This window comes from Myodes glareolus, chromosome 5 (assembly GCF_982192425.1).
Source record: "Myodes glareolus chromosome 5, mMyoGla1.1, whole genome shotgun sequence".
Classification (NCBI taxonomy): Eukaryota; Metazoa; Chordata; class Mammalia; order Rodentia; family Cricetidae; genus Myodes; species Myodes glareolus.
This window is the reverse complement of record NC_142030.1, coordinates 45,276,920-45,420,564: the sequence shown is the minus strand read 5'-3', so window position 1 is coordinate 45,420,564 and position 143,645 is coordinate 45,276,920. Positions and strand designations below refer to the sequence as shown.

Here is a 143,645-nt window from a genome sequence, read left to right as displayed (position 1 = left end):
CTCTATTAAAAAGCTACAGTGATGAAAACAGCATAAAAACAGACAGGTTGACAAATGGATATTTGTTCAACTATGTTCATAGCAGCATTATTTGTAATAGTCAGAACCTGGAAACAACCTAGATGCCCCTCTACCGAAGAATGGATAAAGAAAATGTGGTACATTTACACAATGGAATACAACTCAGTGGTTAAAAAAATGACATCTTGAAATTTGCATGCAAATGGGTGGAACTAGAAAAAAAAATCATCCTGAGTGAGGCAACCCAGACCCAGGGCATGGTATGTACTCACAATAAGTGGATACTAGCTGTAAAGCAAAGGATGATAAGTCTATAGTCCATGACCTTAGAAAAGCTAAGTAACAATGTAAACCCTAAGAAAAACATACAAAGATCCACCTGGAAATGGGAAATAGACAAGATCACCTGACAAAATTGGAAGCATGAAGGTGGGGAAAGAAGACAGGGTGAAAGTGGAACAGGCGGGGAGAAAGGGAGTGGAGAGAACTTGAGGGAATGGAATAGTCAAGATGGAGGAAGTTCGACATGAGCGCAAGGAAAGGAGGTATTTTGATTGAGGGAGCCATTATGGGACTAACAAGAAGCCTGGCACTAGAGAAATTCTCAGGAAACCACAAGGATGACCCCAGCCCCAGCTAAGATCCTAAGCAAAAGAGGAAAGGGTGCCTGAACTGACTTTGCCCTGTAGTCAGATTGATGACTATCTTGAATATTACCATAAAATCTTAACCAGCAACTGATGGAAACAGAGGCAGAGACCCACAGTGGAGCACTAGACTGAGCTCCCAAAGTCCAGTTGAAGAGTGGAAGAAGTGAGAATATGAGCAAAGAGGTCAAGACCATGATGGGGACACCCACTGAAACAGTTTACCTGAACTAATGGGAGCTCACCAACTCCAGATGGACAGGGGAGGAACCAGCAAAGGACCAAACTAGACCCTATGAAAATGGATGACAGTTGTATGACTGGGGCAGACTGCGGGGCCACTGGCAGTGGGACCAGGATTTATCCCTACTGCTTGTACTGGCTTTTTGGGAACCCATTCTCTTTGGATGAATACCTTGCTCAGCCTAGTAGGGAGGACCTTGGGAATGTACTTTATCTTCTCTGAGTAAATGGGGGAAGAGGGAGGTAGAGGCAATGGGAGGAGAGGAGGGAGTGGGAACCGGGATTAGTGTGTAAAATGAAAAAAGAGAGTTTTCTTTTTTAATAAATAAATAAATATGAAAAATAGAAGACTCAATGCTAAGTAGAGATCAGGACATACAAACATCTCTAGTCAGGTAGGTATAGTTTGTCATGCTGTCTTCTTAGTCAAGGTGTGCTTCTCCCGTCTGCCATCAGTGTCCTTGTAGCAGAGTCTACCTCACTCAGCAGCTTTAGGAAGCACTTTAGCCAGTTCCTCTCTCACCTCCTCCTCAGAGACAACCTCAGCAGACCCAGCAAATATGATACTGACTAAGCAAGACTGCAGCAGCAACAGCACCCGCAGAAATAGCCAAAAGAGTAAAATCTTCCTTTCACAGGAAGATGCCTACTCAGAGGTTAATACAGGGGATCCTGCCATGCTCAGGGAAAGGAGGACCTATGGTATGTAGGTTCACAGCCAGACTTGGGAGCACACACCTTGTAATCCCAGCCCAAGAGGATCAGGAGTTGAAGGGTAGCTTCAGTTATATAGCAGAGTTTAAGGCCAGCTCCCAAGTTCAGTGAGATACTGTCTAAAACAAGTAAAAATAAATACAAATGGCTTTACAAAAACATCATATAAGGAGATATCAAATCCCATTGTTGGTCAGAAATAATATTAACCCTCCCGTCCCATGTACATATGAGTTTTAAGGAACATGAAGATTTTACCCATGTCTTCAATAAATTACAATTCCTAGAAAATAAACTTAACTCAATATACTTCCAGTATTCTAAAAACAATACCTGCTGGGCAGTTGTAACACATGCCTTTAATACCAGCACTGGAAAGGCAAAGGCAGACAAATCTCTATGAGTTCAAGGCCAGCCCAGTCTACAGAGTGAGTTCAGGACAGCCAGAGTTACACAGAGAAATCCTGTCTCAAAAAAAAGAAGGGGGGGACCAAAAACCCATTTTAATTTTCCATGTAAGCTCATGGTTTCAAGTTTGAATTTTTGGATCAAATCAAAACCATCTTTGTTTATAGGTAACCATTTCCTTCCATCATCCCTTCAAAAAAAATTATACACTAAGTGATGAACTCTTATGTGTGTGTGTGTGTGTATGTGAAATTGAAAATAGCCAGGAAGTGGTAATCCCAGCACTCGGGAGACAGAGACAGGTGAATCTCTGAGAGTTTGAGGCCAGCCTGGTCTACAAGAGCTAGCTCCAGGACAGGCTCCAAAGCTACAGAGAAACCTTGTCTTGAAAAAAGCGAACAAACAAAAATATGCCACAATTCATAAGTGCCCTGCTTAGTGGATTCAGTAAGCCTTATTCTCCTGGTGTCCTCCCCATCCCCTCTAACTCCTACAATCTTTCCACCTTCTCTTCCTTGGGGTTCCCTGAACCTCCAATTTAGATTTTCTCACCTAATAATGTCTGGCTGTGGGTTTTTTCCTGCTCCCATCTGCTGCCTGAGGAAGCCTCTCTGATGATGACTGGACAAAGCGCCCATCTATGGGTATAGCAGAATAACATTAAAAGTCATTTCATTGATTTTTTTTAGACCAGTTTTTTGATTCTACCCTAGGTCTCTGGGTTATCCATTCTCCAGTTCTCGTCATCCAAGCAGTGTTGGGCATGGGCTCCCTCTCATGGGAGAGGGCCTCAAGTTTAATCAGACATTGATTGGCCCCTCCCACAAGTTCTATGCCACCATTGCCCCAGCACATCTTGCCAGCAGGACAGATTATAGATGGAAGGTTTGTGGCTGGGTTGGTGTCCAGGCCTCTCTTCCTGTAGTCTTCCCACACCACAGAGACTAGAACGTAGGGATGAAGGCTCCATGCAGGCACCAGATCAATCTCTCTGTTCGATGAGCTGTGTGGATGTTTCCTTGGCAATGGGCCCCTGCTGTCAGTTTTCAGAGAGTGACCCTCTGTCCTAGCATCAGCCTAGGCTGCTTAGGGATCTCCACAGGATTCCCTTGGCCAACAGCTCAACCAAATGTAATCCAGTTCCACTGCTGGGAGCCTTGCCAGAAGCAACCAATTCAGTCAGACTCTCTATGTCCCATTACTAAGAGTCCTCATTAGGGTCACCCTCATAGATTTGAGGAAGTTTCCATTGCAGTAGGTTTCCACACCGCCCTCCAAATGTCCCCCAATTCCTGCTGTCTCTCCTTGAACTCTCCCCCTCCATCCCATCTCCCACCCTATCTGATCCCTCCCACTCCCATCCCAAGTCCACCCACAGAATCTATTTCTCCCTCCCAAGGAAACCCATGCTTCCCTCCTACCCCAGAACCCTCCTCAACCTAATTATGCTGAGTCCGTGGATTATAGTTGGTTGTCATTTACTTACTGGCAAATGTCCACTTACACGTGAATAATACCCCCTTTGTCTTTCTGTATTTGGGTTACCTCACTCAGGATGATTTTTTTCAAGTTTTTAACACTTGAGTAATACTTCATTATGCAAATGCACCACATTTTCTTTATCCATTTAGGGACATCTAGGCTGTTTTCAGGTTCTGGCTATTATGAATAAAGTTGCAATAAACCTGGTTGAGCACGTGTCCTTCTGGTAGGATGGAGCATCCTTTGGGTGTGTAACTAAAAGTGGTATAGCTGGTTCTTGAGGCAGATCAAATCTGTTTTCTGAGGAAGTGCCATATAAATTTCCATAGGGGCAGTACAATTCACACTCCCAGCAGCAGTGGAGGGTTCCCCTTACTCCACAGTCTTGTGTGAGCTGGCATTTGTGATTTTGATCTTAGCCATTCTGACAGGTGTAATATAAAATCTCACAGTCGTTTTGATTTACATTTCCCTGCTGAAGGTGTTGGAACATTTCTTTCAGTGTTTCTGTCATTTAAAATTCCTCTTTTGAGAATTCTGTTTAGATCTGTACCCTACTTTTTAATTGGATTATTTGGTTTTCTGGTATATAGCTTCTAGAGTTCTTTATGGGCTCCTAGAGACTGAATCAACAAACACAGAGCCTGCACAGATCTGCACCAGACCCTCTGTGTATATGTTATGGCTGTTAGCTTGGTGTCTTTGTGGGACTCCTAACAGTGGGAGTGGGTATGTTAGGGTGATTGTGGCCTCAAAATAAATTGGGCAATATTCCGTTTCTGTTTTCTAGAATAATTTGAGTAGTACTGGTTATTAGCTCTTCTGGTAGACTTCTGCACTAAAACCATCCTGCCCTGGGTTGTTTTTGTTTGTTTGCTTGCTTGCTTGCTTTTTGTTTTGTTCTGTTTCACTAGGGGTTATAGGTCTATTTAAAATTATTTATCTGATCTTGAGTCAACTTGGATAAAGTAATACCTATGGAGTTAATTAACCATTTCTTTTAGACTTCCCAAATTTGGTGTATAGGTTTTTAAAATATGTCCTCATGAGTCTCTGAATTTCCTTGGTCTCCACTGTTATGCCCTTTCATTTCTGATTTTATCAATTTGTATATTATCTCTTTTAATTAGTTTGAATAGGGTTTATCTTGTTGATTTTCTCAAAGAACCACCTGTTTGATTCCCTGTATTGTTCTGTTTCTATTTTACTGATTTCAGTCCTGCATTTGACCATTTCTTGCCATCTACTCCTCCTGAATGTTTGCTTCTTTTTTTTCTAGAGCTTTCAGTTGTGTTGTTACTAGCATGATATCTCATTTTTTTTTTATGTAGGCACTTTAGTGCTATGAACTTTGCTCGCAGCAGCAATTTCATGTGTCCCCTAAGTTTTGGTAAGCTTTGACTCATTTTCATTTCATTCTAGACAGTTTTTAATTTGTCTTGACCCATTTTTCAGTAGAACTGTTCAGTTTCCATGAGTTGGTAAGCTTTCTGTTGTTGATATCCATCCTTTGTCTGCAGTGGTCTGACAAGATGCAGGGAATTACTTCACACTTCTTTTGTCTGTTGAGACTTGCTTTTTAACTGAGTATGTAGTCAGTTTTGGACAAAGTTCTATTATGTACTGAGAAGTTATATGCTTTTGTGTTTGGGTGATTTAAATCATCTATGGTGATTTAAAGTTTGGTTGGGTATAGTAGTCTGGCCTGGCATCTGTGGACTATTAAAGAATCTAAAGACATTTGGACAGACCCTTCTGACTTATTATAGAGTCTCCAAGTATAATTGAAAAGTCAAGTATAATTCTAATTGGCCTTTTCCTTGCAGCCTTTTATATTTTTGCTTTGTTCTGTACATTTAGTTTTTATTATTGTGTGGCCAGGAGACTTTCTTTTCTGGCCCAATCCGCTCAGTGTTCTGTATGCTTCTTGTACATTTATGAGCATCTCCTTTTTAAGGTTAGAAAAATTTTCTTCTATGATTGTGCTGAAAATATTTTCCGGGCTTTTGAACAGGAATTCTCTTTATGCTAATTCTAATATTCTTAGGTTTGGCCTTTTCATCGTGTACCAGATATCCTGGATGTTTTGCATCAGTTAAGTTTTAAATTTAACATTTTTCTTTAGTCAAAGTATAAATTTTCCTCTATCATATGTTTCAATGCCTTGGATTCTCTCTTCTAACTCTTATATTCTCAGTTGGTAAAGTTTGCTTCTATAGTTCCTGTTCAAATTCTTAAATTTTTCATTTCCACAAGTCCCATAGTTTGTGTTTTGTTTTTTTTTTTCTTTTTTTTATTGCTTCTATTTCCACTTCCGGGTCTTCAAAGAATTCCTTTTAACTGTTTTTCTTGGATTTCTTTAAGGTATTTACTCACTTTGTCTAAATGTTGTCCAGCATTAAGGGATTTATTCATTTCCTCCTTAAAGACCTCTATCACCTTCATATAGGTGGTTTTTAAGCACGTGCCTGCACACGCTTCAGCTGTTAGGGCCTGCTGTGGCAGAACAGCTGGATTCTGGTGGAAACTTATCCTTGATGTTATTGTGTTTTTACGCTGGTATCTAAGCATCTGGGTTTAGGATGATGATAGGTGTAGACTTTGATTTCTGGGAGTTCAGGATGGGATGCTATCTGGGATCCACAGGAAGCATAGACAGAGAGGAAAGGAGGCTGCAGTTAGGAGCTTGAGGGATTGGGTCTGCTGGGGAAATAGAATGAGCAGAGAAAGTCTAAAAGTAGCCTACAGCCTGAGCTGTGGGCTAGGACACAATTGAGGGAAGGGAGTGTAGGAAAGGATGTTCTGTGAAATCTACAGCAAGTGTGGATGGGGAAAGGGAGGCTGCAGCTGGAGTTCTGTTGCAGCACTAGAGGTGAGCCTGAGGGATTGGGTCTGCTAGGGGAACAGAGAGCAAAACAATAAACTCTTTTCTTATACATTCAGCAAACTTTATATTGCAAAAAGAGAATGAACAACTGAGACAGGTGTTTGCTCCGTGCACAGGAATACATCTATCTGAGCTCCTCTCACAGTTCTGCCTTGCGATGCTTACATAACACACATCAGTTCTGACCCAATCACAACGGTTCTTAGAATTTAGATATAAAATCTATACACTAATCTACTGAAATACTCTTTCAAACTTTTTAATCTGCAATTAAACCATCACCATGAGAACAAACTATCCCAAAATGTCTCTCCTTTCCCTCAGCTATCACTCTCTGAAAGCTGGAATTCTCTCAAATCACGTAAAGATACACTAAAATCACAGGAAAAAAAAGGTTCATCTATGCCAGTCAGGTGAGATAATGCCCATATTTTAACCTTGAACCATAAAGTGAGAGTTTACACATCACTTAATTCATACAGTACATTATTAATTATCAACAGTGCTCCACTGACTCAAAAGTTCCCTATCTGCCTGATGTCAATTGTTTAACTATGACTCAATCAAAGGGTGTGCTTGTATTAGGCTGCTGGTTTAATTTAGAACGAGAACGCTCGTATTTGGGCGGTTTTCAAACACAGAAATACTACATGTGGCATATGAACTATAGATTTTTGTTTCCCACTACTACAGGAAGAATTTATTGAAATAAAATTTTACGAGACAAAATGCAAATCTACATGCTTATATTTAGGTGTGCACATGTATATACGAACCCTAACTAAAGCATTACAAGCACTACTAACAGTTCTAGTTACATATTCCCAAAGACTTAACTACTTTAAAGATACATGTTATAAAGACACTTACATCAAAGGCAAATCAACATAATCTTTGAGGTTTTCAGTATTACTTCAAAAAGCTCTCATCCCCCATAGAAGAAAACTATGCATTTGTTTATTCTAGAAAAAAAAATATAAAAGGCTAATGCTATCATGTAAAGGACTCACAAAACCTAGTTGTATATCCCATGAAAGCCATACCCACTGCAGGTAAACAGCAGTTATGGTCCCTACTGTATGACAGACACACCATCAGCTTTCTTCTCGATGACAAGGGTTTATCTTTTTCAAGCTCTCGTAACTGTGCCACAGAAATTCAGATCCTGTAGCAACAAGTTAAGACTACAAAATAAGGCATTCTGATTACATGTCACAAAAGTAACAGGCTTAAAATAGTAAAGCATACTCTTAACATCTTTACAATTACACAATCCAAACATTATACAGAAAGTCATTTTATCCAAAAAAAAATACGATTAATTGCTATTTTCCAGGAGGGAAAAAATGTTCAGGAATCTTCAACTTTGGCTATCTCTCCTACCATGATCTTTAATCTTGTATGTAGGTCACCCATTTTTCAAATCGTATTATACCTAATTTGACAAAATCCCTGTAGTGTTATTTAGGGAAAGAAAGAAAAGTGGACTTGGCACATGCCAACAGAGTAATGAAGTTTCCTTAAACAAAACTCCATCCTCCACATAGAATTCCAATCTTCCATCCACCCGCAGCAGGTAAAAGGCGGCGATACCACCCCTATCAGCACAGGGAGAACGCTGAAATGCTCAGAAATACTTAGTACCTTCACCTGCAGGTTCTGCACCAAAGATGCACTATTCTACAAGTCCTTTTCTGAAATCTGGATCTGACTGCCCATGACATTTTTACATTAAATGTTGCTTAAACAAAAATAGAGCATAAGTTCAGTATTCTACCATAAAGCAAAGGTTATACAGCAGCAGCAGCAGGTAAAACGCACCTAATTTGGGTCCTTGACACCTCTTGTTTAAGTTTATTGTACGATAAAGTTCTTCACAGTTTAAAATATTGTGAAGTAAGATTTTATATATAATTATATTCACATACACACTATGTACACATACTATCTGAGGTGTTCATAAACCTGGAATATGTGGAATATGTAGGGTACCCCACTTGAGCAGGAACCCCAAACAGATTGGTGTGGACTGTCAAACAAGTTTCCAAGAAATGCTTAGAAATAAGACAAGAATATTATGAGCAATTATAATAAAAACTTTACCTTATTTACATAGTGCCTATCTCCCAAGAGGTAAATATGCTTCATGAATATTTTTCAGTATCTCTGTGAGATGGGATACTATCATCATTTTCCACAACCCAGGGACTACCAGGACCATGCACTTTGACAGTGGTAAAGCAAAATCCAAACACGTAAGACCTCTTGGCTTTCAATCTCCCTTATCACATTTCAGTCTTGTGGGACAGCAGGAGTCTCAACACACAGGGCTAATGTCTAAGTCCTCCTGTATCTGCAATGTGTGTTAGATTTATACGACAGGGAGATCAAATGGTATTCTGGCTTTGGCAGATGAAAAAGTCTAACATTCAGTGTGATTATAACTCAGTGTTACTTCTCCAATCTAAGTACAACACAGCTGATTGGTCTACAGGGGAGGGAGGGCCGATGTCTAACACGGCAATGAGTTCTCATCCAAACAGCTACTGGTAACTGACTACAGAGACAGCCCAGGACCTGGCACTGTCTAAGGTCTTTTCTAATTCCACATATGGTATACACATATAAATAAGCATCTTAGCATAAAATGTACAATTAGCATCAGTTCACGTTCCAAGGCCTTATGGGTGAACTTTAAAGGCCAAGAGCTCCTCAGAGTGCATGTTGTTTAAAGATCGAAGATCTGGCAACTTTAGAAGTAATTTTGTAAAAATGGAGGCTTCATTGGGATGGTTTTTCATTATTAAGGTCCTTAGTGCACGGATGAGCGTTTCTTGCAAAGCTTCCACTGAGTTGACATTTTCAATTCCAGACCGATCTAATGGGAAGTAAGGAAAAAAGAAGTGTGAAGGGAAGGATGTATTAGCAATAAATATTCTTACTTACTGATCAGCACCAAATTCAAACTAGGGTTTTATACACCATCACAAACACAAACTTAAAACTGTAAAAATGCTCAGCCAGGCATGGTAGCACATAACTCCAGCACCTGAGAGGCAGAGGCAGGTGAATCAGTTCAAGGACAGCCAAAGCAACAAAGATACCCTATCTCAAATTTTTTTTTAAAAAAAAAAGGGGGGGGAGAATTCTCAATGGAATATTTTTGCTTATTCTGCATGTATCTCACATTTGGTAAATCAGAATTCTTTGGTAGTTGTAATTTGATTCAAATAAGTTTAGAGTTTTGACTTTCCTTTTCTTTTTTTTCTAATGTATATGGGTTGTTTGCAAGTATGTCTGTGCACCATCTGCATGCCTGATGCTGTGGAGTCCAGAAGACCCACTGGATCTCCTTGAACTGGAGTTACAGATGGTTGTGAGCCACTACGCGAATACTAGGAATCAATCTAGTCCTCTGGAAGAGCAGCCATTGCTCTTTACTGCTGAGCCACCTCTCCAATCCGGAGTTTCTCAGCACTTAAATTGGATGCTAACTTCCCTACTTCTGACTGGCAAGATAAAATAATATAGTGCAGAGATATCCCTTACCACGTATGGATCACATCCCCACCTCCAAGCCCAGTAGAGTCCCTACTCTATCATTCACACCTCGTATTGTCCCTTCTTGAGAGGGTGCTGGGGGATACTCAATCACACTGTGAACCCCGAGTTAGCATTTGTATTAATTAAAAATTAACCAGGGCTAGAGAGATGGCTCAATGGTTAAGAGCACTGGCTGCTCTTCCAGAGGTCCTGAGTTCAATTCCCAGCAACCACATGGTGGCTCACAACCATCTGTAATGAGATCTGGTGCCCTCTTCTGGCGTGTGGCCATACATGGAGGCAGAATGTTGTATACATAATTAGATAGATAGATAGATAGATAGATAGATAGATAGATAGATAGATAGATAGATAGATAGATAGATGCCAGCAAGAAGAGGTTAGCTAGGTGCTACTCGACCTCTCTGAGCTGGCAGGTTTTCACCCCAGCGTTTGAATCTTGAAACTATTTATAAAAGGAACGATAGAGATTTAGGTAAAGCTATCTTCAGCAGTAGCAGCAGAACTAATGCCTGCAGGGACAGAATTCCCATCAGGCTACAGCCTGACTGGTCAGGACTCTACCAGAGAAGCAGCCCGGTAACTACAGAGTCACAACTGCTGGCTGAAATAGCAGATTAAGGTACAGCCACTGTGCTGAAGAGAAAATAGGAGGGCTAGACTTACTGATTCAGGACTCTACCAGAGAAGCAGCCCGGTAACTACAGAGTCACAACTGCTGGCTGAAATAGCAGATTAAGGTACAGCCACTGTGCTGAAGAGAAAATAGGAGGGCTAGACTTACTGATTTCCATATAATGAATAAAATGTGGCCGTGGAGAGGGGCAACCTGCACCTGAATGGCTACTATCCAAATGAGATTCCTTGCGAGGAAGTTGTTACAAACTAAATACAAGGTGCCAAGGAAACTGGGAGTCATGAAGAAACACCATGTAAGGACTCAGACACCCTGGTCACTCAACTCAAACAGCAAGTAACCCCATACTCAGTTCACATGAGACAACCCTTTTTTCTAACAGGATGTAGAATCTGAGGCACAGAAGGATGAAATTACCAGTCACTAGTTAAAGGGCTACCCAGACTTTGAGCCGCCTGCTTACCTGCAGATACCAGAACAACCGCTGTGAACAAGCTCATCTCCTCATCACTGAGCTGGAGGGCATTCAGCTTCTCACTAAACTCAAACATAGAGCTGAGCAGATCCCCTGCTCCCATTGAGTGCAGGTCATCCACACTGTACTTCTTCCCACTCAGAAAGGTGACAGTCCGCTCCTTTGCATCAAATAATGAAGCAAATCGTACCATCAGAACCTGGAGGGCAGAAAATTCAAATGTATTTGGAGAAGCTCACTCAGAAAAGAAAGATGTAACTATTCATGTCAGTTAAGAAACATCTACCTATAAAAGAAATTTTATAAAGAAGAAACTGAATTTATATCTAGAACCACTTTAAAGGCAAACTCTCCACAAAAGCAATAAACATCCCAACATGAGAAGAAAGTCTAGATAGCAATGACAAGTTGCTAGACTCAAACCCTATAAAGCAAAGATTCAGAAATGCAAATATAAAATTAAAGTGAACAATGAATTAATAAATGGAGTCTAACCAAAGGCATTCAAAAAACTCTTCAGGGTCCCAAGCATATTTCAGGTGTCTATGCCCTGAGAGAAATCCTATTTCAACAGAGTATCTCTGGGAACCCTCAAAATACCAAAGGCAGCCAAGGAAAACAGCACACAAGCTCTACTTAGACCCAGAGTCTACACCTAAGACAGCCATCACAGCAAGAGACTCAAGCCAGTGAATGCCTCTATCTCAGAACTAAGGCATTCCCTCCACCCACTCTCTGACACTAATATTGTCTATGTCTCTTTTACAACTGAAGGTGCACTACGCTTTCTTCTACAAGGCCCCAAGCAAGGGTGGATTGCTCAGACAATCTAAAAGAAGTGAATCTCCTGTGATAATCGTACCAATTACTTTGGAGCATAGTCAGAAGGTGGAGGAAACATAAATCTTGAAGTCAAGGACCCATGTTGAGGTCCTGGACAACCCAAAAGTCTCTTCACCTCTCTGGGTCACAAGTTCCTCTCCCAATACAAATGGACTGAGTCAATCTCTGACTTCCTTCTGACTTGACAACTTAGGTCTCATTGTATTCCTTTACACTGAAAGGCCCAACCTGTGTTGCTACTTGATTACTCTATGGATGGTTTATTACCAAAATGGTGCTTCTATGTTCTAGTTCAGGCAGCCTAGGGAGCAGAGTCTGACACAAAAGCTCCTATGGCCAGCACTTAGCACCAAGAGTACCTTATAGTTTAATTCTGTAGGACTCACCAGGGGGATAGTCAATATATGTTTGGTCCATTCACACACTGCTCAGAGTTCAGAAGTGTGGCCCACTAGATGCTCCCTTCTTACTGTCCCTCAAATTTCAGAGCTCCCACCTAGAGGCCACCAGTTGCCAGCCCACCTACACAGCAGGCAGCCACAGCAGTCCAAGTGCAGAAACAAAGCATCTCTGCCAGAGAAGCTGGAATGGAGAGTGAGGAAAGCAAGGACAGAGACATCATGGCACACCTCTAACTCTACCAAGTGGGAGGCAGAGATGGCACCTATGGAATTTGAGGCATTCTAGGCTACAAAGACTCTTCCTCAAAAACAATGATGAAAACAAGCAGTCAAGAACTTCAAAAAAGGGCAGCAAAAGGGGCTCAAACTGAGCCCCTAAAAAGTCTACAATCTCCTCAAAATAAAACCCTATTCTAGTCTCCTTTCTTGAATTTTGGGGTGTGTGTGTGTGTTTTGGAGACACGGGGTCTCATTATGTAACCTGGCTTGCCTGGAACTCAAGAGATCCACCTGGTTCTGCCTCTGCCTCCTGAAAGCAGGGACTAAAGGCATGCACCACCAAACCCAGCCCATTCTTCTGTATTGAATGTATGAAACACCAGACTCGGCTTTTAAGCGTCTAACACTAAATAAAAAACCAGTAAAACTACACCAAAAAAACCACCATGAGAACTTGGAACTGACATACTGGGTAGAGTTCAACACTTCCTATCCCAAGGAGCTCAATGTACCTGTCCTTTCTTCAAAGCCCTTAGAGAGTCCCTGCTTTGTTAGAGACTCTGAACTATAAACATTTATTTAGAGAAAAAAAAAAAAAACAAAAAAAACAGGTAGGCAGGTGGGCTCTGCGTCGACACTCAGAATAAACAAACCTACCTCAAAAGTGCCAGCTTTTAAAAGGTTGACCTGATCGTGTTGAGACAGATCTCGGAACCCGGGAATGCGTTTTGCAAATTCCACCACTTCCTTCACTGCCGGTGTGAAACTCATTGAAAATTCTTCCCAGATTTCATGCCCAGACTTCTGAGGATCCACGTATGGAGACTTGCTCATAGGACAAACCTAATTTACAGGAAACAGAAAAACTCTTGAATTCTGAGGGGTGCCAAAGAACTCCAAAGTGTCATCTCAATCACGAGACACTCCCTAACTCAAGCAAGGTCTCCAATTACCGGTTCTCTGTGTGCACCTGCTCAACACAGGAAACCTCACAGCAGTAAATAGTTACACAAGTCAGGATACGTAAGGAAATGAGTGAATCCTAAGCAACGGAAGGTGGGCAAACACTTTAAACAGAGGCTTTACAGATCACATATTCAGGCTGGAGAGATGACTTAGCAGTAAATACTGCTCTTCCAAAGACCCAAGTTCAGTTCCCAGCAAGCATGTCCAAGGCTCACGACTGCCTGTTAGCTGTAGCTTCAGGGATCTAACATCTCTGGCCTCCTCCAGCACTTTCACACGTGTGCACATACCCACACTCATACACACACATAATTAAAAATAAAAATAATCAGATGTGGTGGCACATGAGTTTAATCCCAGCAAAAGGGAGGCAAGGGCATGAAGATTTCTGAGTTCGAGGCCAATTCGTACACATAGTGAGCTTAAGGTCAACCTTAAGAATACAGTGAGACCCTATCTCAAAACAAAAACAATAAATTTTTTAAATAAAATAGAAATCACATATCCTTTACATTTAAAAAGCCTTGTGCAGGGCAGTGGTGGCACATGCTTTTAATCCTAGCACTTGGTAGGCAGAGACATAAGGAGCTCTGTAAGTTTGAAGCCAGCCTGGTCTACAAAGCGAGTTCCAGGACATCCAGGGCTATTACACAGAGAAACCCTTTCTTGAATAATGATGATGATGATAATGATGATAAATTAAATAAACAAATAGCCTTGTAAAGCTACGAGTAGTGGCTCACATCTTTAATCCCACTACTAGGGAAGCAGAGGCAGGTGCATCTCTACAAGTTCCAGCCTGATTTACACATCCCAGGCCAGTCAAGGCTCTATACATGACCTTGCCTGAATGAATGAATGAATGAATGAATGGGCAAGCCAGTCAGCCCTGTAAACCAAGTGTGATGGCACACACCTTTAATTTTAGCACTAGGGAGGCAGAGGCAGGCAAATCTTTGAGATCCAGTCCAGCCAGGACCATAGGAGACCGTGTCTCAATTATGAAAGTCTTAAGGCAACCTAATTTAACCAGCCATGGATGCTTAAGGGGTAACCTAGGGAAAAAACACTGTCTACCACAAGCTATTTCAAAACCCTCTTGCACGGGCCTAAGTGTACTTTGCACCACTGCTGCCACCTCACATAGGCATGAAGTTTTAAGAACAAATCTTCCCGTGTGTTTCTCACCCTGGTTATTATGGCCAACTGCAATGACCCGGGAGTCTGGTATTTATTTAGAGCTGCATCTCAGTCCCTAATTCTTTCCTCAGATGAGTACATGAGCCTCTGAAAGGCTCGGTGCCTTACCCAAACACAAGTGAGGTCACAAATCTCTACTTACTTCCTGCTTTAGAACTCCTCCATACCTCAGAAAACAAACACACTGCACTCTCTAAAAGAAAGGCAGCATAAGGTGCCTCATGTAAGAGGGTCACTGGTCCTTTATCTCACTAACAATGATGACCAGGGACCTGCATTGCTCAGCTAGGAAACAAAGGGACTGGATACCAGGTACACCTTCCCAACAGGAACTAAGGGAAGCAAAGTAGTTGTAGGAACACTAAAGAGACATGAAGCATGTATCATATAGTCTATTATTAAAACTAACCTTTATTCCAATTTCCACTAAACATAGGAATCCAGAAATTAAGATGATTCTTAAGCCTGGAGACTGCTATGAAACCAGAACCTAAAAAGTCTCCAAGTGTCTGAAGGAAGAAGCTAAGGAAGAGTGTAACCAAGTGTACCTTCCATAGCCACACTCAGACACTGGCAAGAGACAAAAGAAAACCAAACACGAACACTGGCACAGAATTAACTATTTTTAAGATGGGAAAAAAAAAATAATGTAATTACCTGGCAATTGAACAATACAAGCACTATCAAAGGATCTCATGGTTTAAACTACAAGTGGCATAGTACTGCTGCTTTGATGAAATTCTGGCTGTATTTTTGTAGAGAATGTTGAATTTGATGTAAAAAATTTGAATAATATGAATAATATTACCTTATCTCAGGATTAAATCTTAGAAACTAGGTGATTAAATTATTCCTTAATTCTCAAATCATAAAATAGCTATCTCCAAAGCTCTTTCTACATCGTAACTAAAAAGATTAATAAAATCTCTCTGCTAAGCAGTGATGCACCCTGAAGTCCCAATGATCCGTAAGATCACTGGAACCCAGGGGCTCAAAGCCAGTCTGGTCAATACAGCAAGACTGTCCTCACAAAGAGCAACAAAACCCTCTCCAAAGAAATCAAAGAAGCTAGAAAAGATCAGCCCTTTTGAGAAAGATCCCAAACTAAAGAAATACTAATTGATCAGAACACCTAAATTTCCAGAGATTTCCAAGAATTATAGAATCAATTCTGAATGAATTATATTTTATACAAATCTTAATTAACCCTACAGTAGTAATGAAAGCACAAACTTGTATTGCTGTGTGAAATTAAGTTACTCCATAAACACTGCTTATTAACATTATTCCACTAAAAAATACTACACAAAGAGGTTTCTAGAAATCCCTCTTGGGCTTTCTGACCCACCTCCCAAGTAGGCATACCACCCCACTCCCAAAAGAAAACCTTCCAAGCTTTCCTTGATACAAGGCGAGCAAAGAATCGATTTCACTATACCAGATGCATCCTCCCTCCAGTGTTGCACAGGTAACTATTCTTGTTCTCATTATGAGAAAATCCATCTATTGGAACTCTATCACAGACTCTGTGAGTATAAGCACTGGAGAAGTTCACACAGTGTCCATTTGCAATACAAATGGCATGCCCATTTGGGTAATGCATTATGTTCCTCCCTTTGTACTGTCCACTGAGATGCTGCTGACTCTCACTACAGGGAAAGTGGCTGTGAAGCCCGCTGCCACAGTGATCATGATTTAAATTATATTGCTCCATGTTCCTGTGGATCCGTTCTCCTCTCTGGGGTGGCATGCTTTCAACTGAGTTTTCTCGATGCTCTTGATTATACAGAAAGGTATCCTTGTGGGCTCTGGTCACCATGCCAATCACTTCCTCTTTTGCAAAATCAGAAGCGGGAGGAGGAGAGCTTTTGAGGTTTTCTTGCTCCAGCTGGGGCTTGGGCCGTAGCTGTTCCTGAGCTGGTAGGGATGACTGTTCATGACACTCTGCTAAGGTGTCATTTTGCAGGTGGCCACTGAATTGACTGTTCATCATGGTCTTCATTGCACTTTGCATTTCAATTAGCATTCTCTGCTTTTCACGCTTAGGAATCCGGCCAAATCGAACAGCTATCGAAGAAAAAGATAGTTAGCATCTACATTCTAATAAGCTCTGCTTATCTAAAATAATGACACAAAACTACCTCTGAAAGTCATGGCCTCTTGTCATTTAAGTCACACATATCCTTGGCTTAAGTTTTTCTAGATTTGGTCTTAGGAAGTAGGAAAGAAGAGAAAACTTCCCATTGTTTTCTCTCCCAAAACAACACGAAAGGAAAACAAGTATTTCTTGGGTGTTTCCAAAGCAAAATCTCTAGAAGCATGGAAATAACTAATGAGAACCACAGTGGAGAGTACACCAGGACCTTACTAAAGACAGACACACCACACACACACCACACAGCACTCTGGACAATCTCTGTGGGTTCCAGAACAACCAGGGCTACACTGCGAGATCCCATCTCAAAAAAATTTTTAAAGGGGGCTGAAGAGATGGCTCAGAGGTTAAGAGTACTGGTTGCTCTTCCAGAGGTCCTGAGTTCAATTCCCAGCAACCACATGGTGGCTCACAACCATCTGTAATGAGATCTGGTTCCCTCTTCTGGCCTGCAAGTATACATGCAAGCAGAACACTGCATATGTAAGAAATCTTTATTAAAAAAATTTAAAAAATTAAAAAATTAAATTAAATTAAAAAAATTAAAAAGACCAAGATAGCTGAGAAGATGGCTCAGTAGATAAAAGTACCTGTCCCCAAGCTGATGACCTACACAGAAAGAACCAATTCCCAAAAGTTGTCTTCTGGCCTTCACATGCATGCGAAGTTACACAAATGCCCACATACATACACAAAATAAATATGACGCAAAAATAAGTAAATAAGGAGCTGGAAGGATGGCTCAGCAACTAAGAGCCCTCACTGTTCTTGTAAATGACCTGGATTCAATTCTCATCACCCACATGGTGGCTCATAACCATCTGTAACTCCAGTTCCAGGGAGTCTGACACCATCTTCTGTCCTCAGCAAGCACCAGGTGCCCACATGGTATACATATACACATACACACATACAGTTCAAAAAAAACATACATAAAGTAAATAAATCTAAATAAATAAGAAACGGGCTTCTTAATAATACCAAGGGACCAAGAAGACAAAGTCAAAAATTAAATCTTTAAAAAGAAATGACGGGGACTGGAGAGATGGCTCAGTGGTTAAGAGCATTGCCTGCTCTTCCAAAGGTACTGAGTTCAATTCTCAGCAACTACATGGTGGCTCACAACCATCTGTAATGAGGTCTGGTGCCCTCTTCTGGCCTGCAGGCATACACATAGACAGAATATTGTATACATAATAAATAAATAAATATTTAAGAAAGAAAGAAAGAAAGAAAGAGAGAGAGAGAGAGAGAGAGAGAGAGAGAAAGGAAGAAAGAAAGAAATGACAGTGCCTGTCTTAACTCTCAGTACTCAGGAAAGCAAACACAGGTGCATCTCTGAGTTTGAAGTCAGCCTGGTCTACATAGAGAGTTCCAGGTCAACTAAGGCTATATAGTATAATATAGTATATATATATATATATATATATATATATATATATATATATATATACACACACACAATTATGTTATATATATAAAACATAATTTTCATGTGTATGAATGTTTTGCCTGCATGCATATAAGTATACCATGTGTGTTCAGTGCCACAGATGACAGAAGAACACATCAGGCCCCAACACTGGAGTTACAAGCAGTTGTGAACCATCCTGTGAATACTGGGAACTGAACTAGGTTCTCTACAAGAGCACTGAGTGCTTTTTAATTCCTGAGCAATACACCAAATGACACCCCCTCCCCCGAAAAACGTAAACTCACTTGGGAAAAAATGGAAGTCAATTTACAAGAAGCAACGTAAAAAGGAGCAATGCCAACAGCTGCCTCTGAGATGGCAGCCCTCACCCACCATGAGTTTCAATCCATAGCATGTCACCACGTGCTTCCCAAAACCTGCACTTACCGACTTAAGAGGCTCTGGGAACTGCTGACAGCTCAATGACCAACTTTACACTTTACAAAAACTCTCTGAACTAGGAACATACCGTCTCTGGACATTCCCACTGACAGACACTTCTTGAAGCGACACTGCTGGCATCGGTTCCTGTTCATCCTCATGATAGAACAGTTCTCATTCTTCAGGCACTTCTTGTATTGGATGTTTTGCTGAATGCTCCTCCGAAAGAACCCCTAAAATAAAGGAAGATTTATCCATCCATGTAAAAATAGCTGCACAAAGTCCCCACAAAAACTATTCCCACATCGATCTACTGTGTGTTAGGCTGGGCCCAGATCAAAGAAAGAAAATACTGACACAGAATTTAACTGGATCATTACTGGTATCATCAGCAGCTACAAAACATACCCAACAAACCAAACCCTTCTTCCTGCTCAAGAGTCTTTGTGCCGGCCGGAGTACCTACTTACAAGCACTCCTGCTGCTAGACCTCAGCTGCAGCTACATGCTCTACCTTGAAAGCAACTTCCCCAATTTTTTTTTTTAAGAGGTGAACCTCACATAGCCCAGAGTGGCCTTGAACTCACTATATAGATTGGGATGGCCTTGAACTCCTGATCCTCAACCTTCACCTCCCAAGTGCTGGGATGACAAGCATGTGCCACCAAACCTAGCTTTCAAAACTTTTGAGACATAAATACTGAGTTTCAAAAAGCTGACAGAGTTTGATAGTCAAACAGAATTTTATGTTACAATAGCAGAGCTTTGTCATTTCCGGATCATTACCGGCTGACACCAACAAAGTCTACATATATACACACATGCTACATGTCCCTGGCCATATGTCAGCAGCCATGTTAGAGCACATGCCCAGAGAAAGATTCCCAGCTAGAAGACTATAAAAAGCTATCTTGACTGCACAAAGCACATACTCTATGCCAGGTCTTCATCCACCCCCTAGTTCAATGCTCCCAGAAAGAAAAAAGAAAACTTGAGAAAAACTACAAAATTATTTCAGTGTCTCCCCCAATAAGATATATATCTTTGTTAAATACTGACCAGATATAACACTTCTGCTTCTTACTGCTGTGATACAATATACTTGGTTTAAACGATGCAAGAACTAAGAATAATGCATCCTTAAAAGGGTACTGAGGACTAGGAGGTAGTTCAGTAGCAAAGCACCTAGCCTGTGGGAGACACTGGGTCTCATTCCTAGTACTACCCCAAAGGTATTCACTTGGCAAGATATGGTGGAACACTCCTGTAATCCCCACAATTTGGGAGGCTGAGGTGGATTTTGAGTTCTAAACCAGCCTGGGTTACATCACAAGACCCAGTCTCAAACAGATACCAACAAGATATTAATCAATTATTTATATTTTCAATGCAGTGCTGAAGAGATGCCCCAGTAATTAAGAGCACCAGCTGCTCTTCCAGAGGATCAGCACCTATATGGACAGCCACAACCATTGTAATGCTTGTTCCAGGGATCTAACACCTTCTTCTAGCCTCCATGGGCACCAGGCACACAAGTGGTGCATAGACATACATGCAGGCAAAATAGTGATGTACATAAAACAGTAACATATTTTTTAAAGAGAATATATAATACATTTCATTCGGATCATGATTTTACTTTCTAGCTGTAAAGTGAAAATGAACTTAGTTTAAAAATACTTCATTTCTTTTAAAATATATAGATACTATATATATATAGTATTTATACAATTCTTAAAAACAGTAGAAGAGTTACATCTACAGAACACACTTATTAGACTTACTGGTCATTAAAAAGCTCCCAAATTCATCCCATTCAGAACTGTCTCAGAAGAAACTAATTTCATCATGAATGTTCCTTATCTTATTAGCCCTGCCAAACTGTATCCCTACTCTAACTGTGACAGATTTAAGAGGCTTCCTAGATGGAGATAAGGAGGTAGAGTCACTTCAGTGAGGCTACCTAAGGCTCTCCTTACAATCACTAGAAATAATCAACTTACAAATTAACTCTTTCCTGAGTGTTCATTTGAATTCTAGATGATCTGACTCCACTTGTATTACACTGTTTGTTGCTATTGTTTACTTTTGCTTATCTTGTGTTTAAGATAAGATCTTGCTAAATAGCTCAGACTGGCTTAACATCAACAATCCTCTTGCCTCAAGCATTACTTCTCAGCACACTACATTTTGGCAAATACTTAGCAGTTATTCCCAGCCCATAGTACCTAACAGGATAAGATCTGGTATAGTTTGAATATGTTCCCCAGAGATCATGTTCTAGAAACTTAACACTCAGTGCCATGGTACTGAGCGATGGGACTTCATGAGTGGATCACATGTGCTCTGCTTTCTTCAACTGGGTCATATTAAAATGAAAATGGATTTGTTATAAAAAGTAAGATGGGAGTCAGGCATGGTGGTACACACCTTTACTCCCGGAAGAAAAAAACAAGTGAATCTCTGTGAGTATGAAGCCAGCCTGGTCTACATAATGAGCTCCAAGGCTACATATAGAAACCTGCCTCAAACAAAACAACAAAAAAAGTTAGCTAGGCTCATTCCTACACACACTCACGCTCACATTCTTGTGCATGAGCATTCTGTCTGCCTTTATTCAATATCTTCTATCCTCCAACAGTAAGGCCCTCCCAAGATGCAGCCCCTAAGTCTCCAAAATTCTGAGGCAAATTAACTTTACAAACTACCCCACCTGTGGTATTCTGTTTCAGCAAACAAAATAAACTAAGACTTAACTCAAATCTTGATTTATAGGCATGGTACTCATGCCTGTAATCCCACCCCTTGGCAGGAAGCAGGATCGCAAGCACTAGGTCATTTTCCATTGCCCAAAACACAGGAAGTACTAGGTCATCCTCCCATTGCCTTACATAGCAAATACTAGCTCATCCTCCACCCCCATACACAGCGAGTACCATATTACCCTCCACTGCTCTACACAGCAAGTTCCATTTCATCCTCCAGGGCTCTACATAGCAAGTACCTCCACTACCATACATTGCAAGTTTCAGGCCAGCCCTAGATCCTGTCTGAAAAACACAAAAAGAGTAAAAAGGAAACTGCTCCAACAAAGCAATGCAGCTCCTAACATTCTGGTTCATACCTACTACCTGAGCATGAAGGCCTGTGCCTGACTGAACAGTGAATGAGGCTGAACTGCCACTGCTCCACACCCTGAGTCACTGGACTCTGAAAGCTGAAGAACAGCTGATTCCTCCTTCCCTTCTAAATAAACTGTGGACACTCACAAACTTAACCCACTTTCTTTAGTCCCAGAATTAGATTGGTAGTAAAAAACAAAAGCTTGCGTTACCTTACAGCCTTCACAAGCATGAACTCCATAGTGGAATCCTGACGCCACATCCCCACAGACTTTACACAGTAGAACCATGCCACTAAATTCTAGGGCACAAACAGACAGGAAATAAAAAGCTGGAAAAATCATGCAAGTGCTTTTCCCAATTGAATATTTTATCTCATTCAATTTGCAAGTGTTTTAAAATAATACATTTATACCTTTGTAGCATAGAAAATCTCTATACCAAATTAACAAAGGAAAACCAATCTTCCTTTCTCCCCTCCCCCTAGTACTGGGCACTGAGCCAGAGGCCCACAGTAGGCAAGTGCACCAAGCTGAACCCCAAGCAACAGTTGGCTTTTTCCTTTTTGATTTTAAGCATCCACGGAAATTTTGTAAATTTGTTGTTACCTTACACCATACATGCAACAAGAACTAAGAAAACAATTCTCTAGATTAAAAAAAAATTCAAACAGAGGAATTAATCAACAGAAAATGGAGAGGGGGTCCTGAGAAATGGCTCAATAATGAAGAACACTTACAGGGGACTGAGGCTCAATTCCCAGCATCCACTTGGCAGCTACCAATAGTATGTAACTCAGTCCCATCTGATCAGGAGGAGTGACCTCTTCTGATCTCCAAGGACATCCACACGCATCTATACACACACACACACACACACACACACGGTGCACATATATCCTTCCAGGCTCGCACACATACACATAAATATAAAAAAGAAAATAAATAAGTAAACCTTTTCAAACAAGAAAATAAAAAGAAGGCTGATAGTATGGTTAGGTGAAGAGTGCTTGCCTAGTGAACATGAGACCTGAGCTCATTCCCAAGCTTCATAGAAAAAGAAAAATAAATTAAAGGTGTGAAGATTTTGAATTATGCTGCTTCAATTCAATAGCAAGAGCTGGGCAAGCCCCATGGCTTCTCTACTAGCCCTGCTAGTCTCGTTCCACCCACACTCACTCAGGTAAGCCGCCACATTGGTCAATACAATCCTGCTCGGTTTCCTAATCCCAAATGTTCCCAACTCCGTCTTCATGAAAGTAAACCCTTCCCACAAGCAGAGACAAGGTTCAGTACTAGGAGTCCAGCAGAAAGGTCCCTGCAAGGGTGTAGTAAAGGAAGACGAGATGTAACTGGGCCACACAGAAGCACATGACAGCCAGCCCCTGGCTGAAACTTCTAAAACCATCACTGGTGTTTTGTCTAATCACTAACCATGGTTACCAGAGGAAGAATAAACTAGAGTGGCACCCAAATGAAAAGCCTGGGATATAAAACCCATCTGCATTAGTGAGTAGCCACAATATAGAACACAAACAGACTTACTTGTCATACCGCTGTGACTCTTGGTCATGCCAGGAGCACCAGGTTTGCCTGCTTTCACGGGACAATCTGTGTGATCACTCTTCAAGGCACTGTCAATGCCAGAGAGATCACTGTTCTTCAGATTGCCATTGGCATCAGAGTTAGAGCTATTTGGAGAAGATGGAACGGACGAGGACGAGGACTGGAAACTGTTCTCAGAACCCTCACTGTGACAAGAGGCAGGACTGGAGGCAGAGCTGGAGGAACTGATGTAGGCAATCACACCTCCTAGAAATCAATACAAGTAGACAATTAGATACAAGATGATACATGTATTTGACTTTTGTTGGAGGAGGCCACTTGTTTCCTTCCTGGCAGCTTAGCTCCGAAATAATCACACAGAAACTGTATTAATTAAATCACTGCTAGCCTCTTATTGGCTAACTCTCACATATTAATTTAACCCATTTCTATTAATTTGTGTATTGCCACGAGGCTGTGACTTACTGGAAAAAGTTCCAGCATCTATCACGGGCGGGGCTACATGGCTTTTCTCTGACTCCGCCCTTCTTTCTCCCAGCATTCAGTACAGTACTCATGTAAATATACTACATTACTAAATTGTTAGAAATGTCACTAACTTCAGAAACACTGATTGACACTATTTCTGTTTACACCAAAAAACGTTTTCTTGTTTCGTATTACTCCTTCCACAGAGTTCAAAGTTATGTTAAGTCCCTTTGATTTATTTAGCCATAAGAAAGTCTTCAAAAGCTTGTCTGTCAGAAGCACACAACATACCCAAACCCAACCTCTGAATGCCTTGACGGCTCAAACCAGCAAACTGCTGCAGACAAACCTGCACTGGTCCTCTGCCCCCCTGGTGCTCCAGTGCTTGCTTCCCCAGCACTTAGCTGAGACACAAGCTAACAGGAACAGGGGTTCCCAGCTGCTACTCTGACTCTCCCTGAAGACAGGACTCCCACCCCCTTCCTGGGCCCACCCACCACTGCACTTGTGCACTCATCTCTGTGCAGTTCTTAGGGATTCAGATGCACTGTGTGTTCTTCTAACACACCATTACAGGCCACATTAAAGAGACGGGCAAAAGATATACTATGCAAGAACAACGGTAAGGCAGAAGCTAACCTTACCCACCAGACATCCTCTCAGTTTGCCGAAAACAGGACAGTTAAGTTCATGGAAGTAACCTCCACAACCCCTCAGCAAACTGGCCTGGGCCTCTGCAAAGCTATAATCTGCTCGGGATGAGATAGTGTTTAAAAGTGTTCTTAGGGTATAATTTTAAACTTCTTCCCTCAAAGAGATAAAATACTGCAGAAGTAACCTCAAGGCCAAATATGTTATTTTCCCAAATCCCAGACCAAGCAAGTAATTTTCCTGTTCTCTGCCAAGGTCCACCGTGGTTTCTCCTGCCTCCATGAGCAAATATTCACCGGCTCCTCGATGTACAGCAGGAACAACAGTCACCTTTCCTAGCACCGCATTCCAGTCACACTGCACCTACTGTCTGCCTGTTTCCACGCTTTCACCACATTTTGGCTAGCTGTAAGCATCCAGGCGGTGCTACAATCCTCAGTACACTTTACAGAGATGAACCCTGCCGCACACAATTCTTGACATCGATTTCTGCCTTTGTAAAAGCCATGCTGACGAGCAGATTCCAAGCAGTGTAAAATGTAAGTGGGTAACAGACATGGGGCTCCTGACAACAGTCTAGATGATATATACACATATATATATGCAGATTTCAAGTGCAATGGAAACATTAACTTAAAAATAAAAAAATGCATGCTATGGGCTCAGTGGTAGCATACTTCCCTAGCATGGGTGAGGCCTTGGGTTCAATCCTCAGTACTGAGAAAAGAAAAAAAAAAAGTTCCCTAAAGATAACAGCTCTTTGGTCCATCTTTGACCTAATTTTGGTAAAGATGGAATCTGTTTATCAGTTGTTTTCTCCACAGGCAACGTGCTTGTGACACACATGGTGAGACAGTTCAGATCCCCAGCTCCCAGGTAAAGACAGGAAAGGCTACAGAGATGCTTAGCCATTAAGAGCACCTTTCTGATCTTGCTGAGGACATCTGAGTTTAGTTCGCAGCACCTACATCAGGCTGGTCACAATCACCTGTAACTCCAGTCCCGGAAAATCCAACACCTTCTTCTGGGCTCCAGTTACCCCCTGTGTACACACACCTACATATACACAAATCTCAAAAACAAATGTCAGGTGAGCACGGTGGCCCACCTGTAACCAAGGTGCACAGGAGGAGAGTATGAAACCTTGAGTCAGAAAAGGCCAACTGCTCAGCAAGAGGGCAGAGAGCAATCAAGGGACACATCCAACACCAATCTCCACATGCATGTGTACCTGTGCACATGCCAACATACACTTGGCACACACACATATGCATACACAGTAACAGTACAAATAAATAAACAAGCCTCACAGCAAAAGTTGAAGCTCAAACAATCCTCCCAAATTCAGAAACTTTCATTTACAGACAGGAGGAAAAAACAGCATGAGAATTTAAATCACTTTCAGTCTACTGTTTTGAAATCAGCTGTCAGCTGTGTACTCAAGTGCCAATCATCCACATCCAGATTGGAATCCTGAGGAATAAAGCGCAACCACAGCTCTCAGGAAGCTGCTACAACCCAAAAGATGGGAGGCGACAAGTGTGTCCTTACCTGGGGAACTTCTCAGTGTGTAGAAATTCAATTGCACACACTTCACAAGATTTTATCTGCCTATGATTGTGTTCATGAATATATGCCTAGTGTATGTGGGTACCCACAGAGTCCGGAAGAGGGCATCAGATCCCCTGAAGCTGGAGTTACTGGCAGTTGTGAACAGTCCATGTGGGTGCTGGGAACCAAATCTGGTCCTCTAAATAAAGCAGGAAACTCTTTTAAACACTAAGCCATCTCTCCAGCCTCTACACTTGAAAGACAAAAATAATAATTCACTAAGCCAGGCATGAAGGCATATGCCTGTAACCCCAGCACTAAAGAGACAGGCAAGAAGGGTCCTGAGTTATACATAACAAGTTCTTGCGTCAAAAAAAAAAAACAAGCAGAAAAAACAAAACAGAATTATAAACTGTCAGTTATAAAGGTTAGTGCCAGGGCTGGAGAGATGGCTCAGCGGTTAAGAGCAAGCACTGCCTGCTCTTCCAAAGGTCCTGAATTCAAATCCCAGCAACCACATGGTAGCTCACAACCATTTGTAATGAGATCTGGTACCCTCTTCTGGCCTATGCATACATGCAGACAGAATAAGAATACTGAGAATAATATACACTAAATAAATAAATAAATAAAGGTTAGTATCTACTTACCACAACTGCCCAACTCAGTGAGAACCTGCAAATCTATTCTGTCTGGAGAAAATCATGTGTGGAGAAAACCTCTACTGTCTTTAAAAACTTAAGAGATCTGCACAGTATAAATCCCAGGGTTAGCAAACTGCTCCCGGGTTTACAGGTGTCTCTGCTCAGAACAGGACACCAAGAAAAACATGTTATTAATAGGAAATACAGTCGTAGCCACTCAGTGTACACCTACTATCTGAAGAGGACAAAAACTAGGCTCTTCCTTGAGATGATCTTCCTAGGACCAACAATGGAAATCATTTATGTTCACAAGGCCTTCTGAGTATCTCTGCTTAAAAATAAATATTTAGCCTATAATGCCAAGTCAGGAAGCCAAGGTAAGAAGACTGACAAATTCAAGGCCAGCCTGGGCTATATAGTGAGAAATTGTCTCAGAACAACCTAAAGGTGCTTAATGGGGGTGGGAGTCAGGCAGGCTAAGGAGGTACCTCAGTGGTCAAGAACTCTTGCTGTACCAGCATGAGGATCTGCCATCAGATCTCAAGCACCCACATAGAAAGTCAGCCATGGTTCTGTACAACTGTGACCCCCTACCTGTGAAGATAGAAAGATCACTGAGGGTTGCTGTCCAGTCAGCCAGGCTAATGAGGAATACGGGGGTGACAGCACCTATGTGAGGGGACAAGGGCTCTCTGGGGTCTGTGAAAGGCTGTGTCTCAAGGGAGCTGGGTGGACAGCAGTGGAGAAAAGCCAGCCCGTCCTCTGACCTAGCACATGTGCACAAATCACACTAAATAAACAATTGCATACAACACACACATTGAATAAATTTTTAGAAATCTGAGCTAACCCAGATTGTTTACAACTAGCCAAATGCACTGCTTGGGCCATGATGGTATTAAAACTTGCTGTGTAAAAGCTCCAAAATAAAACACAAGGAAAGGTCCTGCACTGGGATCAATCCAGCTCATACCTAACTGCAGTCTTTAGGGGATTCAGATGTTTGCAGTCAACACCTTGAAATCACTGGGGCCCATCTAGAAGAAGCATCCTTCTTCCAGTCAGACCTTCAAGATCGATTTTTTTTGTCCTCATATCCTCTACACACCAATCTACCAAGCTCAAGGTTAGCAACAGAGGTTAAATGTAAACTTTCTAGAAGGTAAGGCTAACAGAAGCAGCTCCTCGTGAAGAAAGGAAAACGAAGCTCTGAAGTCAACCATGAAATGAACACAATCTCCTGGGCACATCTCAGCCTTCTAACTTCCCATTTTGTAAATGAGGAAGCTGGAGCCGAGAAAGACTGAATAAAACAGCTAGGAAGCTGGAGAACCAGATACAGAAGCCACTGAGCTAATGAGGGAGTACACAAGATCACTAAGACCTAACCAAGCAAGTTTCTTTCTCACCAACCCAGAGTCATCACATAAAACAGAAACATCTGGCAGTAATTGCAAGACTAAAATGAAAATGTTCATAAAAGGGATTATATATCATATTTTTGTGCACACAGTCTCTGATGATAAAGCAAGAAACGTAAAAGCCCTGATCCAGCAAATCCCAACACTTCCAGAAACAAGCAGAATGCACTTCTTGGAGCCTTGAGCTAAAATTAACCCAGGCAGCAAGCAGTCCTCTCTATTTTTAGCTGAAGAGGAGTGGCGCTGGGCCAGGTTCCCAGTCAGGGCTTACCCAGGAGTCTATGCCCTCCTGCAGGCTAAGGTCGCTTTTCTCCCTTCCTGGGCTTACCCCTCCTGGAAAGGAGGCTTGCCGCCAAGGCAGAGCAATAGTTTCCTGTTTTGTGCCTTAGAACTCAGCATCTTCCCACCAAGGATGCTTACTTTCTTATCACAGAGCAATTTATTAGTGAGCCTGCCTCACAGGAAGGCTGGGTAGATATAACTGAAGCACTGTTCCCACCTGTGCCTGGGCTCTAGGGCACAGCATGGTCTTGTCCCCAGAAAGCTTTAAAGATGAAGCGGAGAACTGTAAGCAATGGTGCACAAAAAGAACTGAATGCTGGGGACACAAGAGCAGCGAACAGGGTAGAGATCAAGGGCAAATATCTTAAAGAATGCATCCCTGCTACAAGATGTGGCTGTGAGAGATATTTTTAAGTAAGATTACAAAGTGAGGTCTTAAATTGTGAAACAAACAAACCAGTATTTTTGTATGTATGGGGGGATGTTGACATCAGGGACTGGGACATGGGTACCTGAACCTTTTCTCAGCCACAACCCTACTCCTCTACAAACTGAGTGGATCCATACTTTACTTTTTTTCATACTTTACCTCCTTCAAGCTCCTCTACTTCAAGATTCCCTACTTCGACCTTCCCAATGCTGAAACCTTTTAATACAGTTCCTCATGTGGTGGCTATAAACTATAAATCCCTACACTTCAGATCAGAAAATTTCTGAACAATTGATAATTTAACTTAAATACTTCCCATGAAAAGGTCCCAGCTGACCCCAAGGTTACTATGAGTCAGCAAAGCAATATGCCAAAGAGAAATAGGGGTGGGTGTGTGTAGAAGGGCTGCAAATAATTCATTTGCAGCAGTGCCCAAAGCAAGGCACCAACCAGGAACTCGGGAAATGCCCAAGCACTTCCACAGTAGTCTATTCACTTCTGGGAGCTGCGTCCCAGGGGGCAACGGGGATTAAACAGGAATAGAAAAAAACGCTGAACCAAGAGAGAACTGTAAAGGGGGGGAAGGGGGACCGGATCATGCTCACAATTTGTGGCACCAAAAGTCAAGACTAACAATTAATGTCTTCCAAAGGCCCAAGTCAGAGAACCGTCTACCCACCTGACCCAAATACATCACAAAGTTAAAACCTGAAGAATTCACGTGGAGGGCGGGATTAGAGGAGGCTGAATCTACCAACCTCTAAATTGCTAGTGAAAAAAATCTTCACCCCATGAAAGGTGACTGAGTTTTTCACGCGACAATGGCTAAGAAGAACCATATGGAGTCAAAACTATTTTACCGTTGGTCTAAAAATTTATAAAACATTCGTTACAATAGACATGATTTTAAAAGGTGCAGAGAACTCAAAAAAAATTCAAAACGAAAACATCATTTGCTTCAGGTGTAAGGGCCATCACTGGGGTACACGAAAATGAAGGGGGTGGGGGTAAAGTGGTATTATTGTGACCATGTTGCAAGAAACGTAGCATCTCTTTTGGGTTCAGGAAAGGTCGGTCCTGAAATAAATAGGGTTTTGTTTGTTTTCTTTTGGCATTTGAGTTAGCATCTTACACTAGCCCATGCCTGTAACTTTCCGCGGTCTCCCCCCTCGGCCTCCTGTCCGAGGATAAAACGTTTTTAATACAAATGAAAGGTTTGTAAGGTTCTAAAATCTAGGACCACAGCCCTCTATCACAATGAAGCCGCAAGCAGAAAGTCCCTCCCCTCCAAGCTCGAGGAGGCTTCTGGACGATGTCCTCCCGGAGGCGGGATGCTGAGGGCACGCGGTCCTGCCCATCCCGTGGGTACCGCAGGCCTCCGCTCGAGAATGACCCACGCACTCCCGGCCCAGCAAGGTCAGCCCTGCCGAGGTCACCTCGGGACGCGCGGGCTGCAGCGCACACTGCGGCGGGACGAACGCCTGGCCTGGCTGCAGGGGCGCATGCGCGGCGGACTCCGCAGCGGGCAGCAGCGGGAGCCCCGGGACCGCGGCCACGTCACGGCGGAGGCCCCGGAGGCGGAGCCTCGTGCAGGCTGCGGGCTCCCCGGCGGCGCCGCCCCCACGTGTCCCTGCAGCCCCGGGGAATGTGGGTCACCGCGCGGCCTCACGTGTCCCCGCCCGCCGCCGCCCAGCGCGCATTATGTAATGCCGCGTCACGCGCCCGCGCAGCCAACCGGCGCCCGCGCCGCCGAACGTAAACACACCGTGCACGTGGCCCGCGCGGCAGGGCCATGTGAGGGGGGCGGCCGGCGTGCGGGGAGCCCCGGGCTCGGGATCCCGGCGGCCCCACGTGAGAGGCGGCCGCACAGACGCGCGACCCCCGCACCCCGCGCTTCCCGCCCGCTCTTACCCGCGTTCAGTTCCATGGCGCTCGGCGGGGTGCGGCCCTCACCGCGCCGCCCGGGGCTGCCGGCGGTGGGGCTCGCGGGCCCGCCTCATGGGCACCGGGCGCGGGCGGCTCCTGCGGGCCACCCGGCAGCAGCGCAGGGCAGAGGCTTCCTGTGGCAGCGCTCGGCGGCGGGCACGGCAGCTGACGGGGGAGGGCGCCTCGACCATGTGACCCGCGCACACCCCCCTCCTCCGCCGCCGCCGGCGGTGCGGCGACTCCGCCCGCTCCACCTCCTCCAGCCGCCCGCTCCTTTTTTCCGACTCCGCCCGCTCCTGCCCCCGGCTCCTCCCGCTCCTCCTCCCCTCGACTCTCCCGCTCCTACTCTTGGCTCCGCCCCCTCCTCGCTGCAGGCTCCGCCCCCCGGGCTCTTCCTCCATTCCCCACTCCGACTCCGGACTCTCCCTTCGCCAGGCTCCGCCTCCCCCTCTTGGCCCCGCCCCCTGGCTCTTGGCCCAGTCGGCCCCGCCCTCTCCCGCAGCAACTCTCTAGGCTTCGCCGCCCCCTTCGCCAGGCCCTAGCCGCGCCTTCCTCAGGCACTGGCCCGCCCACCCTACCTCTTCCTTCCCTCCGCTGCTCCTCTCGCGGCGCCCCCCATCCCCAATCCCACCCCTGCCTACTGATCTCCCGCCGCTAAAAGTGCTCTCTCCCCTCCACCCCCCTGCGGTCTCCTCCGCTGTCCACAAGGTTCACAGCCGCCAAGCTTTCCAGGACTCTGAGCTTGGCTAGCTTGACCTGCCTGTCTCCCTCAATGCCGAGCTTCCAGGGACACCGACCCTTTCTTTTCCCGCTATCCCCTTAGGTGTTTTCATCCAAGCTCATCGCTTAAATAAATGTGTCTTGTAAAGATGCTCGCATTCACATTTCCAGGGAAGACCTCAGCTTTGGATTCCCATGGTCAGCAACGGGCTTGGTTACAGGACCGTTGACCTCTCAGTTTAGGACCATGCATAGGTACACACATTCTCACAACTCAGCAAATGTATACTAAAGATTGGTACATTTCACACTGCATGTAAATTTCTATCAGACTAAAAACAGAAACAAATTGGGTGCGTGCTGAACTGAATCCAGGAAGGTGTGCTTTGAGGTATCCATGCAAATGCGATACAGAAAAAAAGATGGGCTGACGTCGGCCCGGACACATGGACAGTAAGACGGAAAGTTTAGGTGGTGAATTTGACCCTTGTAACATGCATTTCTGTTTGCACTGAAATGATTCGAGGTAGAATGTTGGAGCGTGTCCTAGAATAGACACATTTACATGTGAACACTCTCCCACCTCCCCACACAGAAGTTCCCTTGCTATTGCAATTTTTGGTATGCTGGCTAACCAGCCTGAAGTCATCAATTTAAGTCTCTAACTTGCTCTTTCGCCGTTTTTTATACTCTATTTAATCCTTAACAAATCTGAGCTGGTCTACTCTCAAAATGTCTCTACTGCCCCCCCCACAGGGGTGGGGCATGGCCTGGGCTGCTGCAACAGCTTCCTAACTACAGTCTGCTCCTTGGACCACCCACAGTCTCTTCTCCCCAGCAGAGTGTTATTTTTAAAGTAGTAAATAGTCCCTATTACTCTGCCTCAACAATGAAAAAACCCCACCGTCTTCCCTAAATCTGTACAGCCCTGTAAGGGCTCTGCCTTGCTCTCAGCAAGGGCTCTGACCTGGACATCCTCTACTTCCTTGCCTCTGGGCTGTATCATCCCCACGTGACATCAACGTAACTTTCCCAGCTTCTAATATAGCTTGCCATTGCCTTGAGATATCAACTCCTGTCTACCTCAGCAGTAAAATGGGGTTGATGCAAGCCGTCTAGAGAGACAGAAAAATCATGAGTGGCTTCTGCTCTTAAAAGGCTATATACTGTATGATAGCTACATGGCGTTCTGGAAGCTTCCATAAGATACTGTTATGCTGAATACATGGGAGTATGTGTCTGCCAAAAACCTATAGCTGTCTAGTTAACTAGTTAACCTAGAAGTTAACTAGGGCCTTGGTGGTAATGACGCATTCACGTGCCTCTGTGGGGCAGGATGTTGACTGTGGGCAAGCTGTGTCTTGGTGGGGACCGAAGATACAGAGGAACTCTTGGTACTTTCCAAGTTTTGCTGTGAACTGAAAACAGCTCTGTGTGTGTGTGTGTGTGTGTGTGTGTGTGTGTGTGTGTGTGTGTTAGGTCTCAAGCCTGGGACAAATGGCAAACCACTGAGCTGTCTAATTAACATATCAAAGTAGACCTGGCTGCCAGGTTCTCCAAGCATCCCTCAGTCCCTACCTCATCCAGGGTACGGCTGGCACACTCTGACCCTATCTTAAACTTCTCCAGCCCAGGAACTGGGCTGCCCTTCCCCCAGCAGCTCTTCCCTACATAATCCAGAATATTTTGGTTACCTTTTGTCAACCCTTAGCAACCCTGACAGTAAATAAAGAACTTTGGAGGAAACAGGCAGGCTTTTTGATTGATTGATGAGTGTGTGCACCACAACCATGGAATGCATGCAGAGGCCAGAAAAGGGAGTTAGATCCTTTGGAACTGAAGTCACAGAAGGTTGGAAGCCACCACGTAGGTGCTGAGAATCAAACCCTGGTCCTCTGGAAGCCAGTGCCCTTAAATGCTGGGTCATCTGTCCAGCCCTGGAGGGTGGCAGTCTTGAAGATTTGGAGGCTTAGACACAGAAATGGGCTCAAATTCTTTGAAATATTTCCCGTTTTGATTATTTTAAAATGTAAATGTTTATGATTTCCTATATTTTTAAGCCCACGCACACATGTGTATGCTTACTGGCCAATGGAATCTCACTGGGCTACTCAATACCACAGAAAAAAATAAGCAGCATCCACACTAGGTTGTTCCCAGAGTGCCATGCTGCAGTGGAAATCACCTTTACCATTGTGCTGCCTTTGCACTGAGCCTGGTCAGTTAACTCTTTGGTGTCTGTGGCTCAGCCTCGAGATTCTCAGACTACGCATCTCTCTCTCTCTCTCTCTCTCTCTCTCTCTCTCTCTCTCTCTCACTCTCTTGTTTTTGGTTTGTTTTTTTTTTTTCCAGTCAGGGTTTCTCTGTGTAGCCCTGGCTGTCCTGGAACTTGCTCTGTAGAGCAGGCTGGCCTTGAACTCAGAGATCTCTTCCTTCCAAGTGCTAGAACACCATTACCCCCACGGCGTCCATTTTTCTTATTCGTAAGTAACCAAGGAAACTTTATCAATCTAACTGCTTTAAATCGTTCTCATCTATTTTAAGGAAACATTTCAGTACATTAAGTCACCTCATAATTTAGCAGTTTAAAATAACAGCATTTGACCAGGCAGTGGTGGCGCACACCTTTAATCCCAGCACTCGGGAGGCAGAGGCAGGTGAGATCTCTGTGAGTTCGAGATCAGCCTGGTCTAGGAAGCAAGTTCTAAGATAGTCAGAGCTGTTACACAGAGAGACCCTGTCTTGACAAGCCTAAATAAATAAATAAATAAATAAATAAATAAATAAATAAATAAATACATGAAACAAAACAGCCTTTGACTGGGTGCAGTCTGGTGGTGGAGCACTGCCCTAACAAGCAGGAGGTCAAGGTCTTATCCCTAGAACAGTCAAAAAGAAAACAAAAAGCTAACTGAAGGAGGGCCAGTGCCTCCAGCTGGAGCTCCTTGAGCAAGCGGGCACCTGCTCTGCCCCACCCCCATGACCTTGCTCTCCTCCCCCTTTTGTAGTTGCAGGGCTTTGACAGAGCACACCAGCAGCACCACTGAGGTTTTCCAGGTCATATTTTGGCCTTGCAGTATAAAACAGCTGTCAGAGCATTCTGGATCCAGGACAAGTATTCTAGGCTCAGGGCAGAGGCTGCATCACCTCTTCTGACTAAACCTCTTGGCTAGGACAAGGAGATCACAGCACACACACACACAAGAGGGGACACAGACCTTCTACCATAAAAGGATTATCAAGCTCATATTCTGAACAGAATCTGGGAAAGAATGTACCACAACCACCGCTATTCAAACAGTACAGCATTTTTAAATATTCTTTAAAAGATATGGGAGGGGGTTGTTATTTTGTTTTGTTTTGAGCAGAGTCTCACTGGGTAGCCCTGACTGGCCTAGAATTCACTATGTAGAGCAGATTCTACTTGCACGCACAGAGATCCTCTTGCCTCTGCCTCCCAAGTGCTAGGATTAAAATCATGTGCCACTATGTCCAGTTAACCTTTTTTTCTTTTTCTTGGTTTTTCGAGACAGGGTTTCTCAGTAATAGACTGGCCTCAGATGCACAGAGATCAACAACCTGCCTCGTCTCCCAAGTACTGGGAGTAAAGGCCCGGCCAAGGCTGCGATTCTGCAGGTGAGCATTCTCATCCTCTCTGAGAGGTAGCATTCCCCAAGGGAGGAAGTAAGGAGAACGGATGTTACAGAAAAAGGGACGCAATCAAGAAGAAGTAAGGACCCACCCTGATTGTTCTGCCCTCCCTTACACAGTGATTGCGTGGACTACAGCCCTGTGTGCTGAGTGACTGTTCTCCCTCGTGGTGGTGCTGTTTTTGGAGATTCTGGGGAGTTTCAGGCTGTGGGGTCTCCTCCAGAGAAGACTGCTCAGACATGAGCGCCTTAGTTGTGTTCTGTTGCTGTAAGAAGATGCCATGACTGCATAACTCTTTTTTTTTTTGAGTTACGTGAGAATTTTTATTTTTTTATTTTATTGATATTTATTGAGCTCTACATTTTTCTCTGCTCCTCCCCTTGCTCCTCCCCTCCCGCTTCAGCCCTCCCCCAAGGTCCCCATGCTCCCAATTTACTCAGGAGATCTTGTCTTTTTCTACTTTCTACTTCCCATGTAGATGAGATCTATGTAAGTTTCTCTTAGTGTCCACATTGTTGTCTAAGTTCTCTGGGATTGTGGTTTGTAGGCTGGCTTTCTTGGCTTTATGTTTAAAAACCACCAATGAGTGAGTACATGTGGTAATTGTCTTTCTGTTCTGGGTTACCTCACTCAAAATAATGTTTTCTAGCTTCATCCATTTTCCTGCAAAATTCAAGCTGTCATTATTTTTTTCTGCTGTATAGTACTCCATTGTGTAAATGGACCACATTTTTCTTATCCAGTCTTCGATCGAGGGGCATTTAGGTTGTTTCCAGGTTCTGGCTATGACAAATAAAGCTGCTATGAACATAGTTGAGTACATGTCCTTGTGGCACGATTGAGCATCCTTTGGATATATACCCAAAAGTAGTATTACTGGGTCTTGAGGAAGGTTGTTTCCTAATTTTCTGAGAAATCGCCACACTGACATCCAAAGGGGTTGTACCAGCTTGCATTCCGAGAAGCAATGCAGAAGTGTTCCCCTTTACCCACAACCTCTCTAGCATAAATTGTCATCAGTGTTTTTTGATCTTGGCCATTCTTACAGGTGTAAGATGGAATCTCAGAGTTGTTTTGATTTGCATTTCTCTGATGACTAAGGAAGTTGAACATTTTCTTAAGTGTCTTTCAGCCATTTTAGATTCCTCTGTTAAGAGTTCTCTGTTTAGGTCTGTTCTCCATTTTTCTATTGGATTATGTGATCTTTTGGTGTCCAGTTTCTTGAGTTCTTTGTATATTCTGGAGATCAGACCTCTGTCTGATGTGGGGTTGGTGAAGATCTTTTTCCATTCTGTAGGCTGTCGTTTTGTCTTGTTGACCGTATCCTTTGCTTTACAGAAGCTTTTCAGTTTCAGGAGATTCCATTTATTAATTGTTTCTCTCAGTGTCTGTGCTGCTGGGGTTATATTTAGGAAGTGGTCTCCAGTGCCAACGTGTTCAAGTATACTTTCCACTTTCTCTTCTATAAAGTTCAGTGTTGCTGGCTTTATGTTGAGGTCTTTGATCCATTTGGACCTGAGTTTTGTGCATGATGATAGATAATTTCTATTATAGGTCTATTTTCATTTTTCTACATGTTGATATCCAGTTATGCCAGCACCACTTGTTAAATATGCTTTCTTTTTTCCATTTCATATTTTTTGCTTCTTTATCAAAGATCAGGTGTTTAAAGATGTGTGGATTGGTATCTGGGTCTTCTTTTCAGTTCCATTGGTCCTCCTGTCTGTTCTTATGCCAATACCAGGCTGTTTTCAGTACTGTAGCTCTGTAGTAGAGTTCGAAGTCAGAGATTATGATTCCTCCAGAAGTTCTTTTATTGCCCAGGATTGTTTTGGATATTCTGGTTTTTTTGCTTTTCCAGATGAAGTTGAGTACCGTTCTTTCGACGTCTTTGAAGAATTTTGCTGGGATTTTGATGGGCAGAGCACTGTAACTCTTTTGAAGAAAGACATTTAATTGGAGCTTGCTTACAGAGTCAGAGGTTTAGTCCATTGTCGTCCCGGCAGGAAGAATGGTTGCACATAGGCAGACATGGTGCTAGAGAAGGAGTGGATAGTTCTACATCCACATCTACAGAAGGCAGGAAGAAAGAGCCAAACCCCAAAGCCCACCTTCAGTTCATACTTTCTCCAACAAGGCCACACCTCCTAATACCTGTCAAGTAACACCATTCCCTAATGACCAAGTATTCATATATGAGCCTATGAAGGCCATTCCTATTCAAACCACCACAATGGTTTTAAGCCAATAGAGAGTCTTTATTAACTGACCAGCAACTCCACTGAGTGTTTGGGATCCCGGTGTAGCACTGAGCCTTTCTCAGGGTGAGCTTTTATGCACAAAAACCATATCCTGGGTTGACAAACTTCAGTTAACAAGAACAATTAGCCAAAAGTGGAACTGTAGAAGCCAAAAGTAAGGTTAGTACATTTAGAGCCTTCCCAGAATGTCGGGAGCCATGCAGCCTAGTCTTAGGTCAGCATGTGACGACCTGTCCAGTGGGTTTCTGTGGGGCGAGGCACCTGTGGAAACAGACTCTCACTTGACAAGCACCAATATAGTTCATGGGACAGGGTAGGAATTTGCAGAATTCATGAAGTTCGCAGGCTCCTTTCTCTCTCATGATATTGTTCGTTCTTTCGGCAGTTTTTTTTTTTTTTCCTAACTTTGACTTTGTCAGTCACACATGCAATAGCTGTAATTTTCCCCAGAAATTCTGCTCTCTCTTGAATATTTTCCCCTAAGAGTCAACAGGGGGCTAATGCTTCTCAAACCACTTATCTGGAATTACTAACCACAACTCCTAATCTGGGAAGTTTTCTGATTCAATAGAGACCATTAGGTACATACGAGAAAACAACACTTGGAACATAAACCATGGCTCACAGTTCTGGAAAGGGGAGAAGGCATGCATACGTACATAGACTAGGAAAAAGTCTCAGGAGTGAGCATGTTGCCAGCTGCTGAGAGTAAGTTGCCTGGATACCAAACATAAGAGTTGGGAGGAGGTAGAGGAGCAGAGAATCAACATTTAGTGTCTTTAAATCCTGGTCCAGGTGTGTTGCCCACTGTAACCCCGCTCTGGGTCTGTCCATTTAAAAGTAAAGATGGGTTGGCTCACCTCTGTCAATGGGAGGTTGAAGAAAGCGTCTTTCAGGCCCATGATAGTGCACGCCTGTTTCTCTGGAGAAATCAGACAATCCAAGGTCCCACATTTCTTCACAGGTAGAAGAGGTGTATTGCAGGGTGACTAGAAGTCAAGTGATGCGGCCTGAAATTTTCTTTTTTTGTTTCCAGGGTTATTCTGTATATTTAATCTAGACAAGGGTAGTTGAATTGTTAGGTGAACAATGACAAGGGATCTGGAACATCTCAGGTTGTGCACAATGTCCATCCATCGTTGTCCCTGTCGTGTGCCCCCCCTCCATGGCCACCAGAGTTCCTTGGCCACCACAGTCCTCGGAGGACTCTGGTGTCTCCAGGCCTGATCTCTGGGACTCTCACTGAGGTCTCCAGAAATGCTGAGGGGTATCCACCAGAGAGGACTGCTAAAACACAGGTTTAAGTCAACAAAGCGGTGGTGGTGCACACCTTTAATTCCAGCACTCGGGAGGCAGAAACAGCCAGATCTCTGTGAGTCTGAGGCCAACCTGGTCCACAAGAGCTAGTTCCAGAACAGGGTCCAAAGCTACAGAGAAACCTTGTCTTGAAAAAAACAAAAAAACAAACAACAACAACAACAAAAAAAAGAGTCTTTATTAGCCAGCTGGCAACTACACTGGTGTTTGCAATCCCAGTGTAGCACCAAGGCTTTCTCAGAGTGAGCTTTGAAGTGTGTGTGTGTGTACATACACACACACTTCACAAGATAGAATTATTGAAGCCAAAAAGGCAAGGTTAATACATTTAGAGACTTTCCTATAGCTATGGGACTTGATGGATTAGGTCTTTGTTTTCATTTTGGCTGATGGTTCTGTTTACATGCCAAGTTTTACAGCCCGAATGGCACTTCCATCATGGAGTCAGTTGTGCTAAGGTCTGGGGACTTATTACATTTAGGGGGCCGGGAACTAGCTGGAAAGAGGTAGGAACCAGGATGTATGCCTTTGGGAGTTCTTTTTGGTCCTGGTCCTTGTTCACTTCTCCACTCTGCTTCCTGTGTACCATGAGGTGATCAGCAAACCCTCCTCCGTGGGCTCCCGACACCATGCTCCCAAGCAACCGAGCACCAAGCCCTCTAAAGCTCTGAACTAAAAATAAATCTTCCCATAAGTTATTTATTGCAGGTATTCTGCCACCGCAATGATAAAACTAACACACACTCATGTACTATTTAGTTATTTTTATCTATTTAGCACAGGGTCTCACTGTATAGCTTAGGATGCCCTCAAATGTTACATTCTCCTCTCTCTCCCTCCCAAGTATCACACTCAGTGACCACTGTCCTTCAGACATAACATGTTCGTCGCCATTTTAAAATCATAACAACTGTGATTATCCATGTGAGGTTTGCCAAGATTGTACCCACAAATAGTCCCTCATGGTTGGGCCTCATGAGGCCCCAGACCTCCCAATGACATGAGATTGGTTGCTGGGGAGTGGAGACTTTTCTTCAGCAGTTAATTTCCCATATACTACCTGTGGAGGTAACCCTTCACCCATGCTCATGGAAGCAACCCCAGTTAAACTCATTGGTTCACAGAGCTACACTTGGGGGGAATCAATTTTGCAGTCCATTGGAGATCCCCTCTCTGGGGTGAGTGACATTACTCCCCGTCTCCTCAGGAAAGCTTTACACAACACCCAGTTTCTTCCTTAGTTTTTTTGTTTGTTTGTTTGTTTGTGTGTGTGTTTTTGTATTGTTTTGTCTCAAAAGTAGAACAAAACAAAACAAAATCAAAGAAGGCCAGGCTGGCCTCAGATTCGCAGAGATCCACCTGCCTCTGTTCCCAAATGCTGGGATTAAAGGCGTGTAATGGCACAGCTGGCCTTCTTTCTGGTTTTGGGGTTCATACCCTGTGGAGTTGATCAGTGAAATATTTCAGATAGAAGCCCAATTCTTTGTATTCTGAGACATCATTTTCTGGCCAACTCAGACCTTTGCACTTAATCCCAGTACTTGGGAGACAGAAGCAGGCAGATCTCTGTGAGTCTGAGACCAGTCTGATCTATAGAGTGAGTTCCATGACAGGCTCCAAAAGCTACCCAGAGAAACCCTGTCTAGAAAAACAAAAACAAAAAACAAAAAACAAACAAAAAAACAAAACAAATAAAGTAAAATCTGGAGAGATGGCTCAGTGGTTAAAAGCACTGGTTACTAGTTGCTTTTCCATAGCAACTTACAACCCTCTGTAACTCCCTCCAATTCTGGGATATCAGACACCATCATCTGGTCTCTTTTGATACTGCAGGCCTGTGGCGTACAGACCTACATGGAGTTAAAATATCCGTACACATAAAAATAGTAAATATATCTTTAAACTTTTAAAAATAAAATATGTAAACATTATATGAAAATTAAGACAATTCCTAACCTAAAACAAAAACAAAAAACAAAAAGCAGCTGGCCACGATGCTTCATGGGAAGAAGAAGTTCACTATCCAGGTCTGAATGCATTTATATCCATAAAGTCTAGGAGACACCCTCCTTCCTGCTTTGTTTTGAAAGAAATCACTAAGTAACCTTGGCTAACCTGGAACTCACTATGTAGACCAGGCTTGCCTCAAACTTATTGGCTATCCTTTTTGGCTCTGCCTCCTCCGCACTCAGATTACTGACATCATAGATTTGGGTTGTGTCAGGCCACTAAATTTTCGGCAGTGAGCTAAAGCACAATTGTAAACAAGTAGAGGCGCGATAGAGTCACCGAGGTAAGACAAGAAAAGGAGAAGCCAGGCCACAGCTGGCTTATGAACTGGTGTGTGGAGAAAGCGCCAAGCCTCTTGGAGCACTAACTTCACTCAGACCATTGCGTTGTGTATGAATCAGCCTGGAACAGTGAGGCATCTTTAAGGTAGCCTGAAATAGGTGAACGGGAGGGGGTCCTGCTGAGTGACCCCTACATTTGCTCACCCTTACGCTATTGTCTAGAGATGTTTCTAAAAACCTGTTAGTGGCCTGGAAATGGTGGCGCACGCCTTTAATCCCAGCACTTGGAAGGCAGAGGCTGGCGGATCTCAGTGAATTTGAGGCCAACCTGGCCTACAAAGCAAGTTCCAGTGCAGCCAGGACTGTTAAACAGAGAAACCATATCTCAAAAAACAGAAACAAAACAAAACAAAACAAAACAAACATACAAAGACCTGTCAGTTAAGAAGTCTTCTAATATGTCCTGAAAGAATTTACTTTTAAAAGAGAGCAAAAATGGATGCTTCGGGTCAGCGAGGCAGTTTAGTGGGGAGAGGTGTTTGCCTCCAAGGTCAACCGCCTAACTCTGATCACCAGGACCCGTGTAATGGAAAGCGAATGGACTGAAAGTTGTCTTCTGAGCTCCAGTTGCAACCCATAGTACACCCTTCCCACAAGAAATGTTATTTTTTAAAAGATGTATTTATTTATTATGTACACAGTGTTCAGTCTCCATGTATGCCTGCAGGCCAGAAGAGGGCACCAGATCTCATTACAGATGTTTGTGAACCACCATGTGGTTGCTGGGAATTGAACTCAGGACCTCCAGAAGAGCAGTCAGTACTCTTAACCTCCAAGCCATCTCTCCAGCCCCAAGAAATGTTATTTTAAAAAACTGAAAAGAAGCCAGTGTTGGTGGCGCATGTCACCAGCACTTGGGAGCAGAGGCAGGCATATTTCAGGGAGTTCGAGGCCAGCCTGGTCTACAGAGTGAGTTTCAGGACAGCCAGGACTACACAGAGAAACCCTGTCTAGAAAAAAACAAAACAAAAAAAAAATAGATAAATAAAACTAAATAAAATTAGAGAGATAAGAGAATGATACTTCCATTGCAGGGAAAAAAACACCCTTTCTCCAGGCTTTCTCAGGAAGACAGGCAAGTTGTGAACAATCACCATTGTGGTTAATGCTAATTCTTGCAAAGCTGGTCCTTGTAGGTCAACCAGATTCCTTCTTTTGCTTTATAAATTGAACTGAAATCATTCCTGCTGACCCAGGAATGCTGGCTGCCTGCCCAGAAGTGTCACCCTTGTTAGTGCTCAGTGTATAATGAGCCTATGCAAAGGGCTGAACTCAGCATAAATAAAAGTTAAAACTGGAACTTAAATTTTTAACACATCTGCAGTATGGAAACAAAATAGCCAAGGGACACGTCACTTCAACAGCTGCCTAACCTGCCAATGCTCTCCCACCACTCCAGAGCATCGGGATAAATCGGCTTCATGTTCAGCTTTCGCTTATGGGGGGGTGTGTTTGAGAGTGAGGGGAAACAAGACATTCCAGTTTTCTGTATGAGATAGAAAAAAGAGAAGAAAAAGGAGGAGGAGGGGGAGGAAGAGGAGGAGGAGGAAGCACTGAGAAGCACTGGACATCCACAGCACTTGGAGGTGGAGGCAGAAAGATCCCAAGGCCAAGAAGAAAAAGAAGGACAAGTGAAGAACAGAGAAGAAGCAGGGGGCAAGGGGCGTGGGTACAGGGAGTCTTCGCATGGGAGCACTTGCTTCCCAGCCCCATGTGTAACACGAGACTGCAGACACACAGAGTAGGGTTCCCCGCACAGTGTTATTTATTAGTTTTAGTGTGCACAGCTACTTGTTGGGGTCACTACTGAGTATGCATTATGATGTTTGCCACTTTTCTTGTTCTTATGAAACAGGATCTCATTATGGAGCCCAGACCGGCCTGACATTTGGGGTCTTTCTCCCTCGGCCTCCTAAGTGCTCGGATTACAGGACTGTAGCACTGGGCAGAAGCATTTCCGGGTCTTTGGCAGTGTCCACCAGCTCCTACTCACTGGACTTCGGGAGGAATACACCAAGGCAGTGTGTCATACAAAAATGTCTCCAAACATTGCCAAATGTCCCTGAGGGGCAAGCCCTCCATCTCATTGGAGAGCCCTAGGCTTACAGAGGGGAAGGTTGTTGGAGCATGTGGGAGGAGATGAAATGGCAGATGTAGAAGTCAGCAGAACAGTATGGAACTCAGTTTTCAACTTGTTCAATAAAATACCACAAACTGTGGTTAACAAAATGCAGGTTTATGGGACCGTGCCGTGATTGTAGGCTGGGGGTTCCAAGGCAGGCCTTGCTGGACAAGAATCCAAAAGTGGGCAGGACTGTTCCCTGTGGGTACTTGGGGGCAGCCTCTGTATGTGATCCTCTGGTCCCTGGCTGTCTGCAAAGCTGGCACTGCCAGGCTGAGTCCTTATCACGATGCCATCTCTCTGGCTTTCAGCTCTCCTGCCTTTTCTCCATTTAGAGACTCCCAGACCATGGAAAATTTCCCATGTTAAAGTCAGCTGATAGCAGCCTTCATCCTGTTTGTTTTGAAACCAACATGTTCACAGGTTTCAGGTCTTTGAGTGTGAACAAAGTTAAGAGGACCAATATTATCTAAGCAACTGTTCTGTTGCTGTGAAAAGACACCATGACCAAAACAATTTATAAAAGGAGGCATTTTCCCGGTGGCAGTGGTGCATGCCTTTAATCCCAGCACTCAGGAGGCAGAGGCAGGCGAATCTCTGTGAGTTTGAGGCCAGCCTGGTCTACAAGAGCTAGGTCCAGGCTCCAAAGCTACAAATGAGCTCTGTATTAAAAAGCTAAAAAAAAAAAAAAAGGAAGCATTTAATTGGGGGCTCTTGATTATTTTCTAAGGATGAGTCCATGACCACATGACCATCAGGGTGAGGAGCGAGAAATGAGGCAGGCAGGTAGGCGTGGTTCTGAAGCAGTAGGTAAGAGTTTACATAGCAATGCCCTGCCTCAACCGAAAACACACACACACACACACACACAGCCCTAAGCATGTTTTCATTGTGGTCATATTAATGGTGGGTATGCTATCAGTGATGAATTGATTGCAACAGATTCAACCTACAGACACCAAACAGGGGACCGAGAAATCCATCTTAAATGTAGTTGATCTTTCGAAATGCTTTGAGTTATTTATTTTTAACTGCTGAACCATTTCTCCAACCCCAAAGATGATTACTTTTTGAATATTCCTTTCTGATGAGTGAAATAATGCAGCTCAGTTGATAATTAACCTCTGGACCGGAGTAGTAGGCTCATACTCTCACAGAAGTCTAGTGATTAGACAATGCATAATTACACTACTCACCGGTGACTCCTAAACCAACACGGGCCAATAACAAACCTCTTTGAATAACAAGGAGAGATGTAAGCAAATTAGTTGAGGTGTTTATAATGCCAATTAAAGGAAGTTATTAATTTTGAAGGGATGAGGGGCTCTTTACTGCAATTTGAAAGTATACTGTATGTGAGCCAGGTCCATCTTCAAATGCATTTTTTTTTTCTTTCTGGTTTTGGCTTTTTGAGACAGGGTTTCTCTGTATAACCCTGGCTGTCCTGGAACTCATTCTGTAGACCAGGCTGACCTCGAACTCCTAGAGATCTGCCTGCCTCTGCCTTCCGAGTGCTAGGATTAAAGGCATGTGCCACCACAAGTTGCAAAAGCATGCTTTGGAGCGCTTTATGAAACCTAAAGCACAGACCAACTATGATATCTTGACAGAAGATTTGTTGCTGTGGGTTTTTCTGGGGAGTGGAGCGTGTAAAGGCAGGGTCTTGCTATGTAGTTTAGTCTGGGTAGAATCCATGGCAATCTTGTTTCAGCCTCCTAAATGTTGGCACCACTTCTGGCATTACCATGATTTTTAAATTTATTTAACTTTTATTTTATGTGCATCGCTGAGAAGGTGTCAGGTCTCCTAGAACTGGAGTTACAGACAGCTGTGAACTGCCATGTAGGTGCTGGGAATTGAACTGCAGTCCTCTGGAAGAGCAGCCAGTGCTCTTAACCACTGAGATATCTCTCCTGCCCTGAGAGGGTTGTTTCCTACCAACAGCCCCTATTTGCCCTTATTTCACTGTATGTCTGTTGGCAGTGTTCACTGCGAATCAATAATTAAAATCTTCAAACTGGCCAGCCTTCCCAAAGCTGAAACAGGAGTGATGACAGGAGCTGGAGAGAGGACTTCTGGGTAAAAACTGACACCTCTGTGAGGTGGCTGTTGGTTAAAACATAGCTTGAGCTGGGCAGTAATTCCCGCACTCGGGAGGCAGAGGCAGGTGGATCTCTGTGAGTTTGAGGTCAGTCCAGTCTACATAAGTGAGTTCCAGGACAGGCGCCAAAGCTACACGGAGAAACCCTGTAAATAATAAATAAAATAAGACATAGCTTGTACCTGTGTATCACCTCACCCAGCTCTCTCAGGCCAGCTTGACTTTGCAGAACAAACTTACAACAACTGTCCCTTCCCTGAGCAAAGAACAGTCAGAACACTGATTTCATGCATCCCAAACCAAAGCCAAGGAGGTCAGTTTTTTTTTTTTTTCTCTTTGTTTGTTTTTGTTTTCCAAGAAAGGGTTTCTCTGTGTAGCCCTGGCTGTTCTGGAACTCCCTCTGTAAACCAGGCTGGCCTCAGACTCACAGAAACCGCCTGTCTCTGCCTCCCGAGTGCTGGGATTAAAGGCGAGAGCCATTGCTGGGTTTATAGACCAGAAGATCTATCACATAAGGAAGCGGCACAGTTCTGTGTAGCATTCCTGCTGGCCTGTAACCCCCCAGGAGGGGGCGAGGGTAGAGTCAGGATCATGGAGGCTTGCTAGCTAGCTCATGAGAATTCACCAAGTAAACCATGTGGTGGTGGTGCATGCCTTTAATTCCAGTACAGGCAGGCCGATCTCTGTGAGTTCGAGGCCAGCCTGGTCTAGAGTGAGTTCCAGGACAGCCAAAGCTACACAAAGAAAAACAAAACAAAACAAAAAAGAAAAGAAAAACCAACCAACCAACCAACAAACAAAATCTAGTGACTTCCAGGCTCAGTGAGACTTGGACTTAGAAGAAAGATAGAGCACTAAGTACATGCAGCCCTCCTGTGGGCCTGCTCTGGCATTTGCACATGCTCACATGAGCACGCCCATGCATGTACACACACACACACACACACACACACACACACACATGCTCACACACACAAATTAGATCCTCTTGTCTCTGCTTCTCAAGGTATGTTCCACCATGACCAGTTAAGTCTTTATCACTTTAAGCCCCTGAGAGCTGGGGTCTACAACCTACCCTATTCTAGCACAATAGCTGTACGAATGTGGTTTAGGAATTTCAGAGTTTAACAGTGAAATTAGAGTTTGGAATCTGAACGATAAGGAGTTGAAAGGAACAAGGTTATTTTATAGAATCTTTATTCATCTTTAAGAAACTTTTGAGCAGAAACATGATAAAAAAAATTAGCTAATAGTAGCAAGTGTTCAATAGAATACAGCATCAGCCAGGCATGATGGTGTATACCTGTAATCTCAGCACTTCAGGGTCCAGGCAGGAGGGTCAGGAGTTCAAGGCCATCACTGAAGAGCAAGTTCTAAGTAAGCCTGGACTATAGAGGCCCTGTCTCAAAATAAATGAGAGAAAGAGAGACAGGGAGAGAGAGGGAGAGAAGCTTCTGGGTGGCAGGATTCAAGGGAAAGAGAATTCTCTAATGGTAAAATAGACTAAGGACCTAGTGTGGCGGTGCACACATGTGATCCCAGCACTCAGGAAGAAGAGGAGAACTGTGAAGTTGAGGCTAGCCTGGACTACAAAGGAAGACCTTACCAAAACAAAAAGCAAACAAACAAACCTAACAGTAACCGGAGACCAGGGAGATGGTTCAGCATGTTAAAGTGCTGCCAAGCAAGCCTGATGACCTGAGTTTGACCCCCAGAGACCATCTGAAAGGCCAGAGGTGATGGTATGTACCTCTAATCCCAGCATTCCTATAGTGAGTTTGGAGGCAGACACAGAATTGCCTGCAAGCTCATGGGTCAGCCTGGAGACTCTGTTTCAATAACATGGGAGAACTCCCAAAAGTTTTCCTCTGCCATCCACACCTCTGCATATCCATGTCCAAGTATGCATGTCTCTCCTGCCCTCTGAACATACACACTAAGGCAAAACAGAACACACACACACACACACACAGCCCCCAACAAAACCCAGGACTAGATGTAGCTTAGTAATGGAGAAGTTGCTTAGCATGTTCAAGGCCCTGGGTTAGATCCCTAGATGGCTTGAGAGATGGCTCAGCAGTTAAAAACACCAGTTCTAGTGGGGTGGTGGTGTAGGCCTTTAATCCCAGCACTTGGGAGGCAGATTCTGTGCGTTCAAGGCCAGCCTGGTCTACAGAGTGAGTTCCAGGACAGCAAGGGCTGTTACCCAGAGAAACCCTGTCTCGACAAACAAAACAAAAAGAATACTTGTTCTTACAGAGAACCAGGTTTGATTCCCAGCACCCACATGGAAGCTCATGGAAATCTGATACCTTTTGCTGGTACTAAGCATACGTGAAGTATACATATATACATGCAAGCAAAATACTCATAAACATAAACCAATCTATAAAAAAATAAGACTTGGGCTGGAGAGATGGTTCAGTGATTAGAAGCACTGGCTGCTCTTCCAAAGGAGCTGGGTTCAATTCCTAGCATCAACATGGTTCTCAAAGCTGTCTGTAACTCCAGTTCAGGGAATCTGACATCCTCACACATACAGACATGCAGGCAAAACAGCAACGCACATAAAAAGGCACATGCCTTTAATCCCAGCATACAGCAGGCAGGGACAACCTGGTCTGCACAGGACAGCCAGGACCATGCAGAGAAACACTGTCTTGAACCAAAAATAGATTAATTAAATTAAAAGGTAGCAACAGGTTACTGAAAACATAAGACCCATTGTCTATTTTATAATCAGGATCAGCATAGGTTATGCTGCCAGGAGAGCAGGGCAAGTTGCAGTCCCTAGCACACTGAAATCTTCCTCTGGCTAGCAGGGTTGGGCAGCTCTCAATTTGTAGCTATGCCTTCTGGAGCTTGGGCTTCTTCTTCGTTTTGTTTTCTGTTTTTTTGAGACAGGGTTTCTCTGTGCAGCTTTGGTACCTTTCCTGGAACTAGTTCTTGTAGACCAGGCTGGTCTCAAACTCACAAAGATCCACCTGCCTCTGCCTCCCAAGTGCTGGGATTAAAGGCATGCGCCACCACTGCTTGGCTTGGAACTTGGGCTACTATGGTTATGTGCAGTTTGGGAAAGCAGGGAAGGGGTGTCTACTTTTGTCCTGAATTGGCAGAATAACTTGTAAGACTTCTACCTAAATGTATGATGAGTTAACAAGAGTTTAGCTGTGTACTCTGGTGGTGAGAAGCTTTGGTAGACATGTGGTGTTGTCTTCACCACACTCAGAGGGCAACAATAAAAGTATCTAACACGGCCTTTTCCACAAGACTGAGAGAGATCCCAAAATTTGATAACACGATGGGTATAAAAAAACAAAATATTGCTGATGAGGTTTAAATTGGTACAAACTCTATGGAAAAATTGGACAATGACTTAAAATTGATTTTTTTTAAAGATTTATTTTTGTGTGTGATTTGCATGCATGTAAGTGCACTACGTACATGCCTGGTGCCCATGAAGCCAGAAGAGAGCATCAGGTCTCCTGGAACTGGAGTTAAAGACACTTGTGGGTTGCCGTGCGGGTGCTCGGAACTGAACCAGGGACCTCCAGAACAGCTAGTGCTCTTAATCTGAGTCATCTCTCCAGCCTCTAAAATTGATATTTTGTGCTTAAGTAAGGTCCAAGTTTACTTTTATTTTCTGTGTAGTGTTGTTGTTAGGATGTGGACATAAGGTACTCTTGAAGGCCAGAGGAGGGTGAGGAGGATCCCCTGGAGCTAGAGTTTCAGATGGTTGCCAGTTGCTTGATAAGGATGCTGGGAACTGAACTCTGGTCCCCTGTAAGAATATTAAGTGTTCGCACAAGGTGGTGATGGCCCGCGCCTTTAATCCCAGCACTTGGGAGGCAGAGGCAGGCAGATCTCTGTGAGTTCGAGGTCAGCCTGATGTACCAGAGCTAGTTCCAGGACAGGCTACAAAGCTACAGAGAAACCCTGTCTCAAAAAACAAACAAAAATTCACAAAGGCAATTTACAGTATATATATAAAAGAATATTAAGTGTTCACATCCACTGAGTCATCTCTTCAGCCACTCTATCAAAATTTATCTACTTTTTTCGAGACAGAATTTCTGTGTAGTCCTGGCTGTACTGGAACTCACTCTATAGACCAGGTTGGCATCCAACTTAAGAGATCTACCTGCCTCTACCTCCCAAGTGCTGGGATTAAGGTATGTACCACCACTGCCCAGCTGTTTATCTACTTTTAACTCAATGATTCTAGTAGGATGTATTATACAGGTAAACTGCATGCACATTTCCTTTCTGTAATAACTCATAGCGAAAAATCTTTAATATTCGTCAGTAAAGGTCTGTGATGATTAACTTGTCAATTGACTAGGGGACATACAATCTGTGAGGAGAGCATTTCATGGAAGCATGAACTGCAGAAGATCCCCCTCGAAGTGGCCAAGTTAGAAAAAGATCCAGGGGAAAGGCAGTGTTCTCTGCTAGTGAGTGCACCTATTTTTTGTGTGGGGAGCCAGTCCTGGAACTAGCTCTTGTAGACCAGGCTGGCCTTGAACTTAGAGACCTGCCTGCCTCCCCCCCTCCCCCCAGTGCTGGGATTAAAGGCGTGCCCACTACCGCCTGGCCCGAGTGTACCTATTTTCTTACTGTCTCCACTGCCTACATCCTTGCTGTCATCAGTGGCTTTTGGTAAGCAGCACTCCTTAGGAATCCTCCGACTCCGAGACTTCAGTGCTGAACTGGGAGTGCAGAGGCATCCAGCTTTTGGTGCACTGCCCCGGCCTGTATCTTGTAAGCCCATCTAATCACTGAAAATTCAGTCTGCTCCTCTCCAGCAGGGTTCTCAACCTTCCTAGTGCTGCAGCCTTCATGCTGTGGTGACCCCAACCATAAAGTTATTTTCATTGCTACTTTACAACTGTAATTTTGCTACTGTTACAAATCTTGATGTAAACATCTGATATTCAGGATGGCAACCCCCAAAGGGGTCTTGATCCACTAACATAGTGCCGCATTCAATTACATTACACCCACATACCATGCAAAAATAAAGGGAATTAAGCTCTTTGTGGTCAAATAAGCTCCTGGGTAACTATGCAAAGAACTTATTATGTATATCCTACAATTGGGGTAAAAATAAATAACATACATCTTAGTATCTCCTGAGCCAGGTGTTATGGCAGATATATATATGCAACACACTAGGGCTGCTAGCCTGAGGCCAGCGTGGGAATCCACAGCAAGACTGTCTCACCCAGAAGTTATTTCTTCTAGTTGGAAGAGTGCTTGTCTAGCACACAGAAGACAGACTCCATCTGGAACACCATATAAACTGGGTAAGGTAGTAGCAGATGTGGCAAACACCAGCAGTCTCCATTCTCCAAATGTCAGTTCAAAGCCTGTTACTAACTCAAAATCTAAAGTCAAATCCAAGAAATTGATCTCACCTAATGCCTTCAGAATAGGAATCTGGAAGCTTTCTGTAGACCAGGCTGGACTTGAACTCAGAGATTCACAGCCTCTGCCTCTTGAGAGCACTGATGGAAGGTGTACAGTTAAGGCACTTAATGCAGAGTCCGCTACTCACAGCCGTTTTTGAGACAGGCTTGTACTGCTGATCCTCTCTTGCCTACCTGCCAAGTGTGTGGATAAAAGGTGTGCTCTCTGGTACACCATTTAAGCATATACTTCAGTAATAAAATAGGTATGCACCTTTTCCTTGTTAAGTTGTGAGACCAACTACTAAGAAAACTGGGCATCCTTGTAACCTTAGTACTTGAGGTCAACCTGGGTTATACACTAGACTGTCTCAGAAAGAAACCAATAGTGTGCAGGCAGAGGTAGGTGGATCTGAATTCCAGTACTTTAGCAGTGATCTGACTAGGATTCCAATTGTCTGCGGAAAAGTCTGAGGAACTGCGCCCCCCCTCCACAGCACAGGTCATTTGCTAAGGACTTTAGTTTGCACAACAAAGGACAGGCCATTAGCAGAAAATCTCTCCAGTGCTGAGCCAGTGTCAGGCCCAAGCAGTTTCCTAACTTAGCATACTACACTTTCTCTCAAATGATGCTGATGCTTGCCATTTCTACCTAAGCATCTTCTGCAGATTTTCATTTGCTTTTACATAAATGATAACATAAGGTACACTTGTTTAACAGACATTTATTACTTTAGTTGAACAACCTCTATACACAATTTGTTTTGCTGAATAGAAAAGAATTTTAGGTCAAGACTTTTATCTAGTATTTTCTGGAAATCAGTAAAATCCTTTAGAAATTTGAAGAGAATGAAAAAATCAGTTTAAGAAAAGCTTCAATTAGATTGTTAAGCCCACTAGTCCAGATCCCTGTCTATTTATTCCACACTCAAATGCACCCTGGGACCAAGGCATGGCAAAAACAAAACATGACGGTATGTATGGCCTTTGTGAAATGTCAACAATCTCTGAGAAATATACCAGAGACAAGAACCACTGGCCACTACCAAAGGAAAGACTAATGAAGTCATGGCCAACTGACTTTCCTTACCCCCAAGATGAATCGACTGGCCCGGGATTGACCTTTAAACACCCAACCATCCTTGTTATGTGGCTAGAAGCTTCCTAATGGTTGGATACTATCTTGACCACAGCTTTTTTGAGTTCACTTGGCTGGCATTAAATTGAAACCCACATGGCACCCATCACTAAACTACAAACCCCAAGGGAAACTTCACCATACCATTCCCACATAGGCCTCACCACACCCAAAATTCAATCACCACCACTACCACCTTCAAAACACCAAGGTGTCAACACCATTACTGGACATCAAACTCATCCTCCTGAGATCCAAGAGAATACAGAAGCCTCTTCCAATTTTATCTGGCTCTTCTGAAAATGGGGCACTGGATTCAGTCTCAAATTGTGGGTTGTAGCTGACCTCCCTTTTCTAAGCGTGTTCACAAAACAAGCTGGAAGCTTCTCTTCCTACATTTCTAAGCAAAATTCCAACTCTAAAGTAAGCAGCCACTTCAGTGACTAGAAGATTGTACCATACCAAGCTGCAGGTTCTATCACATGCACCAAACACTTCTACAGGGCAAGTCCTATGACTCTTCACACACAGGATATCACATGGTGTAAACCATACACCAAACCCCCAAGCAGGTAATGCAAAGTCTTACAGAAAGGTCACCAGAAACAAGATATACCATCACTGTAGTCTTCAAACATTATTGCACTTTAACCGCTATAATCCACAAAGCATTCATGACAATCTGCGACAGTTTTAACAGACAAATAACACCTTTAAGCAGACAGGACGGTCCTAAATTGTTTATTGGGTATGATTTGTACAAACATTACGTGTATTAGCGGTAACGGTGGAGCTGCAGAGTGTTGCGCCTTCTCCAGGCTGCACGGCGAGAGCCACCAATAGTGTGGTGGAACTTGTGGCCCTTTCCAAGGCCACGGCTCTTGCGGCCTGCTGATGTCAGCCCACGCATCTCTCTGTGCTTGTGGACCGGTTTGGTGATCCATTGGGTGTCAGGGTTTCTTCTGATAGCTTTATGGAATGGATCGATGAGGATAACCTCAAAAAATTTGTATGTGGAATCTTCGCCAACCCAGTAAGAATTCAGGACTCTCAGAGCCCCACAGTGGCGTCCAGCTCTCTCCTAAAACAGAGGGAAAAGCTCAGTCAGTCTTCTGTGATGCCCACGGCAACAAATCAGACAAAAATCCTTCCTTCCAACTCTGAATCACCAGAAACAGAGGAAGGCCAGGTCCCCACGCACTAAAGCCCAGGTATGCAGACAGAAACATCATTCCTTCCTATTCTCCCGCCCAACAAAGCCATACAATGGGCACGGAGTGAGTTCTGTCCCAATCCCCTCCAGCAACAGGGGTCAGAGCCATGGCCTTATACAAGAGTCAACGAATCAAAAGCTTCCAGCTTTTGGAAAGGGGTCCCTGGCCACAGAACACAGCTTACTAATCCTGAAGAAAAACATTATTTATTAGGAACGTAAGTAAATGCAATATGAGAACAGCTCAAAAATTTACCGCCTTCAAAAGCTTAGGTTCTGCAGGACCTAGCTAACTAGAAAATCTTCTTAGTATAAACCTAAGCACCAAGCAGTAGTGAGAGTTTTGATGATAGTTGCTCTTTGCCAAGGTTAAGTACAAAACACCTCCAAGCCCCACCTTGCGCCCAGTCAAACTCCACCGTGGTCCTCATTTCTTCCAACCCACAACCCCTAACGGGTTGCGAGGACAACCAGTACCCCGATCCCTTTACCTCAGCAACAGACTGAAGGCTTCGGGCAAACTTTAGCTGGTTCACACCATGATGGACAGGCTTGCCATAGGTCGCACCCTTGGGTACCGGGCGTTTGCGGCCACCACGGCGGACGCGAATCCTGTATATGACGTAACCTGGACACACACACAGGGACAAACCCACCGCCATCAGGTAAGACTCAGGTAAGCCTTTCCCCAAAGCTTCCCGGTACACCGAGCAAGAGTGACCGCGGGAGGGTGGGGGAGCAATCCCATACCAAGGATTTCCGGCTTCCCCCGGGGCAGGGGTTGGGGTATCAGGGATCGCCCACTCGGGACATTTCGGGCCACCACGCACCTTGCTTGGCCTTGTAGCCCAGCCTCCGCGCTTTGTCGGGCCGGGTAGGGCGGGGAGCCCGGTGCAGCGCGGACAGCTGGCGGTACTGCCAGCAGCGGACCCTCAGAAGGAAGCGCATCACGTCCGACTGCTTCTTCCGCCATAGCTCCTGGATGTACTTGTACGCGCCCATCTTGGCTCACCTTCGGGGGGAGAAGAAGCACATCGCAAGGGCGATGGTCGTCAGGAAGGCGGCGACCAGAACCGCTCCGTCCACGGGGAACGGGAACCGCTCGGCGGAAGCGGCGGGACCGAGGAGCCCGGGCTTGGGGACGCGATCGCCACAGTCGGCGAACTTCGCTCCAGTCAGGCCTCCTCTAGGCCCGGGCCCAGCTCGGATCCTGCCGCCATCGCGTCTCCCGCAAGCCTCCCAGGCGGCTGCGACTCCGCGCCCGCTCCATCCCGCATCCTGACTGAATGCTCGCGGGAGGACGGAGCTCAGAGGCGGTGGTGCCGCCGGGCCCGGATGGCTGAACACCAGTGCGATTCGCCACGGATAGAAACGCAAATCCCGCCCGACCTGCCTACCTGATGGCCGCCGCCAGAGGAAAGGAAGAAGCTTTTCTCCCACAATCCCTTTTGTGGCTCCTCCCTCCACCTCGGCGGTTCTTCTTCCGGTGGGGCGGGGGTGGCCGCGCAGAGCCTTATGGGGCTTGTAGTTCAACCATCTAAACCGGTGGGCGGAGCCAGGCTGAGACGGTCTGGTTTCCGGACGTGTTTTTCCCCCTTTCCCCGGCCCCCTCCCCCCCCCCCCCCCCCCCCCGCCCCAGCTCTCAGCGTCGCCTCTGGACTGCAAAGGCTGCGGGAGGCGAGAGGCGTTGAGCCCGCCGGGGTCACGGCTGCGGGTCTTGAGGAGGCAGGTCGGGGACCGCAGTGACCGGCGTGCCTCTGTCTCACTGCCTCGCAGTGCCAGGTTGGTGTCTCCGCTGACTCCGCTCCGGGATCCTGGAGCAGCCTGACCACAGGACAACCACCGGGTGGGCGTAGGCGCAAGTGGCTGCATGCGTGGGCCTCGCGCGTGTCCGTGAGGCCCGCTGGGGACCTGCGGGACCAGGCCGCCTCCTCCTGATCTTCCTGGGGTGAATGGGAGTCGGAGGTGCTAAGGTCAGAACGCGGGGGCTTCATTTTATGGATGGTTTTAGGATAGAATATTCTTCATTTGCTAAGCCCCCTTAGGTGCGACTGTTTCAGGAAGAAATACCCAGAATGCTGGCATTCTGCATTGCGTTCTTTATTAAAAGATAATGGTTTGCTGGCGTTTTTGCAGCTCCAGAATTTTCTTTTTTCATATAGTCGTGTGGTTTTATTAAAGTCTACTCTTGCTTATGGCCAAGGTTCCGGAATCACGTTTACCTTTTACATCAATCTGTGGCTCTGTTCATCCTTTAAAATAAATAACGGCTTTAGCATTGTAAGACTCTTCACCAGTCTTTTTTTAAAAACTCAATATATATTTTTTAATATGTGCCGGATGCAGTCACAGCTGTTGGCGATGAAGTTCTAGCCTTGGGAGCAAACGTTAATACAAGCTGTGTAATTTGATCCAAGGACACACATTGAGTTGGGGTGTAGTTAGGGTGACAGTGGCCACAGCGTCCCAGGAGGGAGGCCTGCCTCAGCTGAGCCCTTGTTGGGGCGGGGGAGCACCTGAGGTAGCCCAGTGGAACCTGGATATGGGTGGAAGTCATCTTCCAGTTCTCTCTCTCTCTCTCTCTCTCTCTCTCTCTCTCTCCCTCCTCCTCTCTCCCCCTCTCCCTCTCCCTCTCTTCCATCTGGTGTAGCTTGTAGGTTAGGATGGAGCTCTCAGAATAAGATTTCTTTTAGATCTCTCCCTGGAGGATGAGAACAGAGGGATCGAGTTAGGGATGGACGGAGTGGGAAAGTTCTGAAAGGGATGACGGGAAAGGGATGCATTTCCAGGTCAGGTAAAAACCCGATGTAAGAAATTCCCATGAATCTACAAGGATGACCCCAGCTAAGACTCCTAGCAATCGTGAATATGTAGCCTGAACAGGCCATCTCCCGTGATCAGATTGGTGACTGTCCCAGTGGTCATCAGAGAGCCTTCATCCAGTAACTCATGAAAACAAATGCAGAGACCCACAGCCAGACATTAGGCCGTGCTCAGGGAATCCTGGTGAAGAGAGGAAGGAAGGATTGTAGGAGCCAAAGGGGTCAAGGGTACCACAAAAAAAACCCACAGGAACTAGCCTGGCTCATAGGAACTCACAGTCTGAACCAACAACCAGGGAGCCTGCATGGGATCCACGGAAGGCCTCTACATATATGTAACAGTTGTTTTGCTTGGCTACTTGTGGGACTCCTTAACAATGGGAGCAGGGAGCGTTCCTAATGCTCTGGCTGGCTCTTGGGAACCTGTTCCCTCATTCTGGATTGCCTTGCCCAACCTTACTTAAAACATAAGGGGAGGTGCTTAATCTTACGGCAACTTGATATGCCAAGCTCTGTTGATACTCACGGGAGGCCTGCCCCTTTCTGAACAGAAACAGAGGAGGAGTGGATGGGAGGGGGTGGGGCAGAGGGAATAGGTGGAGAGGAGGGAGCTGAAACTCTGGTGGGATGTAAAATTAATTCGTTAAATTTAAAAATATGATTTATCTTTTAGAATAGTCTTTTTTTTTAAAGATTTTTAGTTTGTGTATGTTTGCTTGCATGTATGTATGTGCACCCCAGAACTGAACCACACAATGGTCATAAGCTTCCGTGTAGGTGCTGGGACCTGAATGAGAAAGTGCTTTCCAGCACCCCAGGACCAGGTTTCTTGAGAAAATAATGCTGAAGAATAAACTACAAGTCTGTGAGTCTAATTTAGTGGTAGAACGCGTGCTTAGCTAAACATTTAGGATTCAGAAACTAAACCTCAAGGTTTTAAGTTGGGGTAGGGATGGCTGAGACAAAGGTTAAGTGACAAGACAGGAGAATACCAGGACTGACTGAGAAAACAGCAAGCAGTGTTTCAGAATCAAACCCAAGAACCTAGGAAAGCACTGGACGGTTGTGAGAATGAACGTTAGATTTTAAAATTCTAACTTAGCTGGGTTAAGGCTAACAGGAGAGAGAGAAGTGGGATAGAGAGACTAGAGAGAAGGTTAGGTCAGTTTTCCCAACAGCAGTTACACTTTTAAAAATAATCACAGTGTCAGGAAGACAAGCATCCCAAGGCCGCCTGCCTCTCTTGGCTGTTGGCGTCTTTCACCTTCCACTCAATCATTCCCTCTCCTTAAAACTTCTCTCATAAATACCCCTGTGGAGATCTCCACCTCCATCTTGATCTCTGTGTCTCAAGGCTAACTCAGTCCACATGCAAAATTCCTTCTAAAGTAAGGTCTCAAAGGTTTCCAGGATTACAGGGGGGGGGGCATCTTTGAGAGTCCATTTCTACAAAAGTGGGAGTATGTAGCTGGAGAGGTGGTTCACTGGCCTAGAGGACCCTGGTACCCACACGGCAGTTTAACTGAAGTTAAACTCTCTTTAGCTTTAGTCCCGGGGGATCTGATACCTTCTTCCTGGCTTCCAAGGGTACAGGTATGAGTATGGTACACAGGCATACACGCTGGCAAAAAACGCTTATACGTTAAGCCACTGTGTAGGTGCTGGGAATCAAACTCAGGTCCTCTGCAAGAACAGTTGGTTGCTCTTAACCATGGAGCTATCGTTATGACAGGTTTTTTTTTTTTCTTTTTGCCACGCAGAGTGGTTCACACCTTTAATCCCAGGATTTGGGATGTAGAGGTAGGAGAATCTCTGAATTTGAGTCTACATAGTAAGTTCTAGGACAGTCATACACATAGCTACACAGTGAGACCATCTCAAAAAAATTTTTAAATTACACTTATTAATTTGTGCATGCATGTAAAGGTATGCATATAGGTCTGTAGAGGTTGAGAGGACAACCTGTGGGAATTGGTTATCAAACTCAGGTCATCAGACTGGGTAGCAAGTATTTTCCCCCATTGGTGAGCTGGGGTTTGAGACTGGGTACTGGGTTTTTCTATATACCTCTGGTTGGCCTGGAACTTGCTATATAGACCAGGCTAGTGTCAAACTCACAGAGATCTGCTTGTCTCTACCTGCCGAATGCCACAATTAAGGACTGCACCACCATGCCTGCCGGCTTACAATTTGACCTTTTTCTCTTTATTATTTTCATTGGTCTTTTGCCTCTTTGTATGTGTGTGTGTGTGTGTGTGTGTGTGTGTGTGTGTATTAGATACCCTGGAACTGGAGTTACAGACAGTCGTGAGCTGCCATGTGAGTGTTGGGAATTGAACCTAGGTCCTTCAGAAGAACAGCCAGTGCTCTTAACCTCTGAGGCATCTCTCCAGCCCCACCATTTGACTTTTTATTTTCTTTTATTTTTATTAATTTATTTACTTATTTTGGTTTTTTGAGACAAGTGTCTCTGCAGCTTTGGAGCCTGTTCTGGAACTCGCTCTGTAGACCGGGCTGCCCCTGCCTCCCAAGTACTGGGATTAAAGGCATGTACCACCACCACCTGGCCCATTTGACTTTTTAAAAGTGATTTTTCTGCTGTTTCTTTCTTTCTTTCTTTTTTTTTAAATATTTATTTATTTACTTATTATGTATACAATATTCTGTCTGCAGGCCAGAAGAGGGAAGCAGACCTCATTACAGATGGTTGTGAGCCACCATGTGGTTGCCGGGAATTGAACTCAGGACCTTTGGAAGAACAGGCAATGCTCTTAACCGCTGAGCCATTTCTCCAGCCCCTGTTTCTTTCTTTTTTAAATATTTATTTATTAGGTATGCAATATTCTGTCTGCATGGATACCTGCAGGCCAGAAGAGGGCACCAGACCTCACAGCAGATGGTTGTGAGCCACCATATGGTTGCTGGGAATTGAACTCAGGACCTTTAGGAAGAGCAGGCAATGCTCTTAACTGCTGAGCCATCTCTCCAGCCCCTTTTCTGCTGTTTCTACTGAACCATTTACCTTAGCTGCCACTATCCTGTCTTTTGGAAAAACAAAAACCTTAAGGAAAATGGTGCCTTACTCTTGGTACAAGTTGGTCTCTAACTCACTATGTAGCGGACACTGATCCTCCTCTGCCTTTCGAGTGCTGGGATTGCACACATCTCCATTCAGGTGTCTTTATAGTCTATCCAGACGAATCTGTGGCAATCTAGAAGACACTCTTAACAAAGAGCCTGGGGAATGGAATGTGGAAAGATTATCTTATTTTCCAGCACCCTTCTACTGTTTGGAGTTTCCCTGTATTACTGGTTCAGCTTAAACTTTAAGGAAGAGAAGGATTTATTTCAGCGTGTCCAGAATAAGGTGCTCTCTCTTTTCTCCACAGTGCTATCCCGAGAGAAGATGGGAAAGGGCTGCAAGGTTGTCGTTTGTGGGTTGTTGTCTGTTGGGAAAACTGCCATTCTGGAGCAACTCCTTTATGGGAATCATACTATCGGTAAGATAATCTTTCTTCGTGTCTCTCTAGATCTGGAACTGGTGGAGGACACTTGGCATGGAGGTCATGCTCAGTGGTGTAAAAAAGACTGAGTAGGGACAAGAAAATCGGGTTTTGTTGAAGTCCAGCAGTGCTTGCTGCAGGTTATCTAGCAGGTCAGAAAACAAGTGGCAGGTAGACGTGCATAATATGAAATCGGGGCGCTGTGCACCTGCACCAGAAGGGTCTAGGAACCCTACGGTCTCTGCGGTAGCAACGCCAATGCCATTCTTCAGTCATAGTGTTCTAGTGCTGTATAGGCTTAAAAATGAAAAAGTGGTGTTCACTACAGTGACCCAACTTTGTAAACTGGGACTATCTCATTCATATATTCCTTCGATGAGTACAGTTTCCTATTTTCTTTATCATACTGCTTATGACAGTGCTTTATAGATCTGCAGAGGTGAAGATATGTTTCTGGCTTAAGTGAGGTCACAATTTTGGTAGAGAAGTTAAATGGACTTAGGTTTATGTAAAAGATAGTAAATACAGATCTTTAAAACATTTCTTTCTTGGTACATAGCTTAGAGCACATTTTTATCTTTTATTAATCATTTTAATGACTTTTTTGTTGTTTTTTCTCGAGATAGGTTTCTCTGTAGCCTTGCCTGTCCTGGAACTTGCTATTAGACTAGGCTGGCCTCGAACTCAAGAGATCCGCCTGCATCTGCCTCCTTGAGTGATGGAATTAAAGGAGTGTGCCATCACTGCCTGGCTTTTTATTGCCATTTCTATATAGAAGAAAAAAATTTACATTTGTTGTAGACCTAATGCTAGGCTAATTCTAATAAGGCCAAAATAAAGCTTTTGTTGGAGACAAGGAGTCATGTAGCTCAAGCTGGCCTCAGATTCCTACACAGTTGAGGCTGACTTGAACTACTGGTCCTCCTGTTTACACCACGGAAGTGCTGGATTTATAAGTGTGTCACCCCAATGACCTATGAGAAGAAACTTTTTTTCTTTTGAGGCTGGCTATCCTGGAAGTCACTGTAGACCAGGCTAACCTTGAAATCACAGAGATCCTTCTGCCTCTGCCTCCCAAGTGCTAGGATTAAAAGTGTACACCACCATATCTGGCAGAATAAATGATTTTTAAAAAGTATGTGTGTTTTGGTGGGTGGGCGGGGCACATGTGCCTCTGAAGGGATTAAAGGATGACCCTGTGGAGTCAGTTCTAGCTTTTAGTAGGTCCCGGGAATTGAACTCAGGTCACTATGCTTGAAAGCCATCTTGACGGTCCAAAAAGTATACTTTTGGATGAATAACTACTTTTCATTTTGAAGAAATTAGTAAAATAGAAATGTGATTATTGCATATGGGAAACCTAGAAAGCCAGCCTCAGTGGGAAAGGGAGCTAGTGAATAACTGACCCTGGTTCTTTTTTTGAAACAGTCTCACATATAGCCTTGGCTGGCCTGGACTTTATAGAGATCCGCCTACTCCTGCTTCCTGAATGCTGGGATTAAAGGTGTGCCCCACCATGCCTCGCTGACCCTGGTTCCTTTTAATGCAGGCATGGAGGACTGTGAGACAATGGAAGACGTGTACATGGCCTCAGTGGAGACAGACCGTGGGGTGAAGGAGCAGCTCCACTTATACGACACACGAGGCCTGCAGGAAGGCGTGGAACTGCCAAAGCATTACTTCTCTTTCGCTGATGGTTTTGTTCTTGTGTACAGTGTGAATAACCTTGAGTCCTTTCAAAGAGTGGAGCTTCTGAAGAAGGAAATTGATAAATTCAAAGACAAGAAAGAGGTAAGTGGCTATTTCAGATACTGTTAGAACTGTAGTGTAGGGGTCACACATTTAGAAACCATTCGGTTGTATTAGCAGTATCTGCAGACACAGGGTGTGCGGGACTGGCTGAGCCCATCCAGCACAAGCATGGCTTTCTGCCTTTTTCTGTGTTACACTGTACAAGGTGCTTTCCTCGCTTCCCATCTCAGTTCCTACATAGCTTAGTCATGTGTGCGATCATTGCTTCTTCAGGCTTTTAGGATGTCTGTGGCAAAATAAGGCTCTCGTCATTTAACCCCCCCACAAAGCTAATAACCAGTCATCTGCTCCCACCTATTTGCCACTTTCCTTCTGTCTGAAATTCTCTAACCACTGCATACATAGCAGATAAATAAATCTCAAAAAGAGGAAAAGGAAAAAAAGAAGTAATAAACCTAAACCTTTAAAAAATATATAGAATGTCTGTATGCACTCAGGAAAAAGAAGTGAGGTGATGCCTTCTCTTTTTTTTTTATTTATTTATTATGTATACAATATTCTGTCTGCATGTATGCCTGTAGGCCAGAAGAGGGCACCAGACCCCATTACAGATGGTTGTGAGCCACCATGTGGTTGCTGGAATTGAACTCAGGACCTTTGGAAGAGCAGGCAATGCTCTGAGCCATCTCTCCAGCCCGTGATGCCTTCTCTTATTTGTCATATCTAAGGACACCAGCACCAGCTTAGTACTGGGATTAATCTGGCCTCATGCTTACTAGTTAAATTCTCTACATCCCCAGTCTTTTAGTTTTTAAACTTTGTTTTTGACAGGCTCTAACTAAGTTGCCCTTTGAACTTTCAATTCTCCTGCCTCAACTCCAGAGCAGCTGAGATGACTGGCTCTGCCAAGTGGAGGAGCAATTCTTTGTCCCTTCCACAGAGTCCCAGTGTGGTCTTCCCATCGTTTTCCTCAGGTGGCAATTGTCGTGCTGGGAAACAAAATCGACCTTTCCGAGCAGAGACAAGTGGACGCTGAAGTGGCACAGCGCTGGGCGAAAAGCGAGAAGGTGAAACTGTGGGAGGTGACGGTGACAGACCGGAGGACACTGATCGAACCCTTCACTCTACTAGCCAGCAAGCTCTCCCAGCCCCAGAGCAAATCCAGCTTCCCTTTGCCCGGCAGGAAGAACAAAGGGAACTCCAATTCTGAAAACTGAGTCAGATTTTGAAACATCTGTAGCATGGCACAGAGTTATGATTTAACATGGCCCTTTATAAAACCACCTCCGGCCTAAGTGGTAATTCAATGCATTTTACACTATAATTAACTTATTGGGCTTATTTATTACCGTTAGACATATTTTATCTTTGTTATTTATGTTGTACTTGTCATTAATAGTAAAATAAAATATGGAATGTATGCGATGTTCCATGGGAACCTTCCAGCCTGTCAGGAACTGTCATACTCATTGTAATTTCATGCAGATTCCTCACTGTGAACATAACTTCAAAAAGGCTTATTCCTGTGTGACTAGGATGTGTGTGCAGCCAACTCTCTCCTTCCATCTATGCCTAAGTTCCAGGGGCTGAACTCAGGCTGCTGGACTTGCATGGCAAGCACCCTTTCAGTGGGGAAGGTTGAGTAGGACTGGAAAGATTGGTCAGTAGTTAAGACTGATGCTCTTGCACAAGACCCGGGTTCAATTGCTAGTACCTACACGGTGGCTCACAACCACCAGTAACTGATTCCACGGGATCCAGTGTCCTCTTTTGGCTTCTTCAGGTACCGCATGCTCAGAGAGGAAATGAACACAGCCGGGTCAGGGTTGTTCTTAATATTGTTTATTAGCACAGTAACAAATGCAGACGTAAGAAGTCTAAAACACATAACCAGTCCACTGAGCAGTTCCTATTTCACGCCTACGGTTAACAGCTTAAGGTATTTCACTACAGGGTTGCACAAATTCTGATACAACCTTTAAAGTAACTTGCATATGAAATAAAATACATTAACTACTTGTTTCCTACATGGTGTGAGCCGGGTGTCCATTTTACATATACGAGGTAACGATCTCTACAAACTGTTAAATACCATTGTTTTCCTCTAAGAAGGAAAAACAAATTCCAACTTTTTAAAACAAGAAAATAGGACTTTGCATCAATGGCCAAGTGTGTAACCTATACAAATGTAAGCTGATTTTGAAATTACAGTAGACTACACTCAATGAAACCCAAGTGTCTACATACGCATTCTTTCCTGTTGTACTAAAAGTCAGCTAATCTTGCAAAACTGACAGCTCTAAAAGTCACTATTACCAATTTGTCTACTGTAGCAAGATACCTTAAGTTACAACAAAATCTTAGGAAGTAAGACTGAATAATATCTGTTATAGAAATACCCTACTCTTTACCAATTCCCACCCTCCCCCACCCTTTCAAAATCATAAGCAGCTCTCTTCTGTGACAGACAGATAATGTAAGAACTGAAAACCCAGTTTATGTAGCGTATCTCTTGGTCCACTGTCTGGCCATTCTGTCGTGTTCTGCTCTGTTGGTCAAGTACTGAGTGGCAATACTTCCCACCAAAGGGTCAGCTGGAAGAAAAACATGTAGACACTTTAGATAGAAACACCCAGCAAACAGTTATGACCATGCCTGAAACACTCACCAGGGGGTTTTCTTCTAATTGTTAAAAACAAATTTAAAAAAATTTGTTTTATGTGTATGGATACTCTGCCTGCATGCTGTAGATGTGGGCTGCCATGTAGGTGCTGGGAATTGAACCTGTGCTCTCTTCAAGAATAACTGCTCTTAGCAGATGGGCCATTTTTCCAGCCCCATCTTCTAATCTTAATATAAAGTAAAACAAGGGAGGATGGAAGGAGTCTTGCTAAAAAACGGAGTGGCCTGGCTATATTTTCTTATTCTTTTCTCTCTCAACAAGTAACACTCCTGTTCTTCATGTGTATGACCAAACTCACAAGTCTGGACATCCAGAGCTCCAGGACCGGCTCTGCTCACTGATTAGAGCACTGTGGATGCTGTGAAGTCTTTGTGCCCAGTGCAATTGACACTATCTACTGTACTCTGTATATATTGTACTCTGTATATATTGTACTCTGCATCCTGGAGAAGGCCAAAGCCAAACCCCCAAATAGATGTGTTTCTCTGAAAATGGAATGCCTAATAAAATTTGTATGTGTAAGCAGAAAAATAATTTCTTTTTATTTTAAAATGATTAGTCCCAGTAAGATTACAATTCTGAAATAATTTTATTTTAAAACAATTCCAATAAGATTATAATTCTGCAATCATCACATACTTGGCAGAAAAATATCACTTTCAAAAGTGAGAACTGTCTGTGGAGCAAGTGCTCACCGAACCACTACCCAAACAGGGAGGCAACAGAGCCACCCACTCACCCAGCCTCAGTGCTAACTTAGAATAGTAAAGCAGCTGCTTTTCCAACTAGTGGGTTAAACTCTCAATTAAAATGTCCTTTGAAAACTTGGGTCTTAGTTTATGTGGAAGACAAGTACATTTCATTTAGTAAAAAACAAAGCACTGAAGATGACCAGCCTTACCAGGATTGCAGTCTGTAAGGAGTGAGCAGATAGAGAGGAGAACTTTCGAGATGGTTAGTGCTGGGCTCCAGTTGTCTTTCAATATGTCCAAGCAAATAACTCCTTGACTATTAATATTACAGTGATAAATTCTTGTACGAAATGTAACCTAAAAATAAGGTTATTGTCAAACAGCATTCAGGTAGGAGACTTTTTACTGTATTTCAGCTGACTAATCCCTAAGATGTGTAAGACTTGGCTGTAAGGCTCCAGAGCTTGCTCACGCCATCTCCTTCCATTTTAAGGTAATGCCAATTGCCAAAGGCAAAGGGAGTTCAACACTTACTCTATTCTTTTTCTTTCTTGCTTTTTTTCGAGACATGGTTTCTCTGTGTAACAGCCCTGGCTGTTCTGAAATTCACTCTGTAGACCAGGCTGGCCTCGAACTAACAGAGAGCTGCCTGCCTCTGCTGGGATTAAAGGTGTGTGTCAACACCGCCAAGCAGGGTTTTTCTTTTTTTGATCAGGCTAAGCTCATACTATGTATCCCAGACCAACTGCAAACGTTTGATCCTCCTGCCTGCTGCCATTTCCAGAGTGTTGGGATGACATATTAGCTTAATTTTAATGCTTTAAATATGAGTATTTCTAAGTTTGAATTGTTGGTTGTTTGCTGACCTCTTGTGTTAGCTGGTAGTAATACACTGCTTTTGAGTAAGCTACACATTTAATAAGACTGACTATAAACAGCACATACTGCTAGACATGCCTACTGCCAACTGAGGAGCCAATCAGCAGTCACCACATTCATTAAAACTAGCAAACACTGCATACCCAAGAAGCTGAGCTCTCTTCTGACCCACACATCAGACCTGGGCTGTACCTAAATCACAGACTTTACTAAAATGGAGTGCCCATGGGTAAGGAGGACACCAACACAAACATGGAAGAAATCTAGCTTTTGTGACTACATTTAAAAAATTATAATGTGTCTCTCACAGGAACAGTCAAATCTGGAAACACGTAGATTTCTTACCTTTGGAGGCTTGAAGGGATACTCTGGTGTAAAAGTTATATCGAGGAAGAACACACCACCTTCATACACAGATCCCGGGGGCCCGAGAATGGTTGATCTCCACTCATAGATGTTGTCGCCTTTGGGACCAGCACTGAAAAATAACACCACCAACAGATAAAGGATGGTGACACCGTCTCAGAAAAGAGCCCCCTCCCCCGTCCTTTTGGTTTAATGTCTGAGTTCTCTTTATAAAGACTGTGGTATAAACTCATCATCCATCAGAGAGTAAACCATGACAGAATAACATCTGGTCCATCCTAAGCCTACTAGTTATAACCAGACATAATACTTTCAACTCTCAAACGTCTTTATATGTAAGGTAACAGCAATTAAAGATGTGTCTTGGAAGCTAAGTTGGTGATCTCAAGAAGCCCAGAACAAGTCTCACTCAGTAAGTGTGTCTCCTCCTAGCACTTCTCAACCCTCCCTCTCCTCTAAGCCCCTCCCTCCCAGGGGCTGGGCTTCTGCTTCCCTTCCCCCAGCTCCTCAACATTATAACTCAGTTGTTCTGACTGTGGGCTCTCTAGGTTCACGAACTCTATTGGCTTTTCTGGTTTCTCTCTTGGTTCGCTTGCCTTTGTCTCTCTTCTTTCTCATCTCCCTCCACTCCTGGGCATGGCCTTGTTTGGTCTGCTGGCCAGCTTCAGTCTGGACTCTCCCGGATGCCTCTGCCTGTTCTCCCCCTTCTTCCTACAATAAAGCCTTCTCTTCAGCCACACATAGGACAGATCTTGTCCTTATCTGTCATTCAGTGACAAGTTTTCTCAGGGCTGCACCATCTCTTGTAACTATCTCTAGTGCCAAGAGTCTCATTTTCTGACTCATAGACTGACTCTTCCTTGTGCTCTTTCTCTATAATCTTCGCCCTACTAAAGTGCTTGGCAGAGTTTAGCCAGGTTAGCCTATTAGTGAACTCCAGATTGAGATAAAGACATACACGGTTGACTTCTAGTCTCCACATGCACATTTATGGACATGGACACACACACACACACACACACACACACACACACACACAATATTGCTTTAGCCAACAGATTTCTAAGCTCCACTTTTGGTCCCCCAAGACAGAGTGGCCCAGGCTGGCTTAGAAATCATGATCCTCTTGACTCAGCTCCCCACAAATGCTGAGTTAAGGCGGCAAGCAAGCCAATTCTATGAAGCACACCTTTCACACACAACACTCCACCCAGTCCCACATTTCAAAAAAAGTCTTAGTGCAGTGGGTGACAGCCAGAGGCTACCAAAGGCTAAATTCAACAGTGTAGCCGTCATTTCATCTGAGAGGGAGGACGGCACTCCTAGTGTCTGGCAGATACAAGGATCAGACAGAGGTCAGAGGATGTGCTAATCAGCATCCTGAAGTGCAGACAGGGCACAACACAGAACCACTCCAGCTGCGGACTCCAGCAGTGCCAAGGCCAGGAGAACATGGCTCAAGGTCAAGCCTGGAAAGGAAAGGGTTTTAGCTGGTTACACTAATACCCAACATTATTTTACTCTTCTGTGCCTACTACAGAAAAAGAAATACATATGGCTATTATTACTGTTGGAGCTGCACATACTCCGAATGTCCTATGAACTTGCTACTCAAAGTATAGTCCCTAGGCAATCAAGTAACATCAACATCCCTTGGGATTTTGCTAGAAATGCACAGACCAATCTTTACCCTAGACCCAAACCACTTGCTTTTAACAAGATCCCAAATGATTCTTGAATACACTCAAATTCAGAAGTCAGCTATAGCAGGCATTAGTGGCAATAAAAAGTTTTCTAATAAAAAGTTTTACTTTTAAGTTATTTATTGTATTTAGTTCTTTCCTTCCTCATCTGTAACTCTGCAGTAAGACAGCTCAACCCTCAAAATACTTAGTTCTGTCAGACGGCAAATACTCAAGCACTATTCAAAATTCTTTTCTTCCCCTACCCCCTTGAGACATGGTCTCTTACTATATAGATCTGGTTATTCTGGAACTCACTAAACCAGGGTGACTTCAAACTAAGAGATCTACGTGCTAGGATTAAAGACGTGTGCCACCACTGCCCGACTAACCACCAACTCTTTTGTTCAACAACAGTGACTTGCAAGGTAGATTGGGGTGTGTGTGGAAGGAGCTTGAAATTCTAGAAAACTTCACCAGAGACAAAAAGGCCCGACGTAGTGGCACACAGTCTACAACCTCAGCCATGGAGAAGCTGAGGCAGAATGGACGACAGGAGTGAGTCAGACAGTCTGGTCTAAGAGGCTAAGAGGGGAGAGACATGTTTTAGTGAGCACCATACAAAAGACTATACAAGATGAACAGAGGAGAGGAGGATGCTGGGACTGCTAGAGCTGCAGTCAGGCACCATCCCGTGGAAAGAACTTGAAGACCAAAGGCCATTCACAGCAAGATCTTAAGACTGGCTCTCACACATCACAACACTGTGTCCAGGGACTCTGAACAGCCTCACTAGAACAGAGTGGGCCGAGGCCATGTATCTTCCTCAATAAGGGAAGGAGACTGACCTAAGCACCCAGTCAAAAGTGGCACCCCACTAAAACTTCTAATTCCTGTCACACCAACGCTTAATTATCCAGCAGGAAAGTGTCCAAAGGAAGTGAGCAAATCTCAATAGGTCCAAATTTTGTGGCTTTCATAGTAGTTAAGCAAAAACACTACATGGGAGTCACACCTCAGCAATCTCTAAGGAATTAAAACTATGATTATTTTATGTGTATGGGTGCTGCCCCTGCACATATATGTCTGTGCATCACGACATGCATGCAGTGCCTGCACACATCAGAAGAGCGCATAAGATCCCCTGGAACTGGAGTTAATAATAATTGGGAACTGTCATATGGGTGCTGACAGTTGAACCTAGGTCCTCTGGAAGAGCAGTCAGGGTGCTTACTGCTAAGTCATCTCTCTGGCCCCTTCAAGATTTTTTTCTCTCATCTTTTACAAAATATCTCATGTAGAACAGGCTGACCTTGGCATCCTTCCTTCCTCTACTTTCTAAGTATAAAAAGAGATTAAATATATATATATATTTGGTTTTTCAAGACAGGGTCTCTCTGTAGCTTTGGAGCCTGTCCTGGAACTAGCTCTTATAGACCAGGCTGGTCTTGAACTCACGGAGATCCACCTGCCTCTGTCTCCTGAGTGCTGGGATTAAAGGCATGCACCAACACTGCCCAGCTTTTAATATAATTTTTTATAAAACACAAGGCTGACTTGTAGCCTACAGATGCTGTAAAATCGAGATTTCTGCAAAGTATTACAAACTAGGAGGAAAAATCTATCTGAGCTATTACACAGGTATGATGCCAGTTATCTGGCTACACATCTGTCTCACATGTCTCTGGAGAGTGGTAATTTCCTCCCACACATACTACAAGACCTGCAACATTAGTGTTCAACAATACTTCATCAAAAGGTCAAATGTGCACTGCTGTTTAGGATACGGCACCACCTTCTCAGTTCTTACCCAACCAGTCCTTCGACTGGAGTTTTACTATATACGCTCTGCATTAAAAAGTAATGACACTGATGCATCTGGAAATTTCCACTCAATCTGATGTGTCTTGAAAACAATTGGCTATATGAAGAAAGAAGTCATATTTTAATTACATTTTAGTTTGTGTGTGCATGTGTAGTGGTCAGAGGACAACCACCACGTGAACTTGAGGGCTAGAACTCGAGTGCTTAGGCATGGCTGCAGAACCTCTACTGGGTAAGCTATCACTCTGGTTTGATCAGATTTAAAAAGAAAACAATGTCCAGTGTGATTTGTAAGCAGAGAGGTGGAGAAAAAAATGGCTGGACTAGCTTCTGGTAACTGAAATAAGCACTATGTTTTCCTCTCTGGTCTGGCAGCACCTGCTGTGGGCACGGAGAAAGCAAATGAAAGGACAACCAGTTCCTGACCAAAGGCTTGAAATGGAACTGATCAGAGAGTCGGGAGAGGATTCCGGACACGAGCACACCTGCAGCACTGAGCACGAGGTGATGTCACATGTTCCCTTTTCCGGGACAACGATTTTACTAAGCAGTCAAGGACAGTGTGGTACGTGGGGTCCTGCATCAGCCTCCGAGTGCTAGGATGCAGGTATGTCCTCCTGTGCCCACTTTGTTCAGACTTTCTGGGGTTGTGCTGAGATGTGCAGTGTCTTCCTTTACTCTTCCCCACCGTATTTTCTGAGCATTCTCTGACCAACCCCGAAGCTCACTGCTTTAGCTTTAGGCTGGCTACCCAGTGAAGTCTGGAACCAGTCTATCTCTGCTCCCCAACACGGGGATTAAAGGCACACACGGGAGAGCTGGGTATTTGAACGCAAGCTCTTCTGCTTTCACAGCAAGAGCTCCCCCTCACTAAGCTGTCCCCAGCACAGCCGCTCTTTCTGGCACACTATGACTGTGTCCTTGGTTAGTGCTGCCCTTAAGGCAGCAGTGCCTGCCACAAAGAAAGCTGATAAAGAAACTCCAAAACCCTCACAAAGGAACCGACCAGGACTTGGTTTGTGGGATGATTCAGAAACATCTGATTGTTCTTCCTCACAGCTCGTGCAGGCTCCACGCTGCAACTGCTGCCAATATTAGAATGCAAGTGGGGACCGAGCCGGGGCTGGTCCTTACTACATAATTTTAGTCACTTACAGTGTGACATAAAACTGATTTTTAATCCCAGCACTCGGGAGGCAGAGGCAGGTGGATTTCTGTGAGTTCAAGGTTAGCCTGGTCTACAAGAGCTAGTTTCAGGATAGGCTCCAAAGCTACAAAGAAACCCTGTCTCGAAAAACCAAAACAAACAAACAAAAAAACTGATTTTTATTGTTTGGCAAGATTTTTATCAATAGTAGCAACAATTCTTAAAAAAATATTTATTTATTTATTTATTATGCATACAATATTCTGTCTGTGTGTATGTTTGCAGGTCAGAAGAGGGCACCAGACCTCATTACAGATGGTTGTGAGCCACCATGTGGTTGCCAGGAATTGAACTCAGGACCTTTGAAAGAGCAGGCAATGCTCTTAACCTCTGAGCCATCTCTCCAGCCCCTACTAGCAACAATTTTAAGTGGCTCTGCAGTCCCTGTCGCTCTAAAAAATGTCATTTATATGAAATTTTCTACTTTGGGTGGGGATTTCAGAACACTTCCATACTTTGCAGTCAAATCTAGAACTTTCTTGCCTTTCCCTCCAACCTGCACACCATCCTTGCAGGACATGCAGATCCGGTCCACGTAACACCCAGACTCATCTGGACTTCTTTGGAGGACAGACATTCTTTAGGGAAAGCTGGCATTTATATGGCCAGGGAAAGGAAGGCCCCGCAGAGCTCCTACGATTCCATTCAAGAAACTCACAAGGTTTTCACAAGTGCAAAACGCTCTTTGTCATTTTCACTCAGAACTTCCAGGGATTTTCCAGCGCTGCAGCTGTGCAGGGAAGGAACGAGGCAGAAGAACCGCAGCTGGCTTCTATTACAACATTAAAGAAACTTGCAAATGTGTATAACAGCACTGCTCTTCTAAGGTTTTTTAATTTTGGAAAATAGTTATTTTCATTTAAAAGGCCGTTTATATTAATTGTTATTTTAAAATTAGATTTTAATGTTTGTTTGAATTTGGAATACAGCAAAGCTCCATAATTATTAGCTATACAATCATGTTATTGGGTCTAATGGGATGGTCCAATAGTGTAATGGAATATTTCTTTTAGTGGTACTAACACTTAAACCCTGGGACCTGGTTACTCTACCCAATACCACACAGCCCCAGCATTTACAGAAGGCTTTCTTTTGCCAGAGATGGGACACTGCTGTATAGCCTAGGAGGGCCTGGAGATCTGTAATAGTCATGAGACACCATGTCTAGCTCTTGTCAGTCTCTGCTGGGGTCTTGAAACCAAACCATTTGAGAACGAACTAAGTAAATTATTTTAAATGTTAGTGAAATAAGCTAAAAACAACTGGGCATCAAACATGGTGGTGAACCTGTAATTCCAGCATCAGACGATAGGCAGGCACAGTAATGTATCTCAGAACAGGCCAGTCTGAACAGACAATGAGCCCTAGCTCAGAAAGCAAGGACTCGGGGATAGCTCAGCTGTAGAGTACTCAACCTGGCATTTTCAAGGTCCTGCGCTCCATCCCCACCATGGAGGTACATGGGCTTAATCCCAGTCCCGGATGCAGAGGCAATCGGATCCCTGTGAATTCATGTCCAGTCTGTTCTACATAGCAAGTTCCAGGCCAGCTAGGGCTACATACTGAAACATTACCTTTAAAAAGAGAAAGGGAGGAAGGAAAGGAAGGAGAGAGAGAGAGAGAGAGAGAGAGAGAGAGAGAGAGAGAGAGAGAGAAAGAAGCGGGGAGGATACAGATATAGGACCTGTTTGGGAGAAGCCACTGTCACCTTAACCTACAGTAGACTGCCATGCACCTCGGCACAGCCTTTACTGTCCCAGAGCCGTTGTGCCCAGATTGCTCACCCAGAGGGTACCTCTTCATAACTGCATTCTTTGAAATGTCACCGATTTCTTTTTAATATAGCTAGTGAAATGTGTATGTAAGTCTATGAAATATGACTTTCCAGCCAAAAAAGAGTCCTTGTTTCTTTCCTTATAAAGAAAAATAGGGCCGGAAAGAGGGCTCAGTGCCTAAGAGCATTTGATGCTCTTGCAGAGGACCCAGGCTTCATTCCTTCATCTACACTGGGACAAATGCCTGCAACTCCAGCTTCAGGGGATCCTATTCTCACATGGTACACACACACACACACACACACACGCAAGCAGATACCCACACATGTAAATAAAATTAATGAATATATTTATTAAAGGAGAGACTATTTCCTTTGATACACGGTCAATGCTTCTTTTAATGTGTCTTAGAAACTCACTGCCTCCTACAAAAGGCTGGTCACCTGCTGCTTACTGTAGAGGTCACCCAGAGAATGGGAATCACGGAAATGATAGAGATGTGCCAGCTGCAGCTTTGGTTCCCAGCCCTCAGAAAACTTACTCAGTCCTGCCTGTAATTAGAGCCCGAGTGAGCCCTGTCCCAGGCAGACTCCACAGTCTTAGAAGGAAGGGTACAATAATAATTAGTGTCCCAGTCAGACCCCACAGTCTTATAAGGAAGGTTACAATAATAATTAGTGGCTTTTCAGGTGGTTTTTTTTTTAACATAGAAATAAAATAGCTGATAACTCTTTTGTTCAAAATTAATTTACCCTGATGTTAAAGCTACACAGAAAGACACTGAAAACCAAGAGTAGGAAAAAGGGACTTGGAGTGTCAGAGTCAGCACCAATGTCAACTAACACACCTAGGAACTGGGCACTTGGCTGAGAAATTACCCCAACTGCAGACACGTCCGTGGGCCATTTTCTTGATTGCAATTTGATGCAAGAGGACCAAGCCAACTGTGGGTAGTACCACCCCAGGCAGGCTGACTTGAGCTGTATGAAAAGGGGAACTGAAAAAGCCAGTAGGCAGTGTTTCTCTATCATTTCTGCGCCTTGGCTTTCCTCAGGGATGGTCTATAATCTGTAAACGGAAAGAAACTTTTTCTTCCCAAGCTGCTTTTGGCCATTTTTTTTTAAACAGCAGCAGAAATCAAACTAAGAAGGATAAAGGAATATTTCAAATGCACAATATTAACAACAAAACTATTAAAAACTTAATAACAATGGAAAAAATGCTCAGGCATGTCTCAAAATGGGAGACCCATAGGGCTAATAAATTTTTAATCTTAATTAGTCCTTCAGAAATGTAAAATAACAACATAGTAACCTTTTCTGTATTAGAATGACAACAATTCTTAGTAGACCCTTTTCTATGAATGCTGCTCTCAGAAGATGTCCTAAGGAATAACTGGACACGTGTAGTGGCTACAGTATAAGGATATTTAAAAGGACTGGAAGATGACAGAGGCTGTGTGTTGTTGCATGTGTGGAGCCCAGAGGCAGACACAGGATGTCTTCTTTATGTTCTACCTTACTTTCTAACCCGATGTATATGAGTGTTTTGCCTACATGTGTGCATCTAGACATTATATATATATGCTCTGCCCATGGAGGTCAGATGAGCTTCAGCTACAGGCAGTTCTGAGCTGCTTGACATGGGTGCTGGGAGTTGAACGTTAACCCTGTGGAAGAGCAGCAAGCACTCTTAAGCACTGAGACATCTCCCCTACCACCTTATATTTTTTAAGACAGGGTCTCTCACTGAACCCTCATGTTTTAGGCCTTGACTAGCTGCCCACTAAGTTCTAGGGTTCTGGAGATCTGCCTGTCTCTGCTCCGTTCCCATCCTCCTTCCAGTGCTGTGGTTACAGACATGTGCAGCCATGCCCGGCTTTCTGCAGGTGCTGGGGATCTGAGCGCAGGTACTCGGGCTCGCACAGCGAGCACTGCACCCACTGGGTCTTAACCCCTTCCAGCTTATTTAATTTTATTTTTTGAACTAAATCTCTCACTGAACCTGTAGCGAGCTGATTCACCAGAATGACTGGCCAACAAACCCCAGGATCCTGTCTCTGCTTTCCCCAGCACTAAAATTACAGGAACCTACCACCATGTCCAGCTCTTTCATGTGGGTTCTGGGAATTGAACTTAGGTCCTTACACTTATATGACAAGCACTTTACTTACCATCTCCCCAGCTACATTTTGGGCAGGACACAATCATATAGTAGTAAGTGTGCGTAAATATTTGTGTGACTGGCAAATGAGATGAAGTAAGCACAGTGAACGGGAAGAGTCCACAGTGTGTTAATTAAAAAGAAAAAAAGGTTCCATAGCAGCATGCAAGCAACCTCATTTTTATAAGTTTAAAAAAGCCAAATGCTTTTTTAAAATCCGTTGACAGATACCTGAGTTAAGCCATAAACTGGCTATCTAGAGTTATGTGTGATAAACATGGGTGTGGAGGTATCTCTGCAGAAAGCTATCTCTTACTCTTTGGTGGAATGTCCACAGAAGAGGAATGGGTGAATCACCTGAAGACCTATTTTTCATACTGTGCGGCATCTCTGTGCTGACTGCTCCTGTGGCTGACTGATTCACAATCTACACGGATACTGTCTACTACTTTTGTCCACAGGGGTCAAAAGAAGGTACTGGATTCCTGGAACTGGAGTTACACATGGTTGTGAGCTACTGTGTGGGTGATGGGAACTGAACGCTGCAAAAGTAGCCAGTGTTCTCAACCAATGAGCTTTCTCTCCAGCCCATTCTTTGTTTGACGACAACCATTTGGCAGCCAAACTCTTAACAGTGGCTATACCTGGAAGATAAGAAGGACACTTACCCACGCATGAATTATTAACTTAGAAAGCAATTCTATCTAGAACATATTTTCACACTAAACAAGAGCTGAAAGGAAGCAAGTATCTACAGTTCCTCCTCTGGGTGACAGCACTTTTGGCCGAAAAGCCAGTGTTGGGGCTCAGCAGGTCAGGGTTCATCCCTACTCCCAACTGTCCCATTGTTTTCCAGAGCGAGAAGCTTAGATTTTAGGTCAGACATATTCACTCCTGCTTCCTGGGCCCAAATAAGTTTTCAGTGGAAACCCATGGACTTATCTGAAATGCCTGGGTCAGACACAGATTTCAGATTCCAGTCAATCAAGCAAATAAGCAAGCAGTATGTGTGTTTGTGTATATGTGTATATAAAATTAAACATAGTGGGGATGGACCCAAACTTAAATATGAGATTTATTTAGGGTTCATATGCATCTTACATACGGAATATGATTTTTAGTGTACTTGGATTCTGACTGCATGTCACTCGAGGCCAGTGTGGCATTCCTACTTCAGGTGTCCTGTCTCCACTTAACATTTCAGAGCACTCTGCGTTTTCAGATTAGATATAATTCAATCTGTATGACATCATGGGCAAGACTCCAAAGTAATAACTGCTCTCATTCTTAATTTAAATGCTTTTAAAAATTTTTATTTACTTCCTCACTTCGTGTCTGGAAGTAAAAGGACAACTTGTAGATGCTGGCTTTCCTCTCCACTCTGTGGGCCCTGGGGACAGAACTTCAGTCCCTAGGTATGCTAAAGTGAGACTTGGGGCCTGCGAAAAGTGAAAGGGTCTCCGTATGTTTACTTCAAGGGTTTTTTCTTTGTCTCCTCATACTATACTGTCAGAGAGCAGAGGTTCGGCTCTGGAGACAGACGGCAAATGCTACAACAGGTAAACCAAGGGCAAATGTACTCCAAATCAGCTTTCAAAACCAAACAAGCAAACACAAAACCCAAACAACCAGCAGCAGCAGGGACTCTGAAAGCCAAAGGGGAGCCCATCTACCAGAAGAGGGCGATCTCTGCTCCAGTGCACAAGCACCAAACGGGCCAGGCTGTCAGTCGATGCTCAGTTAATTAGATGAACAAAACTAGTACACAAAACTGAAGATGAAAACTACAACTCCAAATAAAAGCAAATTAAGTTTGAAGTTCAGTCCTCCAAAATTTATTAGTTTGTTCTGGTCTAATATTTATGTTTAAAATACCATTCTAAGAACCAAAATAAAACAAAGGCAAATAAGTAGCCTACTATTATCAGAAAAGTAGATATTTTTAAGTTATTTTCTTAACATTGAATTCTTTTGATCTCTATCAGACTCTACATATCAGGAAAGGTAATATTACTGCTACTTAAAAAAACACGGACATTCACTTATGGGGTTAAAAGTTAGGTTTTTGAACCACAACTGGCCCCCAACTCCAGCAGAGCCTCCTCCCCAACCCCCCACCACGTTCAACCAGAGGCCATACCAGCTGCCAGAACTCCCCATCCAGAGCCTAGCCCAACTGTCATCAGAGAGGCTTCATCCAGCAAGTGATGGGAACAGATGCAGAGACTCACAGCCAAACATTAGGAGGAGCTAGGGGATTGGAGGGCTAAAAAGAATTGCAGGAGCCAGAGGGGTCAAAGATACCAATAGAACATGGCCTACAGAATCAACTAAGCAGGGCTCACAGGGGCTCAGAGACTGAAGTGATAACTGGAAAACCTGCATGGGTCTACACTAGGTTCCTCTACATACATGTTATGGTTGGTAGCTTGGTGTTCTTGTGAGACTCCTAACAGCAGGAGTGGGGTAGTTTCTGACTCTTTTGCCTGCTCTTGGGACCCTTTCCTCCTACTAGTTTGCCCTGTCCAGCTGTGATATGAGGGTTGTGTCTAGTCTTGTTGCAACTCGTTATATTATATCAGGTTGACATCCCTGGGAGGCCTGCTCTTTCCTGAAGGGAAACAGAGTAGATCTGGCAGGGGTGGGGATGGGGTGTGAGCTCGACATGACAGATTGGAGGAGCGGAGAGGGGAAACTGTGGCCGGGATATAATGCATGAGAGAATAAATCTCTCTATTTCTCTCTCCTCCCGCCCCCCCCCCCAACACACACACACCACTATAGAGTGAGTTGGGGGTGTATGTAGCACAATAATGAATGACCAGCATGAGTGAAGTAGTGGGTTCCATCTGGGTTAAATTATTATTCTTGAAAAGATCTGTGTGTTGAAGTCCTTGCCGGGCGGTGGTGGCGCACACATTTAATCCCAGCATTCGGGAGGCAGAGGCAGGTGAATCCCTGTGAGTTTGAGGCCAGCCTGGTCTACAAGACCTAGTTCCAGCAGCCTGAGTGGTGGCTCAGAGGTTAAAAGCGCCTAAAGCTCCGCCAGAGGACCCGAGTTCGAGTCCCGTCTGACGCTCAGATAGCTAGGTGATCAATAAATCGCTATCAAAAATTGGGGAAAAAAAACCCACCAAAAACAACAATAGCAACAACAAAAAATACATCAAGTCCTAAATTCCAGTGCCTCATCTTGTAACTTTATTTGGAAATAGGGTCACTGCAATAACGCAATTGATTAGAATGAAATCCCTTCAATAGGGTAGGCCTCAAATCCACAGTAATGTTCTTATAAAAAGGAACTTTAGATTCTAGGCATGCATGCACACAAGCACACACAGCCGGGGGGTTGGGGGAGAACGACACCAGGTGAAAATAAAGGTAGAGAGCAAGTTGATAGGATACAATCATTAGAAGCCAAGCCAAAGTGAGGAAACAGATTCTAACAATCCTCAAAGGAACTACCCCTGCCAATACCTTGATTGAGCAGGTCGGGCAGAACACAGGATGTGCAAGGCCACACTGTCTCCAAAGGGTGGATACTACTTATGTGGAATAAAGTCAGATGGACACAAGTGGCGGGTTGGCTTACGGATATGTGTTCCAGTCCAGTTCTGGAGTTTGAGGATAGATCTGGACATCAGGGAGGGTGGTGGGGAGTAACAGTCAAACTTCCTGGGCAAGACCCTGGAACCAAACATGCAGGACTGTGCTGAGTGGAAAGCCAGTATGCAGTGTACAAAGGGATTCTCACCTTTTCCTTGAATTTTGTTTTCAAATCATGGACTGTCGCAATCATTTCTCCTAGCCTTGTTTGTATTTTTCCGGACATTGCTCAGGTATTATTTATTCTAAGTTCACTTGGGCACGAGTTACTAGTTTTGTTAGTTCTTTGTCAGATACAGATACAGCTGGTTGCCAAAGAATACAAGAGAAGCAAGACAAGTTGTGTCTGAAGGGTGGGTATGGTACGCGTGGGATGAAATTAGGTAGACACAGCAGGCTTGGCTGCTGTACAAGATGTACATCCTGGTCCAAGCCTGGAGGTTAGTGGTAGTGTGGAATGGGCTCTATCTAGGGGCTGATGAGGGTGTGTGGAGAGGAGGATGGTACACTCGCCATACTGCTACAAAGTGTGAGTCAGGACTACGATCGATGGTGCTGGCTGGAGGGGTTGGAATAGAGTTGAGGACTCTAGGTTCCCTTGCTAGGAATGGGGAGCAGGCAGGGACTCTCAGATGGGATGGTTGGGGCTAGTGATACAAGTTGGAATTCCCCATCTTAAGAGTTGTGTGGGAAATGGCACAAGGTCACAGGTAGGGCTTGTGTTTTTAAGGGCATGAGCCAAGGGTGACAGGAGCTGCTGGTGTAGGTCTGGAGTCCTCCCTTGCAGGTAGGTGTCCTATGGAAGGGAGGGCATGGTTGGGGTGCAAATCACTGGTGTTTCTGTTTAAAAACTTAGAACCTGGAGACTTATACAGAGAAAAAATTATGGTGCATGTATTCTGTGCACGAGTCTATATATGAGACATGAACCCTGAGCCAACTCATTGGCTCCTGAAAAAAAATATTAAATTACCCTTAATTCTACCACCTAGTTGAGAAAAGAAGGAATGAGGGAGGGAGGGAGGGAGGGAGTTAAAGCCAGTAAAGCCAGGCAACTCTGGCTCAGCATCCTGCTTTCTGCTAGAGATCGTTCTCTCCCAATGGTTACCTGGTGTTGAGGTTCACCCTAACACTGTCAATCACATTTACCTCTGCTTTTCCAGCCCTGCTTAAACAAGTTCATGTTAGGATTAAGCAAAGGATATTTTGTGAGCTGCTAAAAGGCGTTACTAAAATTCCCTAAATGAACATTAATTCAGGGCTGGTCATGCAACCACGAGAACTGGGGTTCAGATCCCTAGCACCCACGTGAATGCTGGGTCCTGTAAGCCTGGTGGAGGTGGAGATAGGAATCCTGGATCATGCTAGTAAGCTACACTGGCTGAAATTAAGAACTCTGGGTTCAAAAGAAAGAAATTCTGCCATGAAATACAAGGTTGAGAGTGATCCTGGAAGACACTTACAAATTTACACACACACTTACACACATATATACACATTTTATTTGTAGAAATGCAACAGGTGAACTGTGCGGAGAAGTTTCTACAACACTGTGACAATGTGAAAAGGAAGGGGCCACCTTCATGGAGATCTCAAACAGCGGGAGGCTTTAAGAGTTCAAATATTATGTATGAGTTGCAAAGAGAAGAAACAAGCACAGTCTACTCCCATCTCCAAGCTCAAAGGGGAGACACAAGACCTGCTTGCCCCAGCACAAATGTCAGGGGATCTCAGATGCAGCCTGAGAATACGGCCACTTTCCTCTGTTCTGTTCCAGCTTGTAGGTAGGGACTGAGAACTCCAACCTACACTGAACTGTGAGGATACAGTGCCACACACCGCTGCAGCAACCTCCGGGAAGATGGGGCCTGGACCTCTTTGTTTTCTTCTCCACTCCACTGCTGAACCCACAAACACAGAAATATTTACTGCATGTGAAATGCCATCTTGTGTCTGTCTGTCTTGGCTTCAGATGGCCAGAGGGAAAGAGGGAAGGTAGGAGAAGAGACCGAATGAGTAAGGAAATGCCCTGTAAAAGTCAGGGCTGGCTTCAGTGGTTCCATCCTGCTGTCTTCACACAGCTTGCTAGCTGTGCACTAATACAATCTAGGTGCTACAGCACCTTCTGGAGGCCTTCATGTGAAACACCACCATGGAACACTTCATAGGTGCCCAGGTTTACTTCTTACAGTGACAGTCAATTAAAATTTAATACCAAGAGAATACAAAGCAGGGTCCTGACTAACAAGAATGTTCTATTATATGACTTTCCAATTTTATTTTTTTTCTTTTTTCCCAATTTTATTTTATTTTATTTTTGAGACAAGGTCTCACTATGGCCATGGGTGATCTGGAACTTCCTACTTAGACTGGGCTAGCCTTGGACTCCTACACAGCCTGTCCCTGTCTCCTGAGTGCTGGGATTAAAGGCCTGTCACCAAGCTTGGCTTGTTTTCTCATGAAGCATATTCTCAGAGAACTAATGGTTTAGGTATACAAGTATTCCATAAAGATTCATAGAAAATGCCAAAAAGTAAAGTAAAGCAAAAAAAGTTTGATGGAAAGGAGACAATCACTCTCACTCCAAGGTAAGGAGTTGGCTTTAGGGTACACTGTGAGGTTAGGGGCACAAATGTATACCTAAAGAAAACAAAAACTCCAGAGTAAAAAGAGATAAAAATAAAGTACAGGAAGAACTTTTTTCCTCCTTAAAAGGAAGACGTAAAATAAGGATGGTATAACGAACACAGGCGTCAACTGTTACTCCTCCAATATCCACCAGCATTGCAGCAAGGGTTTTTAGGAAGCTGTATATCGCCAAAGTCTAGACTGGGCAAGAAGACAACAGCAACAGGCTTGGAAGTTAGGAAGAAGACAATGACAAAGGTTGCCAGGAACCAGGACAGGTTCAAGTCCATGCAGTCAACACAGCCTCCAAAGACTTAGGAATGACGGTGCCTCTGGAGGCCGGCAGTGCTGCAGAATGTTAGGATCAAGGGAGGACTGGCTTCCAGTGGTAAGGGGCAGTCACAAGAGCCTCTGTGACAGGTGAAGTTCCAATTCCAAGATGGGCTGCTTGAACTTCCTTTTTAGTAAAAGCCACATCAGAGACTGGGCTGTGCTTAAGTCATACAGACTGTCTTTACTGATAGCAGAGCCGCCTGCTCACTTTGCTGTGACACAAACTCCCCACAAAGGCCAGAGAATTACAAGCGGCTGCTATAAACTCCAGGCCTCAGTCTCACAGCACTGGGGAACCAGACTCTGCCAGTGACTGTATAAGCCTGGCTTCTAACGAGGACATATGACAACCAGCTCTGGACTGCAGAGTTAGAGACCCTGAGCAGGAGGCCGAGCTAAATGGACCTAATGTGCACAGCCTGCAATTGCTACATTTGCAGTACACTGGTAGGGAGCAACAGAAATTTTGCTAGATTGGCTGTATTTTCTAGAGATGAAGGAAGAAAATCAAGAGGGTCTCTACACCAGAGTCATTAATATAGATGAGGGCAGAGGGGCCGCGCTTAACAGGAGCTTAAACAATCTGGAAAGTAAGACTCCCAGCCTCCTTCCGCTCCCAGAGGGCAGTCTGGCTCTTTCCCCAGGCAGTCTCTGTTAGGAAGCAAAAGCAGACAAGATGAAGCTCTCAATACAGGCATTACATCTGCATTAGACAACAAGAAGCACAGGGCCTCTCTAAAATATAATTCAATGATCAAAACTAGAAAGCGGCCAGTACATGAAACTGAAATTGTAAACAAAAGGAAATTTCAAGACAAAAATATTTCTTTCCTTTTGGAAATTAAAAGTGCAGGCAAACAGATCTCAAAAACTCCAGGGAGAGTCAGCTGAGGTCTCATAACAAAGGTAAAAGTTTCAAAAGAAGTTTCAAGAAAAACAGAAAAAAAAAAGCTCCCTAAAGGATAAACACAGGCCTGGAGGTCAAAAAGTGGTAAGAAACCCCTTAAACTGGGTGTGGTGGTTCATTTCTTAATCCCAGGAAAAGTACTGGAAACTGAAAGCCAGTATGAGTTACAAAGTGAGGGGGTCAGTATCTCAAACAAAACAAAATACTCCCCTCCCCACAAACACACAGCAGGCTGGGGACGGCTCAATGAATAAGGCACCTCCCATGTATATGAGCTTGTGTACACACACAAGCTCAGCAGTGTGGGGCCCTGACAGGTGAATCTGCAGGAGCTTGCTGGTCAATTAGCTAAAATGACAAGATTCAGCAGGTTCAGTCCCTGTCTTAAAAAATAAGGGTTGGAGCGTGACTAGGAAGACACCAGACATGGCCGTCTGACAGCACAAAGGCATGGCGAGGTGAGATACCCACTCGCAGGGTGGCCACTAAGCTACTGTTTCCCTCCCGTATACCTTTCTCTGTACAGTGAACTAAAGGCAGCATCAACGTTTGCCACTTTGGTATTTGTTAATGGTATTTACGCTGACAATGACCACGAGAGGACACAGGAGGGCAGACACTGCTAAAGTGGTAAAAATCAGAGCACCCAAGACTCTCTTGGCAAGACGTCTGTCATGAGGTGTGGCTGCCAGCACTGGGGCAGCAGCTGCAGCACTCGTCTCCAGTCCCCAGAAACCTGAACAGGGGACAGAATGTTCATCTCCAGCCAGCCAGGGCAGGCAGCAAGGAGCACAGACCTCTGTCCTTGGGCTGCTCCACCAGTGACAGCAGCTAGAACCAGCCTCCACTCTAAGGCACACAGTGGTCTTTCCACACAGAGCACAAGGCCCAGAACAGCAAGTATAAAGTACATTCTCGTGTGTTGACAGCAGTCAGTGTGGTAAGCTAGCTGTCTAGAAACACCCACGCAGACCTTACTACCTGGCTCTGGTTAGATAGTTCTAGACTAGACACTAAAGTCTGACTGCAGGGTGGACAGCTAAGGACAAATCATAAAGGGCCTTTAAAGAGCCAAGAAGTTTTTGGATAAAGCAAATCCATAGTAGGTTCTTTATAAAATATCACTCTGGAGAGAATTTCCCCACATTTTGTATCAAAGAATCAGGTGGGGGGCCTTTTGGTAACTAACCTTTACCTACCTATGGCCACTCAGCTATTAACTGAAAGAGGCTAGACCCAACCCTCTATATCCTGAACCTTCTCTACACACAACATCCTATTGCTCAAGGTAGGAGAAGCTTCACTTCAGCTAATGTTCAAGTGAGGAGCCTAGTGTAATCAGGAAATTATGATATCAAAACCAGGAAGATGGGTCAGGTAATGCAGAGTCAAGAGGCATGTGTGGTGATATTTTGTTTGTGCTCTAACAAATAAACCTTGCCTGAAGATCGGAGGGCGGAGCTAGCCACTAGTTAACCAGAGAGCCCAGGCAATGGTGGCACATGCCTTTAATCCTAGCACTTAGGAGGTGGAAGCAGGAAGATCAGGAGTTCAAGGCAACACTGGGGCGACAGGAGATTTAACCAGACTAAAAGAAAAACAGCTCACATCTTTGATCACAGCACTAGGGAGGTGGACACAGAAAGTGCTCCCGCTGGGCGGAGAGAGGACTATAAGGCGGGAGGAGACAGGAGCTCAGCCTTTTCAGTCTGAGGCATTTGTAAGTAAGAACTCCAGTGGCTGGCTGGTCTGCTTCTCTGATTTTTCAGCTTTTACCCCCTAATATCTCCAGGTTGCTGTTGTTATTATTATTATTTGTTTTGCTTTTCGAGGCAGGGTTTCTCTGTAGCGTTGGAGACTGTCCTGGAACTAGCTCTGTAGACCAGGTTGATCTCAAACGCACAAGGATTCACCTGTCTCTACCTTCCAAGTGCCACCACCAGACCGGGTTTTTATTATTAAGACCAATTAGAATTCGCACTACAGGCATGTGCTCAGAAGGGGGATGGGGTGGGACCTATGCCTCTCTTAGCTTTTCTTAAGAAAAAGCAAGATTTAATGAGAAGGAAAAGACAGTCATGAGCCCATTTATCTGGGAAAGATGGAAAGTAGGACAAGGAGTGAACGCTGCCTTTCTGGGGCAACCAGGCTTCCTTTGGGCAGAGAGCAGAAGGTGAGCTGAGGCTACGAACCTGACACAAGAAACGCTTGACCAGGAGTGTTTGGAAGTGACCATGAATAAGAGTAGACTAAGAGTCACTTTCACTTCCAATCAATACCTAAGGCACAATTTAAACACAAAAGTGGTACGGGAGAGCCCGTCACAGACAAGCAGTAAGAGTCTCTAGTAACCAAGGAGAAGACGCTTCATACACGTGGTGTTGCTTAAGTGAATTTGAGGTCACAGAGAAAGGTTCCCAAACACACAATGACCAGAACCTCACTCAAACACATAAGGAAACGAAGGTATTTCAGGGATCGCAAGCCTTCACCGAAGCCTTCACTTGGAGCACACAACACGTGCACGTTGCGTGCAGACAGGCACACAAAGCTAGTTAACACCGTCTCAGACACTTTGGTTGGGGTGCCAGGATTGAGACTACTGTAGTTCATGACTGCACTTTCTATTGTACAGGGAAAGTTCTGTGCTGTAATAGAAACAATGCTTTAGTTAAGGAAAACACATTTTTTATATTTTTTCATCATTCCTTAGCATGTAATAATAAAATTATTACATCTAGGAATTAAACTGTGCTACAATGTTTAAGTTTTTAGAAATACTTAATTCTCCAAGAATTTCATACAATGTATTTTGATCATACTCATCCCATTCCTCCAAAATCCACTCTTATGTCCCTGTGCCAACTCTCTGTATTCTGTTTTTATAATGCTTGATTTTAAAAACTGTTGTTGAATTGCTACCCGAATCCCACAATAGATAGATAGTAATTATGGGAAGCATTTTCTCTCTCTCTCTCTCTCTCTCTCTCTCTCTCTCTCTCTCTCTCTCTCTCTCTCTCCCTCCCTCCCTCCCTCCCTTCCTTCTTTTGGTTTTTCGAGACAGGGTTTTGCTGTAGTTTTAGAGCCTGTCCTGGAATTAGCTCTTGTAGACCAGGCTGGCCTCGAACTCACAGAGATCCGCCTGTCTCTCCCTCTCGAGTGCTGGGATTAAAGGAGTACACCACCACCGCCCAGTGAGAAGTATTTTCAATAACGATTATAAAATCAAAATAACAGTCTATGTTCTATATCCAACAAAATCGAATATTCATCTAAGATATAATTCTTCATTTAAAATGAACCAGCACATCCATCTCATTAGTTTATACATTTGCTTTGTCTTTAGGAAGTGGTAAAAATATATCTATATCAGAGAGCTGCTTTAAAATACACTTATGAATTATTCTCAGCAAGTATTTGATTTTATATCTATTTTATATACTTATATATTCACTCAATGATTCTGTTAAAAAAAATCTTGGAGAAAGGAGTTGTATAAGTGAAAAAAAAAAAAAACTTGAGTCCTGCTTTGGAGGATGGGTCAAAGGGAGTGGAGTAGTTGTGAGCTCAAGCAAGGGGGGGATTTTAACCTGAGCCCAACACAGACGTCTCACATCAACAATTTAGTTGACAAGAATAAGAGAAGGGCCTTTAATCCCAGTACTCTAGAGGCAGAGGGCAGGCAGATTTCTCTGAGTTCCAGGCCAGTATAGGCCAGTATAGGGAGACTGTGACCCCATAATATAAATAAACAGATAAAAACAAGTAAGAGAAGGAAGAGGGAGAAGACTAGATGTCCTGCCACAGAGCAAGTCTCAGGCTGGCCCCAGTTGCATGGGACCACGTCTGAAACCAAAGTGCTCTATTTTTTCACAAATTTCAACTGATACAATGTGAATTTGAATTAACTTATGTGGGTATTTATTTATTGTGTACTGGTGTTTTGTCTATGTACCACCTGTATGCCTAGTACCTATGAATACAATGTGAATTTATCTATTCATCCATCTATCCATCCATCTATCTATTTATTTATCCTGTGTTGGTGTTTTGTCTGTGCACAACCTGTGTGCCCAGTGCCAGTGGAGACTAGAGGAACACACTGGATCCCCGTGGGTTAAAGGGATTTAAATGCATGTGAAGTCATGTGTTCATGAAAGTAGATCATTTCTGGTAAGATTTTCAAGTGTAATTTCTGTTATTTCACGAACTATTTTTAAAATAAAAATGAGAACGATTTTTCAACTTAGTTTCATAGACTAGTTGTTTCAAGTTTGTATCTACAGAGATAGGTGTGTGCACACGCATGCGCATGTTACACGAGCGGCCAGACATGGGTGCTGGGAACCGAACTCAGGGTCCTCTATAAGAACAGCAAGCTCTCTCAATTGCTGAGCCATCTCCTGCAGGGACTTGCCATCTTAATCAATATGCTAACCAAATGACTACTAGACTGAAGTACTTCATAGGCTACTATTTAACAGATGGAAGAGCAGACCAGTGTGAACGTGGCAGGCACGGTGGAGGCAGGGTCCTGTCACTGCCCTGGGCTAGTTAAAAGCCAGCAGAGCAGTATGTGCTGCTCCAGCCGCACTATCTGCCCTGTGCCAACAGAGGCAGTCACACCTCTCTAAATTTGCGTGTCCTCACCTGTGAAATGAGGAATCAAACTAAATCTACTCTTCTTTCCATCTTTAAAGCTTCCAAGAAAGGTCAGCATCTCTTGGAAAAAGAAGTAAAATTTTAGTTGAAACACTGTGTATGTTTGTACAGAACAGATAAAGGCTTTTTGGGTTTTGGTTGGTTTTTGTTTGTGTAACGTGACCTCTATTCCTTCCTTAGACTGAGACTCCAACATAGTCAGGCCCTAACTTTTCTGCTATGTATTTCCAACACCGCACACAATTCTGGGGAAGGCATGTGGACAGTAAGGGAACCAAGAAAATGTTTACATAGTGCGGATTGCTTATTTCCCAAATCCCACAGGCAGGCAGTTAATTTTATCCACTGATTATTTATTTTAGATATTCCCACTTTAGTCACAAAGTCAGACTGTGAAGACCTCTGCAACAAGCCTCTTGGTGGTGTTACAACTTCAGCCTCTCCAACCTTCATCCAATGGGTCATGTTCCAAAACCCTACTTTAAAAAACAAAACAAAACAAAAAACCCCACCCACTTGAACAGGAAAAAGGGGAAGGGAAGAAAACGTTTACAGGAGGAAGTGCCCAAAAGAAAACCGAGGAGAGGAGAGGGAGATCAGAGAGGAAAAGCGGGAAGGAAGACATACCATTCTTAAAACCCAATAACCTTTTTTACCTGAACTGCAACCCAACAGCAAAAGCCAAGACTGTTAGCAATAGCTAACACTGGTATGGGACAATTCTGTATTCTGTCAGTTATGTTTTCAATAAACACTGATTGGTCAGTAGTCAGGCAGGAAGTATAGGTGGGACAACCAGACAGGAACTAGAGGTGGGGCAAGGAGAACAGGAGTATTCTGGGAAGAAGGAAGTTCTTTCTGCAGTCCTGTCCAGACACTGCAGAAGCAAGATGTCACCTGCCCCGCCAAAAAAGGTACTGAGCCATGTGGCTAACATAGGTAAGAATAATGGGCTAATATAAGTTATAAGAGCTAATATGAAGCCTGAGCTAATGGGCCAATTGGTTTTATAACTTATGTGGACCTTCTATGTGATTTTTTGGGACCTAATGACTGTGGGAACCAGGCAGGACAGAAACCCCAACAAGCAGGCCCTCATGTTACATAACACCTCGAAAAAAATAGAAGTTAGCCCTCTTCCCCCTTTCTCTAATGCCTTTTATTTCAATGCTTATTTATGTAGATTAACTACAGACAACCAAAATTTAATGTCATCTCAATTCACAAGAGCTCTTCAAACAATAGCTTACAAATTGAAGCAGCTGTATCCTTTACCCCAGGCTTTCCTTTCTCTTCAGTCTGTGGCTAGGTCTTCACATGCTCTTTTAGGGCTAGGTCTCACACTATGCTGGCCTCTGCCTCCTGAGGGTGCCATTGCACTTGCCTTCTAATAGCTAACAGATGGATGGAGCTGGGGTGGAACTCAGAGGTACAAGCATATGCCTAGCATGTGTGTAGGATCTTGGGCTTACACACACACACACACAGAGAGAGAGAGAGAGAGAGAGGGAGTGGGAGAGAAGAATAACACAAACTTTAAAAAATGAAGAAAATTTTATAAAATTGAATTTCTTTTAGCTTAGGATGCTTTAGGGGTAGGTGCCACCACTCCTGGCCCTAAAACCACTTTTATTTATTTACTTTGTATGTGTGCCCCTGAGCTGAGGTTAGATGACAACTTATAGGAGTTGGCTCTCTCATTCCAACAACTGGGTTCCAGGAACTGAACTCAGGAAGCAGGGTTTGGTAGTAAGCTCACTTCCCACTGAGTCATCTTTTTTGGCCCGTGCCTTGGTTCTTAACCCTGGCTTCTGAGTTTTGTTTTGGTGTCCATGAGTGAGCCTGCCCTGGACACAGCTCTAGTGGAGTCGGGTCCCTGACCTAGTTTTTATTAAAGCATTCCGTAACACAGACAGCAGCCCAGGCCGAGCCCACAGTGCTGACACAGACTATAAGGCCAGAGCTCACCATGGAAAGAAAACCCAAACATGATGATTCACTATCTGTTCTTTTCCTCAACTGTAAAGGAACTCAAGTTGTGAGTTATTTGTTTTTTCTCTGTTCCAGGGATTATCACCAAGTCATAAAAAAAAAAAAGTTCACTTTAATCTCAAAAGAAATCCTTTACCTTCAGGGGCAGAAGAGCACAGTGTCTTATTTTCAGAGCTTCCCAGCACAGTTCTGTTCTCAACTACCTACCCTGGCCCAGTAGCCTCCGCACTCACGTGTGAAGCATGCCCTCCCCAGGAGATAACAAACCCTGAAAAAGGACTAACGCTGCTCTCTCTAGGAAGGCTCCTCATGCTGCGGTGACCAACCACAAAGCTACTTTGTTGTATTTCCTAACTGTAATTGTGCTACTGTTGTGAATCACAAAGTAAATATATGGTATGCAGGATATCTGATACGTGATTGCTGTGTAAAGGGCATCGACCCCTCAAAGGGGTTGCGACTCACAGACTGAGAACTGCTGGTCTACACCCTGGCTGGGCTTTAACACATCCGCAGAGACACGCTGGCTGGCACCCGGCAAGTTATGGACATTATAGGTGATACGATTAAAGAAAAACTTCCCAATTAACTATTCTCTTTATAAAAATACTCTAGGCTGGGCATGGTGGTACATGCCTTTAATCCCAGCACTGAGAGGCAGATCTCTGAGTTCAAGGTCAACCTGGTCTATAGAGTGAGTTCCAGGACAGTCAAAGATACACAGAGAAATCCTGTGGGGGGAGGGAAGAAGAAACAAACAAACAAATGAATATAAATGGGTAAATAAACAAATAAAAATACTCCATTGCAATACAAAACAAAAATGTAAGAAAATACTATCCCAAAGAGCTTTCCTAGCATTGAAGAGGGCGAAGAACTGAAACTGGAGGGGCGGAGGGCAGCAGGCTAGGGTGACAGGGCAGGTTCTGGATCTGTGAGGAGACTCACAGCAGAGACGTGAGCCTATACTCTAAGGCCCTAAACCAAAAGGGGTGATTCTATGACAATGAGTCACGGGCAGCTCACACCTAAAGACATTCCAAACAACGTTCTGAATAGTGAAGCAAGCGTTAGCCTGTTAAGTCATCTTATGAAAAGCTCTCGTTTTCTGATATGAAGCTTTTGGCATCTTAAATCAACCTCAATTATCTCTAAATACAGAACACAATTTGTGTAAAATGTAAGAAATTATTCTCCCTCTAGCTTTGCCAACACAGCCCAGTTCCAAAAACCTTTCTTTTCCCATCTGCATAAGATTTACAGTGTTAAGGATTGCTGAGGGGAGCCTCTAGACACCCTGAGGCTTTCTCAGTCGGAAGTTATTTGTGTCTTCCAGCCTGGCTGGACTAATTTTCTAAAAACAAGAGAACACAATTTACCTAAAATTTAAAAATCAATATAGTTTCTCATCAAACACTTTGATTCAGCTAAGGTTCACAGCACACACTTCATTTAGGTTAGGAACAAGTAACATAAATAAAGTTTATGTTGACAAAATACAAAATATCTCCATTGTACCCACTGCTAGAGGGATAAAAACATTTGTGAGAATAAAAAAAAAAAATCATTGGACATGGAGAAGGGTGTGTGTGTGTGTGTGACTTAGCATGATAACAACCAACCACTGTCCACAGGCATGTTGACCGCTATAGCCTTTGCAAGTCTTCATCACTAGAGCCATCAAGAGACGGAGGTTACTGGCAGTGTAACAAGCAATGGCTGAGACCCGGTATCACCCTGCAGTCTCATCAGGGCTATTGGACGCCTTCTTAACCACCATTCTGAAGGCTCCTTAGAGGTCAGCATGGCTCAAAAGGAGCCTGCATTTAACAACTGGAGACGTAAAGAACCACAAGCAGTTTTTTTTAAAAAAAAAAAAATGTCATGATTTTGGACCTATTGTTTGGCTAGAAATGTTTCACAGGGCCTCTCTACAGTAGTGATAAGCACATCTATGCCCAAAGACACGCTATCAACAGCTTTTTTTCCCTCTTCTTTCTCTGTCTACCTTCCAGATCTAGGTTCTTGTTCCCTGCCTCTCATGAGTTCACTTCAAACTTTTCAAAAGCCTATTGAACAGAAGGGGGGGGGGTCTTCCCAGCTGTTGTTAGCCCTGCCCCCATGGTGAGCCTATTATAGTGGTTATTATTATTTCCCTAATTCATCTCCTCTGGACCACATTACTGAAGACCTGTGAAGTCTTAGACTAGGACAGGAGCAAGATTAGAAGTCACTATACCAGACGCCTATGGGTGAGATGATAGAGACTTAAACTCACATCCTTCTTTGGTCACTAGTCTCGGGCTGAGAGCATCCGAATACTTTCTGTCTCTACACGGACACAGACACACTCAATACCCAGTTTATAGTTTTAGTTCAACAAACTGTTGTTTCCCAATGGCGGCTGTTACCCTCATCTACCTACTAGTGTCTACAAACAGCCAGATGAGCTATCTCCATGTACAATCTGACCTACACAGGGTTCATCACTCAGCAAACTGTATATTTCTTAAAAATCAGGACAATAAGCCAAATATGGCAATATATGTCTATAATCCTAGTGCTTGCATGGTGGAGACAGAAGTATCACAAGTTCAAGCACAACCTAGGCTATAATAGTAAGATTGTCTCAAAAAACCTAACAAAAACCCCTATTTAAAATGTATACGATGTGTGTCACGGTGGACGCCTGTAAGTCCACCACCTGGGAGGCAGAGGCAGGCAGATCTCTGTGAGCTCCAGGACAGCCAGGGCTACACAGTGAGACCAGGACTCACTTCTAAGAACCCACATGGCAGGTCACAACCATCTGGAGATCTAGCTCCAGGGGATCTGACACCCTCTTCTAGCCTCCTCAGGAGCCGGGCACACATATGGTGCTCATATATATTCTCTGGGAAAACACTCATATACTAAAGTAAAACTAAATCAATCTTAGAAGAGCTCAAATTATTTCTAGACGATAAGACTAAAACTAAAGATCTAAGTTTGGATCACTTTCAACTTGACATTAAATAAACGACAACTACTACAAGTTATTTTCATAATTCTAATTTTCTTTAGTATCGTCAGGTAGTAGGTACAATAAAAACTTAAATAAAAACCAAACCAAACCAGACAGGCACATGTTTTTAATCCAAGCACTTGGGAGATAGAGGCAGGCAGAGCTCTGATGCCAGGTTACTCTAGATAGCAAATTCCAGGCAGGCAGGCCTACATAGTGAGTCACTCTTACAACCCCTCCCCAAATAAACCTCAAACACTCAGGTCTGTTAGAATGACAAAAATAATATAACCTTATGTAATACTATATACATATATAGTGCATATGCATATGTGTATATACATAGTACATGTACAGACACACATGTGTGTGCAAATGTGTTTGTGTACACATAAACTGCCCCAGGACACAGACAAGCTGTGTGGATGGAGTAAGAACACCTCTTTTGGTATTGAACCCAGGTCTACTACACCCCAGCACCAATGAGGGCCATTCTTCTGTAAACTCTAGAGAATGATGGTAGGGGTTGGGAGAGGGAGCTCTGCAGGGAGCAGATGAGCACGTGCAAGTGGAGAGGGAGAACGGGGCGGGGCATGGATTTGCATATTATAGAAAGAATTCTGAGGACTTGGGTTTTTATTTTTGAGACAGTGTCTCATGTAACCCAGAACAGCTTCTAACTTAGTGTTACCAAAGATGACCTTGAACTTCTAATCCTCCTGCCTCTGCATCCCTAGAGATGGGTGATCTAACCCAGGGTCTTGTTCATACTAAACATTCTACCTTCTAAGCTACGGCCCCAGCCTTTGAAAGAGATTTTAAAGAGAGATGGGGCCCTACATTTTTATTTTTATACATTTACTTACTGTGTATGTACATGTGTGCTGGGGTTGGGGGTGTACGTGTGTTAATCAGATGACAGTGTACATATGTGCTGGGGTTGAGGGTGCACGTGTGTTAAATCAGATGACAGTGTACATATGTGCTGGGGTTGAGGGTGCACGTGTGTTAAATCAGATGACAGTGTACATGTGTGCTGGGGTTAGGAGTATACGTGTGTTGGATAGATGATAGTGTACATGTGTGTTGGGGTTGGGGCGCACATGTGTTGGCTAGATGACAGTGTGTATGTGTGCTGGGGTTGGGGGTGCACGTGTGTTGGTTAGATGACAGTGCACATATGTGTGCTGGGGTTAGGGGTGCATGTGTATTAATCAGATGACAAACTTTCACTTACAAATTCTCTCCTTCTCCCATGCAGGTTCCAGGGATTTTACTCAGGCTGTCAGGCTAAACAGCAAGCAGCTGTCTTTCCCCCACTGAGCCATCTCATCAACCCCAAAACCTAGATTTTTAATTAAAAGACTAACAGCTGAGCATGTCAGCTCTCAGGAGGTAGAGTCTGACAGAGTTGTGAGTTCTAAGCCAACCTGGTCCATGTTGTGAGTTCCAAACCAGTCAGTGCAACATGGTGAGACTGTCTAAAAACAGAAAACCACTATGATAACTAAGCCTACACTAGAGAACACCAGAGGCACATGGTGAAAACCCATCAGTGGCTCTAAAATTTACATACAGTTCTGTATGAGTAAAGCTGAACACAGCAACTCCAAGTGAGGTTGACAACTCAGAACCACAAACACCCCAATAGAGCACAAAGGTAAGGCAGAGATCAGGGAGCTGGAGAGATGGCTCAGAGGTTAAGAGCATTGACTGTTCTTCCATAGGTCCTGAGTTCAATACCCAGCAACCACATGGTGGCTCACTACCATCTATAATAAGGCCTGGTGACCCTTTCTGTCATCCAGGCAGAACACTCTACACAAAATTAAAAAAAAAAAAAAAAAAAAGAAAGGCAGAGATTCTGTAAACATCCCGACCTGGGAGCCCAGGGACTTGGGTTAGTCACTTAATACTTCTATGAAATGAGAATGACATCACTGGCAAAATTCATAAGGCTCACTGTTATCAGTTCAGTTTTATTCTATTTTTGTTTGTTTTGTTTCTCTGTCTGTTTTGAGACAGCTCTGGCTGTCCTGAAACCCAGAGACCTGCCTGCTTCTGCCTCCCACAGCACTGCGATCAAAGGTGTGCTTCACCACACCAAGCTACTAGTTGCTGCTCACAACACAAACTATGAAGCTAAGATAACTTAAGTCTCTGAGTTGTCTAGAATATCACAAATCAGGTCTTCTGTATAAAGACACTTTCAGAAATACGTACACACAAATTACTCCCAATCCCCTCCACAGTCAAGGACAAGTTCACAATTCTGTTGCATTATTACTGGGGTTGTTTCTGAGTAAACATTTCTGTTTATACTTGAGTTTTGTCCCCTTAAAAGTCCTAACTGACACACAACCTGTCTGTATTAGCTAAGTGAAAAGTTTTCACCATGGTCCTTTCCTTAATTGCTTAGTAGCTCAGAGAGTGGACAAACAAACCAAAAACAATGAGAAACCATTCCTGCCTGGGAAAGTGTGACACACCTGTGAGGCCAGCACTTGGGAGACAGAGATAGGAGGATCACTAGGTAAAGGCTGTCCTTGGTCACACAGAAATCAAAGACTAGTTGAGACCCTGTTCCAAAATAGGCACCACGAACAACAAAAATGAACATGATTTCTTTTTATTACTGTGTGCATGCACACATAGGTGTCTGCAGAAGCCAGATCACTTAGAGATGGAGTTCTGGGAGTTGTGAGCCACAGATGTGCTGGGAAGTGAACTGAACTCAGGTCCTCTGGAAGGGCAAACACCCTAACCACAGAACTATCTCTCCAGCTATAAGAAATATCATTTGATATCAATGCAACACTAAGATGCATTGCAATTACACTGCATGTTGTCATTTCTATAGCCCATAATGGTACAGCTAGGGGGCTGGAGAGATGGCTCAGTAGTTAAGAGCACTGGCTGCTCTTCCAGAGGACTTGAGTTCAATTCCCAGCACGTACATGGCAGCTCACAACTGTCCGTAACTCCAGTTCCAGGGAATCTGGCACCCTCACAGACAAACCTGCAGGTAAAACACCAATACCCATAAAATAAAAACCAGAACAGTTAGTACCTGAAGTTTCAGATACACGTGTAAGAGTGACGGCACTGCTACTCCACCACTATGTCTTCTCACATGGTTCCAGGCTCCTGTAGGTCTGAGGCTTACCAACTGGGAATCAGCTGTTGGTTTTGTGCTTGCCTAGCATACAAATGAGGCTGAGCTTGATTCCAACACTACATAAAGCAGGCTGCACTACTGTAGCCCCAGAGTGCTGTGTATGTTGTACACACATGCACACTCACGCACACTGCACACCCTTGGTCTGAGAGTTCCCACTGAGCAATTCAATTCTTCCCTGTCACAAGCAAGCATGTTAGGGTTAGTGGGCATTGTGGCAGGTGTCTCACAGTTTTCAAGCTCTTCACATCTCTTGGTCCCTAGAGTCCTTGGTCCAGATGGGTAGGGTCACGTTCGTTGCTCTAGCCTCACTTGTTCCTTCTCTAGGGGTGGAAGGCCAACTGCTGGACTCCAGCTGTCTTCATAGACAGGGATATACAGGACCTCAGGCAACCAGGACACAGGGATGGCCACGCACTGGCTCTGCGACTCAGTGCCACACACACACCTTACAAGTATTTGCTTCCACCCAGCCCTTACGCCAAGGACACGGAGCACTCTGTATTTCCTGGCACATGGAGGCACACAAAGTTCTGGTACCATGCATTCAATCACTGTTGAAGTTTCTAGATATCACAGACACAAAACCAGATCTGTTCTGTACATGAAGAAATCTCAGTAAAACTATTAATAAAAACACTTAAGCCAGGCATAGTAACACATGCCTAAAATCCTAGAACTTGGGAAGTAGAGGCAGGCAGATTTCTGTGAGCTCTCGGCCAGCGAGATCTACACAGCAAATATGGCTACCCTTGTTTTTTGAGACTTTAGACTATCTCAAAAAGACAGATTAAAAAAAAAAACCAAAATGTAATATAATAAAAAAGAGAAGCCAAAATCTTTAATATATAAATAAGCAAATAAATAAGGATTTGTATGTGGCTTTCTTTAAATGTAGGCCAATGGTAGTAAGGGTTATTGAGCACTCCCCCATGCAGGGCTCTGCCCATGGGCTTCCAGATGAAGCTAAGAGAACACCCTGCCCTGCCCATCTCAACCCCACAATCTAGCTGTTGCCAGTTGGCCTAAAATGCTCTTCTCATAGCTGGATCTTTATCATCCAGTGTCATTTTCCCCACAGTGGCACTAGCCAATGCCCTAACTAGTCCACTAATGCCCATCTCAAGCTCCCAGTGCAGTCACTTTGCATAGTTTAGAATGTGCTCCCACATATAAACAGGCCAAGTGAAATAAAGGAGAAACTGTTTTTTTATCAGACACAGGTTTCTCTTACCACCCTTCTTCTGTGTGAATAAATGCTTTCTGAGAACAAGAACACCAGCTTTTCTAGCGCATAACAGCAATCACTCAGTAAATGCTAGAAAACGTTAGGAGTGGGAATATACTTCAAGGAGTCACTGTCCTTAGCTGTGACTTACTGAAAGCAAAGGGGCACAGGAAGAAGTGAGCTAAGGCAGCATGTACCAAAGTAGCAACAGAGCTGCAACAATATATACCTCTCATATCAGGTCAGTGAGACACAGGCAAAGGTTACAGGTGGAGCAGGCAGCAGACTGCTGGCCATTCCAGGCGAGTCACTGACAGCCATGTAACCTCAAAACAATGACAAAGGCAGTAATGACTTAACTGGAGTGAGCATCAAGCTGCTGCTTCACAGACAAGTCTCATGATGCAATGTAAGTATCTCGTATGCTACACATTTTAAAAACTCTTTCAAAATTCACTAGCCCTGCTTAGTGTGGCACATTCTTGTTGCCCTCCATGGTTAGGCTCCTGAGAATTAATATTCACGGTCTGGTACGTAGAACTTCTGTTGTGCTGTTTTTAAGCCTCATGTCCCAAGCTGGTCTTGAACTTGCTACACAGCCAGCAGTGACCTAATTTGGATTCTCCTGTTTCTCCTGTGGTGGAACTTCAGGCATGTACCATTTCATCCATTTTATTTGGTATTCGGGATCAAACCCAGGTCTCTGGGCATGCTAGACAATCAAGCACTCTAGCCACTGAACTATTACTTGGATTCATGCTGTATTTTTTATTTTGATGGTGCTGGGAATTGAACCTAGGGCTTACAAGCACTCTGCTGCAGAGCTATAATCACAGGCGAATACATCAAGTTTTATCTACTTCATGAAAATTCAAGCAACAATATATATTCTGGTTAAGTGAACATGTTAACAAAAAATTCCTCCTGAGAAAGCTAGGTGTGGTGGTGCACGCCTTTAATCCCAGCCCCAGCACTTGAAAGGCAGAAGCAGCCCTGGTCTACAAATTGAGTTCAAGGACAGCCAGAGCTATTGTACAGAGAAACCCTGTGTGTGGGGTGGAGATTGGCCACAATTTTCTTAAATGAAGGGAGCAGACCAGAATAGAGAAAGAAATGAAACAAGAACTGACAGATTCCCAGCACGAAGGAAAACAATACTAGATACATGGAGACCAGACTCAGCTCCTGAGCAACAGGATAGGAAATATTTTTTAAAATGCATCTTCCTGAAACTGAAAAACTTCTGTAAATCAAAGGACACGGTCAACAAGACAAAACGACAGCCTACACAATGGGAAAAGATCTTCACTAACCCCACATCAGACAGAGGTCCGATCTCCAAAATATACAAAGAACTCAAGAAATTGGACACCAAAAGATCACATAGCCCAATTTAAAAAAACTGGAGTACAGACCTAAACAGAGAACTCTCAACAGAGAAATCTAAAATGGCTGAAAGACACTTAAGGAAATGTTCAACATCCTTAGTCATCAGAGAAATGCAAATCAAAACAACTTTGAGATTCCAGCTTACACCTGTAAGAATGGCCAAGATCAAAAACACTGATGACAACTTATGCTGGAGAGGTTGTGGGGAAAAGGGAACACTCCTGCATTGCTGGTGGGAATGCAAACTGGTACAGCCCCTTTGGATGTCAGTGTGGTGATTTCTCAGAAAATTAGGAAACAACCTTCCTTAAGACCCAGTAATACCATTTTGGGTATATTTTCAAAGGATGCTCAATCGTGCCACAAGGACATGTGCTCAACTATGTTCATAGCAGCTTTGTTTATCATAGCCAGAACCTGTGGTCCATTTACACAATGGAGTACTACACAGCAGAAAAGAATAATGATAGCTTGAATTTTGCAGGAAAATGGATGAAGCTAGAAAACATTATTTTGAGTGAGGTAACCCAGAACAGAAAGACAATTATCACAAGTATTCACTCATTGGTGGATTTTAAACATAAAGCAAAGAAAGCCAGCCTACAAACCATAATCCCAGAGAACTTAGACAACAATGAGGACACTAAGAGAGACTTACATAGATCTAATCTACATGGGAAGTAGAAAGTAGAAAAAGACAAGATCTCCTGAGTAAATTGGGAGCATGGGGACCTTGGAGGAAGGTTGAAGTGGGGAGGGGACAGACAGGGAGGGGAGCAGAGAAAAATGTAGAGCTCAATAAAAAAAGAAAAAGATATAAAAAATGCATCTTCAGGTCAAATGGCAACAAGCAAATGTGACCAACTCAGACCTAGTGTTCCCGCAGAAGCCTGAAAGGCACTGGGAGGCTTCAGAGGTGGAAGAGGACAGCTCTAGAGGGGCCATCAGCCCAGAAGCACAAACATGTGGAAAGCAATGACAGCTGGATTGCAGCAAGTCACTAAATGTAAGAAAGGTTTTAGCAGTGGCTCTGGGAAAATAAAAATAAGACAGCACCAACCACCGGGAGACAGAGGATAAAATGACCACGACTCTCCTGTGTGGTTAAGTCGACAGTAAAGAACGCTTCTCCACAACTCCCTGCTAATGCACAGCTCAGAGGTAAGCTGGGAGGCAAAGAAGGCAGAGGAGAGTTGGTCCTTCCCACCTGGAAACACTTGGCTGGAGGTTGGCATACCTTCACCCTTGCCCCCACAAACATGTTTTAACATACAGGCAACACACTACAGAAAGCACATCCACATCTGTCAGTGGGCAACAGTGAGATAAAGGAGGAACACAGGGACACAGACACGCTGCCCGTGGAGAGAATGACACCAGGTCCAGGTTCCGGTGAACAGGAACCACGTCCTCAGGAGGTTTCCTGTAGAGGACCTTCGTCAGTCCACTGCACTCACCCTGCATGTGAGAACACCCCAGGATACTGTGACAGCCTCACTGCAGAATGAAGTGATGTGGCCCAGGATGCTCTCCAAGAGGGTTATGCAGACAAGGCGAAGGGCAATGCAGCACAAAGTGCAGCTGCAGCTCACTGCCAGGCTCCATGTACGTACATAAGCACTAAACAAACATTCTGAAATATTTACTTAGGTTGGAGGAAAGTTATCAGTCATGTTTTAGAAATCCTCTTGGGTGCTGATAATAAAACAAACGTCTTCTTTGAGGGTCTTTTATGTAAACCAATTGAATGATCTCCTATTAGGATAAATGTGCACCAGTAAAGTCTGCCAAGAAATAAATTTTTATAACACCAATTCCAGTAAATTATGTTTAAAAAGTGAAATGTATTCCCACAGAGAAGGCGAGGTTGTGGTAATGGGAGAAATGTAAATTACTTCTGTAGAGAAACCCCTCTGCAGACTGACACTTGTACCTCACCTGTCTACCTGTTTTCCTCAGGCAGCACCAAAGGCTTTCATGACCCCAACTCCCATTCCCAAATATTTCCAGGTGCTACCCAAATTAATGAGGTTAAGCAAGACCAAGATAACCTGCATAATCTAAAATTGGTATGGCTGGCTCAGCTGTTTTAGGATCCTGGGAAGCTGGGCATGATGGCACAAACCTTTAATTCCAGTGTTTGGGAGACAGAGGCAGGAGGCTATTGTTTTGTTTGTTTGTTTTGTTTTTTTTCAAGACAGGGTTTCTCTATAGTTTTGGAGTCTGTCCTGGAAATAGCTCTTGTAGACCAGGCTGATCTCGAACTCACAAAGATCTGTCTGCCTCTGCCTCCCAAGTGCTGGGATTAAAGGCGTGCGCCACCACTGCCCAGCAGGAGGATATCTTTAAGTTCCAGGCTACCTGGTCTACACAGCAAGCTCTAGGCCAGTCAGGGTTGCATAGTGAGACCCTCTCTTGAAAATAAATTCTCGGGGCTGGAGAAATGACTCAGTGGTTAGGAGTGTGTACTTACTGCCCTTTCAGAGGACCTGGGTTTAGTTTCTGGCACCTGAACTGGGAAGCTGAAAACCACCTATGAAACTTGAGCTTCAGGGGCTTCAACACTTTCTGAACATTTTTGGGTGAGTACCTGCTTATGTGGCATACGGATTCATTCATTCTTATTTTCTCTCACATACAAGTCAAAATAAATCTTAAAAAAATAACTCTAGGAATTAGTTAATTTTAAAGTACATATGAAATAATGAATCACTTTTCTGGATAAACACAATGAAATCTTTAACTGAGAAGAACAGAAATATCTTTCTGTTTTAATTGAAAATTGTTCCCTCTCATTTGTTACCTAGCGTGGACCTGTGTAAGGTGGTCGCCACCACGCCTGAAGTTGTGGTGTGCAGAGATGACTTGCTGACCTTCCTGTGTGCCTGCTTGGGCGTCATTTCAGACGCGACGATCACTCTACTCGGAACACTTTCCAGTCGCCACTTCTGATCCCCTTCACCCCCTTCTTGGCTTCTACTATCAGCATCTATATGTGAGCAAGACGCCCAAGCTCCACCCAAAGTTCTTCTTTTATCCCTTTCTTTCAGGGTGAGCCAGGCTTTTCCTATTCACAAGTCTCACAGTGAGGTCTCCCAGATGGCTCTAAACTAGTCCTGAGTTCCAATCCCCCATATCTAACTTCTATTTGACATCTTAGTTTGGATGGCTGGTGGAAATCAATCTCACACCTACTTTGAGCAGCCATTTCCAGTCTAACTGCCTCCCAGCACACACAGCTGGGCTCTATGCCAGGTTTCTCACTATCAGCCAAAAGTCACCACCGTCTAACTAGCAGCAAAACCACAAACTGGAGGAGCCCTTTATGTTCCTGTCTCCCAAGTGCAACCCAAAGAGGTGTAGGTCTTCTACTCCACATCTCCACTGTCACCCTGAACACAGCCCCACCTTTTCCACTCCTGCCTTCCCCAACTCTGATCCACATACATAAAGGGTAAGAAAAGTCCTTTTGACCACTCCTAACTTCAAAACCAAGAAGGCTCTCCCAACTCCATACTGGACCTGACTCTCATGGCTTCCCTCGCTGGACCCCTACTAGAATACTCTTATAGGACTTTCCCTAGCTTCTTCCTTTCGCCTCATCTGTGAGGTCTTTGCAGGTCCCCCATCCACCCTGCGGCCCTGTCACTGCTCCATGAACTTCTTTCCCACCAGTCATCACAGCGTACAACTCCCTCGACTGGCTGTGCTGGCTAGGTTTCTGTCTACTTGATACAAGAGCCGTCTGGGAGGAGGGAACCCCGAAGAAGAAAGTGCCCCTGACAGACTGCCCTGCAGGCAAGTTGTGGAGCTTGTCTTGACTAATGTTTGGTGTGTGAAGACCCGGCTCGCTGCAGGTGGTGCCATCTCTGAGCATGAGTTCTAGGCTGTGTAAGGAAGCAGTCTGAGCAAACCAGAGAGCAGAACTCCTTCATGGCTTCTATTTCAGTTCCTGCCCTGACTTCCCTCAGTAATGGAGTGTGACCCCAAGCCGCATGGTCTATATCACAGCAATAAACACCTTAACTAAGACACCTATTAAAATCTAAGTTTCACAGCAGACAGAAGCTCTGTTTAGCCCCTACAGAACAATGACAGTACCCACTTCACTGCATCAGCAGCTAGGACCTGATTTGACCACCCTGCTGCCAGTTAGATGTCAGATGTAATACACCCATTTATCCCAAACTACTTTTTTTCTTGCCTTTTTTTTTTTTTGAAACAGGGTTTCTCTGTCTGAAACTTGCTCTGTAGACCAGGCTGACCTCCAAATCACAAAGATGCCCATGCCTCTGCCTCCCAAGTGCTGGGATTAAAGGCATGTGCCACCACTGCCCAGCCCAAACTACTTTTTTCTAGTTTTTTTTTTTTTTTTTTTTTTAGAGGAAGAGCCTCACTCAATCTGTAGCCCAGGCTACACCCAAATTCAAGGCAACCCTCCTGCCTCAGACTCCCAAGTGCTGAATTACAGTCATGTTAAGTCTAATGTCTTTTTCTATAAGATTTACTAGGGGTACACCCCACATCAAATTTCTATCTATCAGTTAGAAAAGACACGAATCCCTAAGGTCCTGACAATATCCGTGACCATCACATCAATGCTAAGAGCCCTACCGAGGCCACAACATTGGTTATTATTGCTTGAAACAGTACTGACCGAGGTCAGACTGGAGAATTCTGCTGTGATTCCAGAGGTCAAGCTGCTTCTGAACACTACACAAAGCTAGATGACATCAGTCTCATCTGCCAGTTTACCAACTTGTTCATGTGGGCAGCACATTCTCTGACAAGCAGACAGAACTGGGCTCAAGACAGCACAGTGAGGAGCAACTGTCAGTCATCTGCTTCTCAGGACAGTCTCTAGCTCTGACTCTGCAGGGCAGGAGACATCACCTTGACCTTCCACAAAGGGGGCAGGGATTCTGGAGAGCATATGCTCTGAACAGAGCAGCTCCTGGACTGGTCTCTCAAGCAGAGGCTTGGTGAGTTTCTCACCTCCCAGAGGAGGAGGTGGTCCAGAGGGCGAGAGGACACCTGAGCCAGTGGCCAGGCCTTTTGTTTCACTGAGAGCATGGCTAAGCAAGAATGGGCTTCTTATGAAAGCCCTGTTTCACTTTACTAGGTAATAGGGAGTGCATCAGATGTCTTGGGAGGACTGGTCCTAGTCCTTCTAGCCATGCGGACCAGTGTTAAGATACAGGATGGCTTCCTACATTAATGCTCTTTGCAGGGACTTTGTAAGACGGATACGCGCACCAGAGACACATGATTTTCTTTATCACAAACCAGCCTGGTCTGAAGAACAGAGCACATCTTTTGTTGTTTTTTAAATCACCCTGGCTGATGTGATTCTGGAAGGGTCCAAACTGCCAACAATGCTTGGGGCCCTGGAGAGCTGTGAAATCATTTGTGACAGCAATTTCCCCAGTTCTTCCCGCCATTTCTTACAGAATGTAATAAGACGTTCTGGAAACCCATCAGAATATTGTTGGGATATTGTTTTAAGGTGTGTTGCTTTTGTTTATGCTGCATTTGTTTAACTCTGTGAAGTTGTGTTACTGTGCCTGTCTAAAACAAAACACCTGATGATCTAATAAAGAGCTGAACGGCCAATAGTAAGGCAGAAGCAAGAATAGGCAAGGCTGGCAGGCAAAGAATATAAATAGGAGAAACAAGGAAAAGAAGGCAAAAGAGAACAAGGAGAGGATGCCAGGGAGCAGCCACGGGAACAAGAGTGAAAGTAACATACACAGAAGAAAAGGGAAAGCCCAGAGGCAAAAGGTACTCTGGGAAAATTTAAGTAAAGCTGGCTAGAAAAAAAAGCCAAGCTAAGGCCAGGCATTTACAATTAAGAATAAGCCTCTATGTGACTTATTTGGGTGCAGGGTGGTGGGCCCCTCAAAAAGCCAAGAGTAAAACATCATACAAACTACACTTGTCATTTAATGCACATTGTGCGATATTTTTTTGTGTGTTCTGACAAATAAAGCTTGCCTGGAGATCAGAGGGTGGAACTAGACATGGTTAACAATAGAGACTAGGCAGTGGTGGCACAAAACTTTAATCTCAGCACTTGGAGAAGGAATCAGGAAGATTAGGAGTTAAAGGCCATCCTGGGCTACACAAGACTGAGCCAGTCTAAAAGAGAAACAGAGCCAGGCTGTGGTGGTGCAAGCCTTTAATCCCAGCATTAGTGAGGTGGAGACAGGAATATAAGGTGTATGGAGCCAGCAGCTCAGTCACCCATTTAGTCCGAGGATCTGTAGAGACAGGATGCCCCTCCCCCCATTTCGGTCTGCTATTTTGTAGAGATAAGAAGTTTCTGGTGGCTAGTTGCTCTGCTTGTCTGATCTTTCAGCTTTCACCCTCAATATCTGACTCCAGGTTTTGATTGCTAAGACTAATTAGAATCGAGCTTCAAACACACACTGATGATTGACCATTATTTCTTGGGCACCAGGGGGATGCTGAGACAAACAGCCCTTTTTCTCAAGGAGGTTAAAGTCTCCCAGGAAAAGAACAAGCAGGAGGCGGATGCTATTGCCCTTAGCTCTATACAGGACTGGAGGGCTCCTCACACAGCAGAGATGCTTCCAAGCCAGTAGAGAGCTGTCCTGCTTTTCAAAAGAAATGGTCTCTGCCAATAGGCTCAATTAGACATTCTACCATCTTCTTTAGAACTATGTTTGGAAAATGTTCCATCTCCTTCTTGCCCCTCTATCCCTCTGTTTGCTTTTCCCTCTTGGTCTGTAAAAACCTAAAAGGTTGAAGTTCCTTCTCTTCTCCCAGAGTCTTGGTGCTCCTCCTGCTTCTTTGCTTCCTCTTTTTTCCAGGTCTGCTCTTTCTACCTGTCCTTCATTTGCAGATGCCCCTCAGATCACAGTTCTGTTTGGAACTTGCTATGTAGTTCTGGATTGTCTCAAATACATGATTCCTCTACCCCTTCAGCCTTCCCTGTGCTGTTACTATGGTGTGTGCCCGCTTTTAGAACACATCCTAGCCCTCTTCTTCCCAGCTAATTTCATCCCCTTTATCATCACAAACCTTTCAACTCACATAGATTTGCTAAGCCACCGCCAGCCTGGCCCCTCTGCCAAGGCCCTTAGATTTGACTCTAGTACACTTAACCACTTCATGGAAGCAGCTTTCATTCACACTCTGCAACAGGTAAACAGAGAAACCAAGTGTCCTGGTTAATTTTAACTGACAACCTCAAGTCATCTGCGTCTCAGGTGAGGGATTACCTAGATTGGCCTGTCAGTCTGGAGGGGATTGTCTTGTTGATTGATGAGGAAGGCCATCCTACTGTAGGTGGTTACATTCCCTAGGCAGGTGGTCCTGGGTAGTCTAAGAAAGCTAACTAAGCACTACGCTGCATAAGGCAGCAAGTAGAATTCCTCTATGGCTTCTGCTGTTCCCTTGGTTAGAGATAATGCAGTGGGAAGAGCAGGCAGGTGCCCGAGTTCCTGCTGACGTGTTTAGTGACAACTGTGGCAGACCCTTTCCTACCCTAAGCTGGTTTTGGTCACAGTATGTCACAGCAACAATGGCACTAACTGGACAGACGTGAAGTTTGCAGACAGTGCACCACACCACTCTCCCCGGGTCACCTGTGCCTCTGAAACATTCAAACTGAAGAGTCGGGGAAACACGCAGGGTCAGAATCAGAGACTTAAATCACTGTCTTTGCCTCTCAGGGAATTTTTAATCTACTTAATTTCCCTACTCTTACCTAAAAGCAGGCAGATTTGAGAGCTCTATAATTGATTAATAAATACAATTATACAACCAAACTACAAACATTTACTGATAGCCTACTCAGAGGCAGCAACATGCTGGACATTGTATATGACCAACAGCACGAATAACTGTGGAGAGAGACCCTGCCTCCCCTTAGCAACTTTTCCTGTTCTCTCTTGATGCTTAAAGTCACCAGTGCCCCCAAACTGAGACTTCAGCATCCAAGTTTCCTAGTTCTGCTGCTGTCTCCTCTCTTCAATCCCTACCCGCAGTACAGCAGCCAAGTAAGTCTGCTGCTTCCTACTCAACTTTATGCTACCCTTGTCTCTGTCCAAATTGACCCACAAAAATTTCATTTCCCACTCAAAAGTTTTGAAGATTCTCTAATGTAATAAAATTCAAAGGCCTAGTCTGACAGTGCAACTCAAATTTTATCTTTACAATTACATCCTCCTACTTGTTTTGCACTCTGGAGCCAAAGGCTTAGACAACCCTCCCACCCTGCCCTCTGCCGTGTGGGCAGACACTTTTCTCACTGAGCCTAGGCTTCATTCTTCACCCCAATTCCTATGCCCTCTTGAAACCTTCCCAGATGACAAAGTGTTCCAGCCATGAGCCTCACACCCAGGGCAAAGTCATCTCTCACTTTCCTGAACCTCCACAGCACAGCGCTGGCAGTTACTACCTCAACATGCACATTCCCACATTTCTTAAAACCTTTATTAGATGACGGACCACTTGAGCATAGCTCTTTTTCCTACACAGTAGCACTCAAGGTTTGTACGGAGAATATCAGCACTTTTACAAGCACCTCTAAAACCAGCATCACCTTTTAAAGGCTGTAAGAATTAAACAAAAACCAGCATCTTAACAGCAATATTGTTTTCACTGTGTCATAAAATAGTTTGTAAAGGTTGTATTTATGTGTGTTTCTGTGGAGGCCACAAGAAAACACTGGATCCCTTGGAGTAGAAATGACAGGTGGTTTTGAATCCTCCCATAAAGGCGCTGGGAACAAACTCCAGTCCTCTAAAGGGCAGCTAGACCTCTTAAGCTCCGAGTCATCATCTCTCCAGTCCCTAGTATTTTAACCATTCTAAGTATACAATTCAATGACATTGATTACATTTTTGTAATATTGATTACAATATTGTACCCTTACTGATACTATCCATCTCCAATAAGTTCATCATTCAATACAGTAATTAATGACTCCTCACCAGGTGGCAAGGCAGGAGCATCATGAATTCAAAGCTAGAATTTTGAGACAGCAAGAACTTGTCTCAAAAACAAGGGTGTGCTAGCACGAACCAGTAATCCTAGCATTGGAGGGTGGAAGCAGGAAGATTAGGAGTTCAAAATCATCCTCCACTAAACAGCAAGTTTAAGGTTAGCCTGAGCTTTGTGAGACTGTTTCAAAATAAAAGGCTGGGCTTTCCCTCCAACACTGTAAGGGAGGCAAGCTGGGCATTGGGCCTTTCAGAAGAGAAGGATATGTAGCATGATTAATAAAAACCCAGACAGAAATTGGGATTCAACCTGACGGTCGGAAAAGCAAAACAGCTAGCCACTGGCTCTTACTTCTACCTCAGTCTGAAATTGCAATCCTGCCTCCAGGTATCTCAGAAGGAGACTGTGCCTGAGAGCTGTCTCCTCTCATTTTATGTTCCTCTCTAGAGCTGGGATTAAAGGCGTGCACTGGCTATTGGGATTAAAGGTGCTTGTCACCACTACCTGGTTTGTCTGTAAGGCTGACCAGTGCGGCTGACTGTTTTACTCTCTGATCTTTAGGCAAACTTTATTTATTAAAATACAAATGAAATATCACTGCAAGGATAAGGGGGCTGAGAATTACAAGTACTGCTTGTTTTCTTTTCTTCTTTCTTAAATGACGTTGTTTCACCTCTGCTGCGGGAGTACCTTCCGCTGCTTCAGTCAATAGTCGCTGGAGCACGAGCCCACAGTGCTGCGGAGCGCCTTCCGCTCCATCAGCCAATAGCTGCTGAAATACCAGCCCACTGGGGCGTGGTATATTTCTCTTTAAAAGAAGAGCAGCAAACTCGGCTCGGCCTTTTAGTTCCAGCTCCTGCTCCCCGCTCCTGCTCCTGGCTCCTGCTCCAGCAACTAGGCTCCCTTCCTGACGGTTTATGGTGTATGTAAGTTTTACCCCCCAAAATAAATACCTCTTTAAAACATAACTGGTGTGGGATTGATTTGCCATTACACCAAGGAATTTAATCTGATTAAGGACAGCTCTTGGTGGAGAAGGTCCTAACTTAACTTTACATACTTAAGAAAAATAAAAACACTGGTCAAGGGGGCTGGAGAGATGGCTCTGAGGGTAAGAGCATTGCCTGCTCTTCCAAAGGTCCTGAGTTCAATTCCCAGCAACCACGTGGTGGCTCACAACCATCTGTAATGAGGTCTGGTGCCCTCTTCTGGCCTGCAGGTATACATGGAATGAATGCTGTATACACAATAAATAAATATTTAAAAAAAAAAACACTGGTCAAATATAACAAAATTATATAAAGAAAAATTCATTTTTACTAACCTCTTCTTGTGTTTAAAATGCTTAATGGCTCAAAAAATACTTTTACCTAAAATAACATCAACCAAAATTCTGAATTTTAGATTTCCATTTACACTAGCTAGAGACTTACTTATAATATAGGTGTTCCCACTAAATAAAACTAAAGTAGAAAGGACTTGGGCAAAATATGCCAGCTATGATGAGTAAACGTGCTGTCTAAAGACATTCATGTTCAGAATTTAAATTATAATTTAATTGACTATAGCTAGTCAGTTTAGCAAACTATGAGCCGTGAGTTGCAAATAACAGCTACAAAACTGACCCCATGGCCGAAGTTCACGAGCTGTCTAGAACTCATGATTTTCCATCCCAAAAAGAGTCAAGTTTTACGGAATCATTACAAGAATCACAGCCCATTTTTCTCCTAAAAGAATAGAGTCAATGATAGAGAAAAAAAACTTGAACAACGCATGGTAAATTGCAGAAATATTTCATTCACTATGTACACAGAGAGAAAGAGTGGTAGAGAGAGTCACACATACACAATACTAAATAGCTTGATGTTTGAAAGTAAGAATTTCATGTACATGGCAATACAAAGCAATTTATATTTTTAAAAGTCTCCGGGGCTGGAGATGGCTCAGAGACTCAGGAGAGTCTCGCTGATCTGAAGGGATCCAAATTCCATTTCCAGAGCCTATGACAGGCAGCTCAGAATCATCTCGAATTCCAGCTCCAGGAGATCAATGATTTCTCTGAACTCCATCAACCACATGCACATACACAAACCCATACTCATAAACATGCATAATTTATAAAATTACACATAATTTATAGAATTAATCTACTCAATACAAAACACAGCATTAATTATTAGCTTTTTTTGTCAGACAACATCTTTAGCAAATGAAATTCATCCAATTTTAAAGTTCTGTAACTTTGAATCCAAACTTTGCAGTCAAGTACTGAGACAAGCGAAAACAAGCACCACAGCGGTCCCCACCCCACTGAGAGGATGCTGTGTGCTACCTCATATGTTTAAGAAAGTAATGTGTCTAAATTTAAAACTGAATGCTGCTTGAAAGAAGTTCTATAAAGGGTAAACTATATCTAGAAAGGGTAAGGTATATCTAAAAAGGTATATCTACATCAGAAATTCATAAAATGAAACCCAATTATTCAGCATATCCAATATAATTTATAATGGATGAAATTACAATTTCACTAGGAACTACACTGAGTTCTCATGTGAAAAAAAATTATACCAGAAAAAATTTTAATATACACATTTAATATATCATTTAATTCATGTATCTTAATTGGAAGTCAACTTCAAAAAGTATCTAAACTAAACTATTCTGTCTCCAACAATAAAGGCCATAAATGCGGTGATTTTTGTTTGTGATCTAACAAATAAAGTTTGCCTGAGGATCAGAGTGTGGAGAGAGCCACTAATTAGCCATAGAGGTCAGGCAGTGGTGGCACACACCTTTAAGCCCAGCGCTAGGGAGACAGAGGCCACCCTGAGCTACACTAGACTGATCCAGTCTCAAAGAGAAACACAGCCCAGTGGTGGTGGCTCATATCTTTAATCCTAGTATTTGGGAATCACACGCCTTTTATCTCAACAGGAAGGGATATGGTTGGGCAGAGAGGAATATAAGGCGGGAGGAGAAAGGAACTCAAGGCATTCAGTCTGAGCACTTGTAAAGACAGGATACCCAATTTGTTCTAAAGATTTCATAGAGGTAAGAACTAGTGGCTGGCACCTCCGATTCTCTAATCTTTCAGCTTTTACCCCCTAATATCTGGGTTTTTATGATTAAGACCAATTAGATTCATGCTACACATCAAGATAGTAAATACTTAATACAGAGGAGCAGGTGAGATGGCTCAACAGGTAAAGGTACTTGCCCTAAACCTGATAACCTGAGTTCAATCCCTAAGATCTACATGGTAGGATTACTGCAAATTATCCTCTGACATCCATATACATGCTGTGGCCCATGTGCACCCTCATGTATAAACACATGAATAAATGTTATTTTAAAAATTGGTTTTAAATCTCATACAGGTAGCATCACAAAATATAAGACCAAACTTAGACAAGAGCCCAGGACAGAAAGTAAAGCACAACACAGGTGGTAAGACAGGAAAGCAACAACAGAAACTCAAACTCAGATCACTTAAAACAGCAGTTCTCAACCTGTGGGTCAAGACTCCTTCGGGGGGAATCAAACAAACCTTTTACAGGGGTTGCATATCAGATATTTACATTATTATAACAGTGGCAAAACTACAGTTATGAAGTAGCAACAAAAATAACTTTATGGCTTGGGGGGGTCACTCACCCCAACATGGAGAACTGTGCAGAATTAAGGAGCTTGAGAACCACGGAGCTGAAAGCCTAGTGGGATATCTCCAGGAAGTAAAGCAGTTGTGGTTTTCAAAAGACTGCATGTATGTGTGTGTGTATTTTTTTTTCTCAAAATAAAGATACCTAGTATGTTCTTGGAAATTGCACTCTTCCCAAAATGTTAAGTGCTGTAAGAGTTGTCACCCACCATCCAGGGGACCATCCCCAGCCATAGGTAATGCTCAGAGGGCTCGCTGGAAGGGGTGATGATGAGGAATTTACAAAGAGAAGATGGCCTTCACGCTTCAGAAGCACAAGCCTCTCACAGATGACCCCTGCCGCTGTGACAAGAGCTCAAGTGCCTACCCTGCTTCCGCAGAGCAATCTCAGGAGACCTCCCAACTGTTTACAGACTTGTTCACAAGAAAGCCATTGCGTTTTAATAAATGATGCTAGCTTTGAAGCCATGATTTCTAACTTGATCAGCTCTGTGAACTCACAAGAGACACGCACACGGGAGACAACACCAGCAGCAGTGGCAGCTACAGCTCAGGCCTACCGCAGGGAACATCCATGACTCCACACAAACCACCTAGGGACGCTCAGGCCTTCATCTAAACAGCTCTTACTGTTTCTCCACTTTCTCGACCATTGAAAAGATTATTGGCTACAAAAGAAATCCTAGAGAATAATTAGCGGCTCAGTTAAAGAACACAGTTTAAAAGTATCTTACTGAGAATGCAGCTCCGTTGGTAGAGTGCACACGTGAAGTGCAGAGTTTAGCCTGGCATAAAGCCAGTACGGTAGCTCACACATGTAATGCCAGCACTGGGGACAAGGCAGACAGGAGGATTAGAAACTTGTGGTCATCCTCAGCTACACATCAAGTTTGAGACAATGTCTCAAGGGAAAAATACCAAGAAGGACCTGATACTCAAAATGACTTTCTTACAAATCAGAACAAAATTTTAAAAAGTATTACAAATTTGAGCAACACTAAGAACAAATTCATACAAAATAGAATCACGAGGGTGGGCCAGACAGCTCAGTGGGGAAGACGCTTACAGCTCAAGCGTGGCGACCTGAGGAGAGACGGACTCCACAAAGCTGTCTGTAAGCTCCACATGCACACGTCATGCAGTCACACACACAGAACAGTAACAGTCAACAAAACAGCAACACGAAATTTTGTTTTTAAGTCACCAATCACAGTTTTAAAACACGAGTGTTTTAAAAGCAAAATACTTTACTTAGCTTCCATCCTGAATGTCTGCGCATGCTCACTGTGTACATCTAGCAAGTATTCGCCAGTAACTTCTACCAGCAAATTTAAAGCCCAAAGAAAGCGTGCCTTCCATTCAAGGATGATCTTGGTTTTACTAAAGTTTTTGGTTCTTCATGATTCACTATCAATTTACACAAAGCATCACAACTTCTTTCCACTTTGACTCAAAGATGCAAAAAGAAAGCCAAGTGGTCAGCACACCCTTTGGAAGCTGGCTAGTTTTCACACCAAAACGTACACAAATATACTCAGTCTGTATTACACAACAGCCAACAAAACATCACCTTTTAAGGGTTTAAATTTATAATTTAAAACAAAACTATTCTGTTAAAGCCACAAGTTATTTCCTGAATTGCTTTGCCAAAAGTCCAACACAAAATTACAAGAGTACGTCTGAGGATCTGGTGTTTCTTTTCCCGCCAAGCTCCAGCATGTCACACCTGTAATGAGGTTATTCCAGCAGAGCAATTTCTAGACCAAATTTCTAAAGGCTGACATCACTCACAGCCAGCTTACAAAAGGGGTACTCCTTCACCTTAACTTTGCAGTTTGTTTCATATACACGAGCGCCCACATCGTGTAACTCTAATACTTCTCAACAGTTCTGAGCTTGTTGCACACCACACCCACAGCATACATATATATTTCCTTGGATATTTGGTGTGAGCACCAGACACTCACAGACCATAGAAGAGAAGCAAAATTCTATAACAGAAAAGAAAACGTGAGACAGAAGTTAGGAGAATTTTAAGAAGACAACACTCCATAGGCAACTCACCTGCAGTTTGGTGGAGGGTCTAAAGTGATGTCTGCCAGCTCCTTCTGGATCCTGGGAGATCAGGAAACAGAAAGTTAGTTTGAGGCCCCTCCCAGAACCAGGTCTGCAGCCCACCTTACTCTATCCACTGAGGGAGAGGCAACCCAGGGCTCCCAGGCTGGGGAGACCTTCCAGTGCAGGGCAAAACTCTAGGTCTCTCCCACCCTTGACAGCATCAGGCTTTCAATACTGCCAAGCACACTAGGGCAGTTGTGCTGGGTGTTTTCTACCTAAGAATAGTTGTCGTCCCCCCTCCACCTTGGCCAGGACCACTTGGTCCCCTAAACTCGGTGACTCTGCATGCAGGCCCCACCCCTAGAGCAGGCCCACAACTGAGTCTCCCAGCAGACCCTGACCAGCACCCCTCCTCAGGTAGGGACACCTCCCCTAGGCCTGGACCTCGCAGACCAGCACAGCGCCCCCCGCAGGCCGGGACCTCGCAGACCAGCACAGCGCCCCCCGTAGGCCCGCACCCACACACCAGCACAGCGCCCCCCGCAGGCCGGTACTTTTCAGGCCCGGAGCTGCACCAGGAGCAGTGACCTCCCAGCACAGCCAATATGGCCGCCCGGGGCCCTAGTGACCGCCACCGGTGAGGGTGGAGCGGTCCAGGAAGTGCTCGGTGGAGCTGAGGGCTGCGGAACCCTGGCTGCCCCGCACAGGTGCACTGCCACCTGCGCCCACGGCGCGCCTGCCCGCTCCCAGCCCCGAACTTCCCGGTACCTGGCCGCGGGCTCGCCCGGCCTCCCGGCACCTCCGCACCTCACAAAGAGCCCATCCCCCAGCCTGAGGCCGAAGCCACTGACAGTTCACACCACACCGAGCCGGCCTTTGTCTTCTGCTTACCTTGGCGCTTAGGGCACCAATGGAAACGACAAACTTTGGGGCCTTAAGCTGCTTCTCCTAAAGGGAAACTATTTTTATAACTTCTTCTCCTACCAGGTTGTTACAACTTAAAAAAATCCACCAAGGCAGCTCGGTAGTAAAAATAAGGCCAACACACTCGGTAATCTGAATGACAATGGATGTTTTTCCCTTTCCCAAGAAAGTTCTCCGGGAGTAGGAAGAGGCTAGCTATAACGCGCTGACATTTTTAGCAGGCACTTCTTCCACGTGAAAAGGAAAAATAAATTGAGTAGTGACTGAGGAAGTTCTTCAAACTTTCCTATTGAGGGGGCTTCCGGTCCGTACAAGTGGGATCCAGTTTAGAACACCCAGTCTCTATGACATCTATTGGTGCCCTGCTGAATTCTACAGCTCCCAGTAAGCATTTCAGTCCCTAGACATCTGCATCTGCTTCGTTCACATCAGGATGTCAGACTAAAGTCCGGAGCACCAGTTTCCAGACTCTTGCACCTATTGGAATTGACCATTTTCAGATTTGTCAGAAAGCAAACATGTCCTCCTTCGGAGCTGTAAAGACAGCTGCTCCTTTAGGACTTAGACGCTGAAATGCCATGGCTGGTGAGATGGCTCAGCAGCCAAAGGTGCCTGCCAGCATACGTGCTGACCCCAGTTCAATTCCTACACATGGAAGGAGGGCTGACTCCAGCAATTTGGCCTCTGACCTTCACATGTGCCCTGACATGCCTAAACAAACATACCACACGAATACACACAAATTAAAATTATGATGCCACACGATTGCACACAAAACTAAAATTATGATGCGATTTTTAACAAGGGCAATACCAGGCAGTTTTACCCATTCAATCTTAATCACTACCATGTGCACCGTTCCCAGAGTGGTGATCAAAGATCTACTAGTGCATCAAAGGCCTGTCCAAGAGTGAAGCCCCACACTCCCCACTGGGGCTTTTCTCTACCCTCGGTTTAGAAACCACTTTCCACAACGAGTGAAATTCCTAAATCTGGGAGTCTAGCTTCATTTTCACAACACCTCCTGGTCCATAGGCCCCTTCCAAACCAGTGTATTTAGATGCTCTACATCTACCAATGATGTAGGGCAGGCTTGTCAAACACCGGTCCTGAGCCTCCTTTTCATTCTTTCCTAGACACCCTTTCTACTTTTTGTCTTTTGGTGCTAACCTTAGCTTTGTTTAACACAGATAGCTACTGTGTCAGCACGGTGTCTAGGAAGCTAAATGTGCTGCATTAAAAGATACATAAAACGTGTTCGTATACAGGCAAAATTATTATTTACTATTTCCCGCTTCTATTTCTACTTCCAACATTTCTTTACCAGCTCCTCCCAGATAAGCTCTCAGGCTGGCAATCAGAATGACAATGGATGTCTTCTGACAGTAGGAACTTCCCTCGGTCACCATTCAATTGGTTTTCCCTTTTACTGGGGGAAGAAATGCCATCTAAAAATGGCAGTGCTTGGTACATTATAGCTGGCTTCTTCCTACCCTCCAAAAACATCTATTGTCATTCAGATTGCTGAGCCTGAACTACAGGAGACCCTGACTACAGGAGAGCCTGTCTCCAACTCAAGTATGTGTAGTCAAGGATGACTTTGAGTTGATCCTCCTGCCTGGCAGAGCCCTGGGATTACAAGTCTGTGTTACAATGCCTGACGGTGCTGGGGACTGAGTCCAGGGCTTCATGCATGATAGTCCAGCATACTACCATCTCAGCTACCAAACAGTTTATTTTTTGTTTGGCATTTTGTTTTGGAGATGGTGTTCCTATCTATACTCAGACCTCCTGGAACTCTCTATGCACAACAGGCTGACTTTGAACTCACCTGAGATCTACCTGCCTGTTTCTGTTTCCAAGGGCGGAGTTGACAAAAGGCCTGGACTACCATGCCCAGAACAAGTTTTTTACTTCCTTAGCATAAAAAGGCAAACTGTATCCATGGGGAAATCCAATTATTTATACTGACAAAAAAAGCAAATGACATTTAATACCTGTCCATTTCCCTTCCAGTGTAGTCACAAACACACCAAGGGCCTTCTAACACAATGCAAAAGCTCCACTGACCTAAGGGGCAGCTCAGAAGCTGAATGAGTGAGGATGGAGAGCTTAGAAGTGCTGGGGGAGAGAAGGACCATCCTTAGCAATAAGGGCAGAACTCAGGCTCCCAGAGGTTTCACCTGGGTTAAATCAAAAGAGCCAGTCAAGACTCTGAAGAGCCCGAGATACAATCAAACCAACCCTCTGAAAACACGAACAATTTTACCAAGGCATCTCAATCCCCTCTCAAGACCTGAACGCTGACTATTTAGATGGGCTAAAGTCACCCCACCAGCCAGTCAGATCACTAAAACAGCTCACCAAGCCTGTGAGTTTCAGGGAGAATGACAGAACCAACTGTCAATCTCTGAGTTCCAGTCACACTGCTCAACAGAGAGAGCCAAAACCACTTAGATGCCCCATTTCATCTTAAATTCTTTCAAGAATGATATCCCCCAACCTAGCCCACAGTTTCCGTTCTTGACTATGGTCAACTATCTCAATGAAAAGAGATGGATTGATGAAAGGCTGTCAGGGGATTCCCAGGTACCTGCTAGAGATGATTCACACTACAGGGATCAAAGAGTGTTACTTAAGGTGGACAGAGGCGAAGCATCCACCTGCCTTTTTACACTGGATGTAGTGTCCTAGCGACCAGGAAAGCTGAGGCAGAAGTTGTGCTGTGAGTTCAAGGCCAGTCTGGGCTAAGGAATAAGACCCTGTCTAAAAACACAACAACAAAGTCTCCCCCAAAAGGATCAAACACAAGTTCTTAAACAGAAAAAAATAAACAAAAAAACCCTATCCCCCTCAAAATAGCTGAAATAATCATTTTACATTTACTGATTCATTCATCTGCCCCAAACCGGAAAAGGCTCCTCAAATTCCACCAGAAAACACCACCTCAATTTCTTAACCACTAATGGGAGCTGGTTATTCCTTAAGCAAGTTACGGAGGAAAAAACTCTATTCAGAAAACATCACGCCTGCAACAGGTGAGGAAGAGACACGGTCAGAATGCACTGAGAGTTCCCAGGAAGGTCTCCTTAATTATGAAGGAGGATGACAGCCTCCGGGAAGTCGCAGATTCGTGATTACTAGGAAGAGGACTCTGAAATCACAATCAGACTCACTCATAAAAGTAATGAGGATTCTTGAAACTTCAACAAGGCATGGACGAGGCCAGCCAGAACTCCTGCATATGGACGAGGAAGGGTACTAACAAAACCAGAAACAGCAAGCAGCAGAGAAAACAGGTGGGGCTCCCATGCCCCATTTTCCTGCCCGAGAACACAGGAGAACGTTGTCGTTGAAGCCACCCTCCCTGACATGCAGCACGAGGCAACTGGGAAGCTAGGACGCCTGTAGGGAAGGGAGTGGGGTACCTCTTGGCGCTGGTGGAGAGGAGCTTCGAGTTTTTGCTCATGCTGACTTTACTCTCCTTCTTCTTGGGGGTGCTGGCTTCTTTCTCGGTTTGCTGGTTGGAGGACGAAGATGAAGAGGAGCTGGTGCTGGCCCTCGAATCGTCATCCGACATAGCGAACCCCCCACCCCACCCCGCGAACGGCCCCTGCAGGGGGAGGAAACAAAACAGAAACACAGACCATGCAGGCGCCGCAAAGAGGGAACTCCGCTGTCAGGAGGGCGCGGGCCGGGCCGCCCCCGCCGCCCTGCAGAGGATCGGGGCCCACCGCCACACCGGCCGAAGGGACGCGGGGGCCGCGATCGCGCGGGGGGGGGGGGGCGGGCGGCCCGGGGAGGGCCGGGAGCCGCCGCCGCGGTCCCCGAGGCCTCCCGGCGTCCGCTCGAGTTCGGCGAGGTCGGGACTAGCCGAGCCGGGAGAGTGGGTGAGGAAGCCGAGCGTGGGCCGCGTGGGCCGCGGGGGACACGGCGCCCGGCCAGGCCCGGCCACGCGGGGCTGCGCTCGCACAATGCGCCCCGGGCGGGCGGGTCCCCGCGGGGGGACCGGGCCGCGCTGACAGTTCGCGCGGTCCCCGCCGCCCCAGCCCCACCGCCCCATCCCCTCCGCCTGGGCCCTCGGCGCCCCCGGCCCGGCCCTTGCTGCCCCGCGGCCCGCCCGTGCCCGCCCGCCCCCGGCCCCGCGGCCCCAGGCCCCGCTCGCCCGCCCGCCCGCCCCGGGGGCCCCCCGCACCTCTCTTTGTGTCTGGCTGCTCCGTGCCGCCGCGGCGGCTGCTGCTGCGGCTGCGGCTGGGCCTGGCCACTCGTGTCTCGCTCTCGCTGGGAGAGAAGCGGAAGTGCAGCAACAGCAACTATTAACCAGGCAATGGCTTCCCCGGCCGCACACGCTCCGCGCCACTCCTCCTCTCTGCCCCGCCCCGCGCCCCTCCCCCGCCGCACCTGGGGGCAGCGGCCGGGAGCCCCGAGCGACCCCGGAGGGGCTTGGGGGAACCCGAGCCGGGCGGAGCCGCGGGAGCCGGGCCGGATGGGGGGTGCCGGGGAGAGTGGGGGAAGGTCTCCCCCAGTGGGGCTTTAGGAAAGGGCTGGGGGGTGGGGATGAGGTGGCCGGTGTGGGGGGGAAAGATGGTACTCTCCTGGCGAGGACTTTGACTCCTCCTCAAAAGTGATCGGTTTAAAGAAAAAGAAAGAAAAAAAAATTTAAAAAATCCCCTAACAGTGTTTTCCTTTGGGCTGACACTTGTTTCTCCCTCTGGCAATTTACTTGCTGGGAGCAGAGGTCACGCCTGTGAGAAAAATCCCAGAATCGGTTTCTGTTCAGGACACCAGGCGTGAGCAATTTACAACATTAGATACACCCCTTCACTTGTTATAGAAAAGGATGTGGATTTTTTTTTTCTTTTTTTCCACTGTATGCGATTGGAGTTCGTGACAGGTAGCTGCGATCTGTAACCGGGCTTGGAAATTGTAAAGTCACTGAGACTAAACCTTAAACCGCTGGTTTTGACAGGATTTGGAATTCTTAAATTAGGTATAAAGTCTGTGTTTTAGAAATTGAGGAGAAAGTTCTAGAAAGCACCTTACGCACTTTTTGCTCCAATACGATGCTATTCAAACAATGTTTTTAGAATAATCACACGGTAATGTCACAAAAGTTTTCCTTTCATGGCACTGTACCAAAACTTATTTTTAAAAAACATTCCACCATTAAATTAGGACTTAGTTTCTTACCTGTTTGTCGTTTGCCCTGAAGGTAAAAACAGATCCCTATAGTTCATGTATAAGGTGCCACAGACACAAGATCCTAGGCACTGCCCAGACTATCACACTCAGATTTCCACGGTCCACTTTAAATGAACTCACTCAAATGGTCATTGCTTCCCAAGGCAATAGTGTCTTCAGGTACCGTAACACAGGATAGAAAGAAAGCTCGTGGCATATCCAGTATCCAGGAGAGCAGACAGTCTCACTATCCGGCTAAACCCCTCTAGCCTTCAATTTGAAACTCCAGCTGTGTTGAGATTCATAAAGTAATAGTGCATTTTATTTACCCAGACTTTAAGGAAACCTGTATCTCATAAGAGTCGTCTTCAAACTGTGTGTAAAATCACGGGTGAGACTTCGACGGGTTATGATTTGAACCTCCTGTCTGCAGGAAGAGCTGTTCCTCCACTACCCAAAGCATATGCATTTTGAAGAAATCCCCACTTGTGTTTGCTTTTGTATGTGCTGGTAGAGTTTACAGATGATGATAACATTGGTAGGTCATGGTGGTTCAAGTGACCCTGCACTTGGCAGGCAGACGCAAGTAGACCTCTATGAGTTTAAGGTCAGTCTAGTCTATATAGTAAGTTCCAGGCCATCCATAGGTACATATTGAGATCTTGTCTCTAAAAAAAAATCACAGAAAGCTAGAAATTAGTAAAAGAAGATAGCCATGCACTCAGAATATTCTGAAGTAAAGATTATTATTTATTTTTTTAAAAAAATTATTTTAAAAACTGTTATGTGTATGTAGATCAGGCTGACCTTGAACTCACAAAGATCTTCCTGTCTCTTCCTCCTAAGTATTGGAATTAAAGACATGCACCACCATATCCAGCTTCTAGCTTTTCTGCTTTTTCTTTCGACAGTTTTGTAAATTGAGCCCAGAGCCTTAACACAAGTTGGACAAGTTCTCTACACCCTTACTAGATTGACTGATGTACTTAGCTACAAGGCCTGAGTACCTAAACTGACCTCTCTGGCCTCAGTTTCATCATGTATAAAAAGGCAAGAATACTCACATCATATTGACAGGTGGGATTAAATGCCTATTTATAAAAAAACATGGTCGATTAACTATTTTGCAAACAATTGAGTAATTCCACCCTGGGCCTGCTTCTAGGATCTTTCAGAGCTAGAGTTGATGACAAGTAGTTTGTTAAAAAAAAAAAAAAAAAAAAAGCAAACAAAAACCTCATAGTCAGAAGGTCAAGGCCATGTCTTGAGTTTAAGGACACCTTGGGTTACAGGTGCCCAGGCTGTCCCAAAATAAACAGATGAAGCTTAGAAAGAAAGAAATCATTTCGGAGAAAAGCAGAGCTGAGGAATGAGGCTGTTCACTCCCAGAGGAGTCGAGACTACATTCTAGCTTACACTCATGTTTCTGTTGAAGAAATGAAGGTGGAGAAAGCTTATGGATTTTTTTTTAAACCTTTGTTTTTGTTTTTGATTTTTAGTTTCTGGAGGTAGGGTTTCTTCATGTAGCCTTGGCTGTACTGGAACTAGCTTTGTAGACCAGGCTTGCCTTGATCTCATAGAGATCTACCTGTCTCTGCCTCCAGAGTGCTGAGATTAAAGATATGTATCACCACGGCCCAGCTAAGCCCATGGGTCTCATTCAGGATCGTGCAGTAAATACAAAACTGATGCTTTGCCATCCACACGTGACCTTGTCAGTTCCGGCAGTATTGGTGTGGAAGAAAGACCTCAGTTATAGTAAAGAAAAAGTATTAAATAAAACAGAGCTCTGAGAATATTTTCAAGAATGCACTAGCTGGGCAGTGGTGCAAGCCTTTAATCCCAGCACTCGGGAGGCAGAGGCAGGCAGATCTTTGTGAGTTCAAGGTCAGCCTGGTCTACAAGAGCTATTTCCAGGACAGGTTCCAAAGCTACAGAGAAACCCTGTCTCGAAAAACCAAAAAAAAAAAAAAAAAAAAAAAGAAAGAAAAAAAAAAGAAAAATGTATTCATTAGCAATACCAACCAAGAGAGCTGAGAAAGTGGGGGGATGGGAGCACAGTGTCCTCTGTTCACATTGTCTATTCCGAGGATAATCATTATTCATTCTACGTTTATGGATATGTTTCCATGTTTTCTTTGTAAAATAATAATAACCATTATCTCCTTACTTCCCCATTCCCAGTTTCCCCAGAGGTAGCTGCTTGCTGTTGTAGGCTCTGGGAGTGCAAGCAAATGTCACAGCCCCATTAAATGCTATGATTGGGCTGCTCCACTTACACTAAAAAACCAAACAAGTTTATGTAACTAGGAGCTGACGTCCCAAAGGCATAGTGAGCCTGACTCTGCATTTTACCAAATTCAAGGCCAGACTGAGCAATATAGAGAGACCCTGTCTGGAAACGTGAGCGTGCGCGCGCACACACACACACACACACACACACACACACACACAACTGGCAAGGACATTACATTTGATCATATAGCTCAAGTCTGTAATTCAACACTCACAAGGCTGAGACAGAAGGATCACCCCAGGCCATCCTGTGCTACAATAGTGAGTTCCGCTGCAGTCTGGGCTGTAGCTCGAGACCCTGTTTCAAAAACAAAAATGAACAATAATTGCAAGAAATTGGATATGTAGGTAGATAGGTAAATAGCTAGATAGATAATAGGTAGGTGGTAGATAGATAGGTACATAGACAGAGACAGACAGACAGACGGTAGACAGGCAGATAGATGATAGGCAGGTAGATAGGTAGATAGATAGATGATAATGCCCGTTTTCTTTTTGACTGCTTGTGGTTTGGGTGTGTTTTGTTTTCTATTGTTTGAGACTAGGCCTCCCTATGGAGCCCAGAGTGGCCTGTAATTTGCTATCTTCTTACCTCAGCATCTCAAGGTCTGGGATTGGAGGAGTTTATCACCACACCAGGCTCTCTTAGCATAGTTTTTAAAACTTCTTTGTAACCAGATAGAAAAGATTTCCTTTTCCCATCAAACAAACAAAACCATCTTGTGTTTGGAATTTTACAAGGGTTTCTTCAAAGAGGAACTCACTGCGGGCTTCACTTATAGTCTCCCATCATCGACTTTTTTGTTTATTTTCATTTTTTAAAAAAAATATCTATCTATGTTGTGAGTTCATGTATGTATGCGTGGGTATGCACTCCCGTGAGTGCGCGTGTGCATTGCATGGTGTGAACATGTGGAAGAAAGAGGACAACCTGTGGAATCAGTCCTTCTATCCTTCTTGAGGGTAAGGTCTTTCTGCTGAATGGAATGCCCTGCATACTTCGGTCCCAGGACATAGTTAAGTCAAGGTGCAGCTGACCTGGAAGCCTCCTCGCTGATGGCCAGTTTTCGTAGTACCAAGGAGTGTAATGTAGCTTGCTGGCAGTGAAGGGCATTGGTGGTATTACCCAGCTCTGTACCCTGTGAGATACATAACTACCAGCCTGGAAAGACGGAGGTAATGTGGCATGAATGTTATGGTGGGGGAGGGGTGTTGGGGGAGTGAGGGAAGGTGGGGGGAGTAACCAACTGCTCTTTGGTTAACTTTAAAACCTGCTCCACGGAGGAAACTCATGCCTGATACTATAAACCTTGTCAAGCATCTACTTTGGGGAAAGACCATAGGTCTAAAGAGAATCTACTACTATTATTTTGCTAAATGGACACAGTATCAGACTGTCTTCTCTATGGGCGCACTGATCTTATACCTATAGATCACGTGCCTTTAAGACTTAATCAGAGATGCTTCTTTTTGCAGGAGATCCACAACTGGCTGATGTCCGAGGATAAGAGACTGAAGAACTAGGATCTAAATAGTGTTTCTACAGGCCCCCCCCGCCCCCCGAAGCTCAAGGAACATTATGGAAGAAGAAGCAAAAAAAGTGTGAGGAAAAAAAAAGTGTGAGAGTCAGAGAGGCCGGGGTGGATTGCTACGAAGCAGCATCTTCAGACATGACGTAGCCAGTGCACCTATGAACTCACCATACCTGCAGAAGACCTTCCCAAGATGACATATGATTGGCCCTGTCGACATTTCATCATGAAAGGGTTCGTGAGGCCCCACAGCATCCTGGCAAGTTTTGAGAGTTAAAGGAATGCAGGGAATGGGGTCTTACTTTCCTCAGAGGAGCAACCACGGCTAAGTGTCCATTTTTCAGTAAGTAACCTCTCTCAATGTAGATCTATGTAAACTTAGTGGTCTCACACACACAAACACACACACCAAAACAAAATAAAAAAATCAAAAGTAGGAGCTGGAGGAATAGCTTAGTGGTTCAGAGCTCTGGCAGCTCTTCCAGAGGTCCTGAGTTCATTTCCCACCATGGGGTCATGGTGGCTCACAAAGTCTCTCTGAGGGATCTGATGCCCTCTTCTGACACAAAGTTGTACATGCAGATAGAGCACCCATACATTAAATAAATTTTAGGTAGTTCTTTAAAAAAAAAAAAAACCATAAAAGTTGGAAGGAGATCTGTTAGGAAAAAGAAGGGTTTCAGCAGGAGAAGTGGGAATTGAAAGGGTAGCACTGATGAGAAGGACTAAAACTCGTGTGGACATGTATAAAACTGTCACTAAAATAAACTCTGATTTAAAAAGGAAAAAAAAAAAAACAATTGATAGAAAAATCCAGAAAGGAGGAAGCCATCAATGAAGTGTAGCTCAGGGAAGCAGCTCAGGATTCGAAAAGCTTTGCATTATTTTAATTGATTACTATTCAAGGCCGAAGTTCTGGGATCAGGTTCCAAGAGAGCAGAGAATTTATCTACTGAAGACTGGTTTGGAGCTCAGTAGCTCTGCAATAAAAGTTTAATGAAGGTCACACATGATGGTGGGCACTTAGGATCTTAGCTCTGGGGAAGCTAAAGCAGGAGGACCTCCATGAGTTCAAGACCAGCCTGGACTACATAGTAGTTTCAAGCCTGGCCTGGCCTATATAGTGACCCTATCAAAAATAAATAAATACATAAATAAACAAACAGTTCACCAAGGAATGAAGATAGAGAATGCAAGCCTTAGCGCAATAGCTTCCCACAGAAGTGACTGGACTGGAAACAGACAAGGAATTCATAGAATTCTTGCTGTTGTTCCCTGTAGGAAGAGGGCAGAGGTGACTCCAGGGATTCCCTAGTGTGAAAAGAAGTCCCAGCCTCGATGCCAGAATTTCTGAGTTCTGAACTGGAAGTACCCAGAGATCACTGATGCACCCCATTCTGCAGACAGACAAGATGCTGGAATGTCTTCTCTTAGGGGGACCAAAAGGACTAAGGGATTCTGGGAATCCAGACTTCTAGATCTGCAATATGAAGCAGTGGCCAGAGATTGCAGAAGTCAAATAAGACCTTCATGCTGCAAGGGAGCTGGGCTGTCTCCCAAGGCTGACACATCCTCGCCTGAGCACTAGGCTGGGCACAGGTTCATCATACACATGTGTGTACACACAAATGCATATATACTCAGTCACACACATGTACAAGAATGTATGTGTATATACTACACACTCTCATGTGCACACACAAGCAAATATACACACACCTGCATTCTTAAACACATGAATAGAAACACACACACACAAATACAATTGGAAATTATATTATGTCTTACAATGAAGCACAGACAGCTATTGCCTGATGTGGATGAGGGAACAGACTCTGAAATACCCTTTCTCACTCTTGATTTTAGCCCATCTTGAGACGTCTTTCCCTATCTCTGTGAAATAGTACTGCGAAAGGAAATAGTGGGCGTGAACACTTTGCTTTGTGGCTGACTTCCCCTCGGGGTGTCAGGAGCTGAGAGTGGAGGGGTGACCTTGTCACTTGTCCTCTGTGCTCCCTGTTTTAGGCTCTGCCATCTCAGAGATGGGCAGCGTAGGGAAGCTAAGAGAGCACAGGCCTTGACTTCCCACAGTTCTCTAGCTCTTCCTGGCTTTAATCCACTGCATCACTGTGACTTATTCCTGGAGGCGTTTCTGAGGGTCAGTGAGAAATGAAATGCTTAGTTGAACCCCCAGAATAGACCAAGAGAACCCAATAGCTACTATCATCACTGGAGTGATATTACACCCTAACACCCTAGCACGGATCATACTTTGCACCCCGACACTTTTTAAAACTGACTTTGGATTTCCTTTGTCTATCCTGGAGTCAAACTAGACACTTACATGCAGCTAAATCTTACCCAGACACTGCTTCGTTCTGTTCACTAGCGGTTGAAAAATGGTAGAGTAGCAGAGAGGATCGCTGGCCAATTGCAGCTCAGCTCAGTGCTGAGTCCATACCAGAAGGACTCTCTCAAAGCACAGCCGCCAACAAGTGAGTCGGAGGGCATCGGACTTGCAACGCAGTGCCCCTGCGGTTCTGCTGTGCAAGAAGAAGTGAGCAAGAATGGCCAGATAAGCACTGTTTCTGCAGAACGTCTTTGGGAAGCGGTGGGAGAAAGCATCTTTTTAGACTGTCTTCACCTACTACCTAGAGTTAAGTCTCTTTTCCTTGAGAGAAAAAGGGAACCCAGCCTCTCAGAATCATTAAATCAAAAGATCTGGGGAAAGCTGGTTGTGAGAAAGAAGAGATTCTTAAAAAAGAAATTAAATATAAGGAAGATCTCTGTGAAGTTCGCTAAGTACAACATGGGCAACAAATGACATGTGGCAAAGCTGTTCTTGTTTCTGGACACGCCGATTCTCCACCAGAGGTCTGCATATTAAATTATTAGAAATGGCGAAGTTCCTACATCCAGCATTTGTTTGAAAGGGCTGGCTTGTGCAACGTCTATGAGACATTCAAGTTCACCTTTCCCCTTATTAATTTTTGTGTGTGTGTGTGTGTGTAGATCAGATGACAACTTGCCAGAGTTGTCTATCACATGGATCCCATGGTTGAATTCAGGTTGTGGGAAGCTCCTTTACTAACTGAGCCTCTTATTAGCATCTCAGTTTCTTTCTTTTCTTTTCTTTTCTTTTTTTTTTGCTGTTGCTTCTTTTCTTTCCTTTCTTTCTTCCTTTTTCTTTTTAAAAATGTTTTAAAAGATTTTTATTTTCATCTCTGTGAATGTTTGCCTACGTTTTTGTATGTGCATGCCTGAGGAAGTCAGAAGGTGCCAGATCCTCTGAACTTTAGGGTCTAGAGTTACCTAGCCACCATGTGTGTGTGCTGGGGCCTGGGCTCATGGCTTCTAGAAGAACAACACGCAGATCTTAACCTCCTGGTCATTCCTCCAGCCCTGTTGCTTTCCTTTAGGAGATAGGGTCTCACTCTTAACCCCAAGATGATCTAAAACTCAGTGTGTGGCCCAGATTGGCCTCAAAATTGTGGCCATCTTCCTGGCTCACTCTCCCAAAAGCTGGGCATGCACCATCACACACAACTCATGATAGTTTGTCTATATAAATTTTACTGTTTATATAATTTTTTTCTGACTCAGAGCCCTGATCATGAAGGGAAACACATTGCCACTGAATGACAGCCCCAGCTTTTCTGCTTAAGTTCTTATTCTTCTTTGTAGTTAACAGTATTTTCTTTTTTTTAATATTCAGGTTTTTATTTATCAGTGTGTGTATATATGTGTATATATGCACATATAATATGTGTATTAGTCAGGATTCTCTAAAGGGAAAGAATTGATATATATATATATAAAAGTATTCATTACACTGGCTTACACGATATGTTCTGGGTAGTCTTGCAATGGCTATCTCATAATGGAAAGGTCCAAGAGTCCAGCAGTCGTTCAATCCAGGAGGCTGGATGTCTCAGCAGTCCCAATCTGGTGCTGAAGGCCTGGAGCATTCTTGGAGAGTTACTGCTCTTCAGCCTGTTCTGGAATCCCGAAGAATTGCCTCAGTGACACGCTAGAACTTGTCAGGTAGAGGGCAAGCAGGTCGAAAGTGAAGCTTCCTTCTTCCGGGTCCCTTTCCACCAGAAGGCCTGGCCCAGATGTAGGGTGGATCTTTCTGTTCAAATAATCTGACTGAGATGATCTCAAACTGGATGGTGGTGGCACGGCACGCGACTCTAGCACTCAGGAGGAAGAGGCAGGTTGATCTCTGAGTTCAAGGTCAGCCTTGTCTACAGTGTGAGTCCCAGGACAGGGAAAGTCTGTCTTGAAAAACCAAAAAAATGAAGAAAAAAAAAAAAGAAAAAGAAAATGCCTCAGAGAATTGCCCAGCAGCTTGAATGCTAGTTGATTCCACACGGAGGCAAGCTGATAACCAAGAGTAGCAACATGAACGTGTGTGAGGTGGGACACTTCTGTCAGTGCACGCGTGTGGAGGTCCTAGAGGATCTGATTATCTCTTGGCATCTTTACCTGGGATCTGGGAATTGAACTCAGCTTGCCAGGTCCGGGTGGCAAGTGTCTTCACCTGCCGAGCCGCCTTGCTGGCTGTCCAGCTCCCTTACAGTCTAGGGAGAGATTTAGAATTGGCTAATCGGTTGAAATTGTCTTCTTTGGATTATAGATTATAGATTTTTTTTTCTGAATTAAGAAGCTTAGAGTCATTGCTTTGCTTTGCAAACAGATTTTCTCCTATGAGGAGTGTAGATTTCCATGCCTGTGACTTGGCACCATGGGGTCCTTGGCTGTGCTAGGACAGATCAGAAAGTCTTTCTGCATTGAGATTTGTGTTACAACACTGAGAGTTTACTCAGCTCTAGTCATGTCCCAGCTGAAGATAAACCTTACAGTGGAGGGTTGGCCTATAGAGGCATATATTTGAGATGCTATTTTTGGAAATTGTTAAAGAATGAAATGAAAACTCGTGATTTCCCGTGAACTTGGCTTGAAAGTAAAATAAAGATTTTATGAACTTGCAGGTGGATGTGGTTACTGTCCTCAGATGTTCTTGTTTGCAAGTTACTGTAGGCCTTGGAGTTAGGAATTCAGATTTTACAGCATTCATCCCCACCCCTTGCAAACTGTATCCCAGCTTGTGGATCAGTTTCTACTGAAATCATCAACTATCCTTGTACACAACGGGAAAAGAAAAGTCAGGTATAGTGACTCTTGCCTATAATCCCAGCATTTTGGGGAACAAAGGGAGGAACATTACCGGAAGTTTAAGGTCAGCCTGGTCTACAAAGGGTATTTGGGGCCATCCTGGAATACACAGTAAAACCTTGTCTACATAGGAAGGATGGGAGGATGGAGGGAGAGAAGAAAGGAAGGAAGGAAGGAAGGAAGGAAGGAAGGAAGGAAGGAAGGAAGGAAGGCAAGAAGAGAGTGAGTGACAGAGGGAGGGAGGGACAAACGGACAGGGGAAGAAGGAAGTGCCAGGTGTGATGGCACAGACCTGATGGACTATACAGGAAGTGCCAAGGCTATGTAGCCAGGTCCGATCTCAAAAATAAAACAAAACTGCAGGGTATGACAGGTTATGCACCGCTGCCACAACCCTGATCCCTGGAAGGCTGAAGCAGAAGCATCTCAAGTTCAAGTCCAGCCTGGGCTATAAGGCCCTCTAGTGAAAATCAGCAAACCAAACAAATGAAATAGTACTGGAACAAATGAAATAGTTTCTGGAACGTTTTCATCATAAACATGTATTATTTTGAGCCACAGAGTCCAGGGAAGTGATTTGTGTCTCTGAATTGGAGATTTATAAGTAAGAGCAAAGCTGGCCTCATCCCGCCATCCATTCCTTGCAGATCTGGACACCTTACCGATCCAAATTAGATGGTTTAGGTTTTGGCTTCCACAGGAATGATGGAAAAGGTTCTCTCTGTGGGCTTGAGGGAATTTTTTCCTCCACTGAACAAAGGACTTCTGTGTCCCTCCTTATGAAATGACACACAAAACAACTCTTAATTGTATAAGATGCAGAAGGCACGGCTGGTCTCTCACAGCCATTTGGACGGGGAGATTGCCACTGAGGAAAGAGTGTGCTAGCCCATACCCCAAACGTCTCTTCCAGCTACGGCTGTCTGAGAAAATAAATGCATGATTACTTTTTATTAGAAAAATTTACAAATGTTAATTAGGGTGTTACAAAGCTTAGTGCAACTCTTTAGGAGTTGGTGCTGTTTTGCTGTATTTGCTTTAGTTTTCAAATGTTACTGTGACGTAAAAGTAAATTTCCTGGCAGCCGGTAAGGTGGCTCAGAGGTTAGAGTGTGTATTGCTCATCTAGAGGACCTGATTTCTAGAATCCAGAGTTTGGTTTCTTGCACCCATACTAGGTAGCTCACAACTGTCAATAACTCTGGCTCAGCGACGCCCTCTTCTGGCCTCCAAAGGCACTTGCACCCGCATGCATATACACACTTGTACACATAACTTAAAACTTTTTAAAAAAAATCTTTAAATTACAGCCATCAAGGCAAAACTATTCTTAAAATTTTTCAATGTGGTTCTTCAAAAAATAACCATATACTATGTCCACATCTGACAAAACTACCAATATTTCCTCTGTCTTTTTTTTTTTATCATTCTGCTCATATTTAGTTGTGTAGCGTACAGTACAGATCAGCATCCTGCTTTAGGCCAGGCACACCGCTTTTGTCTGATGTGTCTCTTTCAATCTAGAACAATTTCACACTGCTTTGCTCTACCGCCCTCCTCCCATCTCTCTTGACTGCAGCATTGACCTCTTGAAAAGATGTGACCAGTTCATATACTGAGGGCTCTGAGTTTGCCGGATTGCTCTGCTTAAAGTGAGCCCTCTGTCCCTTCGACGCCTTATACATTTGAGATTTCATAGAAAAATCACGATTCAGCTGCAGTTATGTTTTGTGGCAAGGCAGTCAAGCCGAGGGTGACAGGATGTGCCTGTCTTCTTTTGCATCACATCAGGGAAGAATGACCGTGTGTCCCTTCAAAGGCATGAGAAACAGAAATAGCTATCACTTTATACCTGTCTTTAAAAAAAAAAGAAAGAAAGAAAAGAAAAGAGAAAAAGAAAGGAAAGAAAAAGAAGAAAGCAATTCATTCTGCCAGGCCCCTCACAAGAGCTTTCCATTCTCCATCCAGCTAATGTTCACAGAACCTCGGCTATATGGTGCTATCATACCATATAGACAGAGGACACTGGAGCACAGATGCTGAGCAATTTGACCAAGGTAGACAGCTATGAAGAGGTGCGGGTTGCAAACAATCAAACAAGAGAGGGCGAGGGCAACAGTAATGGGGATGCACTGTGTGTGTCAAATTGTCAAAAGGTTGATGAGAGGAAACAATTGGAGATGTGTGTTCTTCTTCTTCGTCTTCGTCTTCGTCTTCTCCTCCTCCTCCTCCTTCTTCAGTTTTTGAATTAACAAGGTCGTTGGTTAATCACAACTAACCACCCCAACATGCAGTACTTTAGGAAAGGTTGTGATCAAGGCATCTAAAGAAGCAGGGCCGCCGCTGAAACTCAATGGCCCAGCTCTGACACGAGCAACTGCCTGCACCGGTGTGAAAGCACACATGACCAACAGCTTCTCTGGAGCCCTTGAAACTATTATATTACACATTTGGTTTCCTTAAGAGACCTTTGATAGCTGGGGTTGTTGGTAGAATGCTTGCCTCGAGCCCTGGTTACAACCCCAGGAGCTCATAAAAATGGACGTGGTGTCCTTCACTTGTAATCCCAGCCCTTGAGAGGAGGCGGCAGGAAGATCAAGCATTAGAAGATCATCCTCATGGTACATAGTAAGTTTGTGGCCATTCTGGGTTGTCTTGTCTCAATGAACAAGCTAGAGTGTGGTAACTACATTAAAAATTACAAATTACAAATGCTGTACTGCTTTGTTTATTATTATTATTATTGCAAGGTTTCTTTATGTAACCCTGGCGCTCCCGGAACTCACTGTGTAGAGCAGGCTATCCTCAAACTCATAGAGATCCATTTGGCTCTGCTTCCCAAGTGCTGCAATTAAAGGTGCGCACCAACAATGTCTAGGTCGTCTTACTTAATGGTAATACAAAGACAAATGGTTTCATAAAAATGTCCACTTCGAAGCCCCCCCCCCAATCTTTTTTCAAACGGAGGGCTTAAATCTTTGTGTTATGAATGGATATGAATATGGATGCCTTTAGCACTTAGGAATTAAAAGCAGGAGAAGGGGCAGGAGAGATGGCTTGGTTCAGAGGACCTAGCACCCATATGGTGACTCACAACCAGTTCCAGGTGATCTGACACCCTCTTCTGACCACCAAAGATTTCAGGCAGGCAGGTGATGCACATACATCTGTGCAGGCAGAACATTCACATGCAATACAATACAATACAATAAATGAATGTAAAAATTAAATCATTCAAAGCAGGAAGACTCAAGTTCAAGGCTAGTCTAGACCTCATAGATGGTTTTGCAATAAAGAAAGGAACTAGAACATTCTCTGCTGTATGTGGATTGCTTAGTATATTCTAAATATCTTCTCTGTACTAGTTCCTTTAATTTTGACACAAATCTTTAAGGCAGCTGGAATGTATAAACCTAATTCGTAAATGGGCAAATTGAGGCTTAGAGAGGTTTAGCCAAGTCAAAGTCATGCAGCAGTTAGGTGACAGAGCCAGATCCCAGTTTCTCTGGTTTCCCTTGGATATCATGGAAAACAATTCCAATGCCTGTTGACTAAACTCCAAACCCAAAGCCTATATGAATGGAGAACTTAGTGGAATGTCTTTTCTTTATTAGTGTTGAAAGTTAGCATAAAAAACATGAGCTTCATGGTGACATTTTCATTTATATTGTCATTGTATTCATTTGCATCTGTCTCTCCTGGGAAAAATGTCTCTTGCTGAACTTGAGCCTGAACATTTAAAATAACCTCAGCCCAACCAGAACAGCAGCTCCCCCGAACTTCAAGTGAGGCTGGAGGACACCCAGTCTGTGTGGGACTTCCTGTTCCTGCCGGGTTTTCCTCCTCATCACTTCAAGTGTGATGTGCTGGAGTCTATGTCTCAGGTCAGGGTTTTCTTGTTATAATGGCACTGGGAGGTCCTATCTCAGGACCACAGGAGGTCCCAAGGCATTTGCTCTGTGAACTAGACACCGCCTTTCAATGTTGCTACCATGTGCAGCTAATGCTCCCCTGCTATTTGTGGCCTTTGTACCTAGTTGAAAGGACCTTTGTGCTTTCTCCAGAAGGGTAGTAGTGGGAGAGGATTTAGAAATCTCTGCTGCTCTCTCTGGAACAAACAAACTCTGATCAGAAAAGGGCTTCCAAGAATCCAGGCTGCTCTGGCAGCCCGGACTCGTCTTCTGAGAAGACGACAGGTTTCAGAAATCACTTTGTTCTTTTCATGTTTTTATCTCTCCTCTTCCTCCTGTGTGTGTGTGTGTGTGTGTGTGTGTGTGTGTGTGTGTGTGTGTGAGAGAGAGAGAGAGAGAGAGAGAGAGAGAGAGAGAGAGAGAGAGAGAGTTTTTTGAGACAGGGTTTCTCTGTATAACAGCCCTAGCTCCTGGAACTAGCTCTTGTAGCCAGGCTGGCTTTGAATTCGCTCTGCCTCTGAGTCCTGGGAATAAAGGTGTGCACCACCACTCCCTGGCTGTTCGCCTTTTTAAAGATAAGGTTTCATTGTAGAGCTCTTACTGACCTGAAATTCTATTTATTATTATCTTTAAAGACTACTCTTATTTTTTAAAGACAAAATCTTTAAGATCTGCTGTTGTCTTCCCTTCCTCTCTAACCCCATCCCCAAATGATCACAAAGATCTTCTCCTTCTTTCTCCCAACTCATCCCATTATCCCAGCCTCCAACACCAACAGGCATTTCTGGGAACACACCAGCTGAGCAGGCCAGGAAAAGACTCTGAAATTGGAAACAACCTAGATGTTCCTCAACAGAAGAATGGATAAAGAAAACGTGGTACATTAATATAATGAAGTCTTACTCAACTATTTAAAAAATGTCATCATGCAATTTGCAGGCAAATGGATGGAAATAAAAAAAAATCTTCCAGAGTGAGGTAACCCAGACCCAGAAAGACAAACATGGTATGTATTCACCCATAAGTGGGCACTAGCTGTTAAGTAAACGATAACCAAGCTACAATCTTCAGACTCAGAGTGGCTAGGTATAGAGGAAAGAACTGGGAGGGGGGGACACACACACAAGGATCTCCTGGAGATGGGGAAATAGATTTTATGGATGGACTAGGAGTGGTGCATGAGGAAACAGGATGATCAGGTAAGAAGGGAGAGAGGAGGAGGGAATGTGGGGAGAGACAGCTAGAACTGAGGGCGTTTGACTGGTGCAGTGGAAATTTCCTAAATATATGAAGACAGTCATAACACGAAGTCTTCAAACAGTGGGCAAGACGGGGTCCCAACTGACCATCACTTGTCACCAAATGAAGCTTCTGATACTGGGACTGGGTTGCATCCAACTGAGTTGTTGGCTGAATGGGTCCCCATGGAGATCTTGAAACAATCAGGCTGTTGCCAGGACAGTAGGTTGCTCTCCACAAACTGACAGAAAGGCCCCATTGCTGAAGACAACACCCACACAACTCATCAAACATGTATAACTCAAGCTGGTGCCTACATAGAACCATCACCCCCATGTTCTGGTGTCTTTGGTATGGGAAGGTACTCTGCAGGTTACCCAAAGGGAAGTATCAACACAAGTCCAACCACAAAACCTTCGCTCTACAATGCTGTCCTCTCTGAAAAATATGTGAGGGCAATGGTGGCACAAAACTCTTGGGAGTAACCAACCAACATCCGATTTGACTGCCACAAGATGGAATCTATACTGCTCGGGTGACCAAGAACTAGAGAGTAGAGAGCCCAGGGTGAAACCAAATACTACTGGTCTTATAAAGAACATAGGTCAGTGTCTTGCTCAGCTATTATCAGAGAAGCTTTCTCCTGCAACAGATGGGAACAAGTATAGAGACTCACAACCAGACATCTCTCTCTCTCTCTCTCTCTCTCTCTCTCTCTCTCTCTCTCACACACACACACACACACACACACACAGAGAGAGAGAGAGAGAGAGAGAGAGAGAGAGAGAGAGAGAGCACTGAACACACAGTTCTAAATGGGATGTCTCCATCAAATCCTTCCCCTTGAAGCTCCTCCACAGAAGAGGAGGCAGAAGGAGAGTAAAAGCCAGAGGGGGTGGAGGATACCAGGAGAACAAGGACCTCTAAATCAACATGAGCAAAGCTCATATGAACTCACGGAGATGGAAGCAGCAGGCACAGGACCGACACAGGGCTGCATCAAGTCCTCTGCATATTGCCTATAGCTTTCAGCTTAGTTAGTATCTTGACGGGACCCCTGCATGTGAGAACATGTGGGTCTCTGGTTCTCATGCCTGCCCTTGGGGCTCTTTTCCTTCTGCTAATTTGCTTTGTCCAATTTCGATGTGGTGATTCTGGTTTTATCTTATTATGTATTATTTTGTCATGTTTGGTTGTTATCTTTTAGAAGCCCGTTCTTTTCTAATAGACAGAAAGGGAATGCGTCTAGATGGGTGAACTAGAGGGAGGGGAACCTGTAATCAGGATATATTGTATGAGAAAGGAGCCTTTTCAACAAAAAGTGAGAAAAAGAACAAGGGGGGAGGGACAATGCTGTCTCAGTCAAAGTCAGTATATTTTGAGGTTAAAAACAAAACAAAACAAACAAACAAACAAACAAAAACAAAAACCAAGTTGCCTAACTGTCCTGACTCTTCCCAAGTAGGCTAGACTGGCTAGCAAGCTTCCACTGTCCTCCTGTTTTCCCAGCACTGGGGTTGGGACCCACTGCCACAGGTTTCAGTTCCTATTGTAAATCCTGGGGATTGAATTCAGGTCTTGATGCTTGAAGGCAAGACCTTATCGACTGACCATCTCTCTGCCCTCCCCTTTGAGTGGAGGTAGACTCTCAGCCCAGGCTTTGTTACAACTTGCTAGTAAAAGTTGCTAAGGAGTCAAGGATGACCTTGAACTTCTGACCCTCCCACACGCTAGGATTCTGGCTTGCACTCTGCTGGAGCCTGAACCTAGGGCTTCCTGCCCCTTACCAAGCTCTCTATGGCTGAGCTAAATCTCACCCTGTGTTTTCTTCTTCTTCTGTCTCCATCCAGGCTGTCGTCATATTTCTGTGGAGGCTCTGCTCGGACCACTAGCTATTAACCAGAGCGTGCGGTTAAATTCTGTGATGGCCCTTGAGCCAGGATCCCAGCACCGCTGTCAAGGAAGCCTCCTTCCTTCCTTCTCCACCCACCTGCTAGCAGACGGGAACACAGAACACAAGGAATTTTTTTCCAGAGGAATTAATTTTGGCCCATATGCTCCCTCCATGTTGAATGCAGGTTAACCTTTAGTATATGCTTAGGAACACAAGTCCCTCCAACAGGCTAGGTCAGAGCAATGACGGAAGCCAGAAAGCCATCTGGACAGAGACTTTGCTTTTCTGTCTCCTCCTTTCTCCTCTCCACTCTCTCTGCCACCACCCTCATCCTTTCCAGATCCGTGACACAAACAAAACTGCCTCGGATGATTTCTCAAATTTTCTCTGCACTAATGTTTGTGTGTGTGTGTGTACATTTGTGCTTGCCTGTCTTTGTACTAAGTTTCAAAACTTAAGTTTTCCCAGAAAATGGTCTTTGTGGTTTACAAATATAAATTTTGGTTCTCAGTCCCCCAGCAAACCCTTAACCAAGGAGTCTTACTTTTTTTTTTTTTAAGTGCACAATTTCTCCAGCAAAGAAAGATCAAGTATTTCCCCAGGTCTACTAGCAAACTGAGACTCCTTGGGCAATATTTACATCTTCATGTGGTTGAGTTGAGGCTGTTCTCGGGGGAGCTGGAATAAGAGGGACATTGATGACTTCCAGTAAAGCAGGCGGGAGTGGAGAATAGGATGGGGCAACTTGGGAATGGATACCAGGTTGTGCTAAGGGCTAGCGCTTGCTCTTGGAATGGACCAGACACTGGTGTTGAAGCTCTTTATCTCTGGACACACTACTGCCTACACACTGCCCACCTTCTGACCTCTTGGAAATCTGTTTTTACCTTTTTAAGGCCCATTCACTGTGGTGGTTTGAAAGAAAATGGCACCCCAAAGGGAGTGGTGTTGTTAGGAGATGTGGCTTTTCTGGAGTAGGTGTGGCCTTGTTGGATGAAATGTGTCACTGTGGGGGGTGAACTTTGAGGTCTCCTATGCTCAAGCTACACTCAGTGTGGTAGACAGTTCATTTCCTGTTGCCTGTGGGTCAAGATATAGGATTCTCAGCTTCTTCTCCAGTACTATGTCTGCCTACTACCATGTCTTACCATGATGGTAATGGACTAAACCTCTGAAACTGCAAGCCACCCAGGTGAAATGTTTTCCTTTATAAGAGTTGTCATGGTCTGGGGACTGGAGAGATGGCTCATCAGTTAAGAGTACTGACTGCTCTTCCAGAGGATCCGGGTTCAAGTCCCAGAACCCATATGGCAACTCACAACTGTCTGTGACTCCAATTTCAGGGGATCCAACACCCATGACAAAACACCAATGCACATAAAATAAAATAAAATAAAATAAAATAAAATAAAATACATAAAACACTGCAATAAAAGAAAGAGTTTCTGTGGTCATGATGTCTCTTCACCACAATAGAAACACTTACTAAGACATTCATTCATCTACAAAATGAAGATGGCCCAGGTTTGCTGAAAGTTTAGACACTTGCCTGTAATCCTAGCTGGGGAGATGAAGGCAGGAGGATGATGTTTTAGGGTTACAGAGCAAGAGTCAAAAGATAAAAAGAGACTTAGAGTTCAGGGAGCTGAAATATGTTAGGTGACAGAAAGTTTATGATATTTTTTTAAGTGTTTACATAAGATTTGTAAAAACTTTGAACGATCATGTTTGCACAAATGATAACAATAAGTAGACACAGGGACTTCAAGTAATGAAAACATAAAATGTGGAGGGCCGCAACCACATTCTCCATTGCTTCAAGGGACAAAGCTAGAGATTGACCTCTGTGACCTCAAGGTGTGGTAGTACACGCCTTTGGTCCCAATGCCTGGGAGGCAGAGACAGGCAGATCTCTGTGAGTTCAAGGTGTTGTAGTAGCCCACGCCTTTAATCCCAGCGCGCGTGCTTGGTAATTTACTACTGCTGCATCCCTGCCTACTTCCGAGGCATCATCTGGGATAATGGGCAGCGGACCAATCCAAGAGTGACACGTCAGAAGCGAGGACTGTTTCCTTTATAAGGGCTGGGTTCCCCTCATTCTGGGTCTCTGCCATGTAAGCTTATGCTCTCCCTCTCAAGACGCATTAAAGCTTTGCTGCAGAAGGATCCTAAGTGCCCCGCGTCGTTCTTGCGGGTGAGACGGTAGCGCGGGACAATAAAACTCCCATCAAAATGTACTATCTTAGGACAAACTCAGTAATAGTTATATTTCCTTTCCATAGGTGCCCCCACACACGTACTTGTACACGCACACACCCCTTGTCTTTATTTCCCATTCTTGCACTCAGGCAGCATCTGATAGGTGTAGTAGATAGAAAATAAATGCATTGATAAAGAAAGTGGTAAGAGAATGAATCAGGGAAGGTGGTAACTGCCTCATGATGTACGTTCAGCATCTTCTTCCAGTCCTGCCTGGTACCATGTAGTTCCTCTCTACGCCTGTTTTTATATTTATTTATTTATTTATTTACGCAAATTCATTAATTACTTTGTGGCATAGTTTCATGTGGCCCAGGATGGTCTCAAATTGCATGTGTATACTGGGAAGATCTTCAATTTCTTATCCACCTATCTCTGTCTCCTGACTACTTATGTGTGCTGCCATGACTATTTCACGTTGTCCCGGGGATGGACACAGGGTCTGTGCAAGCTGGACAAGCCCAGGATCAGCTGAGTAACTTCTCCAGCCTAAGGGACTTGATCTTAAGAACGAGTGTCCCTGGTCAAGCTGCCTGCTGCAGATAAGCTGACCCTGAGGTCACAGTCCTGAAGGTGAGCACAGTCAGAGTCATTGGAAGGAAACCAGCTTTTTGAACCAAACTTGGTCTTATTTTCAATATTCAGCCATGTGCTCATCAAGACTGCTTTCCAGGGAGTCAGGAGGCATCACCCTGCCTAGCTGCAGGGGTGCAGAGCAAAGAGCTGGGGTGTCTGGGGGCATGCTCTGCCCTCCAGTGGGAAGGAAAGGCTGTGTTCAAGAGTAGGACCCCATATCTTGGAGACTGTCTCTTGGGAAGGCTAGGGGGGTGAGCAAGGACTAGGGAGGCTTGGGCAGGAAGGAGACACAGGAAACAGAGCCCTGCCTGGGTCATCTTTTGGAAGATTACTCTTAGCCCTTCAGCTGATAGCCAAGATGAAACTAGGAAGGGGTCAAGTATGCACAGGGCAGTCCATACCGTTTCCATCCCTGGTTTCTGCCAGTCCTGTGTGGAGAGGTCACAGGTCAGGTCTGGCCACTTCCCCACTCGGAAACCTCTATGACTTTCTCAGCTCTGAGCAAAGCTCAAGGGACACCAGTGCAGTCTCACAGGGCTGTCATCCGTTCCTTCGTCCTCACCTCCTCCAGGGCCGTCCAGCCCCACTCGCTTCTCCCCCTCAAGCCGTTTGCTCCTGTTTTCTGGTCACTCTGCTTTGAACCGGTTTCTCGGCTCCTCCCATGCTCTCTCCTCTAACCCTCCAAGCGCCCCTAGCCTCCCTGAAGGCTCGTCTAGAATGGCAAGACCTCTCCCACAAAAACCCTTCTTCTGATTTTGCTTTATGTTTCTTCAGAGCGTCTCTCACCACATTGATAACCTTTGCCCGTTTCCTTCTCAGCTAGACTGAAAATGTCATGGGAATAAGGGGGCTTTTGTACCTTGTCCTCTGCTATTCCGGACACCTACGATGTTGCCCAAACTTTATTTTCAGTGACTATTGAGTAAATACGAAAAACAACATTAGTATAATTTATTTTTAATTTCTTTTATAGTTCTATTACCATTCTCAAAGTAGTTAATACCTCCCCATTATTATTATTATTATTATTATTATTATTATTATTATTATTATCACTACTGCGACAGATTTTTTTCATTTCAAGTAAAAATTTAAAGTTTGAATGACTAGTCAGCTGTGAATAGATTATGAAGTGTGATGAAACATGATAATATTTTATTTCCTTCACAAACAATGCTATGCAACTGCTGGGTTCTTTTTCTGCTTCATGTGCCTGGGTTTCCTGGATTATTTTAAGGAGGTCAAAATGTTGTGTGTGTGTGTGTGTGTTTGTGTGTCTGTGTGGTATGTATATGTATGTGTCTGGTGTGTGTATGTGGTATGTGTGGTATGTGCAGTGTGCTGTGTGTATGTGGTTTGTGTATGTATGTGTGGTGTGTAGGTGTGTGGTATGTGTATTTTTGTGGTGCATGTGTATGTGTGGTTTGTGTGTAGTATTTGTGTGTGTGTGTATGTGTGGTGTGTGTGGTGTGTATATGTGGTATGTGTATGTGGTATATGTCTGTTCTGTGTTGTGTGGAATGTGTGTGTGTGTGTGTGTGTGTGAGATGTGTGGTGTGTGTGGTGTGTGTGTGTGTGTGTGTGTGATGTGTGGTGTGTGTGTGTGATGTGTGGTGTGTGTGGGTGTGTGTGTGTGGTATATGTGTGTGGTGTGTATGTGATCACCTGATTCTTTTAAGTTTAGACATGGACATGGCCACAGGGAAGCATTATTTAGAGGTAAATATAGAGTTCAGAGCACTCAGAGATTTGGGAGGTGTCTTTATGTCTTTCCTTGCCTTCCTCTCCTCCCTTTTTTGGACAAGTTCTTATTGTGTAATAAGACCTGACTGCCCTAGAACTCGCAGAGATCCTGCTGGCTCTCCAGTGCTGGGATAAGAGTATGCAACATTTAATGAGAGCTCTATGCTGGTAGAAGGTTCCTTGGCGACATCTGTCATTAAGGCAATTCTTTCTTTTAAAAAGTTCTGAATTCCAAAAAAGGAATCTCCCCCGTAGAGGAAGAGAGACAGGCAACTTCAGGAAAGACAACAGTTCAAACTCAGCTTTGGGCTGTTAGTATCAGAGATCTTCTTTTCTTCTTCTTCTTCTTCTTCTTCTTCTTCTTCTTCTTCTTCTTCTTCTTCTTCTTCTTCCTCTTCCTCTTCCTCTTCTCTCCTCCTCCTTCTCCTCTTCTTCCTTCTCCTCTTCTCCTTCTTAGTTGGCTAAGGATTAATAAAGAGCCTCTAGCATGCTAGGTAAATGCTCTACTGTAGACCTCCAGTCCTTAAAATTTTTTTTTCTTACGTATTTATTTAGAGTGAGAGTTCACTATGCAGCATTGTCTGGCCTGGAACTTGCTATGTAGACTAGGCTGGCCTTGAACTCAGAGATCTACCTGCCTCTGCTTCTTTCATGCTGGAATTAAAGGTCTATACCATCACATTCAGAAAAATTTCTATTTAGAAATTTAGTTGTATTTATTTACTCTCTCTCGTGTGTGTGTGTGCGCGCGTGCATGTACGCGCGTGTGCACATGTGTGCACATGTTCATATACAAGTCACAGCCTGTGTGTGGAGATTGAGGACAACGTGTGGAAAGTTCTCCATTTACCATGTGTGTCTGAGGGATCTAACTTGGGTCACACAACTCAGTGGTTACGCTTTGTAAAAAAATCTCGAAGTACTTTTCTCCCATTCTACATTATTGATTTCCCGACTGTTTTGGAGATAACTCCAAGTACGTAATCTAAGCCTTTCTCTGGCTTCCTGTATTAATTTAGATGACTTTCCTTGAGCATCAGGTCATGTGCATTGTCTGTCCGTATCTGCATCAGTCCTGGCCACAGAGGCGAGGAACGGAAGGACTGCTGTGCACACAGCCAGGTATCTCTGGGTGTTGCTGGGTGATTCTTAGGGCAAAGGCATGGGGGTGCTACAGAGGTTCAGTATGACCAATATTCCCCCAAGGTGTTTTTGGAGAGGAATTTCTAGATTATCACTAGGCTGTTACATTTTTCTCAAAGAGCAAATTCCAGTCAAGCTGTGTGTGGCAGGCTCTCACCGTGCCCTCCTTAGCCAATTGCCTTGTGGACAGCCTAGGGAAAGGAAAGACCTTCCTTCCCTGCTCATTCCTGAGGCTTTCCCATGCGTCTACTGGGAAGTTTATAATTTTTTTTGAAAGGCAAGGTCTATGTAGTCCTAGCTGACTGGATCTCAGTCACCTGCCTCTGCCTCCAAAGGACTGGGATTAAATATTCTCTCTCTCTCTCTCTGCCCTTCCTCTCCCTTTTTTTTCTCTCTCTCTCCTCCACCTTGCTCACTTCTCTTTCTCCTCCTTCCCCCCTGCTTTCTCTCTTCTCTCTTTCTCCTCTTCCCGCCTTCCCACCTATTTTCTCCCCCTCTCCTCTTTCCTTTCCCATCTTTCTTTCTGAGTGCTTCTGTCTATCTCTCTCTCTGACAGGCTCTCCACCTGTAATCCTGGAAACTTGAACATGCAGCCAGCCCCTTGTTCAACCTATGCATGCTGAGATCACTGGTAAGCAGCACACGGTTTAGGGAAAACATGTTGCTGCGTGATGTGATGGCTGTCCTTGGCTGTCCACTTGACTGAATTTGGAATGAACTAAAACCTAAGCGGCCAGATACATCGTGGAGGTGTTTTTCTTAACTAAATAATTCGAAGCTGCAGGACCCACTTTTAATCTAGATCTTCTGAGGTGGGAAGAGACACCTTCAACCTGGCCACATTTTCTGTTGGCAGCCTGGGTAAAGGAGATGGAAGACGGAAGCTCGCGCGCTGCCTGCTTGCTCTTGCTGACCAGAGTTTCCTGAAGGCCAGCTGACACATTCAGCCTTGTGGATAGAATCTTTGGACTTGCTGCTGGTAGGCAGTCATTTTGGATTAGCTGGACCACAGCCTGTAACTCATTCTAATGACTCTCAAGTATATGTTCATTTTGTCAGTTCTCTTCCTCCAGAGCAATGGTTCTCAACCTCCCGCCCATGCTGCCACCCTGTAATACAGTTCCTTTGTGGTGGCCCCCAACCATAAAGTTATTGTCATGGCTACTTCATAACTGTCACTTTGCGACTATTATGAGTTGTAAAGTGAATATCTATGTTTTCTGATGGTCTTAGGTGACCCATGTGAAAGAGCTGTTCTAACGGGGTCACGACCCACAGGTTGAGAACCGCTGATCTAGAGACCCCTGGCTAATCTAGGTGGTGGGGTTCGTAAAGTTTTGCTGCTCATCTCACCTGACTGGCTTCCCTTCCTGTAGTGCCCACCAAGCTTCCAGTGCTGTCATCTTCCTTGCTACACTTCCGAAGGATTTGAGGGAAATGGGAGATGGACATACATGTTTAGTCAGCTGACAGCCCCGAAAGAATGGTGAATTAAACATTTCAACCTAAAGGAGAATAGGAAGTGTTCAGAAGTTAGCTTTTTTTTTTTTCTTTTTTGGGGGGATTTTTTGAGACAGAGTTTCTCTGTAGCTCTGGAGCCTGTCCTAGAACTCACTCTGTAGACCAGGCCGGCCTCGAACTCACAGAGATCTGCCTGCCTCTGCTTCCTGAGCGTTGGGATTAAAGGCGTGTGCCACCACTGCCTGCAGAAGTAAGTTCTGGGGAAGTGTAACCCCAGTAAAGTTTTTTTAAAAAATATTTATTTATTTATTTATTATGTATACAGTTTTCTGTCTGTGTGTATGTCTGCAGGCCAGAAGAGGGCACTAGAACTCATTACAGGTGATTGTGAGTCACAGTGTGGTTGCCAGGAATTGAACTCAGGACCTTTGGAAGAGCAGGCAACGATCTGAACCACTGAGCCATCTCTTCAGCCCCCTCCTACCCCCCAGTAAAGTTTTAAAGGTTAGAAATAAAAGTCCAGATTCAGGAGTAAAGTGCAATTACTTAGTAGGGATACTTTCTCGTACACTCCCCAAGAGCTGTCCTGCGCAAACCCTTGTCTAGGCTGTGGCCCTCCCTGCCTCACCCTGGTCTCTGGTCCCCAGAACTGTGGCCTACAATGCTTCCAGCATTCACGAAGGAATCCTCTGGGAGCTGACTTTTCAAGATCCTTATGGCCGGCACCTGCCAGGGAAGAAATGGAAAAGAAGCCGCTGCCTCAGTGGTCTCCTTAGCACCAAGAAGCCTCTTGAGCAACGCTTTGGCGCTAGGTAAAGCGGCATGAAAATATTTCCACCACTCAGGGCCTGGAAGCTACGAAAGCTTTCCTTCCTGCCTTGGATGATGTTCTACAGAAATGATTCTTTCTGTCATGTGTTAATAAAGACTGTGCTCTGTTTATACGTTCAAGATGCAGATTCTAATTCCCCCTGCTGGGGACAGAGTGGCCGTCTCGGCATGAGTCACTCCTCACAGAGAAGAGTCACATGCTTGTCTCGGGAAATTTGCAGCCTCACGCTCACTCGCAGAGGGACAAAGGATAATGATTTCATGTCGTCCGGCTGCTCGCTCCCTCTGCTCCTCGAGCACAGGTTTTCTTTTGAAGGGAAAGCTGCCTCATCTTTTTAAAGGATGTCACAAGACTCGCGGGGACACGATTCAGCTCTGGCATCCACCACAAAGGCATTTGTGTGTCCTTCCGGGGCTTGGAGCCAGGTCTCCAGACGGCACAAACTTTCTGCCCGTCTGCCACATGGAGGGCAGAGCTGCTGTTTCTGCCAGGCCTCTCGCTGAGAAGCTAGGTCAGGAATGAAGATGGCCACTGCTGCTGCCCCAAGCCTGCAGCTGCTAGGGAAGGGCTCAGGCCTGCTTGTGCCCCTCCATGACCATTTGTGGATGGTACAGTGAGAGGAGAGAGGCCACCACAGCCAGCCTGCTTTGGAAGACAAAGGGACAGTGTTTTCCTTTGCTGGCGTAGTTAGGAGGGAGGAGGTGACCTCTGTGCTGTGCAGAGGTACCTTGGTTATTCTTGGTTATAACATGCGAGAAGTCCCCTCCTCCCCCACTACACTTTGAGATGGCTAGCCTAAAGTGCAGGTCTATCACAGGGGGCCCCAAATCACGGAGGTAGTCCATCCTTGTCTAGGAGATTGGCTCTGGTGGGAGACTCCTCACTTCTTGCCTTACTTCTGTGTTTGCATCCTTCATGGCCGAGCCTCAAGTGGCAGGCTGCCTGACCTTTCAGTAGCTTGAGTTCCTGACAGTTGCTAACCCTACAAAGAGATGTCTGCAGTCAGTGCCTGGGAGGTGAAGGGATGGGAGGAGGGAGGGAGGGAAGCTTTGTCAAGCCAGCTGCAAAGCAGGCTGCTGCAGCTTGAGCCTACAGGGAGCCCCCTAACTCACCCCAGGAAGCAGAGTAGGGAGCTAGACATGAAGAGACATGAAGAGCTCCCAGGCACAGGTCACTCACAGGAATGTCTAGTCTGTCATGGTCACAGGCAAGGTGGACATAGATGCAGGGGCTGACTACTGGGAACCAAGCTGGGCACAGCCAAATGGAAGGGGGACTGGGCAGGACAATAGGAGCTTGGCTGTGGCTTCAGTGCCTTGTCGATTAGAGGGGTTTCTTGTTTTGTTGGTTTGTGAGAGGCAGGGTCTCAGCTGTGTAGCTCAGGTTAGCCTCAAAGCCTAACTCTGAAGTGCTGGGTTACAAGTGAGCAATGCCATATCCGGCTTCCCGTGTATGATT

At 44.4% G+C, this 143,645-nt stretch overlaps 4 protein-coding genes across 7 annotated transcripts; 1 reads left to right on the top strand and 3 right to left on the bottom strand.

Annotated features, from left to right (window-relative positions):
- Positions 1–7,073: 7,073 nt before the first annotated feature.
- Nr1d2 (nuclear receptor subfamily 1 group D member 2) lies at positions 7,074–30,925 on the bottom strand. 3 transcript variants are annotated; one of them, XM_085687895.2, is made up of 8 exons: positions 30,763–30,925; positions 23,384–23,650; positions 22,052–22,140; positions 18,806–18,950; positions 16,146–16,774; positions 13,199–13,384; positions 11,067–11,277; positions 7,074–9,280 (listed from the first exon to the last, which is right to left on the bottom strand). In XM_085687895.2, exons 1-8 carry the CDS (start codon positions 30,776–30,778, stop codon positions 9,084–9,086), a joined length of 1,740 nt encoding a protein of 579 aa, XP_085544021.1. In that variant the 5' UTR covers positions 30,779–30,925; the 3' UTR covers positions 7,074–9,083. The 3 variants fall into 3 exon arrangements, with proteins under 3 accessions (XP_085544021.1, XP_048276817.1, XP_085544022.1); XM_048420860.3 differs by lacking the exon at positions 30,763–30,925 and adding an exon at positions 23,018–23,156 and having other exon boundaries at positions 23,384–23,523; XM_085687896.2 differs by lacking the exons at positions 22,052–22,140; positions 30,763–30,925 and having other exon boundaries at positions 23,384–23,523.
- Positions 30,926–52,571: 21,646 nt separating this feature from the next.
- Positions 52,572–54,602, bottom strand: Rpl15 (ribosomal protein L15). Its single transcript, XM_048421680.2, has 4 exons — positions 54,457–54,602; positions 53,890–54,071; positions 53,551–53,687; positions 52,572–52,927 (listed from the first exon to the last, which is right to left on the bottom strand). The coding sequence occupies exons 2-4, from the start codon at positions 54,059–54,061 to the stop codon at positions 52,622–52,624; spliced, it is 615 nt and encodes a 204-aa protein (XP_048277637.1). The 5' UTR covers positions 54,062–54,071; positions 54,457–54,602; the 3' UTR covers positions 52,572–52,621.
- A 79-nt stretch (positions 54,603–54,681) lies between these two features.
- On the top strand, positions 54,682–64,353 carry Nkiras1 (NFKB inhibitor interacting Ras like 1). 2 transcript variants are annotated; one of them, XM_048421682.3, is made up of 4 exons: positions 54,682–54,841; positions 59,271–59,381; positions 60,934–61,175; positions 62,111–64,353. In XM_048421682.3, the coding sequence occupies exons 2-4, from the start codon at positions 59,288–59,290 to the stop codon at positions 62,351–62,353; spliced, it is 579 nt and encodes a 192-aa protein (XP_048277639.1). In that variant the 5' UTR covers positions 54,682–54,841; positions 59,271–59,287; the 3' UTR covers positions 62,354–64,353. The 2 variants fall into 2 exon arrangements, with proteins under 2 accessions (XP_048277639.1, XP_048277640.1); XM_048421683.3 differs by lacking the exon at positions 54,682–54,841 and adding an exon at positions 54,906–55,032.
- On the bottom strand, positions 62,963–117,276 carry Ube2e1 (ubiquitin conjugating enzyme E2 E1). The gene is made up of 6 exons (XM_087906282.1): positions 117,140–117,276; positions 116,373–116,557; positions 112,027–112,077; positions 65,736–65,868; positions 64,721–64,868; positions 62,963–63,730 (listed from the first exon to the last, which is right to left on the bottom strand). Exons 2-6 carry the CDS (start codon positions 116,522–116,524, stop codon positions 63,633–63,635), a joined length of 582 nt encoding a protein of 193 aa, XP_087762408.1. The 5' UTR covers positions 116,525–116,557; positions 117,140–117,276; the 3' UTR covers positions 62,963–63,632.
- Positions 117,277–143,645: the final 26,369 nt, after the last annotated feature.

What these genes read in the sequence shown, in the direction of transcription:
- Nr1d2 (XM_085687895.2), bottom strand. An exon ending in ATGCTTGTGAAGGCTGTAAG is followed by an intron (nt 18,951 to 22,051) that starts GTAACGCAAGCT and finishes CCTTTATTTTAG; the next exon opens with GGGTTCTTTCGGAGGAGCAT. An exon ending in GGTTGTTCTGGTATCTGCAG is followed by an intron (nt 9,281 to 11,066) that starts GTAAGCAGGCGG and finishes ACTTCCCATTAG; the next exon opens with ATCGGTCTGGAATTGAAAAT.
- Rpl15 (XM_048421680.2), bottom strand. Translation starts at nt 54,061, where the DNA reads ATGGGCGCGTACAAGTACATCCAGGAGCTATGGCGGAAGAAGCAGTCG. An exon ending in GGGCTACAAGGCCAAGCAAG is followed by an intron (nt 53,688 to 53,889) that starts GTGCGTGGTGGC and finishes GTGTGTGTCCAG; the next exon opens with GTTACGTCATATACAGGATT. An exon ending in GCCTTCAGTCTGTTGCTGAG is followed by an intron (nt 52,928 to 53,550) that starts GTAAAGGGATCG and finishes CCTCTGTTTTAG; the next exon opens with GAGAGAGCTGGACGCCACTG.
- Nkiras1 (XM_048421682.3), top strand. Translation starts at nt 59,288, where the DNA reads ATGGGAAAGGGCTGCAAGGTTGTCGTTTGTGGGTTGTTGTCTGTTGGG. An exon ending in TTATGGGAATCATACTATCG is followed by an intron (nt 59,382 to 60,933) that starts GTAAGATAATCT and finishes CTTTTAATGCAG; the next exon opens with GCATGGAGGACTGTGAGACA. An exon ending in AATTCAAAGACAAGAAAGAG is followed by an intron (nt 61,176 to 62,110) that starts GTAAGTGGCTAT and finishes CGTTTTCCTCAG; the next exon opens with GTGGCAATTGTCGTGCTGGG.
- Ube2e1 (XM_087906282.1), bottom strand. Translation starts at nt 116,524, where the DNA reads ATGTCGGATGACGATTCGAGGGCCAGCACCAGCTCCTCTTCATCTTCG. An exon ending in CTCTCCACCAGCGCCAAGAG is followed by an intron (nt 112,078 to 116,372) that starts GTACCCCACTCC and finishes CTGATCTCCCAG; the next exon opens with GATCCAGAAGGAGCTGGCAG. An exon ending in CCTTACAGACTGCAATCCTG is followed by an intron (nt 63,731 to 64,720) that starts GTAAGGCTGGTC and finishes TTTTTCTTCCAG; the next exon opens with CTGACCCTTTGGTGGGAAGT.